Genomic DNA, 144179 nt, shown 5'->3' on the forward strand with positions numbered 1-144179 from the left:
AACAATTAGGGCTGTCAAATACGTTAATGCAAAATTATTTTAATGTCGTTATTTTAACATTGTTGAACACACAGATCAATGCATGAAGGTTCTGTTATCATGGAGCTTGGAAAATCGGGAGATGATCAAAGCAGCAGTAATGCAGTGGAAAGCAAGCAGAATCTGAAGTGCAATCATAGGAAAGAGTTTTGCAAAGGGCAGTAATACCTAAGTGAGGCCTTTAGCATCAAAACTGCTAAAAATACAAAAGAAAGAAGCAGGAGAAGAAGAAATGGATAAAGAAGCTGTTCTTTTGAACACTAAGTACAGCTGTGTGATTAATTTGCATTAACACGTGTTAACTATGGAAATTAAGCGATGAATTGCGATTAAATATTTTAATCTGCTGATGGCCCTCGAGGCAGAGCAAGTAGCCTCCTAAACTACTGAGAAATTATGAGTGAATAACACATTAAGGGCTGCTCCATAATAAGGAGGAAAAGGCAGATTCTTGATGACAAAAGGTTCAAAACTAGTAAAAAGGAATATAGGGTGTCATGGTTTTATGTTGTTGCGTTTTATTTAAACCCAGTGACATATACTGTTGTTATGATTTCATCCCAAACTGCAGTGTGGAAAATCAGGAGGCGGTGAAAGCAGCACTAATGCAGTGGAAAGCAAGCAGAATCTGAAGTGCAGTTGCAGTAAAGAGTTTTTTTAACAACACAAAATTAAGATAAAAACAGTGACATACTGGGGGAGGTATTCCATGTTCTTATTGTTTTTTTTTAATCTGTTGTGGCTGGGATTTAGCCTTGAATGCGGTCCGTTTCTGCCATTTTTGTTCAAAATCCCCTTCTCTAAATCTCAAGGGAAAAGTCAAATTTTCCATGGTATATATTTCCTCAACAATGTCCAGCCATTGTCTTCTTGGGGGGTCGCTTTTCAGCCGGAAGTAAATCCCAAAAGAAGCAGAAGAAGAAGAAATGGATAAAGAAGCTGCTGGTTGCTCCATAATAAGGAGGAAATGGCAGCGTCTTTAATGACAAAAGGTTTCAAAATAGTAAAAATGAGTACGACGTGTCATGTTTTTATGTTGTTGTCTTTTAGTTAAATTAATTATACACACATTTAAACCCAAAACAACATACTGCAGTAGCTTCCTCCATTACATTGAGTCCAGTAGTGGTAACACATGTTATATGGTACTACACTGAAGCAGCTTTATGGCATCAGGTAGCTCCCCACACAAGCTACACAGGTTCTGTTCTGCCTCTCAGTCTTTGAACTATCTAAGCAATATTCTGCAGCAGATTTTAGAAATGTTAGCTTTTTACTTTAAATCAATCAGGGCTTCTTTGGCAGCGTGCTCCTTATCAATCCACATACCTCCAGAGGTTGCATTTAAACGTAGGCGGCTCTCTCGGGCGTGAATTTGAAGCAACATGTTATTGCAGATGAATCACCTTTTTTTCTCCAGACTAAATAAAGGTTATGAAAACCTGACATTTTCCACCCACTTGACGCCTCGGCGGCTGGCATGTGGTGACACCGAGAAATGCCAACGGTATGCAGCGGCGGCGCGCGGCCTCTTTGACACGAGATGCAAGCTCTCGCTGCAGTTGTGCGTGACAGTGTTTTTCACAGCGGCTCAAGTTGTGCCAGCGCAGGAACATGACAGCCCATACGTTGGCTGCTCTCGGCTCTCTGCGGGCAAAGAGGAGGAAAAAGTTGCCCGGAAGAATAGAACGGCTGTTTTTCTTTTTTTTGTCCCCTCCGGTGAAAGGACATAAATTCTCAAATAGCAGGAGAGGTGATGTCAGCGTCTGTTGTGACACGGAGTCTCTGAACACTGAGTGGATTCAGGCCGCGGGAGAGAAATGGGTTTGTGTCCCGGCCGTCCATCACGTCGGGGAGACGAGACAGAGCTGTGGTGACAAACTGTCAGGGTGTGGTGTGTGTTTGTGTGTGTGTTTGTGGTCAAGGCATCTGACTGTATAAGATACAAGACGCACAACTCCAGTAAAACTGATTTATGTCAGTGCACCTGCAGGTTTTTCGCATTTTGTTCAAAAAAAAATGTGTGAAAATATATGTAGATTTATGATTTTTGTGTTATTCTGTTCAGCTGCTAAATAAAATATGTTATTGTGCAATCCATACATTGCACAATAACATACAATTAAAATAAAGGCAGAAAAGACTGTTAATCTCTCTCTATTTAATGCATTTAAAACCTAATGTGTGTACTTTGGATTACCGTAATTACGTCACAGCGTCCACTATCAGAAAAATTCCACCTGTTTCTGAAAGCTGAGACATCGCACTTTACGGTAATTTCACATTGCACCTCTCTCGCAAGGTTAATACACTCTTATAACAATTCAGTAAATTATAAACAACTGCCAGATGTTCAAAGTTACAGGTATTTTGGAAAAACTGGGCAAAAGCATTTACTCACAGAACATATTCCGTCAAAATAGTCAAACTATGCACAAATTAAAACAGTAAAACTTATTTATGTCAGTGTGCCTGCAGGTTTTTCACATTTTATTTAGGAAAAAAACAAAATGTGTGAAAATATATATAGATTTGTGATTTTTGCATTATTCTGTTCAGGAGCAGAATAAAATATGTTATTGTGCAATCCATACATTTTTTAGGCCTATTTCTTTACAAAAAAAGGACTAAACAATTAAAATAAAAGCAGAAAAGGCTGTTAATCTCTCTCTACAGTCCCTGACAAAAGTCCTGTCACTTGTCCATTTTGTAGAAACAACAGTTTATAACCTGACTTTTAATTAATCCATTGGTTTTAGAAATGGCTCATATGAAAGCTAAAACCCTCCCAAATTATGTTTGATATACTAAAATAAATTTGCTTCACTGAAGAAAGATTGATCATTTAATGAACACAGAAAGGTCAGATTTTGGCAAGACAAAAGTTTTGTCGCCTACAGAAAGTAATGTGAAAATTGAACAAATCATTTACTTCAAATACAAAAATATGATGCATAACATCAGTGAATTAAGTACTGGTGCTGTGAGATCCATATTTAATATCTTGTATGACTTCCATGAGCTTGAAGGACTGCATCCATGCGGTTCGACAATGATTCATACAATTTATTGATGAAGTCATCAGGAATAGCAAAGAAAGCAGTCTTACAAGAATAAGAAAAAGATTTGAAGAGACTGGAGATGTTTTTGACAAGCCCAGGTCCGGCAGACCCCGCAAGACAACTGCTCGGGAGGACCGTTTGTTGGCTCGAAAATCCAAGGCCAGCCCCTTTTCCACTGCAGCAGAGCTCCACCAGGCCTGGTCACCTCAAGTCCCCGTGTCAACCAGAACAGTTTGTAGAATTCTGTCTCGAAATGGCCCAGAAACCAGCACTAAACAAAAGGCAATTAAAAAAACGTGTGGCATTTGCCAAGGCCCACAGCCTGCTAAAAGGATGGACGCTGGAAAAGTGGCAGAAGGTGGATTTCTCAGATGAATCTTCGGTTGAATTACATCACAGCCACCGCAAATATTGCAGGAGACCTACTGGAGCTCGCATGGATCTGAGATTCACCCAGAAAACAGTTAAATTTGGTGGCGGAAAAATCATGGTCTGGGGTTACATCCAGTATGGGGGTGTGCGAGAGATTTGCAGGGTGGAAGGCAATATCAATAGCGTAAAATATCAAGAAGTATTAGCTACCTCTTACATTCCCAACCATAAAAGGGGTCAAATTTTGCAGCAGGATGGTGCTCCATCGCATACTTCCATCTCTACATCAAAGTTCCTCAAGGCGAAGAAGATCAAGGTGCTCCAGGACTGGCCAGCCCAGTCACCAGACATGAACATCATTGAGCATGTCTGGGGAAGAATGAAAGAGGAAGCATGGAAGACGAAACCAAAGCATCTTGATGAACTCTGGGAGGCATGTAAGACTGCTTTCTTTGCTATTCCTGATGACTTCATCAATAAATTGTATGAATCATTGTCGAACCGCATGGATGCAGTCCTTCAAGCTCATGGAAGTCATACAAGATATTAAATATGGATCTCACAGCACCAGTACTTAATTCACTGATGTTATGCATCATATTTTTGTATTTGAAGTAAATGATTTGTTCAATTTTCACATTACTTTCTGTAGGCAACAAAACTTTTGTCTTGCCAAAATCTGACCTTTCTGTGTTCATTAAATGATCAATCTTTCTTCAGTGAAGCAAATTTATTTTAGTATATCAAACATAATTTGGGAGGGTTTTAGCTTTCATATGAGCCATTTCTAAAACCAATGGATTAATTAAAAGTCAGGTTATAAACTGTTGTTTCTACAAAATGGATAAGTGACAAGACTTTTGTCAGGGACTGTATTGCTTTACCTGTTTAAAAGCTAATGTGTACTTTGGATTACCGTAATTACGTCACCGTATGCGCTACAAGAATAATTCCACCTGACTCTGAAAGCTGAGACATTGCCCTTTACACCCAATACGGTGTCATTACGGTAATTTCCCGTTATGCCTCTCTCGCAAGCTTAAAACGATGCAGTAAATTGTAAATAACTGTCAGATACTGAAAGTTAAAGGTATTTTGGAAAATGGGGCAAAAGCACTTACTCGCAATACATTTTCTGACCTTTTAAAATCAAAATATGCACAAAAAGAAGTCAAGGTCGATATTTTGAGGCTTACGTGCTAAAGGGTTTTTGTAGATTTGGGGTTTTAAAAGCAAGAGTTACCCACTTCATTCCAACTTCTCAAAACAAGTGAAACACACATCAGAGAAATGCAAAGCCGCCTCCACCACTAAGTCTTTTTTCCTTTTATTTTATGGTAAACTGGGCGCAGCGCCAGACGAGATGAAGTGAGCCGAGTAAATTGGATAGAGGGGCTGAAAAACATGAAATCTCAGCATAGGGCGTCTGAAAATGATCGATATTTTAAATTATACGCCAAAGAACAAATCCCAATCCTCTCAAGTGGCCTTGGAGCTAAATAACTGTTCAGCGGCCCAGTGGCCAGGCCTGGAAATCACACACTAATAGCAGCTGACCGCCTCCACGGAAAGTTGATGGAGGGAGATTGGACTGACAACAGTGATAACGTTGATCTCTCCATCTTCCCCTCGCTCTCATTCGTCTTTCTGCGCCACCTTGATATAAAGGTTACACATCTATCTGTCTCAATGGAGCCGTGGCTGTCGTTCCAGACGATGAACTGATGTCTTTGTTACCGGGGTGAGATACTAACCTTTAAAAGAACCCAGTGCAGAAAATGGCCTCTAAAAGTCATTTGGTGTTCGTACGTTCTCTCCAGCTGCAGTGGGTTTTTGATTCATACTGAAGGCTGGAACATTCGCATACGTGCAGATACATAATAAAACAAGGACATCCCTGGATCTGTACATGACCAGGCATGTGTCCTCTTACACAAGCCCTGGATTATTTCTTTCTTCAAAGCTGCAGCATCCTTAAACCAAAAAATGTGCAAAAGTGCAGGCTGAAGCGGAGTTTATGCTTCTGTGGGGCATAGACGCCGTAACCTACGTATGTAGCCTTCACTGATATGAGCCATTTATACGTGTGCACTCATCAGCCTGGCTCGCTCTGTAACAACACCACCCAAACGCTAGCCAGTGCCGAGTCGTACAAATGTTTGTATCTCTGAACCTCCTCAGTTAACCTTTCCTCAGTGTGTTCCATCTTTATTGATCCAAACCAACCTATTCGAAAAATGCTGAGATGGAGAAGCAGCCAGAAATACAAAAGCGGAAACCAAGCTACTACCAAGCGAACAAATCAAAGTTCTGGCATTGCCGCAGCGGGTAGTTACATTGACGGGGATGTGCACGCCACTTTGCGGCTCTAGGGTCTGCACAGGGTCTGGATTACCGTCAAATCGACAGTTGCTTTACAGAACCTAGGGGAAGGGAGCTAGAGAGAGGGACACAGAGTCAACTACATGCCATATAATATGAGCACATGGATGCATAGATAGTGAGAGACGGTAGAGGATAGGTGCTCAGTGGATTTTAGGAAGTCCCCCAGCAGCCAAGGCCTATAGCACCTTAACTAAGGGATGGTTCAGGATCATCCAAAGCAGCCCTACCTATGAACTTTATCAAAAAGGAAAGTTTTAAGTCTGACCTTAAAAGTAGAGAGGATGTCTGCCTCCTGGACCCAAACTGAGAGCACTGGAGAGGGGCCTCATAGCTGAAGGCTCTATGTTCCATCAGATTTGACCTTAAGAGAGCCATTTAGACAACTTGATAATAATGAAGTACAGTGGTTGAGCCTAGAAGCAAAAACAAAGCATAGAAAGAAACTAGTTTCTCAGCATCAGTTTAAGGCACAAGGTTTCTACCTACATATAAAATAAACCAGCAAGACCAGGGGGAAATCAACTAAAACTTATGCTTAAAACACAGAAACACTGTATTTGTGAATCTCAATAAGAAATATTTATATAGATAAAAAACAGTTCAACAGACATAAAGTAGTTGGACTGAAAATAACTGAAATGAACTGCAATAGGTACATATACGAAACTGCTAATGATATTAATTCTTCTTATTCCTTGAAATTCACTTGTAATCACTTATCACTGGCTCATTTTCCTCAATAAATGAATACGCAAGTATCTTTTTTTCTCTTTCATTTGCTTGATTGGCTTCTCTTTGTCCACTTTTAGCACAAATCTGCTGATGTATTGAGTCGTTTTCATGCAGAAATGTAGAAAAACCCAGAGGTAGATGTAAAGGGAAATAAAAGATGCACTATTGCCCAAGTGCATGCCGGGAGGCTTGTCTTCACACCTACTTTATATGACTGCAGTCGTACTGTATAATCTGCACAAATGAATGCAGCAAAAGGTTTTCTAATTTCTGAGATAATTGCAGCTAAAATTGAAAATTAAATGACACAAACAGAAAAAAAGTTAGCTGAATATAAAGGTTGTAAAGTGATTAAACAGTCAAATGTCGGCGCTCTCTGACCTGGTGCTCTGTGTGTGTTTTATAGAGCTGAATGCTGCTGCTGCTGTTGTATAATACGAGCGAGGCGCTAATCAGTTTGATTACACGGTCAGACTGAGAAGCAGCAGGGCCTTGATTCCCAATGACTGGGATTAAAGGCCACCGCGTCGACGCGACCCACGACTCGTAGCCAGCTGATAAAAGCTTTTACATTTCCTGTTCTGAGCACTCGGGTCTAATCAGCGTTCACCCTGCTCAGCATTCACGCAGTTTCATTACTATTACCTGAGCAGAGAGCACGGCGAGGACCGGACATTGTGAGTTTACGCATTAGCAGAAGTGGACGATGAAGCCACGTTTGATTTATTCTGAGTGCTTGCCACCTGGTTTGTAAGAAAAGTGTTTTGCTCTATGCTGACAACGTGCACACATCACTCCTAGGCTTTAGTCGCTGCAGCCTCCGTTTTCAGTATTATAATCCTATGAATTGGGGTTTGTTCACTTCAAGCCAAGTCAGCAGGTTTGCAGACCTACAGGAAGTGTGCATAAATGGCTAAAAAAAAAGTGACAGCGAGGGAGCCCTCGGGCGCTTGCTGTTTTTAGAATAGCATACCCATGGGTGTTTGCAGACTTTTTGGGAACATATGTCAGAGTTAGAGAGCGTGGACACCAGGCCAGCTCATAGGAAGTGATGTGCGTCATGTTTCCACCTTATCTGCATTAAATATACAAAAAGAAAACTGAAAATCTGAATCATAAAATACTCTTGTTGACTGATTTCCTTCCCAGGTTTAAATGAAACTTCTTTATTAAAGTGGCTTTTTTCCAATAGCAGCGATGACTGCGGTAACTGCGTCGCTCTCCGAGTGTGGCTCTCTGTGGACCGCTAACTAAAGAGATATTCATTCAACTGCAGCTTGGTTAATTTGGGACGAGTCACTTAATTTCTTTACTGCTGCGCCCCGTCGGCTCCCCTCAGCGGGGGGAACTTGACAGTTGCTTGGAGACACAGACCTTCCCAGCAACACTTGAGCAGCTCCGGGTACTTTGAGCGTGAAAGTGAATCGTAAGCTTTGGGGAAGTGGACAGAGGGGCTTTTTTGGCTTTTCATCTCTCCGGACATGAAAGTCACTGACATTCACAAAGAGAGCTGCTGCCTGATACTCACAAGTATGTACACTGCCTGGCCAAAAAAAGCCACCAAAACAAAAAAGCTCCCACACTCACACCCCCAATATTTCATTGGACCGCCTTTAGCTTTGATTACAGCACACATTCTCTGTGGTATTGTTTCCATAAGCTTCTTCAGTGTCACCAGATTTATTTCCATCCAGTGTTGCATTCATTTTTCACCAAGATCTTGTATTGATGATGGGAGAGTCTGACCACTGCACAAAGCCTTCTCCAGCACATCCCAAAGATTCTCAATGGGGTTAAGGTCTGGACTCTGTGGTGGCCAATCCATGTGTGAAAATGATGTCTCATGCTCCCTGAACCACTCTTTCACAATCTGAGCCCCATGAATCCTGAAAGAGGCCATATTGATCCGAAAGACTGGACATGTTATTGGCAGTGAGGTGGAGATGTTTGTCTCTGTGAGGGACAGGAGGACACTGGACAAACAATCCATCCATGATGGATCAATCAAGTTTATCTAAGTCTAAATGCTCCCTCATCTGATTCTACAAAAATACCGATCAGCCACAACATTAAAACCGCTGACAGGGGAAGTAAATAACATAACAACTCACCTTTCTGTAACAGATAACTCCATGTTATTCATGTTAATGGACACTATAGCACCTTACCATCATTCTTGTATATAATATGTATTCTAATATGCTAATTCTGTAAATTTTTTGCTTCTACTATTTTTATTTTATTTTATTTTAATCTTTTTTTCTACTTGTGAGTCTCAAGAGTGTGTTCTATGTTCAACTAAGTCACTGTGATCAAGTAATTTCCCTTGATGATTAAAGTCTGTCTAAGTCTACCAGTCTAATTTAGTAGTTAAAGCTTCTGTGCTGGTCTTTTTTAGGAACATGATAAAATATTTATTGTGATCTTGAGTCTTAAAGCAAAATGTAAATGCAACTGTTCTAATTTTGGTCGTGTTATTTAAAAGAGAAAACCTGAAGATAGAAGAGCGACCCCCTCCCAAAAACACCAAAACGGCTACAATTAAGCGTCTGTTTGGCCTTCAGGCTGATCTGCAGATCTTCGGATCCTGTTGTGAAATCCTTTCCGCTTCGTATCACTGAGCGCAGACATTGAGATGACTCTTTTAATCCTCCGTGGATGAATCAATAAATTCAAACATCCTCCACGCGACGATGGCCGTGAACTCCTGAACCCCTCTGAAGTCATCCGAGCTCATTTTCCGCCGTGAAACCACACATTCACAACATATGATATAAAATTCCACGAAAACAAGTCATTTAATCTCAGTAAAAAAAAAAAAAACAGGGCCAAGTGAATTTCATGGCCTGACTTGGCACCCCGCTGCAAGTTAAGCTCGAGCAGCAATCTGCATCCTGGCGACTATTTTGAGAGGAACACCATCACTTATCTGCCGCCCCGACTTAGCCGCCAGACACCGGGCGCGTGTGCATCGTCCCGAGGCAGCATGTGATTACACTATCAACTAGCTATTCAACAGCCATTATTTTATTGTCACACGGAATGAGAGGACACGGGACGCGGGGAAACCGAGCCGGGGTGGTCTGGCGTCGGGAGCTTACCCTCGGGGACGAATCCGGCGGCTGAGGAAGCGTCACGACACGTCTGTCTGTGACAAGAGCTTGTTTACCTGCTGCACCGGAGAGGAAGAGACTTCTACACATCCCACACGCTAATGCACACACTAATGGATACATCAGAGAGCGCTGGAGAATCTCTCGCATTAACAGTGTCTGAAGATGGATGCAGAAGCTCTCGGAAATCTCTTTCCCTGACAGCGTGGAATAAAGCCCCAACAGCAAATAAGATATAAAAATAAAACAGATTTATTTTTATGTCTGCCAGCAAGATATTTGAACAACTGAAACCCATTTAAAGCAAATACAGACACCTATTAAGAAACATGCATATGTATATATAGTTTTTTCATGGTTATCCATTATATCCAGCCTTTAAAGAACAAACATCCATTCACTGTGTGTAATTGTTCATCCTGTAAAGCAGAGGTATCAAACATGAGGCCCTGCAGGGAGGTGATGCTAAGGCTAGTTGACAATGGACGAGGTTGCCGTTCCATCACAGGGACAACACAGAGAGATGAACAACCAAACACGTTAGAGGCTTAGGCAGATTCGAACCGATAACCTTCTTTCTGTGAGGCGACCCTTCTTCTTTGCTCTCCCTCGTGCCTCCAAAACAGTTGTGGCTCATCAGAGAATGGACATGGGCCTTCTGAGGGTGTCCTGTGGTGTCTGGCAACAGAATTTTGTTAGTGGGAGGGGGAGCTTTGAGGGGAGGGGCCTCTGTGGATCATCCCACAGATACTTGATCAGTTTGGGATCTAGTGAATTTGGAGGCCAGGTCAACACCTTGTGCTGTTCTTCATGTTTTTTTTTTTAGTTGTTCCTAAAGTGTTTTTGTGTGTGTGTCTGTGTCGGGCTGCATCCTGCTGGGGATGGCTGCTGCCATCAAGGAGTGTCATTGCTATGGGGTGGGGGTGCCTGGTCTGGTCTAGGTGGGTGCTACATGTCTAAGTAACATCCACACCAATGAATGCCAGGTCCAAAAGTTTCCCAGCAGAACATTGAATTGTCACAAGATGGTCAATGTTATTAACTTCTCCTGTCAGTGGTTTTAATGTTGTGGCTGATTGGTGTATGCCTTGGTGCATTTAACTGAATAGTTCTTTAAAATAACAGCAATAAAATCAGATCCAATCCTACATGATGTTTTGCAGGAAGTGAATCTGACAATTCTTCAATGCAGTGAATTTAATGTAAAACTTGGCCAGAATCCATCTTATCAAAAGACTAAATGAGTTTTATATCGTGCATAAGTTGTAAATAACATCTAGGAACTTCCTCATCCAGCGATAGAGATGAACAGCATCATAATTCACCACAAACCGACGCCCTCGAGATGCCATCGATTTTTGTCCAAGGGACTACTTTGAACCTCATTGAGTCGTCCATATGAACTGCACAGTGAAATGCATGCTTTCATCGTGAGGTGCCTTTCAGCAAGATGGATATTAAGAGTCTGTCATTAACCGTAATGGAGTGGATGGAGTGAACTTACAGCGAGGACTGATTGCCGTGGAGCTGTGAGAGGCATTTCCTGTCCACAAATGTTCAGTTTGGACCTAAACTAATTCTGTTTCACTACGGGGAAGGAGAGGGTGTGATACGATATCACCATCCAGACTGTGGAACAGTTCTTCAGACACATTCAGCATTGTATTCACAAGACAAGATTGATTAAAACTGTATGTGTATGCAGGAAACTAGGAAGAGAAGATTTATTGCCTTGCGAGCGCATAAAAGACCAGGAAGTAAGTTAATCAGAGCAAAATGAGGTGACCTTTAATATCAGGCTGGATCTGCCCTTAAATTCACCGGAGTCACTCTGATTGTATTTGTCATGTTTTTGCAGGCGGGCAGCAGGGCGGCCGCCCTCAGGACAATGAGTTTGATTGTCGATAAAAGAAGCGAGAAGATTCAGATAAGAATCTTCAGATAAGATCTGCTAAAGCAAAAGGAGGCAATTTGTCACCGGGCCCTGCAGCGTCTGTTTATGTCTCGTCTTCTCTCAAATTGCTGTCTAATAGACTGGTTGCCATTTCTCGAGAATATTGTATTTCATCCTCAGTGGGGACGGAGTGACAAAATGCAGTCGAGTTAAAAGGTGTGTTTACCTGAAGACATGAAGAAATCTGAATCCTTTTGAATCCCCTTGATGCGCGGTTTATACGTCTGCATCATTTTGACCCCGTAGCTACGGCGACAGCCCAGATCCTACACAGACCCTAACACCTGACGTAGCCTGACGTGGCGACGCAGACTGCAAGAGCTGTGATTGGTCCGCTTGGTAACAGCGTGTTTCTGCTTTAGTATTTCCAGCTGCTTCTCCATCTCCGCAATTTTCGAATTGATTGTTTTGGATCAATAAAGATGGAACACATGGAGGAAAAGTTAACTGAGGAGGTTCTGAGATACAAACATTTGTATGATTCGTATTCTGCGAAATTTCAGCCGACATTTATTGCTTTGCAAATTTTTTGTGTCAACTCTGGAGAGGAGATGAGCAGAAGAACCAAAGCTGATTGTAAATGTCTTAAAACTTTGGCTTAAAGTGAGAAAATTGATTTTACATGCTTTGTAGAGACTGACTGGAAAATACTAAGCCCCCAATCAGCAACTTTATAGGTGGGTAAAATAGTTTCCCTGCAACTTATTTTAAATCCTGCAATGGAAAAGCAGTTCACTGTCAAAAATAAATCACTAATTTCCCAAAACACTGACGTGTACTTCAAATAAGATATGCTGTATAAGGAAAATGTTAAAAGTCAATATTAATGGAAAACAGCACAGCATCTCACTTTTGGTTGACATGTTGCTCCATCCGTTCATTTATCAGATACTGGCCCTAGATGCACATCTGATCTCCAACTTATGAATTATTGATACCATCTGAGCTGTGAGAGAACGGCTAACCCCGAAAAGTCGAAATGTCATCGGTGTTAATGAGAAATATATATTTGAGCGGCTGGAGAAATGTCACACTTTGGAGGTCAGATGGAAGCCAAGCAGAGAGCGGCGGGGCTCGATCTCATTTGCGGCGATAAAGACTGGAAGTTTAGGTTTTGAAAGTTGGTCCGTGTGGGTGTGTGTGGATTTAATGGTTCAGTTTCACAGGGGAAGCTGTACATTGATTGAATATATTTCCATTCCAGTGCTCCATTTTTCTGATGTAGAGCTTATTCTAAATTTCAATTAAATCCCTTATGTTAACTAGTGAATAACATCTCTTCTATAAGTCCTGAGTTATAAAATATTGATGATTCTGAATATTTAAAGTAGCTTGATAGAATCTGAGTTTATAATTAAGGCCAACTTAACATAGTTAACATTGTTCCTGTGGTTAAAACAGATGCATTCGTCTTAGTTTGCATGAATCTATGGGTTTGATCCCTTTTCTCCATCAGTCTTGGTTTTAAACATATTAATCTTTCCTCAGTTTTCTTCTTATCAGTACCTTGCTGTGAATAAATCGCTTCTTTAGGAAGTTATAACGAAAGTAAATGCAAGGAAAGCGACAGAATAGTTAAAAATCCAAACCACATAGAGAGCAAACAGCAACCCGGCAGAGATACCTCGCCATGAAAATGTAAAGATAACAATTAAAACCTGTCTGCAAAGCGCCAACCTTCCTCCACCTGAAGGAATGAACTACCAGAAAGCCTTTGGGCAAACTAGGAAAACCCCAAACCACCCTAATGGAGCAGCTCAGTCACTGCTCAGCAGACTGCGGTTTATTTGGTGGCATCCGGGTGTGATTTCATTTAACTGTGACTCAACCTGATTACATCATTAGCGATAAAAAAAGAACGCACGCTCTGTCAACTTTCCCCGGGGAAACGAGACAAGAGAAAATAAACTATATTGATCCCTGAGGGGGAAGAGGCTCACTCCAGAGCTGAAGAATGGAGATGTTAGTTGATGATGAAAAGATCTAAAAGTAGTAAGAAATGAGAATGAAAAGTCAGGTAGAGATAAAATAGAAAATATATTAAAGATCACCCTGGAGTTTGATAACTAATGTTACAGGATATGACTAGAAACAGAGTGGGTTCATATGAGGAGACGGAGGGAGAAAGACAGGCTGTAATGCTTTCCTTTTCCCCCTTGGATTACGGACTCAGGCTTTTCTGACACCAGTCAACAGGACGCATCATTTAACCCTGAGGCTCTGACTTCATTCCCTCTGCTAGTGGCGCCATGGGAACCCTGTGCAATGCCCACGTTTCCCGAGGGATGCTTTTCCAGGCTGGACCACGAGAGGGTACAGTACCTTTCCTACGACCCGTGAACCAGTAGCGTCATCACTGTGTTCCAAAAGTCAGTAATACAGTTTTGCAGTAGCGTCTTCTGCAGTTTCACAAAAGTATGCTCGTGGAATAAAAGCGGAGAGCGCTCTAAAGCAACGATAGTATGACGTGCCATGAAACAAAGATAGCACCTTCACCTAATATAACAGGCAGTGCAGGAGAAAACAACCTATGTGAGTATATATGAGTATATATAACATCTGTTTCTAACAATACAAACTGTGCACAGGTGACGTGGTTAAAGTTTTTTTTAATTGTTGTTGTTTTTTAAATGAACATGGCATTGTACTGTTTCCATGGAAACAAATAACCCTTAAATGATGTGGCTCTATCTGACAACGGAACAACTCTTTGGATAAAGGTTAATTGCATCTTGACTTGATAATTACTTGCATTTAATACGCGTAAGTTGATTCTTTAGTTACATGAATATATGATTAATTAGAGTAACTGTTTTATGCAAACAGCATAGTATCTTAAAGCTACAGCGTTAAATGTTTGTAAGTTTTGTAATTACACAAACTATGACTGTCCTTAACTGTATGCTGCTGTAACACTGCAAATTTCCCCACAGTGGGATAAATTATCTTGTCTTACTTTATCTCATATTGTCTCGCCTCGTCTTGTCTTGTCACTAATTGAAAATACTGTATATGTTAAATGGTCAAAAGTTATAAAACTGTTTTGTCTACTGTTTCCATGGAAACAAATAACCCTTAAATGATGCAGATCCATCTGACAACTGAACAACTGTTTGGATAAAGCTAGTAGGCTAATTGCATCATTAACCTGCCACTGCTGTTGCAAACAAAATAATATCTTAAAGCTACAGTAGAAAACGTTTGTCTCCCCCTTTTGGAAGTGGGAGTTATTACACAAAATATGACTGTCCTTATCTATATGCTGCTATAGCACAGGAAATCTCCCTACAGTGGGATAAATTATCTTATATTGTCTTGCCTTGTCTTATCACTAATTGAAAATACTGTACATATAAGTGGTTAAAGGTAAAAGGTAAAAAAAGAAAAAAGCTTAAAAGGTAGGACATGAGAACAGAAACTGTTTTGCCTACTGTTTCCATGGAAACAACCCTTAAATGATGCAGATCCATCTGAAAATGGAACAACTCTTTGGCTAAAGGTTAACTGCATCTTGACTTGATAATTACTTGCATTTGAAACGCGTAAGTTGATTCTTTAGTTACATGAATATATGATGAATTAGAGTAACTATTTTATGTAAACAGCATAGTATCTTAAAGCTACAGTGTTAAATTTTGTCTTCCTCTTTTGGAAGTGCGGGTAATTACACAAACTATGACTGTTCTTAACTGTATGCTGCTGTAACACTGCAAATTTCCCCACAGTGGGATAAATTATCTTACCTTATCTTATCTTGTCTTGTCTTGCCACTAATTGAAAATATTGTATACGTTAAATGGTCAGAAGTTAAAAAACTGTTTTGTCCACTGTTTCCATGGAAACAAATAACCCTTAAATGATGCAGATCCATCTGACAACTGAACAACTGTTTGGATAAAGCTAGAAATGTAATTGCATCATTAACCTGCCATTGCCGTTGCAAACAGTATAATATCTTAAAGCTACAGTGTTAAATGTTTGTCTCCCCCTTTTGGAAGTGAAAGTAATTACACAAACTATGACTGTCCTTTACTGTATGCTGCTGTAACACTGCAAATTTCCCCACAGTGGGATAAATGATCTCATCTCATCTTATCTTACCACTAACTGAAAACACAGTGCATGTTAAGTGGTTAAAGGTTAAAAAAGCTAAAAGGTAAAACATGAGAACAGAAACAGTTTTGTCTACCGTTTCCATGGAAACAAATAACCCTTAAATGATGCGGATCCATCTGACAACTGAACAACTGTTTGGATAAAGCTCGTAAGGCTAATTGCATCTTGCGTTGATGATTATTTGCATTAAGAACACTTGATTTAATTGTCTAGTTATATTAGAGTAATTGTTTTATGGTTCACTTAAATTAGATTTTAATTCAACCCAGTCCTCATTAACCTGCCATTGCCTCTGGAAACAGAATAATATCTTAAAGCTGCAGTAGAAAATGTTTGTCTCCCTCTTTTGGAAGTGAGAGTAATTACACAAACACTGTCAGTAAGTGTGCTTGACGTATGACTACATTTCTTCTTTTAGCAACATCCAGTGACAATCTGGAGCTCCACAATCTTTTCTTGGACACTTCCCATATTCTGTTTCATTATTCCTTAATTTCAGAAATGGTAAATTAATATAGCATTGGCTAGATGTGTGACCTTTTGACTCCACCATACTTGTGTCTCAGGTGCTACAGTTGCAGCCAGTGCAAAGACGCAAGAGCAGAGGTATTGCAATTTCCAATAATATTGGAAGCTGGCAGGTGAAAAGACTGCCAGAAGAAGATTTGCTCTCTCCTAATCTGTAACTGCATGTAACCAGCGTAACTATGACACAGACAACAACACAGCTGGTGTCTTCCTCTCCTCCCCTGCTCTGGCGAACACGCATTGCCAGTTGACAGAAAACGCATTTAAAACTCTGGTTTACCGAGAGAGCTATAGAGAGATTTGCTGGCGCTGATTAGCTAAATCAGCACCGAGTTAACTCGTTTGGCAAGGCCTTCAGTGTAACAGATGTTCATTTATATGTAAAAGTTCCAGAAAACAGATTTAATCTTGATCGTTTCTGACAACCAGGCCGATAAAATGCCATTTATATTCACAAGGAGAGAAGCAGGAGAGCCACTTAACAGAGAAACAACGCAGTGACATTTCTGGCTTTTTCTTTAAACGTCTGCAGTCAGTCCCTTTGCACGTATTCATTAATTTGCTTTTATTATACACCTATCTTCGGGCCAGTACTGATGCATAAACATTTGCGTTAAGATTTGAACTATTAACCTTACAGTCGGAAACCTCTGTCTTGTCTTATTACTTCTGAGAACGCAACGTTTTTCATCTCTGCGGGGAGAAGCCAACACAGGCACCCTACTGTAGTGGATTTGTTTTAGCGTCTTATCAGCTCTTCAGCGTTGGGCTGCGTGGGTTTTCCATGTTGTATAAGCTTTTTACTCCACTGAATGGAGGTTTAGAAACACCTCTGCTCTCTGACATCATTCACTCCTTTCATTCTCCTCGGGCCACAAAAGACATTTAGCGTTGCATAATCTCTCCCTTTAGCGCGAGGGGCGCGGGGATGTTTTTCTCACGCCTGCTCTTAGAACCAAATCAGGAAATTGAGATGGATAATAAACTTCAGAATAAATATTGACTCAAGAGAATGTAGGGAGTCGCTCGGAGCAACAGCTTGTGCAGCGCTCTTTTATTGTCAGAGCTGAAGGGGATTCTGTGTAGCTCAGTGAGAATTGCGAAGTGATTGCAGCGACTGTCGGGTTAAAGGTTTAATTCTCTGTCTAAAAGCAACACTGTGCAATGGCTGTTACTGCCTGAGCCCATATTCGGTTGTGTTGTTTTATATTGTCTGTGTCTCCCACAGGGTTGCACAGACAATAACAGAAGGGAAACACAGATTTTGGATATTTGATCTGTGGCCAGTGCTGTGCGTCACGTTCCAAGAGAGTCAAGACACTCCAGCCGCTTCAGGGTTTTTCTACATTTCTACATAAAAATGACTCGAATCATCAGCGGATTTTCACACAAGTCCTGAAAGTAGACAAAGAGAACGCAATCAAACAAATGAAACAGAAATATTGTGTGTGTTCATTCAGGAAAGTGATCCAATTTTACATATCTGTGAGGTGTACCTCTAGGAAGTTCATTTCAAGGCCAAATTAGAGTCCATCTGTTCAGAAGTGTTTCCAGATCAATGTAATGAGACTCAGGTGTCGTTCAGTTCCTCGTTTAGTTTAAATAAATCAGGGATTGGTCTCAAGGATTCACGACACATGTTTGTGGAGGTGTATGGCATTGCTCATCAGGCTGCTTCCAAAACCATCTCTGAAGAGTTTGAAATCCACAAATAATCCAGTCAGACAGACTGAGAACAATTGGATGCGATGTAAGACGGCTGTTCCCCTCCACAGGAGTGGTCCACCAACAAAGATCACTCATAGTCTTAGAGGTCCCAGAGGAACCATGGGGAAGTTCTTAGCAGCTAAAGGCCTCTGTCACATTGGCTAAGGTTAGTCGAACATCAGCAGAACACTGAACACTGTGGCAAAGACACTGCAGTTTGATCACCATCATGTGGACATGCCAGAAGACTATTGGGATGATGTTTAGTGGACAGATGAGACCAAAGTAGAATAGTTTGGTTCAAATGGGGGAGGCGTCATGTTTGGAGATGAATCAACACTGCATTGCAGTATCAGAACCTCATCCCTCCATGAAATATGGGGGTGTCCTTTTCATCTGGTCTCCGAGACTTTCATAAAAAGGTTAAAGGACTTTTATGATTTGAACTGTAAGGCTTGATTCAGACTTTCATATATTTTCTGAAGCTTCGGGACGATTCTGTTTCTCTGCCAATTATTAACATTCATGCAGCAAGCTCTGGAAAGCAGCAGAACCCCGTCAGTGAATATTCATCCTCATGCAGACAGCAAAGAAAAATGTCTCCCACAGTCAGTCAGCTGCTCTGTGTGAAAGAGGAGGATATCAGCAGGATATTTAGTTTTCTGACAAATCTTTTTTAGACTTATTGGGTTACTGTGGTGGTTTACAGCATGTGGATTTCAACTCAGTCGTAGATCACTAGATACATTTGAGGGACAGCTAGATAATCAGTGGAACAAACATTGTCCATTACTTTTTATTTTGATTTGAACCAACAGTGCATTTGTGAATGAGTCACGATTTTTAAACAAAATGAATTGCTTATTACAAGTTTTTAAGACATACAAACCAACAGTGTGCTACTGCACACTTTATCTATACACCGATCAGCCACAACATTAAAACCACTGACAGGAGAAGTGAATAACATTGACCATTTTGTGACAATTCAGTGTTCTGCTGGGAAACTTTTGGGCCGGGCATTCATTGGTGTGGATGTTACTTAGACATGTAGCACCCACCTAGACCAGACCAGGTTTTCACCCCCACCCCATAGCAATGACACTCCTTGATGGCAGCAGCCATCCCCAGCAGGATGCAGCCTGACACAGACACACACACAAAAACGCTTTAGGGACAACTAAAAAAAAAAAACATGAAGAACAGAACAAGGTGTTGACCTGGCCTCCAAATTCACTAGATCCCAAACTGATCAAGTATCTGTGGGATGATCCACAGACGCCCCTCCCCTCAAAGGCCCCCCCACTAACAACATTCTGTTCCCAGACACCACAGGACACCCTCAGAAGGCCCATGTCCATTCTCTGATGAGTCACCACAAAGGAGACCTGCACAATATTAGGAAGGTGGTCATAATGTTATGTCTGAATGATGTTAGGTCTCAAGCTGTGGCTCTTACAAGATGTAACATCCCGCAAGAGCTAAATATTGCAAAAACATATCAGAGAAACATGCCTCGAAGTTCCATAAAAGATCAGATTTGACTCATTTTCTTGGCTTTCGATTGGTTTTGGCGTCGACATGTCATTCAACAGACTGGCAAACTGTCACCCCACGACTCGAGAAATGTGCTCTCTAGAGGGACGCGAGATGAAGGCGCTAATTTTAACTTTGTGACGATTCATCCTGTGACAGTAGCCTGCTCTGAGTCGAAGGGAACCAACCAGGCAACACTAAGTGTGAAAAAACAAAGTATGAGGATAGTCAAAACATATGAAAACACTGGTTGTAAAGGGAATGGCTGCAATCCAACTGAAAAAAATAATATTCAAGGAACAAGAATCACCCAAGAATGATTTCATATGAATCCCAACAAGCTCTAATATGATATTTACATCTACTGGTTCCTGTAATACGTCTTGGAGATAAGAGGACAAGGATCTTCAACGCTTTGAATAGAATGCAAGGGCGTTATTAATAAAGTTAAGTTTCCTCCTGACCCTTTTGTTTGCACGTTGCAATGTCAAATTTGTGGCTTATGTAAAAGTTTTTGAATTTGGTTTGAACACACTTTTTATTATTGGTATGAACACTCCTTTTTTCAGGGTTATACTGCAACGCTGTCGTATGAATGAAGTCTAATTCTACTGTTATTTGACCTCCACACTAATTACATCTTTGTCCTATTATGCATCATAAATTATACGTTTAAAGCGGATATGAAAAAAGGGCCATCTGGCTCTTATTATCAGGCCTTGACCTTTTGCGAATGGGTTGCTCCTTTGCTTTCATTCAAACTGTGACATCCGGGCCCATTGTAAGGGAGACAAAAAAAAAAAACCTACCACAGAGCGCTGCTGGACAGATGAGGAGAGGCAGTGACATTTCAGATTTTCTCGTTCCGTCTCGTTGCAGTTGCACTCCAACCCCACCCCCAACCCTGAAGAACCGACCGACGACTTTCAGCCGGATCCGATATTCGAAAAGGAACCACGTGTGCCGTTCCCGTCTCTGCGGATGACAACTGACACAGGGCACGGTGACAGTCCACGGCCCATTATTTTATTTCAGCTTGAAACCATGCTACTGTAGAACAAAGAAAAATAGCCACGATCCGTTAGAGACGTCTGGGACTTTCTTTTTAAAAACCAATGGGGTCTCAGAAGCCAAGTGGACGGTTGACACGTATGCTAACGCGATGCTACTAAAAAGCCCAGTGTGCACTTCAGGAAAGGGGTTTCATGAATGAGTTTCAAATGGACTACATTAGTAGACTACTTCAATATACCTGCACTTAGCACTCTTTCAGGGTTTGTGTGTGTCTAAGAGGAATGCAGGATGCAGAATGATCTCCCTTGTACATTAGCTTGCGAGGATCTATCTCCCGAAGTGCTCTCGTGTCTCTGTTTGAGTGTTTATATCCCATCAACTAGCTTTGTTCCACTCCAGCAGCACCCGTTAATTAAACCACCACGGGTGAATATATTCTATTATTGGATTCTTTCTGCCAGCGAGTACCCCCAAATGCGTCTTGAGTCCCCTCGCTCTTCATGCGCTGTTGCAGTGGCGGTGGTGGGGACTGTACAGGAGACAACAATGCAACGGTAATCCTTAACAAAAGACGGGAAAATTGGACCTGAATATGTTGCTCTCTTCCCCCCCTTAGGACTGCATTCCCTTTAGCGGGGCACTGACAGAAGATGGATTTACTTATTATGGCGCCTGTGCATGCCAATAAGCAAGACATGTGGAATCAATAGCTCCCTGGGAAAAGTGTGAGCGCCATACAAATGAACGGCCGTGCCGGGGGGCAAACAAGGCGATCGCTCAGGTAAAAGTACGGGGAGAAAAGTGTCCACGTCCTTTCTGCTGTATAAATTATTAGACAGTTACTAAGAAAATTACCACATTAATTAACTGCAAATAGCCTCCCTTTGTCTTGTGTGTTTTGCATAATAACCTCATTTCAACCTGCCGGGTTCGCCTACTGTGAACTCTGTTGAATGGGGGTTCGGAATACAATTAGGTTTTTAATTGTGGGCCCGAACAGAATGATCAGAGCCTTTTGTGGCTGAGCACCTATGGAGGACTTTTGCAGTAACGTGCAGAGAGTGTGCTTCCATGAGGGTGAGGGAAGGTTGTCAGTTTGAATACTGAGACTGGTTTGGAAGACAAGGGGAAAGAAACAACAAGCAGTGAACGGTGAAATGCCGTAGGTGGACAGGCAGATCTCTGATTAGAATATCTATATTTAACTTATATAAATTATTTACAACACGTTTCCATGATTTGCAAGGAGTCCTTTCCTGATATTCAGGATAGCGTTCCTTCCATTTGAGCTATCCCTGTACAATAGCTCAGTATGACAGATGAGCTTGTTTGCACTAAATCTTTTTCCTACTGGTTCTGCACTGCTCTAGATATTATATTATATTCATCATTCATTCATTCATCTTCTGTAACTGCTTGTCCTGTAAGGGTTGCGGGGGGAAGGGAGTTTGATGGAGCCTATCTGTCATTGGGGCGAGAGGCAGGGTACACCCTGGACAGGTCTCCAGTCTATCACAGGGCTAACACAGAGAGACAGACAACCATTCACACTCACACCTACAGCCAATTTAGAATCACCAGTTAACCTAACCAGCATGTCTTTGGACGGTGGGAGGAAGCTGGAGAACCTGGAGAGAACCCACGCAGACACAGAGAGAACATGCAAACTCCACACAGAAAGGACCCAGATGGCCGGTGGATTCAAACCCAGAACCTTCTTGCTGTGAGGCATCACCACACCACTGTGCCTCCCATGACCACTGACAGGAGAAGTAAATAACATCTTGTGACAATTCATTGTTCTGCTGGGAAACTTCTAGACCTGGCATTCATTGGTGTGGATGTTACTTAGACATGTAGGACCCACCTAGACCAGACCAGGCATCCCCCCACCGCCACCCCATAGCAGTGACACTCCTTGATGGCAGCAGCCATCCCCAGCAGGATGCAGCCTGACACAGGCACACACACAAAAACGTGAAGAACAGCACAAGGTGTTGACCTGGCCTCCAAATTCACCAGATCCCAAACAGAGCAAGTGGAAACTCTGGAAAGACACAGTCACGAGACATTTTCCATCCAAAGGCCACCGTCCCCTCAAAGCCACTTTCCAGGATCAGGATAAACAGAGGCAGAAAGACAGACGACAACCTTGGCCTCCTGGTTTCACTGTCCACGCAATCACTCCCCCTTTTTGTGTGTACAATTAGACACATCACAATAATTGCCTTCAAGGAGAGCTGAAGTGTGTGTTGTTATTCCCATTTGTACGATTCATCTCGTCGAGGCTGCAAGGACACGGAGTTCTTGTCATCACAGCCGGAGGAGGCTTTAATAGCAGAGGGTGCCCGTTTGCTACCGACGGGGAGGCTTTCGCTTATACACACATTTAGTCAAGTAACAGCGGCCTTCAGAATTTCATCATAGCGCTATTTGTTGGTTGCAATAAGAAAGCCTCCTCAAAAGGAGTCACAAACCTTTTGAAGATATTGCTGTTTCCCAAAACTACTTTTGCCTTTGAACCCATTATGCTCGCAACAAGCTTTTATTGCGCCTTCAACAACCACGCGCTGGTTGGCATTTCACACCTCGGAGCTCCTCATAGGGATTGCAAACCTCCAAAAAAAAAAAAAAAGCCTGCTTTTGATTCTCTTGATTCTCTTTCCAGCTGGGGTTCTTTCTTAACTGTCCATAAAACCCTCCAGTGAATTCTCAAACAACCTGACAAAAAAAAAAGAAAAAGGACGCCTAAAGTTGCAGCCTTACATGAGTGCAGACGCTGGAACGAGCAGAGATAGGCCACGACGGGGAAAAGAAAAAGCGTACCCCACTCAGAAGCATCCACTTGTGTCAGCGTTTGTGGGTGTTTTTTTTCTTTAAACATAATGCAGCCTCTGGAGCCTTTCAGCTGAGGAGAGGCAGCGGCATTCACCCAGTAAGTGGATAGCCTCCATTTACATTGTCACGGGTGGAGACGTGCCCCGCTGCATATCTCTCTTATCCAGACTGCTCAGGGACTAACATACTGTATATCAATTCGCATGTGCGCCGCCTGGTACGCCGCCTTACAGGCACAATCCCATTTGCAGCTCAGTGCTTTATCACCTTGATGACCTGTAATTTATTGCGCTTCAATGCAACCTGCTACAGCACGAACAACCCCCGATCCTGAGTCTTTGTGTGGGTTTGTGCACCCCTTCTCCAGGAAACTGAATGCAGTTCTGCAGCTACGTCTTTGCTCCTTATCCCTGTTTTTGTGCAGAGAAGATTGAAAATATCAATAAATGTTTCTCAACGGGTCCTTTTACCTTTCTAATTCACCCATTGAGAATAATGGATGTTCCGATAGGAGTGGCGCTGAGACCTGAGTGGCAAACAGCCTACCGGGGGAAGATCTATCAAGTTTACTGCTTGGACGATAACCCTCCCCCGACACCGCCACTCCCCACCCCCGATCACCAATACCTCTCACAAACACACTCCTTTCACCCACTCGTGACTCAAGGGCTGACTGGCTGGCGGAGAAATCAGCCATTAGCGAGGAGCTGCGAGGAGCTTCTGAGCAGTAAATTAATGGACCCCGTGTTCATTGTGTTCTGCCGCCGGGTGCACTCAAGGGGCAGAGCTCTCAAGGAGACATAAGCAAAACCAAACAAAGCAACAGAGCATTCAGGGTTTCAGTTGACGTGATGTCCTCCGCTGTAAATGTTGTGAAATATGTATGGAAACACGCATTTGGACTCATTTTAATGGATTATGCAAATTCACATGGTGGAGGGACGACAAATCGGATTTCAAGATTAGACTGCTTGTGCGCCATCCTCCAACAACTAGCTTGTGGTTTTTATTTATATCTGAGGCTGTCTAAGCCACTAAAATAACCACTCCTGTGTCCCGGGCTTTAGTACACCGATGAGCCACAACATTATGACCCCTGACAGGAGAAGTAAATAACATTGAGCATCTTGTGACAATTCAGTGTTCTGCTGGGAAACTTCTGGACCTGGCATTCATTGGTGTGGATGTTACCACCTAGACCAGACCAGGCACCCCCACCCCATAGCAATGACACTCCTTGATGGCAGCAGCCATCCCCGGCAGGATGCAGCCTGACACAGACGCACACACAGAAACACTTTAGGAACAACTAAAAAAAAAAACATGAAGAACAGCACAAGGTGTTGACCTGGCCTCCAAATTCAGTAGATCCCAAACTGATCAAGTGTCTGTGGGATGATCCACAGAGGCCCCTCCCCTACAACTCTATGTTGCCAGACACCACAGGACACCCTCAGAAGGCCCATGTCCATTCTCTGATGAGTCGCAACTGTATTGGAGGCAAAAGGGAGACCATCATACATCAGATCCTACACTGTTAATCAATAAAAACCTAAAAGTAGTGATTCACTTGTGTTTGTTTTTGTATGATCTGGATCATGAATGTGTATCTGCAATGTCTTTCCTTCTATACAGGCTCCATAAACACAAGTTTGGAGCTCAACAGCAGTTTACATTTGAGCTAATTGTTAGGTATTGTGTGTTGGGCCACATCCAGAGTAGAATCGACCTCCTCCTCCTTCTTCTGTTTCCTCACTCTGCCTGTTTATCACTCATGGATTCATTCATCTCTTAAACACGACTCTTACCTTTGATATGTTATTGTCATGAGAGTTGTGCGTATCCACTGCGGCCAAGTGGCCATTTCAGTTTAGCATTTTGAATGGTTTCCATGAGAACACTGGGGATTGTATCTGCTAGGGTTCCTCAAATGCAGCATTGTTTGTAGTGATTTTTTTCCAAACCATGTTTTAGAAGCAGCGAATTGTGGACAAATGCTAGTGTTTTTCTAAAAAGCTGACTGATTTGGCTCATAAATGTCACAATTTGACCGACCAACAGAGAGGCGAAGTTTCTTTGAGGTGCTAATGTGTTCTGATTATGTTGGAACGGCGTGACTTTGCTGCACGCCGAGAATGGCACCTCACATAAATTTAGAATTTCCCTTTGTTTTTAGTCAGAAAGGATGAAGTGATTACATTACAGCCTTTTGTGTCGCTGTCACTCTGCCAGCGTGGTGGCGTCTACCTCCCTGGCAAGCATTCTCTCTGGACAGCCTTTCCGCTTTGTCACGCCAGAAAACGGCAAAATTATTATTGACGTCTTTCTTCTGCTTTTATGTTAATATAAGGACCGCGGTGGCACGGTATCACGTGAAAGCCGCTCTCCTCCCCTGCTTCCTTCTCCCCCATCAATAAATTTCTCCCATCTGCAAAGGCAAATAAAACCGACCACGATCCGCTGTGGTGCCAAATTCATTTTCAGCGTGGACGGGGCTCAGAGTGGGATTATGTCATGATTGCCTTAAACAATCAAACCCAGGCTCGCAGACTGAAGCAGTGCACTGTGCACCATCATCATCATAACCTTGAAAGACCTTCACTGGTGGAAAGCAAGGAGTCAAGAGGGCCTCTGAGCCATAACTGCGCTGATAGCACCCCCTGTTGATCATCTTGAGAAACTAAACAACAAAGCAGAGGGGTCAGATATACACACGCTATGATTATGAAGAGAAAGGGTTTGTAACAATTATATTATTGACCGTTCCATGTGGACAAAAATTGACCTGTGCTGCAATTTCAACAGGAAAACTAGTTTAATGAAGCATCTATCAAAGAAATCCTCATATATTCTCTCATTAAACTCATTTCTAGTTGACTGCAAATACATTATATGATATCGACCCCAAAAGCTTGTTATTATAGTTGATTTCATGGGTTGGTGAGTTGAATTAAATAAAATATAACAGAACCTTGAACCTATTATATTTTATTGAGCATGTAGAGGAAACATTCAAGTATTAAAGTTCACTTGAATGTTCAAAAAAATACATATTGTGTCAATTACTTGCTCACAATATTTTCACGTTGTAAAAATCTAAATGCAGAAACCAGTCAGATTTGTTTATGGGGCTTTTATTTTGAAGACTTTTATTTTGAAGGCCGTTGGCTCCTCCCTGCTGCACTTCCGTGTCCGCTCTGCGTGTCCCTTGCTTGTGCTGCAGAGCTGTCTTGTAGCTTCTGTTTTGAGATAAATAATCATGTCTCTGGAGGTGGAATCCGCAGAGTAAGTAATCACATTCATTTCCCCCTGAAACACGGTAGCTTCTTTAATAAATCGCCCGCTATTAGCGCCGTATTTTATGACTGTTTGTCACAGCGAGGCCTGGCGCATCCTTAGCTGCAGGTTGCTAACGTTGAGCTAAGCTAACAAGCTAACTTCCAGTTGTAGCCTTACAAATGTTGTTTGGGCTTTTTTTAGTGTGACCGGGTGGAAGTAGATTGAGGTTTAAACAATTCCTTTGTTATGTTAAGTTTTTAATTGCCCGTCTTTTATATCGCTATTACTTTTGTGTTCTAAATATGAATGCTAACGGAGTTGCAGTAAGTTAGCATTAGCTAACGTTGCACTCCCGGTTACTATAGATGCTGCTCTCACTGGCGATGTGAAGCTTTCTAAATAAACACGTGTTTAAAGTGATAAAATGTATTGCCATATCTAATATATTTAATTTAGTGTCAGTATGCACTTCTAATGTCTAGTTATTTATTATTATTAAATGTTCTACTATGCTACATCTGTTAGCATTAAGATAATCTTAAAAGTCTGCAGGGTTGAAGTTGACATTTATACTAGTTTAACATTTGTTTACTGGCTACTATTAATTTTTTTAACATAATTGTTACAAATATTTTTGTGAAATGGATATTTTATATATGAAAAATAAAACACTAGAGCCCTGTTTCTCAATTTGTCAACAGTTTGTGTCACTTAGAATAATAGTCATTCACTTGCCAGTTCATTAGGTACACTAGTGAAAACAAATACATCCTGCAGACTAAATCTTAGCTTCATGATGGTTATGGTATTAGTTTGTTTAAAATAACTGAGAAAGCTGCTGATTTAACAGTGTTTTCGGTTTGGTTTTTGACATCCTTGTCAGTGGGCTAGGCTAGGCAAACTACATCCTCTAAAAATGATCGTCCGGTTGATTCAACATAAACAGGACGAGGGATTTAGCGCAGGTTTGTCAAATAAGAATACAGTCCTTTTCATTGGTGTGTACCTAATGATTTGGCATGTGAGGTTATTTGTCGCAGTGATGTGTAATGAGCTGGTGATTGGGCCTCCGGGTATGTTTCTATATAAATAAATATCCCAAAACCAAGGGATTGATATTTATGTTGTTGTTGTTGTTAAATATCCCACTGCCGTCAAACTATACCTTGGTTTATTATTTAAGGCTACTGATTCATTAAATTTCGATTGAATTTATTAAGAGATATTTAAGTTTTCAAACAGTTTTGCTAAGTTATGAAAGAGAGATTCACTAAACTAATGGTCAGAGATGCCCGGTGTTTCCGCAGTACTTTACTTCTAGTTGGCTCATATTGCATGTAGCTTTTCTTTTGTCCAGCTCATTTTAAATCTCGAGAGACTGCGTTCAAGACCCCTATCCCACGAGACCACAAGGTTTCTAACTAGAGGGTGTGGACGATGAACTTTTCTATTTCTTTATCCAAATGCCTTACATCTGTTGCGTTTTTCTCCAGCGTGATCCGTCTGATTATGCAGTACCTAAAAGAAAACAACCTGCACCGGACTCTCGTCACGCTGCAGGAAGAGACCACGGTGTCTCTGAACACGGTGGACAGTATCGAGAGCTTCGTGGCGGACATCAACAGCGGCCACTGGGACACCGTCCTGCAAGCCATCCAGTCCCTCAAGCTGCCGGACAAGACTTTGATAGATCTTTATGAACAGGTGAGGTTCGGAGAAGTCTACGGGAAATCCCTCGTGCCGACATGTCCCCTCGTGAAACGTAGCTCACGTCTGCAGTCGTGTTACCTGTGAATCTGTCTTTCTCCTGTCCAGGTGGTGCTGGAGCTTATCGAGTTGAGAGAGCTCGGTGCAGCTCGTTCCCTCCTCAGACAGACGGACCCCATGATTATGCTGAAACAGACCCAGCCCGAGAGATACATCCACCTGGAGAACCTGCTGGCTCGCTCCTACTTCGACCCCAGAGAGGTGAGTGAAAAACCAGATGGGCACAGGATGCGGCCTTTGTAATTTTGCCTCTTAAATGTCGGATCCTTCATTTAATTAATCATCAGAGGCCCTGGTTTTGAAGTTAAACCTTGGACAGATCCACAGAGAAGCCCTTCATCGTGTTATTTGATGCTGAATGCTTTTAAATACATAGAAAGATGTGTTTTTGATAATCGTATCGTTTAAATCCTATCCAGGCGTACCCAGAAGCCAGCAGTAAGGAGAAGCGCCGTGCAGCCATCGCTCACGCCCTGGCAGGAGAGGTCAGCGTGGTGCCGCCTTCTCGTCTCATGGCTCTGCTGGGACAGGTAAGAGACTAGAGAACCAGGCATAGCTGCAACATATTTGGAAGACAGAAGTCCAAAGATAAAGTTCATTGTCCGTTCTGTGTCTATATTTTCTTTCTTCAGTCTCTGAAGTGGCAGCAGCATCAGGGTCTCCTGCCTCCTGGTATGACCATTGATTTGTTCAGGGGTAAAGCTGCCGTCAAAGATGTGGAGGAGGAGCGCTTCCCCACCCAGCTGAGCAGACACATCAAGGTACCTCCACACTGTCCCCAAATTCGGTCATTTTGCTTTTGCACTTTTCAGGACTTAAAGTAAATAGTTGTTTTCTTTCCTGAACAGTTTGGACAGAAGTCTCACGTGGAGTGTTCCAGGTTCTCCCCTGATGGTCAGTATCTGGTCACCGGCTCTGTGGACGGCTTCATTGAAGTCTGGAACTTCACCACCGGCAAAATCAGAAAGGTAGCTTATGCAAAATAATAAAATAAGTTGGATAAACCACATTTACAGTCTGCTTAAATATGAAGCTACATCAGTTCACACTTTTGAAATAACTGTGTGTGTATTGTGTCCTTCAGGATTTGAAGTACCAGGCTCAGGATAACTTCATGATGATGGATGATGCAGTGTTGTGTATGTGCTTCAGTCGGGACACCGAGATGTTGGCAACTGGAGCTCAAGATGGAAAGATCAAGGTAGAGGACAAAGTTTAACACCTGAAAAACAAGCAGCGCATCAGGAGCTTGGTTATGAGAAATAGCTGAATCATAATTAAGATCTTTGAAAGTCAGAGGCTTCCTGTTTTTTTAAAAACTGTTTCTGTTTGTGTCCGTGTAGGTGTGGAAGATCCAGAGCGGTCAGTGTCTGAGGAGATTCGAGCGCGCCCACAGCAAAGGAGTAACATGTTTGAGTTTCTGTAAAGACAGCAGCCAGCTCCTCAGTGCCTCCTTCGATCAAACTATCAGGTAAACTCATATCTGACCAAACACATTTAACCTTCTAGGCCCCGTTTAGACCTTGGTGGATTTGTTAGTATGCGTCATGGTTCAAGTCGCATCAACTGGGCGAATCATGGTAGATTTGGTCGGGGTTCAGTCCGCATCAACATTTCAAGTAGGGATGCACCGGATATTCGGCCACCGAAAGACTTTTATCACCGAAACAACACGGCCGAAACAGGATGTTGTGATGACGCAAGCAAATACCGCAGCCAGCACGGGCATGTCTGCCGAGTGGATGTATCTCAATATATAAAGTATTATATAAATGTTATATAAATACCCACTGATACGGATTTGCATTTAATATATCACCTGAACTCCAAACATCAAAGCAAGGAAGTTTCCCAGTGATGGTGCCAAGGCAAAAGGAGCCGTTCTACTGCATCTCCAAAGCAAACCGCAAGACAAACGTTCGTGTTTTTGTTTTGTTTATTCACTTTTTATTGCGACATGCCCGTTCAGCAGCTCACATCCTCAGCCACGCGGAACTTCAGTCGCCTTCGTTTTCAGCCTAGAATTCCCTCGTTTCAAGTAAGTTTGATTGTTTGCTCTGATTGCTAGATAAAATGGCTGGGGTTCATTTCTGGTTTGTTGAAAGTCCCTGAATGGCCTAAAAAATTAGGTTGTACAGTGGCAGCGTGGAGGGTAGTGACTGCAGGATGCTGGAATTCACTGTTAAGCATTCTTGAGGTGTCGAGTTGTCCTCTGCCTCACATGCACTTAAACCTGGCCACGTGCGTTCTTATTGCCCAGATCAGATATTAATGCTGAGGTCTGAACGGGGCCTTCCTTCTTTCAAAGTCACTTATAGGTGCCACTGTAAAGTTTGATTCTCTCAACAACTGTTTTGTGTTTTTTCATAAGAATCCACGGGCTGAAGTCAGGTAAAACTCTAAAGGAGTTCCGCGGCCACTCCTCCTTTGTCAACGAAGCCACATTCACTCCAGACGGCCACCACATCATCAGCGCCTCCTCCGACGGTACCGTGAAGGTAAGAGAAGCCTCCGCTCTCTTCTCTTATTTTTCTTACAGCGCCACGTGTCTCCTCCATCTCATACATATTCTCTCCTCACCAGGTGTGGAACGTGAAGACCACCGAGTGCTCCAGCACCTTCAAACCTCTGGGAACGTCAGCCGGCACCGACATCACGGTCAACAACGTCATCCTGCTGCCCAAGAACCCGGAGCACTTCGTAGTGTGTAACCGATCCAATACGGTGGTCATCATGAACATGCAGGGACAGGTCAGTTCAGAGCTTTGCGGCACTAAACGGTCTGAAAGTTAATCTGCCCACCTGCCCTTTAACACATTCGCCTGGTGTTTGTCTGAATGTGCTCGCTGTGCAGATCGTGAGGAGTTTCAGCTCCGGTAAGAGGGAAGGAGGTGACTTCGTGTGCTGCACTCTGTCGCCCCGAGGCGAGTGGATCTACTGCGTGGGTGAAGACTTTGTGCTCTACTGCTTCAGCACAGTCACGGGCAAGCTGGAGAGAACGCTGACGGTAAGCTACTGCACTGATCAGAACAAAGTGGCCAAAAATATCCACAGCATGCTCGGTTTATGTTTCTCCCACATGTTCTGTCCTTTAAAAGATTTCGTTTAAGCTTTGAAAGTTGGGATGTGTGGACAAAAGATGTGAAGGCTGTTACACAGTCCACGAGAAGCGAGAAATTGACACATCAACCGGGCAGAACCTTTTTCTTGTGTGGTGTCCGTGATTGGTCAGAAATTTGAATTTGGCGCAGTTAATGCAGAAAAGCGGAAATGTTAGCGGGCACTCTGTGATGGCGTGACCACTAATATCTCCTGTGTAGAGGCTGGCATACAGTGCGTGGGTGCATGCTGAATGAAACGCGTGATCCGACAGACGCGGTCTTCAAAACGACTGGCCGACATCGGAAAATAATAAGAAATATGCCTCTCGTCATGGAGGTAGAGCAGAGCGTGGTTTAATTAAACAAAAAAGCGAGTGAGTTTGGAGGAAGTGTGGGCGGTTCATCAATATCGTGGCTCCAAACTCCAAAAATGGCACCGCCCACATCCCCGGGAAGATAGCGTCAATGCAAGGAAGTGGGGATGCGTTGTCCATATTTATATACAGTCTACGGTCACGTTCCATGTGGACGATAGTTACCCCTCGATCCTCTCACCCCCAGGTCCACGAGAAGGACGTGATCGGCATCGCTCACCACCCCCACCAGAACCTCATCTGCACCTACAGCGAGGACGGCCTGCTGAAGCTCTGGAAACCTTAACTCCTCACCGACCAGAGAGGAGACCGGACGTTCCTCTCACTCATGGGACACCGCTCTGCCCTGTTTGATTTGTTTTTGTCATTTTGTAAACCCTGGTGAATTCCTCCCGGGTCTACGAGGACTGAAAGTTTAGATGTATGGACATGAAGTCAGTTTGACACGTTTTGTTTGAAAGTTTTTGTATCATTTAAAAGCATAAAGCTGAAGTTTGGACAGTTTACAGGAGTTTGTGCAGCAGAGCCTTATTTAATCCAGCATGTCAGATTAACACGACTGAAATAATGTGCAAGCCTCCTCCGTTTTTCTTTTGGTCTATCAAATAGTTCTTCACTTGTTTGTTTGTTATAGACGTAAAGAAATAATTTAATGTCTCTCACATGGAATTTGCTTCAGAAGAATGGAGGTCCTTTTATTTAAACAGTTGGTACAAAGACTGAGGGAACATTCTTCCATGTTAGACCAGAAAATAAAGTCATTCTCTGCACATTCTCAGTCAAAATCAAAAGGTTCTGCTGTTCAACGCTGAAGCTCTACAGACTTTAGTTTCTTCGGAGGGAGGAGTGTAGATTTGATAATTCCTTTTTCTGTAAATATATTTTTTTAAATTGCATTTTGTTTTTCTTTCCAAGAATACCTGGTTAAATAGAACGGGTTGATAAATATGGATTGTGTTTGTTTTGGTGACGAGAAGAGAACGATGTGGCTCATCTTCAAGTGTCTTCAAGTGTTTGCATTTTAAACATGTCTCTATTCCGCTGTTACTTTATTATATTTTGTCAAATTCTGCTCAATAATAACAGCTGTGCAGGAAGAAATTCAGTTTCAATTAATCTAAACTCTGGACACAATCCAGAGTGTAGATTAATTGGGGAGTCTAAATTGGTCGTAGGCGTGCATATGACACAATAAGCAGCACAAATCAAAAGGCAACTTCACAGAAATCCAATGTTCCACATGTACAAACGTCTCATGTTTCATGTCTGGTCCGTGACATTAAAGCTATTTAACCAGAGCAGTGATGTGTGACCTCTTTTTGAACACCGAGAGTTATTACAACATCTTTTAAGACCATTTGAAAATGTTTTTAAAGAAACAATGTCCCCGTACGGAACACGCTAAACTTATTTCTTCGACTTAAATAACTGGAACGCTTCTGTCTGTGTCGTCTGTGTGCAAGAGGGAGGTTGGCAAATTCTGATCCGCTGATGAAAATGAGGGTTGACGGAGTTTAATCCTTAAATAAACGGTTGGCCTGGATGTTAGCGCAGCAGCTCTGCAGAGAGGAGTGTCAGGTCAGGCAGCAGGACGAGAGGGTTTCCTGCAAAACCTTCAAAATAAAAGCACAAAGTGGTTGATACACACTGAGCATGTCAGAGTTTTAGAAGGGTATTATACATCTGCAGCAGTTTTTATTTTATCTTCAGCTTCAAAACATGCACTGGAATATGGTTACACAATAATCCTTAAAAGATCCTTAGATTTAAAAGCTTTTGGGATGTTTTAAACATTTTCTGTGATCACGTAATGACAGGATTTAAGCTCTAATCTTTTGCTAAATTAAGATGTCATGTACTTTATTTACATAGCACCTTACAACAACCCACAGGTGAACCAGAGTGCTTTACAAAGATTAAACCATGATTAAAAAAACACACCGGGAAACAAGTACATTAGTAAAATAAAAAATACAAACAATAAATGAGAGGATAAAAAGTAGAATAAAATATCCAACAAAGGTTCAAAAAAGGCAACTGGACTTGTAGAGTTTTTTTGAGAAGACCTTTCACCACTCATCCTAGTAGCTTCTTCAGTTCTAGGGGACTGGTGGGAAGTCTGAGGTTTAAAAAGGAACTCCTCCTGAAAAAACTTGCTTGTTATGTTAACAACCAGAAACTGGTGCAGCTAATTTCCAAAATTGGAAACTGGTGCAGCTAATTTCCAATTTGGAAATTAGCTGCACCAGTTTCTGGTTGTTAACATAACAAGCAAGTTTTTTCAGGAGGAGTTCCTTTTTAAACCTCAGACTTCCCACCAGTCCCCTAGAACTGAAGAAGCTACTAGGATGAGTGGTGAAAGGTCTTCTCAAAAAAACTCTACAAGTCCAGTTGCCTTTTTTGAACCTTTGTTGGATATACCATGACCTGGATGACTGAGAACCTTCACAGACATAGAATAAAATAGATCCGTTTTGATTTGAAAAGGCCCAGGTCAGTAATGAGACGGATGTCAGTGGGGAGCTCGATCCAGAGCCTGGGTACAGCATTTGAAAAGGTTCGGTCAACCAAGTGTTTAAATTTTGACCTGGGCACTTCAAACAAGAGTTGGTTTGACGGCCCGTCTGAGATCAAACTGGGCTGTATGTGGCCCCCGAACTAAAATGAGTTTGACACCCCTGCATTACATTAAAGCATCTGTAATCTTGTAAAAAATAAATAATTGCTCTTAGGCTGCATTAAATTATGCTTAAAAAATAAGATAAAGTGACTGATATGGGTTTTATTTTCCTACCCAGAATCAGACCAAGGTTTATTTTCTCAAACTTGTAAGTGGCAGGAAGTTGTGCTTGCATCGCCGGGTGCTTGACATCGCTGCAGAGCAGCAGGTCAGGGAGGCTGAGTGAGTGTTTAGTGTCAGGGGGGGTTTTCTGTAAGGCAACAGCTACTATGGCAGGCGTCCTGCACTCCGCTCCGCTTTTATTCCTGCTTTGCTTTTTTGCGAGCCCCTCGTTCACTTCTGCTGACGATGCACCCACAGCGAGACCCACTCTTGCAGCTTTCAGCACGGCCCGGGGCTTTTTACCTGTAGGGGAAACCAGTGCCACTGAGGCTCCCACCACTGGACTCACAGCCACATATAGTAAGTCAACAACTAAGACCACCAAAGCTCCTGAACTCCTGCATGAGGATGGACACAAAACACCAGAGAGAAAAGTGTCCAAAAAGGAAGAAGAGGAGGAAGAAGGTCCATTGGAATTAGGTGAGTGGATATCAAAGTTTATTTTAATATCCTCACACAGCAGGAAAGGATGAGTCCAGTTGATCAGTATGTTGGTTTCATGTGTTTCTCATTAACAAAAGCAGCCGTGGTGATAAAAGTTTTAGTGTAATGTGTCACACTTAATCACAAACTTCCCCTGAGAATAAACTCTAAATGCAAAATGTGTTGTTTACTTTAAAAGATAGATGCAACAAGATATCTACAGATCTGATGGGTTACTGGGTAGAGAGCCTTCCTGGTATGTGTCCCATTGATTAATGAACCTTTCGCCGGTGTTTTTAAGAGTGTTATAGATTCTCAGTGTGGAAAAAAAAAAAAACAGGCTCTGTGTTGGTCTTTGCATATCTGCGGTCAGGGAGTCAGTGTCCGAGGGTTGGGGGAGGATGATGTTCCACATTCTACACTGTGTGCACTGAGACATGCGTTTTCCTCTGATTAAAACCAGATGGACCATGTGACAGCTCAGAGCAGACATTAAAAAAAAAAAAAAAAAAGGAGGCTTTTTAAAACCAGACATGCAGATGTACTGTACTCATCCATCTACACACTGGGCTGAATGTAAATAGTAGCATTTGCTGCCAAAAAATGTCCATACACTGATAGTTTTTATTTTATTTTTAGTTTTTTTTTTGTTTGTTTTTGTTTTTGTGCATACCATTTTATTTTATTTTTTGTATTTTTTTTTTTTGTTTAATTTCATTTTGTTTTATTAAAGTTTTTTCTTTACCGTATTTTTTTAGTCTTTTATTTCATTATTTCATATTTTTATTTTATTTATTTCATTATTTTATTTTTATAATTTTATTTTTCTTAATTCTTTTTTCTTTTTACTAGTTATCAATTATTTTTTTTTTATGTGCAACTGAGCCTCTGTGACCAAGCAATTTCCCTTGTGGATCAATAAAATCTGTTTATTTTATTCAAAGAATGTTTTATTTTTCTTACCTATGCACTAATTGCAGAGCCACACATTGTTAGCATAGCGTAAAAAAGCTCGATACAGGGAAAAACAGGTCTAGTTCTATCCATAACTTCCCTAATTAACATGTTTCCTTAATTTTACTTGTTGAAAAAGGCAGAAAAATGTAATATTATGTTATTTATGTATTGCGTAGGTTGTGTGTTTCCAGTCTTTGTGCTGAATTCAACCAACCAGCATCAAATCACTGTCTAACTCAAAACAAGAATTAAACTGGAGCAGTTTTTCTCTGAAGTGAAGCTGGCCTATCTTGGAGTAAAAGTCTGAAGTTCTCTGAGACCTGCATGTCCTCCTCCTGTGCACAAAACAGTTTGTCTTTCTGCAGCGAGCAGGTCCATCAGGAGCGTTAAGGTAGCAAAGAAGCCCAAAACGCTCCAGAAGAAACCCAAAGTCATCACCAAGAAGCCGAAGTTTGCTAAGGCGGCAAAGCCCCAGGTCAAAAAGCCCAGCGTGAGCCAGTCAGTGGCTGCAGAAACAGTCCCACGTATGTACTGGGATTAGCCCCGAGGTATACAGTATGCCAACCGCACAATCGACCTTTGGTAGTAGTGGCAAATAGTTTCTGTTGCGTTTGCCTTCCTGCAGCAAGGAAGAGTTCATAAATGTCCCATAAATGCATCCATTAAAAAAAGAAACTATCTGGGACACTTGAAGATGAAGGAAACCCATGCAAGGAAGCAACAAACAAACCAAACTATTTGCTAAATTAACACTATAAAGTAATATTTCACTCTCCACGGTCATACTGTATATCGAAACCTAACTAAACTAATCTGTTGTTTGGACTAATCCCGTCTGCTGTGCTTTATACTGCTTCCCTCTCTTGAAGGAAAGAACATGAACCTCAGATTGGACTTGCACCAGCTTCGTCTCTTCCTGTAAAAACACCTAGTGTCTGTCACTTGGGACATTTGTTCATTTTTAAGTAATATGTCTGTGAAGGTTCTCAGTTATCCAGATCATGGCATATCCAAAAAGAATGCAACTGGAGTTGTAGGGTTTTTTTGACAAGTTGTTTCATCCAAGTAGCTTCTTCAGTTCTAAGGGACTGGTAGGAAGTTGAGGTTTAAATAGGAAACTCTGTGGATGTAGACCATCCGAAAACTTGCCTGACTTGTTTCTGTAACAACCAGAAAGTTGCACGACTAGTGTCCATTGACGGCTAGATTCTTACCTGTCGTTGAAGGGGGACAGTTTGTCCTTGTCCTCTTGCTCTATGAATGACCCATTATCAGAGTCTCCAGTCTCAAGGTGTGAATGGGGTTGAAACTTCTTGGGGACAGAAGTTAAGAATGTATTGTACATTGATGGCACATTATACCTCAGTCCACCTCCTCTGTTCAGAGAAGGTTTTTCCAATCTAGCGTAGACGACTTCCTTTACTCCTCTTTCAAACCATCTGTCTTCTCTGGCTAAGATTTGGACGTCATTTCCTGATGACCCGGCTCTCCTGTGTAGGGATATTTGTGGATGGGTTGTTTGGTTTCCCCCAATGTATAAGTCTGTACAATCCTCACTATACTGAACAGCAAAAACCACATTACCCTGTTTGTTGGCTGGGTGTTTTGTCTTTGGGGTGGACCAGTTTTTGCATAAGTGCATTGCCGGGTTTTCTGATGGCCTAGATCCACAGAGTTTCCTATTTAAACCTCAACTCCCCACCAGTCCCTTAGAACAGAAGAAGCTACTCAGATGAAAAGTCTTCTCAAAGTCCAGTTGTCTTTTCTTTAACGCTTTTTGGATATCTTAGTTGACTGGTTTTCTTGTTCATCATTGGCCCCAAAGCGAAACATTTCAGCTGCACTGTGAAGATTTTACTTAAGATTTTACTTACTTGTATGATTTTCCTTGTTTGAACTTATTTAAAGTTCTAAGACAAGATCCTTCATGTGTGTTAGAGAACACTAGAGAACAATACTCTTTCTCTGCTCTTTGGGACCACTGAAGTTTTCGTCCTCAACCAACAAACAGTCTGAATATGTATTTACCCATTTAATCAGCTGAGTCGTGGACCGCTTTCATGTCGTCTTGGCGTCGTTGCCAGTGCTCTCTGGCTCAGCTTCAGTAGCTCCAGGAGAAGCTTGTGGTTTGACATGAATCCAGCGGTCAAACAGCAACAAAGAGGAATTCTGACTCACAAGCAACTGAAAAAGGAGATCCTGCAGGACTACAAGGCAAAAAAGGGGGGAAGGGTCGCTGCAGGAAATGCCACCTACGTTTAACATTGGTTTGTGCTGCTTCTGTACCTCGGCCTGATGCTTTTCAGCAGCCAGTAAAGCTTCCTCCCGACAGGAGCCGAACCCCGTGGACAATGAGAGTCTGTCTGAGGCTTCAACGGACGTGTTTAAAGAAACTACAGGAGAGCAATGCCTTCCTTCTGTTTCCTGCCCTCCTGCTTTTGGCTCAATTTGGAAATCCATACGTCTCAGAAGAAGTCGTAAGAACGCGGCCAACGTCTTATCTGGAAGCAGCTGCATTTCTGAAAGTTTCACCACTCGCTTACTCTTTAATTTGTTTCCTGAAATTTTTCACACTGACAAATGTGATAAATATTCTGTAGAGTTCATGTGCATTACGCGAAATTATGCAGCCTCTCCGGATTTTTAAAAATCTTTTATTGCTTTTATAAACGGAATCACAGATGATGTAATTTGGATTATATTTTTTATAATAAATATACAAAAAAAAAAATGTCCTAGCTGCCAAAGTGAAAACAGATATCTACAAATTAATGTAAATGAATTAAAAATATATAATGTAAAATAACCAATTTTTGTGTGGGTCATTCTCAGTTGTGCTTTCACATCTCACAGCTTTTTTGCAGTCTCTTGGTTTGTGTGGAGAACCTGCTCTAACACGTGCCTCGTGAAGCTTGAGCTTTTCCTTTCGTATCCGTCCCCTCACTTACTTTTCCATGAACGTGTCTCGGAGCAGCTTGGAGCCTTCTTTTGTCTTCACTGTGTAACTGCAGCCAGGAATACTCATTAACCAGTGACCAGACCTTCCAGACACATGTGTCTTTACACTGCAACAACGTGAGACACATTCACTGCACTCACTTGTGTCTTGCGAACCATTTACAAAAGGCGACAGCCTGGCGACCTGTCCAGGGCATCAGCAACTCCCACAACCCTCTGAGGATGCGTGGTGATAGAAAATTAATGGATGGAGGTGAATGTTTACGCTATCACTTATCTTATATATTTTTAAGTAATAACATTGCAGAAATCTGTATTCATTTTGGCAGAAAAAGACAAATTATATTGACCATTGTTCCATTTATAGAAGCAATAAAAATGTTTTCCACTGTGTGAACATTAATTACGTCATAGACGATAACAGATCACATGATCTAGTGCGTATATATGTTCAGTATGTACACGTTAGCATGTGCTTGCATAATTGCAGTGCATGTAATGTGTGCATCTGCATACATTACATTAGTGTCACCGTAGAGCAGGGGTGTCAAACTGATTTTAGTTCAGCGGCCACATACTGGACCAGTAACATCGCAGCACAATTACATGCGAACAAAAATTTTAAAAAATTCCATTTGTTTTAGTGCAAAGAATAAGTACTATATGAAAATGTTTAATTAACTAAACCTGAAATTTCTTAGTGCAATTTCTGCGCAATGTTGTTTAGTTCTGGGCCGCAACTTTTACTAAAACAGTGTGACCCCTAGTGGTCAAATTACAAACATCAGTTCCTTTAATTGAAAAAAAATGAGTCTTCTATGTAAATTTCATGCTTTGCAAATTCATCCTGCGGGCAAGACCGGACGCATTGGCGGGCCAGTTTTGGCCCCCGGGCCATATGTTTGACACCCCTGCTGTAGAGTAACAAAGCGAGTTGAACTGAGTTTGCATTTCAAAGTTAGCTTTTACATAAATTCAGTGTTTTCACGTCTCATTGATTTGCTGAACCGCTTATTTAAAAAATTAGACTGAACCTTTATCTCTGTTACCTTAGCTCCCACTCGCTTTGCCTCTCTACTGTCTCCTGTGTAAAAGTTATCTTCAGTTATCGGATAATAACTTGTTGACTGTGTCAGAATGTCCTCCACTCGGTCTGGAGTCACTGAAGGTCAAAGACGCCCAGCTGAGGGCTTCGTCCTACAAGCGGCGAGGCCTGGGTCCCCACCGGGGCCGGCTCAACATCCAGGTGACTTGACTTGCAAACGCAAAATGTGATTTATCACCTGCTACCTGCGATCACTGTGCATTTCATCAGTCCCTCCTGTGTGTGTGTGCAGTCCGGGATAGAGGACGGAGACATCTATGATGGGGCCTGGTGTGCTCAGTACAGAGACAAGAAGCAGTGGCTGGAGGTCGACGCTCGGCGGCCGACTCGCTTCACCGGTGTCATCCTGCAGGGACGAAGCTCCATCTGGAGGTCGGTGCCACTATCCGTCTTTTAACTGATGAACAGTTTCAAATAAAAGGTTAAAGGCGTCAGTGTACTGTAACAGAATTTTAACACGTATGACATTTACCATGAAGACCTGTTTGTGTCCTGTTCACACACAGCTGGGACTTGGTGTATTCCTACAAGGTGCAGTTCAGCAATGACACGCTGGTGTGGAAGCCGTGTATGAACGGGACCGAAGAGGCTGTGAGTGAACATCTGAGTTCTTCCCCCAGAGTGGAGAGGGTTTGATTCTCAGGGCCTTTCTGTGTGGAGTTTGCGTGTTCTCTCCGTGTTTTGCATGGGTTTCCCTCGGCCATCGTCAAAAAACATGGGTGCTAGGGCGTCTAGCCCACAGTGGCGGCTCAGGACTAATCCTCCATCCGACCATGCATTTTCGTTGTGCAATGTACATTGACAAATAAAGCACTTTACCTTTATTACCTCCACACTGACAGTCAGTCAAACTTTAAGTGCATTAGCCCTCGTTTGTTTTTTTTGGTGCTGACAATTTGTGGGTTAATTACATTGTTCTGAGTTTTGATTTCTCTTTTTCTCAAAAATGTTTGCAATTTAAAGCGCTTACTTTGAAAAGTAAATTAATGAAATTAATTTACTGAAAGCCGGTAAAAACATTCACGTTGTAGACTATGATGTCATGAAGTAATTAATTCAAGTTTTATTGTATTATGTAAAATGTTTGCTTTTATTTTATAGTTTTCTTACCATTTTTCCAACGTTGATCATTTAAGGATATTTTAAAGATTACTAAACATAAACATAAAAAAGAACCTCTCAGAGTCCTTGCACTACTACAGGTAGTTGTACTTGAACTTAGAAAAGCACCCAAACAAAGGTACGGTAATAATTTTCTACATAAAAATGATTCAAAACATCAACAGATTTTTTTTTTACACAAGTTCTAAAAGGAGACAAAGAAAACCCGGTCAAACAAATGAAACAGAAATATTACGGTTGTGTCCAACGTTTATGCTCGTCTGCAGTTTGTTAGACATCATGTGGACAAGCCAGGAGACAAGAACTCGGGTATCTAAAGCTAAAACCAAAGCGCAGCTAAAGTTAGTCGTCCATGCATCAAGCAAATTCTTGTACCTTATCATATCATTTATCATTTTTCCTTCCTGTATAATTACTTATATTTCTTTGCTTATATTATTCCATTTTATTTTATTTATTTCATTATTTTATTTATTAAGTTTTCTTCATTTTATTTTTTATTTCATTTTATTTTACTTTATTTATTTATTCATTTGTGTATTTATTTATTTTATTATATATATTTTTTTCGTGTTTTATTCATTTTATTTTTAATTTAATTTTTAATTTTATTTTATTTTATTTAACTTATTCATATTTATTATGTTTTTTTTTAATTTTATTATTATTTTCTTTTCTACTTAACTGAGTGAGATGTAAATGCAACTAAAATTAAATCTAAAATAAGAAGCCTTCATTTTTATTAATTTATTTCATTATTTTATTTCACTTTGTTTATTTATTCATTTATGTATTTATTTATTTTTATTCATCTTATTTTTATTATTTTTTATTTGTTTTTTATTCATTTTATTTTTAATTTAATTTAATTTAATTTATTATTATTTTTTTATTTTATTATTATTTATTTTTTTTTTTTATTAACTGAGTGAAATGTAAATGCAACTAAAATGAAATCTAAAATAAGAAGCCTTAAATGAATTTACTGAAAGCCAGTAAAAAACATTCGGTTCACGTTGTAGACTACGACGTCATGAAGTAATTCATTCAAGTTTTATTGTATTATATAAAACGTTTTGGAGTTATTTTATAGTTTTCCTACCGTTTTCCAACATTGATCATTTCAGGATATTTTAAAGATTAGGAAACATAAAAGAACCTCTCAGAGTCCTTGCACTACAAGGTCACAGCAGATACTGAAAACAAGGATTCACGTATATTTGCAACTCAGAAATATGTAAAAATAATTACTGTTCTGAAATAAATCAATGCACAAGTCTAATATTTCTGCTTCAGTAGTTGATTAGGTGTCTCGTTGCCTACTTTGGGGACTTGTGTGAAAATGTTTTGAGTCATTTTGATGCAGAAATGTATCAAATCCTGAGGGACGTAAAGACCTTTAAGACAGAAGTCAACTCTTAAGTTTATCCCGTACTCAGTGTGTGTCCTGATTCTGCAGGTGTTTGAAGGAAACCAAGACACAGAGACGCCCGTCCTGGCCCTGTTTAACACGTCCACTGTGGCACGGTACATCCGGATCAACCCACAGACCTGGTATCAGAACGGGACTGACGGGGACATCTGCCTGAGAGCCGAGGTGTTGGGCTGCACACTCCCAGGTACAGGAAGCCAACAACTGGACACGATTTGTGTTACACTCCGTCCTGACACAGATTTTTCCCATTTCACAGATCCTAATAACATCTACGCATGGCAGATGGAGCCAAGGGAGTCCAGAGACAAACTGAACTTCAGTCACCACAACTATAAGGAGATGAGAAAGGTAGGACGCCGACGAGTATTTTATATCATGAAGAAGTTTTAGTTTTATTTCCCTGGATCCGCAAGTGTAGCGTAGCTGCTGAAACGCTTCCAGTGTGTGTGTGTGTGTGTCGGGGTGTCTCTCTGTGTGTGTGTGTGGTCTGGTTTTAGTCCGATCAAAGAACAAACAACAGAGGAGGTTTCACTACGGCGAGGCAGCGTTCTCACACCGCCGTCTGAATGTGGTGGTCAGAAAACAGGCCACAGAAACAAACACAGGTCCTCCTTCCACAAACTCATCCGCAACTTTGACATAACTCACGCAAGTGTCATATTATGGACAGATGAGCCAACCCTGTAACTTCACACTGATCTTTCTCCAGCTGCCACGGATTTCTGGGGGAGTAGACGTACAGGATGGAGTGATCATGTTTGAGATCATTTCTCTCTTGGCCATTCATCTAACTTTCTTAGTCTGTGTGCCTTTGACTTTTTGCTCCATTACTTTCCAAACAAGACTTGACGATGATGAACAAAAAAAATCAGAGAAGATTGGTTTAAATGGAGAAATTATTATTAAATTAAATACATTTTTTATTAATCCATTCATAAAAAAAAAATTAAAAAAAAAAGTTTCCCAAAAAGTTCATGAAACCTCTGCGTTTAACTAATATAATCATCCAAATCTAAAACCACAGTGCAGCTAAAGTTAGTCATCCGCGCATCAAGCAAATTATTGCACCATATCATATCATTTATCATTTTTCCTTCCTGTATAATTACTTCTGTTTCTTTGCTTATATTATTTTATTTTATTTATTTCATTATTTTATTTATTTATTAGTTTTTCTTAATTTTTTTTTAATTTTTTTATTTGTATTCAGTTTATTTTTTATTTCATTTTATTTTACTTTATTATATTTTATTTATTAATTTTATTTCATTATTTTATTTTTTAATGTTATTTATTCATTTTTATTCATTCTATTTTTTTATGTATTCGTTTTTTAAATTAATTTTATTTTTCATTTTATTTAATTTTATTTATTCATGTTTATTCTTTTTTTTTTTTTCTTAACTGTCTTACACCTATTTTTTATGTGCAAGCAACCTCCCTTGTAGATCAGTAAAGTCTCAGTCTAAGGCATAGTTCCAACAGATCTATTTTCACTGTCAGTGTCAAAGCATGAACAGGTGTTAATGATGATCAGGCTCAGTAGAATGGGTGTGACTCACTAAACAGAAAGGACAGTACAGTAATAATAAATGTTATCAATGACGTGTGGCTGCAGATTTAAGAGAAGATGCAAACTTAGAAAAAAAACAAAAAACAAACTCTAAGAAAATATTAATAGACGACATTCTAGCATATCTCTTGTTTTTCTTCTAACAGCTGATGAAGTCGGTGAACGAGGCGTGTCCTGACATCACCCGCATCTACAGCATCGGGAAGAGCTACGGGGGCCTGAAGCTCTACGTCATGGAGATCTCAGACAATCCTGGGAAACACGAACTGGGTGAGACCAAGTCTTCCTCTGAGGTTTCTGCAGATTCATCCAGATTTATTCCTACAGCGAAACATCAACAGATCTAAACTTTGCCTGAAGGGGATTAATAATCTGGACAACATCCACTCTCTAACAGGAGGGAGCTTATTTTATCAATGACTAGTGAAATAGTTTTTTTAGCATTTCGAGCAGTTTTAAAATTCCTCCACATGCTGTATTGCCGCTCTCCTACTGAGAGGAAACATTCCCAGCAGGGACAAATACTTTGCATTCACACAGTAATCTATGGCTCAGAGTGGCCTTATACACTGGCTGCCGCTGTATCTCAGCCCTCAGACAGTCCACCACTGTGAGGGACGTAACCCCGTACAACCTCGTTTACTCTGCGGTGCACAAATGTTTTCTTTGGCCTCCTCGGCCCGGCACCAGAGCGGTGAGGCTTTTTCCCCGCCAAAACGCAAGGCAGTGAAGACAGCACACACGAAGGGAGACTGAAAGACGGTGTATTTTTCATTCAAATGGTGTCAAAGAGAGTCCTCGCAGGTGCAAAAATCTACTAGGACACGTCTTGTTTCAATTAATGACGATGTTGCTGACTCTAAACTTTTTTCAAACTCGTATCATCTCCCATCGTACAGATCGGATCAGTTAAAATAGATAACTGAGCTGACTGGAGCCAGAAATAAAATGAGACAAACACAAATGAGCCGACCCCGAGGAGAGCGATTCTCGTTTCAGCTCGCTTTGCTGCTTCGGTTTTGAGGAGAGTGTGTGAGATTTCAGAGATGCCAGTCGGAGTCAATGTATGCAGAGCAAACAGGAAACAGGTCCCAGGCCTTCCAGCGGTGGTTATCTGTGCAGCTCTGCTTTTGAAAACACAGAAAACTGTAGGTGCATTCAGAGTTTTGAAGTCAGACTCTTCATCACTGCACAGAAATGTTTTGTTCTGTTCGGAGGAATGAGAGGCTGAAGGCGACAGATCAGCAGTTACCAGAAACGTCCAGTTGCTGTTATTGCTGCACTGCAAGGAGGTCACAGCAGATACTGAAAACAAGGGTTCACTTACTTTTGCAACTCACAAATATGTAAAAATGTTTTTTCTTAAACAAATCAGTGCACAAGCATTATAATATTTCTACTTCAGTAGCTGGCTGGGTTCTCTTTGTCTACTTTCAGGACTTGTGAGTCATTCAGATGCAGAAATGTAAAAAATTCCTAAGGCTGCAAAAACCTTTAAGACACAGGTCAACTTTTAATATTTTTCAGATGCATATAACATATATTACCTGCACAAAGGGACTTTTAGCTGTCTAAAGTAAAGCACTTTCCTAGATAATATGTAGTAGATAAACGTAGAGGGAGCTGTGGAGTAGTGGTTAGAGGTGCAGCTTGGGACCGAGGGTTCGCCCAGGTTCGCCGTGTCCATGGCTGAGGTGCCCTGAGCAAGCATCTAGCCCCCGAGCGCAGTCCTTAGAAGCTGTTGCCCTCTGCTCTGACTGTACACACTACTGTGTGGGATGGTTCAAACACCAGGAACTGCAATTTCCCCATTCCGGGACAATTAAAGGTTAAATTAATCTCTGTTGGAGTTTATTGTCTGTTGGTTTTGTTTTGAAACAGGCCTGCTCATTAATCTACTGTCAACCTGATTAGGAGAGCGACCGTTTCGATCTCGGACGAGCCTCCAGCTTGCTTCAAGAAAAATGGACAATGGTTCTCTTAGAGTTTCAATTAATTTGTTAAATGAACAGAAGTTCACAACAAACTAATGAGGGAACGACACTGGTTGCTGCTCAAAATAACAAAAAAAAAACTTAAGCAGAAGGAGGAACTTGTAACAGGAGTTTAAAAAAACCTTACCTGCGCTTTCTGGTGAGAATAAAAGAGGAATAAAGCCCAGATTACTAGACCTGCACTTTCTTCTAATTAAACAGAACAAAACTTAGACTTTGACTTTTTTAACTGTCATTCAAACCTACACCAGCAGTGCTCATTTTAATGAAATTACATTTCACTGACTCCCTACAGCAGCTATACGCACACAGGCTGGAATAAAATAAAAACCAAGAACTGAGATAGACTGGTGACCTGTTCAGGATGTACCCCGCCCCTCGCCCCATGACAGCTGCTCTAGCCCCCCAGCGACCCTTAACAGGACTAAACGGGTATAGAAGATGAATGAATGAATGAATGAATAAAAACCAAGAAAAAAATAAATATATGTAAATTATTTACAGGTATAAATATTCCGCAGACTAGGACTGTCCAGGACTGTCTGTAAAAGACAAGGACGAGTAGCAAAACTAGACCTAGTGTCTCCAATCAGACTAATTCCTAGGACAGGATGTGCTAGCAGGTAAATGGAAATACAAGAACAAAACTTATGACATCTCCTTGCTCTGTTAACAAAGTTACACAAGTCAAAACCTGGTTTAAAAGAATACTTAAAGGCCGATAGTTTGGAAGTAGCCACAGCAAAGTTCTACTTGGGATTCACTGGAGTAAGGTGGTGTAAGGCATTACTAAGGGTGATTGTGTTTTGGCGCCCCCCACAGGAGAACCAGAGTTCCGGTATGTTGCAGGGATGCACGGGAACGAGGCTCTTGGCCGGGAACTTCTGCTCAACCTCATGGAGTACATGTGCCAGGAGTACAAACGAGGAGACCAGCGAATAGTCCGCCTGGTCAAAGAGACTCGCATCCACCTGCTGCCCTCCATGAACCCCGACGGATACGAGATGGCCTTTAAAAAGGTGCTGGAAGTAAAAGTAAAACGCATTTCAGCCAAATAAAAGGTTGTGGTGAGATCTGGACCTCGAACAGCCAGATCATGACTCATGAGGAGGTTGTAACCCGCAGGGCTCGGAGCTGGCGGGCTGGGCGCTGGGACGTTACAGCTACGAAGGCATCGACATGAACCACAACTTTGCCGACCTCAACTCGATAATGTGGACCGCCATCGAGCTGGAGACGGACCAGTCCAAACTCATCAACCACTACTTCCCCATCCCTGAGCAGTACACCTCAGAGGAAGCCTTTGTACGGTTTCTACACACTCACAGCAGACTGTACACCGATCAGGCATAACATTATGACCACCTTCCTAATATTGTGTAGGTCTCCCTTGTGGTGACTCATCAGAGAATGGACATGGGCCTTCTGAGGGTGTCCTGTCAGTGGTCATAATGACGTGGCTGATCGGTGTAGGTCTGATAAAACAGCTGAAACTCAGAGGCTCATATTTCTGGAAGGTTTCATGAAGTTTTATCATCTGTCCTCCGACTGAACCTCTTCGACAGGTGGCGTCCGAGACCCGAGCCGTCATCAACTGGATGCAGAACATCCCATTCGTTCTCAGCGCTAACCTCCACGGCGGGGAGCTGGTGGTCACCTACCCGTACGACATGACCCGGGACTGGGCGCCCCGCGAGCACACGCCCACCGCCGACGAGAGCTTCTTCCGCTGGTTGGCCACGGCGTACGCCAGCACCAATCAGGTTAACTCTCCTCCTGCTGTTACCCTCCGCTCACATCCTTCATATCAGCATCTTCTAGGGATGGTAGTCATGCTCTGGTAACCCCATCTGTCCAGGTGATGTCCAACCCGAACCGTCGGCCGTGCCATAACAAGGACTTCCTCAGGTACAACAACATCATCAATGGAGCGGACTGGCACAACGTACCAGGAAGTAAGAACCTGTGTGTTTTTAAAGTTATGAAATATGGCGGTTGGGCCTTTCTGTGCAGAGGTTGCATGTTCTCCTTGTGCCTACGTGCTTGTCAGGCTTGGGGTTAGGGTTAATTGGTAATTCTCACTTGGCTGAAGGTGTGCATGTCACTGTAAATGAATGAATGAATGAGTCTTTCTGTTTACGCCCTACGATAGACTGGTGACCTGTCTAGGGTGTACCCTACGCTCTGGCACCCCTCAACCCTCTAGAGCAGGTGCGGGCAAACGTTTTGGCTCAAGGGCCACACTGGGTCACACAGATTGGGCCTGCAATTATATAAATAATGTGAGAAGAGACGATAGACTTGGATTTAGTTGAAGTTGATGGTGTTTACGATTGTGCCATCTAGTGGGAACATGCATTGTAGAAAATTTTATAAACGCTCAACGGGCTTTAGTTTGCCCACTACTGCTCTGGAGGATGACCAGCTATGGAGAATGAATGAAAGAATGAATCAAATAATTTTTTTATTAAGGTCAAAGAACTTTCCAAGAATTTATACCTCAGGCATCCATTTAATTTAATGTCCATGTTCAAAAAACTGCTGTAAAAACTAAAAAAAAAAAAGTAGTTTAAATTTGTAAATGTGGTGAGGCTGGGGCATTTTTTCCAAGTCAGTCTTGGATATGACCTAGATTAGCTAAAATATTGACCTGAATGAATTATTAGTTTTTGTGTAGCATCAGATTTAACATTGTCTACCCTTGCATCAATATTTTAGCTAAACTTGGTCATGTCCAAGACTGATTAAAAATAAATAAATAAATAAATAAAAAATGCCCCAGCCTCCCAACATTAGTTTTATGGAAAATAACTTTTTTTTTTTAAATAAGAACAACAGTGACTTTAAGTAATCAATGTAAATGTCTTGAGTGGTTTAAGAGATTTATGCAGAAAAAAGCAGAAAAAAAAATATTAATCATATTAATAATAATATTAAGTTTTTATCCTCCTGACTACCACTAGTTCAAATTTGTCCTCTGTGGAGGACATCTGTAAACCTGAATATCTCCCACCCTCTGCGTACTACTGAAGTAACTCCATGTGCATCTACAGAGGACATTTAGGGCTTTTCAATGATACCAAATGTGAAGGGGTGAGGCTTTGGTTCCTTTCTTTTTCTCAGGGAAAGAGAAAGGAAAATGTCGCCCATCAGTTATGATATCTTAAAAATAAAAACTTTAAAAAAATAAATGTTTTCAGTATTTTAATTACCTTACGAAGAATGGGGATTTTTTTTAATTTATTTTTTTAAATGTGATTGGACAATATTTTTTCCCTGGTAGTCTGGAGGTTAAAGCAGTTTTTTTAGAAGTGGACATTTTTGTCCTTAATGACTCAAGTGTTCTCTTGACCTTTTGGATTTTATTTTTTTTGTACACAAAGCGAGAGACTTTGTAGAGAGAAAAACTGTGCCACATGCACGAACACAGCGGCTAACACATGACGGCCAGATGAAGAGGAAAAATTGGCCCAAATGGACAAAAATGTCCCTAATGATGCAACAGTTAAAGGTTATATCTGTGGAGCATTCAGAGTATCATAAGGGAAACTTTTGGGAATGTTCCCTGAAGCTTATTCTGTAAAACCATTACAGAAATTTTGGGAAATAATGTAAATAAATATAAATATTTTTATAAAGTTTTTTTGTTGTTGTTGAAGGTCCTCTGGAGGTTTCACAAAATAACCTTCAAGAATCCTTTAGTCCTAGGAACATTCACAGAAGGTTTTATTTTTGAAAGCTTCAGAAGTCCTCGAGCGTACGTTTCATGAATTTTTCTTAAAAGATTTATAACAAAAAATACGATAAAACATAAAACGTAACCATCACATCAAGCGTGAGGTATAGATCACTCTGGGTTGTGTCCTGTCTGGCTTTAGGCTACTTGGTGGATCCTGCCAGGAGCAAATACTCGTCTCAAAGATTAAGCCATGTGAGTCTAAGTACAGATGGCTGGTACAGGGAAACTGTGAATGGCGGTAATCATTTTGTCCGTGGATCAAGTACAGAGAAAGTAGTTGTTGCTCCAGTGGAAAAGAAACCTACTGAATGAAATCATTTTGTCTTCACCTGCAGGTATGAACGATTTCAGCTACCTTCACACCAACTGCTTCGAGGTGACCGTGGAGCTGTCCTGTGACAAATTCCCTCACGCCAGCGAGCTTCCGGTCGAGTGGGAGAACAACAGAGAGTCTCTGCTGGTCTACATGGAGCAGGTCTGGATGATTTTATTTCACACGTACCCTTACAGTTTATTAAGGATCATCTCCTTCCTCATTTAGTGTGAAAGTCATCCGTCAGACAAAGTTAGATCTCTTATTTGTTGCATTGCTTTTTGTTTTTTGTTTTTAGGTCCACCGTGGAATTAAGGGTGTGGTCCGGGACAAAGACACAGAGGCTGGCATTGCGGACGCCGTCATCAAAGTGGATGACATTGATCATCACATTAGATCAGGTACAGGAGAACTCTGCATATAAAAAGTACATAAAATTAAAGATGTTTCACTGAAATGAAACTTGATGTCCGCTCTCCTTCCCAGCGGCCGATGGCGACTACTGGCGGCTGCTGAATCCCGGCGAGTACCGGGTGACGGCCGCCGCCGAGGGCTACCTCCCGTCCTCCCGCACCTGCTACGTCATGTACGACCACTACCCCACCATCTGCGACTTCCGCCTCACCAAGACGCCCAAGGAGAGGCTGAAGGACATCCTGGCTAAGGGGGGGAAACTTCCCAAGGACCTGCAGCTCAGGCTGCGGCAGCTACGCATGCGCAAGCTCCGAGTCACCACCAAAGCCATCAACCAGAGGCGAGCTGCCGCCGCCGCCGCAGCCGCCAAGCGAGCAAAGAGGGTGTGACGGTGATTGGAGACGATAAAGAGAACAAAGCAGGGCTTGGTTCAGAGACGCATCTTCACTGGATTCATGTCGGGTTTTGCTGTGTGCTCCTACACTGTTAGAAATGTACAGTTTTATCTTCTGCTGTGGAGCAGCAGAGCGTCTGGAGAACATGCGTGGTTGTAAATACAGAAAAAAACAAAACAAGTGAGATATCATGTTGTTATTTCTGTCAGTTTTAATTGAATCTTTATTTATTACATAATTAACACGTGACGTTACAGTTAAAAATACTAAAAACCAAACTAGTTTACTTAAGAACTGCGAGCTTCCACTTGACGCCGTTCCTCATCTTTGGTGCTGTCGGGACCTCAGCATCTGCAAAATAATAGAAAAAAGAAAACGATGAGACAACCGATCAGACGCAGATCAGTTTTAATGTGACCAAAGACAAACCGCTGATTTCCACCGACCTGGTTGTGGAGCTGCAGGTCTCTGCTGCTGCTGTTGGTAAGAAGCCATGATACTGTTTGCAGTGGAGTTTGGTCCAGTGAGCTGCAGAGAAGGAGAGTTAAATACAAAACCGTAAAAAAAAAAATCATAAATGACAGTTCTTGTTGCCTCTACTACTACTCCAAATAAATCTTCCAGTTTTAAACCAATTACAGCAACAACATAATAAAAGCAAACTGAAAATGAGATAAATTGACGCTCGCCAATATTTTTTTTTTTACCGGGGCTTGGCTGTTCTGCAGGCCTTCGGGCCACACCTCGGGAACGGCCGCCTCCATCATCTGCAGAGCTTCTTCGTAGGTCTGCTGCAGCTTCTCGGCCTGTCTGTCAAACTGGAACAGCACCAGGGCCTTCAGCAGGCCGTGGACTTCCTCTGGAGACGAGGAAGGAACAAAGCAAACCAATCAATCAGACTTGTGAAATTCAAGTGTCAAAGATTTTGAGTGCAGGTATTTTCTTTTTAATAAAAGTTACAGCAGGGAGCTCCATATCTACAGTCAGTCATGTCCTGCGTTTGTACCTCTCATCTTGTCCACAGTGGTGATGATTTCCCCCAGAGCGTGCATCAGCGCTCTGTCCTCCATCGGACTCCCTTCTTTCAGACTCAGCTTCTTTCGCTCTGCTTTCCTCCGGTTCTTCGATGATCTCCTGCAGGAGGAACACGAATGTCAGTATTTTTTTTCCCAGTTGGACTTTTTCGATGTTTATTTGATGGTTTCTCTTACGAGGAGATGCGGGAGTTGCTCTGGGAGTATTTGGAACCGGTCATAACGCTGCTGGCTTCGGAGTAGAGCTCGGCATCAGGACAGTCTGGACCATCTTCATCTGATGGGAAAGACAAGAGTAACTGATTTACTAAACTGTAAAGGCTCATTTAAGGTACTGCGGGACGTAGACTTAATCAATTCAAAAATTGTGGAGATGGAGAAGCAGCCGGAAATACTAAAGCGCGAACACTAAAGCAGACCAATCAAAGCTCTTGCGGTCTTCCTGGGGAGGTGCACGTCAGGCTACGGCGTTAGGGTCTAGGCTGTCGCGGTAGCTACGCCATCAAATTGACCCAGAAGCCTAAACCCCCTACAAGCCTCGACATGTGTCCTGTTAATTCTGACGGATTCTCACCGAGCATGTCCAGCCTGGCCTTCTCCTTCTGCTCACGAACCACGGCCAGACGGGTCCGGTGTCGCGAGAACGTCCCCGTCTGAGCCTCCAGGAAGACGGTCTGGTTCCCGACAGCTGATGAGAGACAATAAGACAACAACATCAGATCACACCGCTCTTGATTCATTCTTCCTCAGTTCCTCTTTAAAGTCTCGTAAAGTGATCGCTCTCACACGGTTGGACTCCTCTTACCTTCTAACAGCGCAGGTTTCAGGTTAGTCTCAGTGATGTCTTGTCTGTTGTGCATGTAAATCTGCAGTAGACAAAGAAAAGGTTTTGTATTAAACACATGCAGAGATTGTGAAAAATGACGTTTCACTACAGCGATATTAGGGATGTTTTTTTTGTTTGTTCTTTTTGCCCCCGGTTTAGGATTTTAATATTCAATATCGATCGATCCGAGTCCTGATCCAATCTTAAATAAACTGAAGTTCCTCTCCTTTAGCTTCCTAAAGTCTGTCCTTGTCTTCCTTGTCTTCTCCTAGAGTCGACTGGATTCAGTCCAATAAATCTTTCTGTCAAAGTTAATGTAGTGTGGAAGAGGATGGAGACGTTTTGATGCCACAAGGACGTGGTTTTGGTTTATGTGAGACCTAAAATAAATAACTACAAAAGATCAGGCTTGGTCGAAGCTCGATACCGATGAGGACAAAACATATAAGTCAACATAAAAGGCTGTTGTGTGACACAGAAAGGTAAAGACATACAAATAAAGAAAAATTAAAAAGGAGGACAGCTTAAAAAAAAGCAGCTTTCTTTACTGACCAATCGGAGCGCCTCCTCCCAGACTGCACCAGTGATCAGAGCCAAGATGGCTTCCTCACAGTCCTGTTGGGAGAAAGAGAGGATTCAGGCTTCAAATAGTGGATCCAGACCGTTTGGTTTTCCTCGTGATTCATCCGAGGCCGTTTTGTCCGGCTGTTTGTTTCTGCACAAGATCTTACTTTGGCGTACTGGTCCAACAGCAGAGCAGCTTCTGAGTACCTCCTCTGTTCCGTCAGCTTCTCTATAAAAGGGAAGGAAGCAGAGACATTGATTCCTGGCTACCTGACCCGTCTACCTGTCGTTTAGTCTCCACTCTCTGTTGCCGTGGTTACCTGCCAGGTCTCTGGCCAGCAGAGCTAGCTGGTCGGGCGGCAGCGGGATCTGCTGCGCCACACAGATGGCGTTTCTCCAGCTGGAGCTGCTGGCGAACGCTCGCAGGGCGCCGGTCGGCTCTCCGCATCGCCACAGCAGCAAGCCGGCCTGCTCCGCCTGCTGCTGCTCCGCCAGGTGTTCGGCATAGGCGAAGCTCAGAGACTGGAGGTCAAAGGGGCAAAGTTCAGGTTTCATATTTTAAATCATTTCGAAAAACATCAAAGCTACTGCGCACTACTTTGATTCGTGTCTCTACCTTGTAGTGATCGCTGTCTGCCGGGTACAGTCTCAGAGCTTCACTGTACAGTTTCTGCTCCTTCACCAGCTGCAGCGCTTCATGGAAATGTTCCCCCCCTGAACACAGAACAGACGCTTGTAATCCCAAAAAGGATAAGATCCTGTCAAGGTTTCCAAAAAGAGTTGACAGCAAAGACAAGCCGACAGATTCCTTTTAGACTGACCACACTTGCTGAGGTGCAGCAAGGCCTTCCTGTAGCGTTTCAGGTGTTTGTCGATGGTGTAGCGTTGGTAGTTTGGCTCCAGGCCCTTCAGCATGTTTAAGAATGGAAGGTACTCTTTGGGGTCCTGCAGTAATGGAGGAGAAAAAGAAATGAATGATATTAGCAGAAAACAGCCACAGCTTTTACATCGTACCTCAGCTAATAATGATTGGAGGACCATTCAGGTGTTTTACATTTGGATTTTTTAACTCCAGTTGTAGTGTGATGTAGACATTTGGAATATTCTGCTCCAGTTCTTACATATCTAGATTCATTGATTGGTCGGGTAACCACCAATCAGAGGTCTCCACCTCCTGTGTTACTGTTGCTAGGTTAGACCATAGGCTGTACAAAGACAGACGGAGGAACAGCGTCTCTAAACTGAAGCCAAAGGAAGTAGAGCTCCCCCTGGTGGCTGGCTGCAGTATAGGTCATAAGCTCCACCTCCTCCATGTTGGTGGGCGGGACTTGGGTCAAACTAAAACACTAAAATATACATCAAACAATTTTTTTCAAGGATGGTTTTTGTCATTTTAGATAGTTTATATAATGTTGATGCATGTTCAAGTGTCAATACTTTTTGGATATGTCTCGTTCTAGTTCAGGATGTGACATGATGGCGACTACCAGTTGCCATGCCAACTGCTCCGTAAAGCATCCCGCGGGTCGAATACCAAACTAATACATTATAGAAACCTCCTTCTAAAAATTTGTAGATATTATAATATTTTAATCCTGAATAAATAATTTGCTTAGCTAAAAGCCACATTAACATAACCGTTTATGCATGATAGGCAGTTTAGGCTTCTGCGTCTGCTTGGTAATAGCGTGTTTCCTCTTTAGTATTTCCAGCTGCTTCTCCATCTCCGCAATTTTCAAATTGATTGTTTTGGATCAATAAAGATGGAACACATCGAGGTTCGGAAATACAAACATTTGTCGGACTCGTTTTACAAATTTTGGCGAAATTTGAGCGAAAGTCAAAGTTTCCTCCGTTGTCTCGTACCTTCTGGGATTTCTCCGCCACCATGAGCACGAGGTCGAAGTCGTACGTCCCCAGCGAGTGTTCATACAGGTCGTTGACGTTGACGAGGAAGAGGAGGTACTTCAGAGCCTCTTCAGCGCTCACGGCACCTGGAGCTACAGGAGGGTTCTCTAACCAAACACAATGCAATTAACGATGATTAGATGAGGAGTATCAACTCAGAGAAATGAAACGTCCTCCTCTCCTAATGAGCTCTACTGTGTGAGCGTATAGCTGAGATCAAGATTAAATCTCCTGCAGGTCATCAGTGCGTCTGACGTGTGCTCACCTCGGAGCTCGTGGACTTTCTGCAGAGCGATCTCCAGCTCTGGAACCGTCTTCTTCACGTGAGAAGTCAGAATGGACAGACAGAATCTAGAGACAGAAGACCACGGCGGATAAACCTCACTGGATGCTTTGATTTAAAATATTTCAGACCTTTTAATTATTTCATACTGTAGGCATTATAAGAGTTCAACAGAAGTATCACTGACTTGTTTGGATCCATCGATTCCATGGCGCTCCGTAAAGCATCACAAACCACGTCCACCTTCTTCTGCCCAGAGGCGGGCGGCTGGGGCCGGGCTGGACTGCTGTCAGGACGGGGGTACATGCTGCTGGTGGTATCCTCCTCTCTGGGTACCAGAGAAATAAACGGATGTTATGTAAGAAAACTAAGCGAGAAACCACTTTACTGGCTCTGAACAAAGTCTTACTTGAGCTCGGTGAGGAAGAGGTTGATGTGGTTGATGGAGTTCAGCTGTGTGATGAAGGTCTCTATATTCTCCAGGAACGCCTGTGGAAACAACACAACCGCGTCTTTATGCTTGCACGGCCTTTTCATAACTAATGGACATCAAAAACACGAGTCATTTAAATATACGGGCATCCCTTATTTAGTTTATATCTACAACAAATCACAACTTCATCTGTATTAAAGCCACTGTGAATGAGAATGCTTTAGAAGTTCCCTGTGGGAGTGATCATGACTAGGTGATACGGACCAAAAATCATATCTTGATATTTTTTCCAATTAAATAACAACAAGAACAGTTCCAAGTCAAAGCCAAAGCTAAATGTTAAAACCAGGTGACACTCACCTTCGGGTTGTGATCGTAAATGAGGTTCAGGTTGATCCTCAGCTTCCTCATACTCTCGAAAGCTTCTCTGAATCTCAAACTGATAAAACAGGACAGCAGAAACAAAATTAACGCAACACTTAAGTTCACTCCCTCCTTCTTGTCTTCACATATCCGGCTACAAATAAGGACATTTCCATAGTATTGAGATTATGTTTATGTTCAGATTCAGACTCACCTATCCAACCACTTCCTGAGCTGAGCCAACACCAGCGCTCTGTGATGTACGGTCTCCAGGTTTCCACGAGGCATCTGGACGTACACGCCAAAATAAATCAGAATACATACAGAACACCTGAATCTTTTTAAAAACAGAAACTACTTGGGCTTTTTAATCTGTTTGTGTAAAGGTGTGCATTAAGCCGACCTGCAGAATCACTCTGGTGTCCTGAGGCACCACGGTGACGATCCTGGATCCTCTCTCCACTCGTCGGAGAGTCTCGTCGTTCTGACCTCCGTCTGAGGCCAAAGCCGCCTGCAACCCTGAGGAGTTAAAGTCGATTCAAGTCATCTGTAACACAACATCTACCAGCAAGACGATCACACCTTAGTGTTAATTAAATAAGGACGGAACATCAACTAAAGAGGCCGGATGTTAACACCAGGCCTGAACGGGGCCCGTCTCACCTTTGAGTGTGAGCGTGCTCAGTTGGAGGCAGCGGCAGGTGTGGGAGTGCGTGGTGATGAGGAGGAAGTCGTTGCAAACGGCGAAGGAGCAAACATTGGAGGCCAGCTGAGGAAGGAGCGGACACGGACAGTTCAACAAAAGCCCCGTCGCTTCACGACAGGTGACGAGATGTAGGCAACTTACCTCTGTGTCTCCAGCGTACAGGTGGGATCTGTCCGTCAGGCCGAGGAGATATTCCTGTGTAAAGCAAAGAGACACGTTTAGACTTGCACGTGAGGATTATTATTCATGTAATCATACGCCGACGTGTTTCTACCTCTCCGCTGATGCTGCAGAGGGCCGTCTGCACGCAGGGAACGGGGAAATTGATGCTGCAGCCGCTGGAGTCACGCCAGTCCTCCAATGACGGCTCCGGACAATCTACATAGAAATACATTAATACGACAGAAAAATGAGACTGAAATACAAAAACACAAAGTATCAATAGGTAGAAAAGCGCTATACGTGGATACACTGCACTAAAGAATTGCTCAACCATGCAGACTTATCGTGCAGCTAGCCTTCGAACGAATAACCAAAAGAAATTCAACATATTTAAGGGTGACAATTTACCAATAAAACATCTATGACGTGGGAAATTGGATGTATAATTCAGCAGAAGAAGAACAGTATTATGTTTACTGACCCCAGAGCAGTTTTCTGATCTGTCCATCCTCCAGCTGTAGGGCCACAGTTCCAGTCTGAGAGCAATGAACCACACTGACCACAACGCCGTCCACTTCCACCTCCGACCTGAGGATTTAAAGACAGAACAGGTCACTTCAAGGATTTTAAATGACTTCTAGGTCATTGTTGGGGATTCGAAGCCTGACAGGACAAATGAAGGGGAGCTGGATTAGCTTTCTGACCTGACAGCGAGTGTAGCATCCTGACCAGGGTGGAGCATCAGCAACGTAGAGGAGGTTGGAATCAGACCAGAACGGACCGCCACAAAGAGCTCATCCTCCAGCCACAGCAGATGCCGCAGGGCCAGAGGGATGTCCTGAACAACTGGGAGTCTGCAGGAAAACACAGAACAAACAAACCATGAAAAAGAAGCACCTGGTAGCTGAACAGAAATACTGGCATGTTTTATACACATTATCAGCAAGTGATAGACTGCGAAGGATCGGACGCAGGATCATATTCAGTGCTGCAGGGTTTTGTTTTTACCTGAAGGTTTTCTGGAGGACCAGCGAAGGAGACATGATCCTGAAGCCGTCCGCTCTTTTGTCGACCGGTTCCCCTGAATCTGGATTGACGGGAAAATATACAGGTGAAAAAATAATTAACAAACAGATAAGAACACGGAGAACCACTCCCTGGAGGCGGACCTTTTTTTGGTGATTTCTGTCAATTAAAAACACATCAAATAAAAAAAAGATAAATGTGAGAATCAATCTAAACTTAATCTATTGGAAGTGTGTTACACAAACTTTTCGGTATTATCATGTTCTCACTAAGTCTAATTATATCCACTCAATGACAAGCAGAAAAAAGGGACTATACATATAAATCTAAACACAAGCGTTTAGATTTATATGTAACATATTGCCCAAACCCACCGAGTCTGGTTCATAATCCAGTTCAGAATAAGAATCCCAGCTCTCTCAAGATGCAACTATTATTTCCTGAGTTTTACATCTAAGAATTTGAGTTTGTGTTCACATTGCTGGGTTTAAATAAGGATTGTGTTTTGTCCCTAAGCATTCAAAAAAGTAAGAGATCGCAGCACTACCGTCCACTTAAAGGGAGAAACCAGCTCTGCAAGTGACAGCACTGAAGGTTTTTTGCTATTTCTGGAAGCAAAATTTCAACTTTCAACTAGGGGTTGTATCGACTTTTCTGCTGTACCATGACGCTTTAAGCAGGAAGTTGACCAGTCGCCGATCACGTGACAATAACAGCATGGACGCCTCCTAATAACACACTCTGAAGTACTGTTTAACGCTTTTGAAGGTACTGATTTATGTAGGATAAACACATCTGCAGCACATTGTCGCTGTGGTTGTAGAGCGTTTTTTTTTTTTTTTTGTCCTTGATGTCAGTGAACGCACCATGCAAGACATGGCAGTTATGGTAGAGCTGAGGGTTTTTCAAGAGAGAGAACTGACGGTGCGGCTGACAGTAGTTTGTGTTCAAGCTTCAGTTAACTTGCAGAAAAGCCTCCAAACAAGAACAGTCAAGTCAAGAATATAGATTTCATTACTTTCTACTGTGTTTTTATGTGTCACGTCATTGACTAGCTGACGTCCGCTCGATGTTCACCACATATTAGTTGACTTTAAAAAATCCTAAGTCATTCTACACCTACTTTCAACTAGTTTTATTTATCTGGAAACCAGTGTCTGTGACCCACCTTGGCTGTAAACTAAGATCTGTCCATCTGCGGTAAACGCTGCGAGCTGATTGGTCCCCTGAGGCCGACTGAGGAAAGTCACCTGGTTGACCGGCGATTTCGACTGGAGCTCGAACGAACTCATGGGAGGAGGGACCACACACTGCCTGAATGTCGTCACCAGGACCTTTTCTGGAGGTTTTTTAGACAAACATTAACATCACAAAGAAGTCGGTCCTCAAATTCATTCGCCCCTCGTTTTACTGCCCCTCCCCCACCTCACCTCCATCGATCACAGCCACGTTTGCGTTGTCGGCGGCGTCCAGTCCTGGGCTGCGCTCCGTCGTCCAGCCCCAGTCGTAGGTGGAGCTGGTCCAGCCGTGGGTCACCACGTGGAGCCGTAGGGGGCGCTCGGGGTCCCAGCAGATGCAGACAGGGGCCTTCTGAGGGTCTCTGCCAAAGTCCAGGCTCTGTTTCAGATACCAGTGGTAGTTCCCCACCATCCACAGCTGGACTGCAGAGAGCAATGAGAAGTTTATTCACTGATAAATTAATTATTATTTAAACTATTTCCTGCTGTACTTACTGTAACTGTTGACCTGTCCGTCGTCCCCTGCCGTCATGTCCTCCAACCAAACAGCTAAAACAGTGGAGTCACTGTTCCACAGCAGCTCTTTTACCTAAAATACAAACACATTAGTGAAATAAAGTGATAACATTGTCCTAAATTGCATCTTCACCAGTGTTTGTTAAGTATTTTTTATTATTTTGAACGTGCCTTGGTTTGGTCTTTACTGAACGGCAAAGTGAAGTCTCCGTGCAGCAGTCCGTTCTTCTCCATGAACACCACGCTGTGTTTGTTGGGGTGACGCTGAGTGCTCGCTATCAGGCTTCCCGACGGCCTGAAACACCAGGACGACAGTTAATAGATATCCACGAGTCCTTCTAAATCACTCCAAGGCTGCTGAGGACGCTGGTTTGTTTTCGTCAGGAAATTAAATTAATTAGGTGAATTTAAAGACAAGTGCTTTGGCAGAGCTCTCACTTCCAGCAGAGCGCCTGCTCCAGGCCGTTGATGGGCTCGCTGGTGGCCTGCAGGACGCCCTCTCTGTTCCAGACCCGGACCTTCCTGGCTCCAGTCTGAGGGCAGATGGCGCTGACGGCGAACAGCTGACCGTCGCCTCGCCACGTGACCCGCGGCCTGCGGTCGTCCCAGGCGACAGCGGGCTGCACCTCCTGAGGGTTCACGTTGATCATTTTTAGATTTGACGCATTACCGATTCAGTTTCAACGATGTTTGAGATAGTCCTGTATCACTGACCTGGATCTTCCTCTGTGCTGCCTGTTTTCCCTCCGAGCCATGAAACTGAGTTTCTTTCTTCCCCCAACCCACCGTGATGAACTTCCCTGCAAAACAAACAGTGTGGATGAGAACACACGGAGGAACTGCTCCTCAAAAGTGAAGCCAAAGCAAGTAGAGCTCCTCCTGGTGGCTGGCTGCAGTATAGGTCATAAGCTCCACCTGCTCCATTGCAGTGGGCGGGACTGGGGCCAAACTAAAACACTAAAATACTCTTCAAATAATTTTTTTCAAGGATGGTTTCTGTCATTTTAGGTAGTTAATATAATGTTGATGTAAGTTCAAGTGTCAATCTTTTGGATAAGTTTCATTTTAGTTAGTTATTTGACCACCAGTTGCCATGCCAATTGCTCCGTAAAGTGGTCCAGTGGTTTTTTAAATAATCCAACATTTTCTTGGAACTGATGGAGGTAGAGCAGAGCGCAGTATTAATTAGATGAAAACGTGAGGAAGTGTGGGCGGGGCATCGATATCACGGCTCCGGGTGGCTCCACTCTCGAACCGTACTGATCAGACTCTGGCCCCAAACTCGCAAGATGGTGCCGCCCGTATCCCCGGGAAAATAGCGAGAGTTTGGCCAATGCAAGGAAGTGGGGACGCGTCGTCCATATTTATATACAGGCTATGGTCCTGGCACTCAGGTGAGGAGCTACTAATCTCAACAAAGTCCATGTGAAGCCGCCGTACCTTCGCCGAAATCATCCTGGTGGATTCCGATCTCAGTGATCGGCTCAAAGTCTTTGGTCATCATGATGATCGTTTCCTGACCTGTGAGCAGAAATTATTAGAGATTTACTCCAATGTAACACTGCTAAACACTAATTTAACTAGTAATTTAACTAATAATTAACTAAACACTGACATATATCCAGAGCCAACAACCTCGCCTTCATTTCATTTGATGGTAAATATTCATAAATGATTGAAAACTGGCCTGAATTGGCTCTAAAATTTAATACATCAATTAGACTAGACCTCCATTTATGTGCTTGTGTGCTAAAATATTACGTATTAATTGCTTGCACGGGCTTACAATTCCACCTTAAGTCCAAAACACTGAAGCTTTTAATTTAACAGTTATCAGACATCATTATTATGAATGACATACTGACCAGTGGTGAGAATAACAAGCTCTTCATCAGGACTCCAGCTCATCGAGGTAAGGCCACTGTCAACGCTGCCAACACACTCCAACTGTGGAACATAACAACACTTTTAGTCAGGATCCTCACTGACCTCAATGCCTTTCCTTTTCCCCCTTTTTATAATCTTAACTCAACACTGTACTTAAACTTTAAACTAGTTCTTAAGCATCATTATAAAATGTAAAGGCTAGTAATGATTTCCAGCCGTCCGTCGCTACGAACCTGGCTGGTGTTGAGGTTGAAGAGAACGACATCTCCGCCTGAAGTGGCCAAACACGCGGACTCAAGCTCGGCCAGGTCCTGCAGCCCGACCACCACTCCGCTGCCGTCCTCTGGGAGGAAACTGTCCGCCGTCAGCGAGGCTTCACTCACAACCTGGACAGGACAAGAGGGGAAGCTGAAGATTTACATTTACAACTAAAATTCTGTTCCTTTTTCACTTATGGATGTGTCTCTAAACATATTACTGGCATCAATACAACAAAACTAAAATGAATGAGGAAACAGAGCTTGCATGCTGTTGAAAGTCTTCAGCACTGACAACTCGGCACAATATTTCCTTCCATGAGTGAGTGACTACATATTGTGACCTTCCATGAAGGTTCCAGGTTCTAATCAATGGGCAGACTGGGGCCTTTCTGTGTGGAGTTTACATGCTCTCCCTGTGTCTGCGTGGGTTCTCTCCAGGTACTCCAGCTTCCTCCCACCGTCCAAAGACACGGACAAGCGGTTACAGAAGATGAATGATTGAGTGCTGAGAAAACCATGTCACATTAAAACCTTGCATTTAACATCCGTCCTGGGCAATCCAAAAACAAATGACTAGATTAAAGTAACATAACCAGGATGCATTGAGGTTGCATTTGAGAGATCCGATCTCAGACCAGATTTGGAGGTGGTGAGAAAACACAATGTGTCTTGGGTAACACTGAAAACTTATAGGTTCTCTTGTGTGAGCAGAGTTTTGGCTCATTCATACAGAAAAAAAAAACACAGAGCCACTATTTATAATCTGATCTACAAGTGCAAGTACAAGTGTCTAAAATGACTAATGTCATGGCTGAGATACATAAATAACAAATTGATGCATGCACTTTTAGTGAGAGGGAGAGAGTTCTCAGCTTGTTCCAAAATAGGTATCATCTCCCAAACTCATGACACACACACAGCTGTTTGTGGTTCCGATACAACGGTACCGATCCATTAGAGATGGTCTGAGCTGTATGTAAAACGAACAGCTCACCTGACCGGTCCGGGGGTCGTACTCTGTGATGGAGTACTGAGAGGCGATCAGCAGCGAGCCAGTGTCGGCCCTCACAGAGAAACACTGCGGGGAGCCCGGACCCTGCAGCTCTGAGCTCAGCAGGCTCTTCAGCAGCTTCAGGTTCCTCATCTCACCTCAGGAGTCTGGTCCAAAGACCCAAGATGACCTGAAACAAGAATGTCAATAGTCAGTGGAAACTGTGACACATAAATCTGGCTGATATATTAATGCAATGACAGATACACTAACTGTATTTGTATGAGGAAACTACATATTGTTAATAATTTCTTATCAAGTTTCACAAATGAGAAATTCTTTACTTTGGACTTCATATATAACTTGGAAAATGCTGTTAATTCTGTAAATAATAATAATAATTGATGTAAATAAATAAATATCACAAACTTTACACATAAACCACTTCTTTTAGCCGCATCTCAACGTATTCCTTACAAATATTTAGAGACTAAATAAGTTCATAGAGAGCAGATGAATACTTTATAATCTTTAAATTACTTAATCATTTTAAATTCCTGTTTTGTTACCATTGTCAGGGACCACACTGACATCTGTAAAGCATCATTTTTAAAGGGTGTCCGAAAATGGAACTGGCTGTGTTAGCTTAACTTCAAACTAGAAGATCGACCTGATATTTATCTGCAATGATTCAGTTAGACAAAACGGCGCGAGGTAAAAAATAAATAAGATCTCAATTCAAAAAACAAAACCCACCGTGACGAAGTAACCTCAAGCAGTAAAATCCTCCAAGTATCCCGCAACAACACAACAACACGCATGTGGCGCTGTCAGACTCATAAACTTTGACCTCTGAAGAAGTGACACGACGTCGGCGCGCTGTCGCCCCCTAGCGACGCGGAGTAAGCACACACTAAGGTGGCGTAAAAGGGTACTGCATGTGACTGTGTGATTTAACTAAACTGTTATTGTGATTTTGACTATTTCTATATACACACAAACTGAACCGTCTCTGTTTTCCTTTGCCAGATTAAAAAATATAAGATAAAATAAGATTTTATGGGTTTTATTTGTCACATGCACAGTGAAATATATTTATATAAATATATATAAATATATTTTAGTAGCTGCAGCCAGTAGTAAAAAGGATGTCCTGCTTGGGGCAGTTTCCCATCCAGGTGGTGATGCTCCCACACAAGATGCTCTCGATGGTGCAGGTGTAAAGTTCCTGAGCACCTTGAGAGGGAGCTTAAAGTCTCTGAGGCGTCTGAGGAGGTAGAGGCGCTGTCTGGCTTCGTCCTGTGAGATGGTCACTCCTAAGTATCAGAAAGCGTCCACTCTTTCCACCTCAGAGCCACTGACAATAAGTGGATGTAGGTCCCTCTGCTGATTCCTGCAGAAGTCCACTATTAGTTTCTTTGTTTTGCTGACGTTCAACGGGAGGTGGTTCTCCTGGCACCAGTCCTCCATGTGGGAACAAATGAATAGCAGAAGATTTAAGGGGTTCTGTCCATAAATACATACAGGATTTATAAGACTTGTAACACACTATCACAAGACACTTTAAGTTTATTTTTTAGTTTATTCATGCTGGTTGTTTTCAGGTAAAACAAGAACACACACACACACACACACACACACACACAAAAAGCATAAATGGAAGCTGTAGGTGACATGTTTTTATTAATCTATCTGTACACAACAGCCTTATTAAATGCTGCAATGGCAGAGCTAATATGATGTTAAGTTTACTTTATAATGATAAATTAGATAACATAGGATAGGTTTTAAATAGTACAATTTACCTGAAGAGCAGCCTTCTGAAACCACTGAAACGCAGTGGAGCATAAAAAAATGACCTAATTTTAGTTAACAGTTAACAGTAAAGTCAAATTTGACAGTTTTTGTTAATCTTCTAGTCCTCTCTATTCAGATATTTGCATTTTTTGTCTGTCTTAGATCCAACAAGTCCAGTTACCTTAGTTTCAGACTTGTTGTTTAGATATATCATGACCTGGATGACTTCACAGATCTATTCTGGTGTGTTTTTGACAAAGAAAATTAAACAGAAACAGATGAAATACTCTATTATACATCATAAACCAACACACTCGTTTGCTGTCATTTTATTCTGAAAACATTGCGGATGTCGAGTGTTTTGATGCTTTTATTTTGTAAAGTCTGGACCGGATGTTCTGTTCGCTTATTCCTGTCGGCCGTTGACGGGCGGCGCAGACTGACAACAGGTGAGCAGGAGTTCATGACAGAAACGCGGCGAGCGAAGCGCCTCAGTGGGGATTAAATACGCGATGAGAGGACGGTAACAGCCAGGTGAGCGATTTTTTTTATCACAGCTCTTTGTCATTCTCGGCTCTTTTATTTATTTATTTGTATCCCAACAGAAGGCAGCTTTATTCCCCAGCCTTTAACCGAACGAGGTTTTTTTATTTTACCTGTTTGCCTTCTGTGCTGCTGTCTGCTAACGTTGATTTTCTTCTAAATCCCACACGACCTGTGTTATCTGTAACGGGTTAGTGAAGAAAAATGGAAAGAAATCCTTCAAAAAAACCTTAAAATGAAACGTGTCGTGGTGACTGGTGTCCGCCCCCTTTCTCCTCCAAACGAAGTCAACACAGGCGGCTGCTGCTTGTGTCGTTTAACCCTCAAAGATAACATTATATGCTACTACTTTAGCTTCTATCTGAGGTAAAACATGAAATATAACAATAAACTAACATGCTGTTTCACGTTAGACACGTGGGAAACGTGTGTAAGGACACCTTAGCAGGCTAATAATAACAATAACATTCATGCTCTATATTCACCTGTTGCACCAGTTCCGTGTTTATACGTTAAACAGCACAATGCACTGATTTGCCAGTTCATTCAGGTACACAGATACATTCTAATGCATCCGCCCTGCACTACATCTTGGCTTCATGAAGGTTTTACATTTGATTGAAATAACTGACAGGGCTGTTGATTCAGCTGTGTTTTCAATTTGAAGGCTGCAGTTTATAGCCCTGTTGAATTTCATTGTACCCACACGTGTTCTTATTATTTTGGCAACCCCATCCACAAACTGCATCCTCCTAACTGATCATAGTCGAATCACCAGCTTTCTGGCGCTGAGTCGACAAAACCTGAACATTACAACAGCTGTGGAAAAGGGTGTTACATTAGGTTGTGTTCAAGCGAGTGTGAATTTTAATCTAAACGTCTGGTTGCAGTGAGGTCTCTGTGTGTAGCATACAGTCTGATTTCCTGTTCAATTTCAAGTAAGATGGACAGAGTAGCACTTCCTGTGATGTTTATCGACTTCTTCTTTTTCTATATCTTGGTTTCTTCACCAAGACTTGAAGAAACCTGAGTCATGAGGCTTCTGTGGGTGGCTGCAACCAGACATATTTAAATGTTAGCCATTAGGACACTCATTTGAAATCTGGTTTGTTCTTTCGGATGGCGTAAACATTTCTTTTGCGACATCCCCGATTTGACGCCTGTGAGTGTTCGAGTTCTTCTAAAATTAGAATTCAATAAAGGACGCCGTGCATAATTGTCGCAGTGCTGCATAAAACCACCAATTGTTCCCTGGGCAGATAATCCAGAGATTTACCGAAGTCAACAACAGCAGGACCCGAGGATGTTTTCTAAATCAAAAGGAGAATTAAAGCGTAACGTCGACTCCTAAAATAGATTTGTTATTTTACCTCTCTGGTATTGCCTCGGTTACGTAACTACCTGCAACGTACCTGACTGAACACAACACAATGGCAGTGATGGCCTACTTTTAACACGCGTCCTGAGTGATCCGATCGGACTGTCGACATTACTTTCAGTTAGTGTGGACTTTGTCCACCAAAGTCTTTCCTCAGGTAGCTTGGGGAATGCTTTGTTTTTTTTTCAATAGTCAATATAAAAGTTTATTAGGTGTCACAGAATCCTTAATCTAAATAGAAATTTACCGAATATCAAAGGCAAAGGTCAACAAGCCTAACTTAACCTCCCTCTAAAGTTGGGATTGAACCCATAATCTCCTGCCTCTCCCCCATCTAACCTCATCCTTCACTCACTGTGTGTGATGCTGCTTCCTCGTGAGCATTCGACAGGGAGCGTGTAATGCTGTGTAAGCAGACAGGAAGCAGTCGTCACCGCTTTTGTTTTTGTCTCCGTCATCTTTTCTCAGGTGTTTTCACATATCCTGCAAGCGGGGGGGAGTCATCACATCAGCGTGTGTTTTTAAAATAGACGTCTCGGGTCAATCTGCGCGTATGATCCTGAAAAGTTACTGTGTGCGATCTTGACCGTTCTTTGACCTCGGGTTTTCCGGGGAGGACTGTTTCCCCCGGATAGCTGGTGTCACAACACACACAACCGCTATCAGGTATGCACAAAGTACTTTTAGCTGGTTACTTGTGTTCTTATCATGGAGATTGTGTTGAAATAACCAAGTCCCTGACCTCCCCCGAGTCTGTTCATCTGTGGCCATGAACTTTTAAAAGTTACTGCAAGTTATCTTGACCATTTTGTGTCCTTGATCGTCCGTGAAGGACTGTTTCCCCCGGATAGCTTGTATCAGATATGAAGGGCATACAGTATACACCACCAAAGTCAAGCTATGAAGTCTTGTTCAGCAGCCAGGAACTGGTCCAACCCTGCAATTAGACTAACTCATCATTCTACATTTAGCCTTCTCATCCTGCTCTGATTCTTCCTCCACCCGTGTGTGATTTACCGTCATGTGAAGGTCCCATACTTTAGCTAATGCACAGCTGATTGCCAAGTTCAGATATTTTCTTGAATGATGATGAAGCTACCTGGGACAGACAGGCCAACCTGTTAAACTCCATGACAGAAAACTGGTTGTCTAGATAAAGAAAGATGCGAGGCTGTTTGTCTGAATTAGTTTCTATTAATTAGTCATTTATTACTGGAAAATACTTCAGACACTCCCTATCACAGTGTCTACATGGGAGGTGTAGCGTTAGCAGCGTGCTAGCAAAGAGTCAGGAACAGCTTGAGTTATTTGTCTGCTTAGGAGCGTACGAATTACGAAGCGCACGTCCGAGTTAGACGACTACACCACTCAAAGCTGGAGAGATTGTGGCAGGGCTTGGTATCACTACTGATTTCCTGACTGATTCAGTGCTGATTCAAGGTCCCCCTTTGGTTTAATTTGAGTCATTAAGCGATACTTAACTTTCCAAACAAATGGTTTCAGATATGGTGCTCTGACCTCTGACAACCTCTAGTTGGCACATCCTGCGTTTAGTTTCGCTTTTATTCAGCCCTTCTCTCTAGTTTTCCTTTTCCGAATATACTTTATTGGCCAGTACATGGCCAGTTTTAGTATGATAAGATAACATAGTGCAGTAGGGCCATGTGACCCAGATGCAGACACCCAAACGTGCAACAGTTTCAGTAATTTGCGCAATCTTGCCACATATAATGCTTTCTATGAATCTTTTTTTCTTCTTCTTAGAAAAACAGGCTTTGGTTCTGGGTAAGATGTTTGCACTTACAGGTCATTGCGGAGTCACAGCTAACTGTCAGAAGCGCTTCGTCACTTTGCAAAGCCGTCTACTCCTTGCAGCACACCTTAAGTTGACGTCAGCTGAGTTCAGCCCTGCTGCATTCCTTCGTGACATACCGATCCGTTGACCTGCATTATCTGCTGCCTTCATTCCTCCCTCGTTCCCTACTCGTCAAGTCTGACTGCTGTGAATACCTTCACTGTCTCAGGTCAAGTTCATGACAACATGTTCTTCTAATTAGGCTCAAGAAAAGTGAAAGATTGTAGAAGCAAATAATAAATGCTTATATACCTGTAAAACTTGTTATTCTTCCCTTGGTTATTCAAGGGAAACGAACAGTTTTATTTGTTTTCTAATTAGACTTCCACTCTGAAGGAAGGTGACCATGTGGGATAGGCAATAAGGTAAAAGAAGTTATGATTGCATCCTGCCTGCTCTGTCAGTAATGAGTCTCCACCCTGGACTTGCAGATTTTCTGTGTTGAGCGAAGGTCTACGAGAAATGACAAGTTGATCTTGTGGTGTGGAGCCGCGACAAAAAAACTTGCATTAACACCCGTCTTGGTGGCCAGCTTAAAGTACGGGCGTGAACACAGGACGCACCGAGGTCACATTTGACCGACCTGATCTCAGACCACATTCCTTTTGGTAGTGTAATCAACACACGATGAGTCTAAGTGCATACACGGGCTGTCAAAACAAAAAAGATGATGCAAATATTTGATTATTTGTTAATAGTCCAAAGTTTTTATTTATTTAGAGAAATGTTTCAACCTACAACTGTCAGGGTTGAGTGCTTGAGTGATAGAGTCTGAACTTTAAACATCCCATCAACATTGTTGCTGGGACATTTAATAGAGACGTTACGGGACGATCACATGGTCTGAATGTTAACGTGACTAATGTTTTGGTTTGTCTTTTTAGTGCTGAAAAGGCTAATGCTACAATGCTAGCTTCCTGAACTAAGATTGTTAGCACGTGATAGCATATTTACATTAATTTAACACAAAGCAACATGTTTTTTAGCATCACGAGTGATTTAATCCCCAAATAAATGAATCCAAATTGAATTTAACTCCCATAAACTTTCAGTGGAAACTTTCTAAAAGTTCTTCTTCTTAACTTTTTTGAATGTTTTTGCAGTGACCTATGGATGTTCAGCAATCTTACACTTTAACTCTTTAATTAACTAAATAAAACTGAGAGAATATCTTTTATGTTTGCCTGAAAACCCCTAAAGCAGTGAGCTATAAATCTCTCTTTGTTACCTTCCACCAGTAAATCCAGACCAGCCCATTTGCAATTGGAAGAGGATGGGACGTCCCACGGTGCTTTTGTTGCCTGTGAGAGGAAAACTTCAATCACTTCATCGCTCTGTCTTCATTGGTCTGAACGTATATCACGAAGCCCCTCGAGGTGTCGTCTGATTGGCCCTTTGATCCGCTGTGAAGACTTCTCGGCCAATCAGCCCCCGTCTGGTGAGCGCCGCTTCCTCTTCCCACCAGCTGCTGCAGTCAATCAGCTTATTCAGCAGCATTTGTGTGTGTGTGTGTGTGTGTGTGTGTGTGTGTGTGGTCTCCCTCTTCTCCCCCCCCCACCGGTTTTCCTCTACAAAACAGCCAACCCACCCTCCTTTCCACTCCCATCCCCCCTTTCCTCTCACACTTATATACTGTGTTTTTCTCTCTCTCTCACACACACACACACGCGTGAATAAACGCTCACACACTCCTGCCACTTGAGGCCCAGCAGCAGCAGCAGCCTGCTGTGTGTGAGTCAGTGGAGAAAGTTACACCAGTGTAAATCTGTGTGTGTGTGTGTTTCCCATGCAGCAGCGTCTCCTCTGCAGCAGATTCTGGACGCAGCAACAACAAGACAGACCGGGAGAGAGGGGAGATCGAGGTTACACCGCAGCTGAATCAGGGATTCTGCACAAGGTAATGACAGCCTCATGTCCTCTGTTAGGATGACAGAGTGTCATTACAACACTCAGACAGTCAGTGTTATTGTCAGGAGAGCGGTGAGTTTGCACTAGTTCTGGATCAGGCTGTGAAGCTGCAGATGTTGCAGCCGGGAGCTCTGACACACTTGTCTAGTGATTGAAAGTTTTCCTTTTGCTGTGTGTGTGATTAATAGTCTCTGAGTAGCATGTTGGTAGCAGCAATTCTACTTATATATTATATTTTATATTACACTTGGATAAAAAAACGTACTTTTAGAGTTTACACAAGCTGTTTTTAAGTTAGATGTTGTCAAAAGTGTCAAAACAATTGTTGTCTTGTTAATTGCTGGTCCACACTTACTATTGTCATTGCTAAAAACGGTGCTAAGATTTAGCGTTTAGCATCTAGTTGTAAACCTCGGTAATCTCCACCTCTGGGCCACCATATGCTGCGAAGCCACCAAACATTTTGCTGGAGGGAAGAGTTAAATTAGAATTAGATCGAGATGAATGGCAACAGTCATAGCAACCTACTTTAATACTGATGTGCAGTTTGTTGACATCTGAAAAATGCAATGCAGGCAATCCTGTACAGGCATGACGAATTAAAGTTTAATATACCTTCAATTCAATAGGTATACCTTGCTAAAACCAATGCACTCAAAACAATTTAAATGAAAATGCCAAGCTAATACCCTTTAACAAGTACTAATCTAGTCATTGTTGGCCACACAAAGGTAGTTTATATTTCAGAAAACTGGGTTGTTGTTGTGCTCACCCTCAAGGCATTTACCTTATTCGTCCCATTAAAGTGCACGCCAGTAAGGGCTGTGAGTATCTATACTTTTTAAAATGTGAAATGCGTCTGTAGCATTTGAAAAAGTGCGTTTGATAATTTGTCTAGACTTAAAACTCTGCGTACTGTCTCTATTTGTTCAGATGTTATTTTTAAACCTAAATCACATGAGAAACTGGTGGATGGTTTTACATGTATACGTGATTATCTGTAGACTAGATTCATCTTGTGCATCAATCACGACACATATGAGGGAACGTGTTTGTGTGTGACGCAGGAGGAGTGCAACAGTTCATCACGTCCTGATGCTATCAGGGTTTAAAAACGGCAGCGTTCATTCATTACAAACAGACAGTGGAAGACAAGCAGTCCAGGAGTTAAACGCTTGAATGGTGAGATTTTATTCATGCAGCACGTCATCAGATAGTTGCGGCAACAAAACGTGTTCAGTGACCGAATATAGAGTATGACTGAAGTGTAAACAAATCTGTTTATCATTCTCAAAGGTGTTGGTTTGGTAGTGAAACACAGTTAGAAAACTAGGAAGGAAAAACAACGGATTTGTGGGAGAAGCTCTGAGGTTACAGCTGATGCTAAATGTTGTCATGAGTAATTCATCACACAGACACTATGATTTAATCCCAGAGTCAGACGCAGAACTTGTCATTAGAGTCCGTCCTTTAAAGCCACAGAAGGCCGTCGAGCTGAACCGTGTCATGGCTAATTGTCACAGCGGTGGCAGCGCGAGTCTCTCTGTAAGCAGCTTGCCAGCCTCCTGGTGGGACAGCACGTGGTGTCCCAGCTCAGTGGATCCATGACAATACACCTCCCCTGTCTGCATTAGTGTGAAGTAAGCAATATCAACAAAGGCTATCTGATCTGCAGCTGTCTGTCAGCTGGTTTATGCAACTATAAAAGCCACACCTTTTGGAAACGAGTACATGCTGAAAAACGAAACCTCAAATCAAATCAGGAATGTAACGTTATTAGCCGTGAAATGTTAGGAGTGCTTCCGTGGAAGATCGTTTCTGTCATCAGATGTTCAGAAATACCTTTCTCTTTTCTCTTTTTTTCTTACTTTGCTCACATTTGTGTTTAGTAAATCAGACAGAAGCTAGAAAATATAAATTGTAGTAGGTGTCTGAATAACTCTCTCGCTATCTCCAACAGCATGGCAGTTGGTTTATGTTCTTATAATCTGTATTTTGTGAGATAGACCAGACAAACTGCGCTGTTGCAGATTTATCAGGGTGGTGTTAAGTATGCAACTTTTGACATGTGCTGTTAAGGCAGCACAGCTGTGCAAATACAGAGAGATGCAGACAACATCTGTTCAGTTTGTGCCTCTCACATATTCTAATTACACTGAAACCATTGAGTTAAGCCACCGTTTTTTCAAGTTTTAGGGCTTAAAGATTTCTCTAACAAGCTGCGTGAAAACATTACGGCTGCTTATTAGTTACAATAGAAAAAGACTAATCTGACTTGTTATAAACTTTCCATTGTTGGTTCACGTCATATAAAACCTTAGAGAAAAATCCTGATGAGAAAACTCACTGTACCTCTAAAAGTGTCACCTATTTCTTTTGGTGTTTTCCATTCTGTGCTCATGTCGATAATGCTGCTCCCTCATGCTCGCACAAATCAATATGAGTTGCATCTTTGTCGTCTAATATCACTCAACCCTCCAGTGTGGACCATCTGCTGCACGGTTGGAATGAGAAAATGTGACACCGTGCAGCTGTTGACCTCTGCACTGTTTACTCAAACAATCAATAATGAAACCAGTCACAAAGTTAAGATTTTAAGGCTTTTGTTAAGATAAGGATGTGTTGCAATGTGAAAACTGCTGTCTAAATGAAAAACTAAGGAGTCTAACCTCTACTTATCTAATCACAACTCCTTTAAATGCCAATAAAATCATTTACTTAGTTGGATAGATACTATTATATATGAGGATATAGTATTTGTAAGTCTAAATAGTATTTTTCTTTGACAGTGATCTTCAACATGGAGGTGCCTAGGAGGCCTCGGCCCTCATCGTTCACACTTTCTCTCCCTAAGCTGGCTTCATCTTCTCTGTCTCCCCTGGGAGCTATAAAGAAGGTCGTCAAGAAAGAAAGGCTCCAGGGGGAGAGGCATGAAACCACAGAGGAGGAAGATCAACTCGGAGACGAGATGTTCAGCTCAGAGCTGGAGACAGTCGAGTCGAAGGTGTCTGTGTTCGTGGAGGCACCGGAGGATTCCTCAGAACTTGAGGACACAAATACTGCACTGAGAAATTTAAGACTCTGCTCAGATGATAGTTTCTCGGAGGAGAGTTCGATGTCAGAGGAGAGGTTGGCAGAGGTGGCGGCGGAGGCCAAGAAGAAGTCTGAAGAGGAGGAAGCTGCAGCTAAAGAGAGGGCAGCCCAGAGGCAGCAGATGGCCATAGAGGAGCTGGTCCAGTCTGAGAGGAATTACCTTCGAATGCTGCAGCTCAGCACTGTTACTATCAGGAGCAACCTGCAGAAATTAGAGGTAGGAGCCACTGACACGTTATGAGTATATGCTTTGTACGCGTTAATGTCTTAAAGTGAGGCCTGAAAGTTGTAAACATTTGATTTACAATGATGCAGAGATACAGAGATGCTGCTCTGCCGCTGCCTCCTCCTCCTCTTGTTGACTTATTATCATTAGCTTTTCATTATGTCTGAGGTATTGCTTATTACTGCTAAATAATCAGTTATCATCGCTGGCGTAATGAAATGAGGCCTCGTAAAAGATAATGGAATCAGGCTTTATGGGCTGGAAGAGCTGAGGTGTTGATGAGCATGGGAACGATAACACACACACGGGGAATGAAATGAAAATAGAAAGGGAAAGGGGCTAAAGTATGAGCTGACGGCCTGTTAAGGGGAAGGAAATTAACTGGTGAATTGAAGGACAGCTGATTAGACGGATACTCAGAAATAAGGATGGATGAAGGATAGAGAGAGAGGGAGAGAGAGGCAGCAGAGTGAAGGAGGGTCTGAACAGAGAAAAACAGAATAAATGTGGATGAATGGCGGCATTGTGAGACAGAAAAGATGCTGGATTGTCTTCTCTGGCAATGCGCAGATTGTCCATCTTCCACCGGTTGCGTGCCCACTGTTTTCTCATTAGAATAGAATAGAGGAGGACAGAGTAGGTCTTTATCTGCTGCATTAGCATTTCTTCCCCGTAATAAAGCGAAGGAAGCAGAAACTCCTTCCCAAGATCGTCTTAATATCAGAATCAGAATCAGAATCAGAATCAACTTTATTGCCAAGCATGTGTACATACAAGGAATTTGCTTTGGTCCTACAGAAAAGACCATGTCACCATTATCGGTGCCATTTTTAGGAAAATTGGGGGCAGGAAAGAGGAGAAAAACAAGAGGAGAGAGGAGGAGAAAAAAAAAACAGCTCCCAGACTACACTCCTCTGGGGGAGTACAGTGTGTGACCATGAAAAAACCTCAGCAACATAAGCACAAATGAGCACACTTTACAACATAATAAGTCAAAACAACTTGCACCGGGGGAAGGGAAAGGGGGGTGGAGGTGTTCCAGCGTAGACAGGCATCCCCCGGCCACAGCCAACTACGGCGCAGCTATATTGCTATAATAAACCTCAAACTTGGAATTACATGGAGACTGTGTTAATGTTGTAGATCTCATGTGGAGGTCATACTGTTTTTATGTGGCTTTTGTTGGCTACGTTTCCATTTAGTATATATCAAACTCACCTGTTCTGTAGCTCCATATAGGATGGCTGTTACTTAGACATGTAGCACCCACCCAGACCAGACCAGGCACCCCCACCCCGTAGCAACAACACTCCTTGATGGCAGCATATTAGGAAGGTGGTCATAATGTTATGCCTCATGGGTGGTTCAGTTTAGACCTACTAAAGCAAAATAAGCGTCTTTTGATAAGGATTAAATAACTGTGTCATATCTAGCCTACATATCTGCACTATATTCCTGCAATATAGTAAAATATATATTTTTTCCCATCTACATGTTCACCCAAGCCTCCTCTAGCCAACCTGGACAGCATGTTCCTCTACATAGAGGAGGTGATGGATGTTTCGGGCCGTTTCCTCAGCCTTTTGGACCAGAAGCACGTTCAGTTGGGGGACCCTGACTTCCTGCAGAACCTCTGTAAGAGACATACATTTATACTGTCTTTGATGTCTCCATGACTCAGATCATCTGCTTTCATTAAGTGGTTTTTATCTGGTGACGCAATCATGTTTCCGAGTTCCAACAGGAAGTGGTAAGGTTGTTGTTTTCTGAGTCGAGATCAATCGCCTCGACCTCACTTGTTGACAGGAAACAAACAATGTGCACCCCTAGTCTTATACATGACTTTCACATTCAAGTGAGAAGTCGTTGTCTCAGTTTCTATCTCAGCAGGATCTGTGGAGGTGTAAGCAGACGGTGTCAGCTTAACATTTTCCTGTATTTACACATGTTAATGGAGCTTTTGAGAGGGCATGCTGCTTGGATGCACTTGGTCTGCTTTCACAGGCTAGTAGTAGTACCTAGTAGTAAAACTGTAAACCTAAGATCCATTCAAGGATGCAGGGACCACAAATCTTGCCATGACAGTTGCACAAAATTAGGAAAAATATAGTAGAAAACTAAGCAGATCGGTGCAAGAATGATTCCCTCAGTCATTGACGTGTCTAGACGTGTCCCATGGCAACATTTTATCGTTTCTCAGCATGGAAGCTGTTGATTAAATGTCTACCTGATAGCCATGTCAGCATTTAAATGGACAACAAGAGAGTGCTGTTTTTTACGCTCAGTCTAAGGTAAAGGCTTCGTTGAAAACATGACTTGTTATTTTTACTGAGTCTTCAAACGTGTGCAGAGAACAAGTGAAGCTCCAGTTTATCTTTTATTAGTATCAGTATTTTTGAAATCAGTATTTCAAAGTGCTTGTCTCTTATCTTTCTGGTTTTCTGAGGAAAAATTGGATAATGTTTGCCCCCCGTCTTGGACTCGACGTGATTCCTCCTTGCTTCTTTTCTTTTTTAGGTGATTCGTTCCTCAGCCTGTCTTCTGACATTGAAGCAGCCTATAAGGAATACTTGGCCAACTACAATAATATTACACAGGTGGAGAACAGCTACAAACAGAAGGAGGCACTCTGGAATGAGATTATCAGAGTCATCAAGGCCTCAGCGTAGGTTTTTTTTATTGCTTTCTTTTGTTTCCCGTCAGGACTGAATGTACTAAAAACAGACGATAAACTGGAAGTGACTAACACGTATTGTGCATCGTTTATCTAAGAGGTCACAGTTTCTGTTTGTCTCTCAAGGCCTGACGTCAACGCCACCTCTCTGAGTTTCTTCTTGGTGATGCCGGTGCAGCGGATCGCCCGCTACCCTCTCCTCCTGCAGACCATCCAGAAACACACTGAGCCGACTCACCCAGCCTACTTGCTCCTGGAGAAGACTGCTCACACCTCCATCGCCTTGAACTGTCGCATAAACGAGTACAAACGTTTCAAAGAAGTCGGTAAGAGAGTTTCCCTGTCGAGACATCAACTGAAAATGCAGATATCAGAGCGGATGTTTTGTCTCGTTTCGTTTTGTTGTCATGAAACCACCTGGCCGTACGGGTGACAAAGAGTGTCCCTCATACTTTGCAGCTGACAAATACAAGAAGACAGAAACCCTGACCATCAAGGACAAGATCAACCGCCTCAACACCCACAGCATCGCGAAGAAGACAGCGAGGTTCAGCCAGCACTTCAAACATGAGGCTGGAATAGCACCTAAGGTAGGATGTGGTTCTGTATCTGACGACAACCGGGCACTGTTGACCTAAGCCGCAAGAATAAATGAAGAAACACATTGTAGTGATTTTTCAGAATCACTGACCTTTGAGTCATGCAGTAATAAACTCTAAGTACACATCTTACCTTCTGCTCCACCTCCGTAATTAATTATTAACCAAAGAGAATTTATGATATGATCAGTTACTGAAGCCTGCAGCTTACTCAGATTTGCTGCCCTGTGCCAAAACTGCACTTGTCAGTTCAGTGATGTTTTTCAGAGCAGATCAAATAGTTCCTATCAAAGAGTCTCCTCTAGCTTAATTTTTATTGATGCTTCCCCCACTCTTTCCTTTTGATGTTTTTTCCATTTCTCATAATTGGATTACAGCCTGATTGCATATAGTCAAGATATCAAGGAAACTGACTTTAAAGCATTTACTTTACATTCAGAGCCACTTGAGATGACAGAGCTGATTAAAGACACGTTCGTCTTGTTTGTGTTGCTCACAGTAAATGAGGAATACTGTAACTCTTTGCAGAGGCGCTGCAGGGAGAGAAAGAGAGTGGGAAGAAAACTTTGCACGTAGAAACAGTTATTGACAAAATGCATTGATAAACTAGAGTAAAATTCATGGAAAACATTGCTTTTATGCAGTCCCAGGTCTGGCACAAGTCAGGGGTTCATAAACTATGTGTAACATTATCTCAAAGGAGCTGAGTTAACAGATAAATAAAGAAAAGGTTGTCTCCCTGTGCATTTTGGTGTAGCTGGTGGATGAGGAGTTTGACGCCCTACAAGGCTTCTTCTACGTCCTGGAGAACGGCATCCTGCTGCTTCTTGAGAATGTGGAGACGTACCTGCATCACCTACAGGTAAGCTGTGGATGTTCTAGCTTAATTCATGAGTAAAGCCTTTAATTACTTTTTAGCCTGGAAGCCAGGCCGAGCTCCCCTCCCACACATTTTTATGGCGGTCTAGAATAAAACCCAAATGGTATGTAACCAGACTCACATTATGATAAGAATTTAGTCTGGCTACCTCAGACTAATTATTTTTTATTATTTTATTTTTTATTTATGTAATATTATTTGATTAATTAAAGTCAAATCTTGCATTCCTGAGAAGGAAATTACACTAGAGGGTTGGGTGGTGACCCTGTCAATAAAATATAATTATTGTTTTTTTTTGATAATAACAGACATTATTGTAGCGCCTCACACAAAGGAAGCTACAGACGCTTTTCTGCGAGGTAATTGAAGCTTGAACACCGGCTACTGTCGGCCATAGCCTACACCACAAACACAGTCGGTTTGACACTTCTAATGTGCAGCTCTCACTCAAAAAACCCTCAGCTCTACCATAACTGCTGTGTCTCGCATGGTGCGTTCACTGACATCAAGGACAAAAAAACAGAACAGCAACATCGTCAACAAGTAGAAAACAACAGAACAGAACATAAACACATGAGCTTATCAATACTGTGCACTGCAGATATGTGTAGCCTATATAAATCGGCACCGTCAGTAGCATTTAATAGTACTTCACAGTGTGTTGTTAGATAAGATAATGTAGCTGGGATAAAAATGCAGTGTATCTCCGAAGCCCTTTCCGTGTATAGCAGCTAAAGGTCTAATAACTTTATCAAATAGTTGATGTGCAGCCTCCTTCTCTCTGTTACCACAGGACGTTTGGTGAAGTTGTTAATTGACTGCTGTTCAGAGGGTTTGAATCGTTCCTCTGCTAGTGTTAGCGTTAGCCTTTTCAGATGTCAGTATGGGCTTCATCTTTAGTGAAGTATTTCAGCACACTCGATGAACCGCTGCTGGGCTCCTCACCTGTCTTCTAGGAGGCGTCCGTGTTGTTATTGTCACATGATTAGTGTGACAGTTGACTTATCTGGCATGCTTTGGGCTCCAGATGAGTTTATTTTACATGTGCCTATACACTTTTCTCCACTGTATAATGAGCACAACAGCCAACAATATATCAGATGTGTTTTAGTATGTTTAAAGGTCTAGAATAAAAGGTGAAGCACTTATCAGTTGTGCTGAGTATGACTCAAGACCTTTCCAGTCATTAATCACAAGTAGACCATAACTGGATATATATTTATGAGCATGTGTAAACTCAGGAGCTCCTTTAAGTCCCTGAGGTCAAACACACGAGTTTCTGTGTAGCTTTCCGCTCTAAAATTATCCTGCAAACCTGTTTTTTCCCCCTCTTTCTATTTCCAGCCAACAGGGATCAGCATTGTATCCCTCTTCTTGTTTTTGCAGAGGACGCACTTGACTTATGCACGTCTGCTCAGTCCGCCAGTACATTAAATAAACGGCATGTGATAGCTCTAGGTCAAAATTTCTTCTTCTTACTTCCTTTTTATAGAAACCCACTTCACAGTTGCTTCACTATGAACCTATTTATATAGGTTCATAGTGAAGCAACTGTGAAGTGGGTTTACTGAGTTTTAACTCAGTAACCGCTTCTGGTTTGGATGCAAAATATATCGAGTAAAGCCACAATCTGCTCATTGATCAGATTTAACCCACTAACTTACATCACAACCTCAAGGTTTAACAGTTGTTTCTTGTTGTTTGTGTGCTGTAGGTGTTCCTGGCCTGTGAGACGGAGACGTTTGACTTTGATATGGACGGAGAGAAGGCACCTATTTGCTACAAGGAGATCACTACAGCACTCAGACAGTGGATCCTTCCTACATTTGTGAGCCAAGCGGGAAAACATTGAAATTAAAATTAATTAAAATGAAATTCTGAAGCAGTTTTCTGATGCTATTATTATGTTCTTCAATCCAGGAGAAGCGGATGAGAACGCTGATCCACAAGCCGCTGTGTGCGCTCCGCGACCTCCTGGTGGGACCAAGGAACCTGATCAGAAAAAGACTCGACAAGCTGCTCGACTATGAACTCATAGAAGCTAAACCCAGTCTGAGCTACGAGGAGCAGGCTGTGGCGAACACATACAGGTAGAGAGAGAGAGAGTTTTAAAATTACAGGGTGGACTGTTGTTGGTTTGGGTTGGAAAGTTTGAGCACTGCATTGGTGGAGTAGCCGTCTATTTTGGAGTCCTGACCAAAGCACTGAAAGCCAGATCACTTATTACAAAGTCATGACAAAAAGGAGCATGAAGAACAGCACAAGGTGTTGACCTGGCCTCCAAATTCACTGGATCTCAAACTGATCAAGTATCTGTGGGATGATCCACAGAGGCCCCTCCCCTCAACTCTTGCAGTAGACAATATTTTGTTTCATTTTCACTTCTGGATCCTTCCACCAGTTTTACCAAACAGTTTAAATTGACTCTGCTTTTTTAAAAAATGATTCACTTTTGAGTCATCGTGAGTAAAAGTGTCCTCTGGAGATGGCTTTACCATTGAAGTGTTTTTTTTAAAGCTCTTGTATAATTACAGTGTGCACTGGTGTCAAACTAGCACCATAATTTGGGTTATTGCCAGTTTCTATTTTTAACCCCCCCCCCCTTCTCCTCCTCTGTCAGGACGATGAACACATTGCTCCTTAACGAGCTTCCTCAGTTCAACGGCCTGGCTCTGCAGATGATCTGGAGCATGTTGGGGACGTTCAGCTGCCTCCATAAAGATCTCGCCTCCGACATGGAGCAGCTGTTCCAGAGTTTTGCTCAACAGGTACAATTCTATCTTAATACGTTACAATTTATATATATAGCCTCAAATACAATGCAAATTTTCGCAAGATGCTTTGCAGTACTTGTAGCTAGAAGCCCCCAGAGCATGCACTGGGGAATGAGGGAAAGAGGACATGGTACATGAGAGTATAGCAGTGTATCAGAATGAAAGAATAAGCCATTATTCAAAGAATTCATTAAAGAAAGCACTCATATAGTTACTGCTGAGAGAATAAACAGGAACACTGAGGCATGAATAGTAGTAGCTGGCGTTATACACAAATACATGAGTTACATGCAGCAGATTTTAGTGTGCAGATTAAAAACCATTGGTGATGTTACAGTTTTTTCTCTCTATCTGTTTCATTCCAGCTTCCTCACAGCTCCCTCCACCCTGATGCATTCTGGGAGTGGGCAGAGTCCTCAGTGCTTGAAGGTGCGAGGAAGCTGCAGACTTTATGTCAAACTGTAGAGGACACGCTGAATGCACCCTTTGTCCAGGTTGGAGTTTTTACTTCTGTCTTTTTTTTTTTTATTGTCTCTCTTGAGTTTGTAACCTTGTAATGTAAGGTAGCTAATGTGACTTTTAAAACGGAAGTCGGCTAAACAAGCTGTCATTAGGCCCCTGATCTCTGTCACGTCTTTTTTTTTTTTTTTACAGTACAATTTCACAAGAAATTTGAGCTACTCAGCATAAAACGTTTACACAATTTCCGCTCATACACAGTGATGAAACTTTATTTTACCAATATCTCAGGCCAAGATCCCTCACTTCAAAATGTCTCTTCGCTTTAATATCCTAACAAACAGCGTTAAAAGACGACAGACTAAAGCATCGTTTGCACTTTTTGGCTCTAGTGTGTGCTGTCGTTTAACAGTGATGTTATAGGAGTGTGTTGTGATCGTTTCCTATTTTTCTTGAAGTAATTTGTCTAAAAAAACTATTTTCCTTTAACGTGTGTCACTGCCGCCTCAGGTGTAATTAGAAATCAGTGTTTGAAGAGAAGATTAGGAATGCCGTTCTACTAGTTCTGCGACTTTCCTAATTACTTCTCGGCATAGCCTCGTATCCAGTGACATGCCTTTGCACGTAGCTGTCAGTAAAAGTAAAAAGTACAAGCAACAATTTCCATGATTTCTAAACGCCAAAAACAAAGGCGTATGTCGGTTCACCCTGTGCATTTTAAAGTTTTTGAAGCTGGTAATCAGACAAATGCGCACTTAAGTTGAATTCATTTTCTATTTCATCACCTTTCATTTTCCATCTTGTGTTTTTCAGCCTCTGAGCCCGTCCTCTCAGCGCCGTCTGAAGCAGCTAACGGATAAGCACGGTTCTGGAAAGATCTACCAGGTGACAGGAGCGGTGGTGGGCAGCCGGGACTTGGACCTGAGCCTGGCCAAGGGGGAGCTGGTGGCCATTATCAGTGAGGCCGACACCCGCGGGGACAAGAAGAGATGGCTGGTTGATGCAGGAGGTGAAAACCACTGTTTATACCAAGTTAATCAGCAACATGCATTCCGTAGAAGTTATTTTCTGGTGTGTCTCCAGGTTGCAGCTGCATCAAAACACAAATATCAACTCTAGCTTGGGAGCAAGTTTGAGTGTAGAAACAGAGCTGTATATCAAATGGAAAGGGCTCGATCTAAAAATATTACCTGGAAAAGAAGAACTGTCATTTAATAGTTTCACACTGTGCACTATTTAAATTGAGATGCCTGGAAGTAAAGAGTAACACCAAGGGTGATGTTTGTCTATGTGCAGAAGATACTGTGACACTGGTGAAGCTTTTCATAAATGCAGCTCTTTGGCGCCACCTTTTGGTTTATTGCAGCTATTGCAGTGACCAAGCTCTAAAACATCACATTAATATATAGCCAGTGTATTTTATTTTGTGTATTTTCTGATATAGAAATGGCTTTTAAAACGGTTAAAAGCAGAATATCAGCTATTTCCATTTCTTGATTTGTAATATAGACTGAACAGTTTGAACATATTAGACCTAGGTTTAGTTTAAGTTTGATTTAGTTTGTGTGTATGTTGAGCTTTTATGGGCTAAATCGATGAATCTTGAAACTTAAGCATAAAATTGTTCTAAAGATAAGATAAGACAGGACTTTATTTATCCCTGTGGGGAATATGAGGTGTTACAGCAGCAGGGAACAACAGTACAAAATGCAAAAAATAGAATAAGGTTTGTTAAAGGTACAAAAAATATTTACATATTACATCTGGTTTAAGTAGCGAACCAGAAAGTTGAAAAACCAACTAGTGTTAATTGATGGTTGTAGTGGTAGGAGGCTGAATATAACATTCATGAACATCATGAATAAAGACAAACTCTAATAGGAGTTGCAAGTATTGCACCAAAATGACATGAGGTGATGACATGAAGTGCTACGAACTAATAATGACCTAAACACTTGTATTTTGTTGCCTACGTGGACCACCTGTTTCTTAGTCTTTGTATTTGCATGCTGCACGCAGGCAGAAGAGGTTACGTTCCCTCCTCGAAGCTGCTTCGTTACCACCAGCCGACAGAGGACCCGCCCCCTTCGCCACACCTGCCCCTGCCAGAAAGTGGGAATGGAGTCAGAAGACACTCCTACACCCCGGAGAGCCAGTCGCTGAGAGTCGTGAGCCAGCCTTGCTTCCAGGTAACTCACAGACTGATCGACTCACACTATTAGACTGGTTAGGATTATACAGAATACAGAACGTGCAAAGGTTATTTAACTTTGAGACTAGGGTCTTTGGCCAATAAGGTTAAAGTACATTTCACTGTGGAAGGAAAACGGGGTCAAACAGATTCGTTCAATCACAGGTAAGTACGTGGTCGCCAACAGACCCTAGTCATACAATTTTCAGGTGGGCAACAGCCATAGATGTTATTAAAACCCCAACTCCCCACCAGTCTTTTTGAAAGGGAAGAAGCTACTTGGATAAAACATCTTCAAGTCCAGTTGCCTTTTATATTTTGGTTATACCATGACCTGGATGACTAATAACCTTCGCAGACAACTTATGAAAGATCTTAGCACGCGTTGGTGCATTATTTTTGAACTGGGAAGTCAGAATTTCCTGTCGCACACCCGCCACAAGTCAGATTTCCATCATGGAAAACTGCATGCGTACATGAATTGCCATCCAACTGTATTGTATCTGAGTTTTCCACCTTGTTGTGCTGGAATGTGATCAACACTGATGTGATGTTAGTCTCGACTCCAACTTGTGACTTCTGAGCTAAACTGAGTGTAGCATGAGCTGATTCTTGACTTTGAAAAGTTAGAAGGATCCAGCCGTCAAACTGAAGGACTGTTGCCCACTGAAGAAGGTCAAGCCCAAAATGTCTTTGCTCATATGTGACAGTTTAAAAAGGAAACACCTCGCTAATCTTAACTCACACCGTTTACGACCTCCGCTCATTTTGCTGCCGTCAGTTTAATTCTTCTGACCTCAGACTTCCTAAATGAATCACTGCAGAGTTTGTGTGTCCAAAGGCTTGACTGATCGATGTGACAGTGTCCCGCAACGGAAGCATTAATATGTCCCTAGCCCACAGACGGTATCTACACGTCCGTCTTTGTGAGGACCCTGTGTGTGAGAGTTTCTGCTTCTCGGAACGTGACGACAGAATGATTTAAGATCGGGTCGGCCTTGGTATTTAGTTGTGACGGCTAAGGTTACAGCGAGTGGCTAAAGCATGCATTATGTCAATGAGTGTCCCCACAAAAATGTATATATATAGGCGTGCGTATGCGTTATTAATGGAAAGACCCATAATTAGCTGTTTAACCTTGTAAGTGGGTTACTGTGTGTGAGTTAATTCATGTGATGCGGAGCTGCAGGCTGAGATAAAGCTTGTCTGTGCTCATGATGTGAGCTTGATTTACATTTGCAGCACATGTGAGTGTGAGAGGGGAGTGTCGTGGCTTGTAAATTTCTGGTTTGTGTGTGTGTGTGTGTGTAGCTGAATGAGAAAGAGAGAGATTTAGGCGTGAGTTTGTGTGAGACACCTCCCGTTAAAATGAGTGATCGCTCCAGTGGTCTTATTCAGACGCCCACCGCCAAGTCCGCCGTCCATCCCTCATGACCCTGACTCTGCTCATATACAAAACATACTATCCACAGCCTCAGGCCACTTCTTTCTCCTCCCCCCCTTTTTTTTTTAACCTGAACTAATCTGCAGTTTTCCTCTGCAACAAAAAAAAAAAGTTAAAATAAGGTCTTTTGTTAGTAGCTGAGGGGAATAGAGATGATGTATTACTGTGAACTTTAAAAGAAATGATTGTCTGACAGAAACTTTCTCTGTGATCTATGAAAGAGTTGCACTTTTAGACAAAGTATGAATGTGTGTATGATTGTCCTGTCCAATGTCTGCTCCAGTATTTTAGTAGTTTGAGCTGTGATGGACAATAGAGACCCACAACACAAGCTATGTCCTCACCAACTGGATCAAAATGAGAATAACGCAACCTAACGTGGGCGTGTTTTCATTATGTTGCAAGAGGATTTATGAAATTTCTAATTTCACAATATGCACCGATCAGGCCGTAACATTATGATCAACTTCCTAACATTGTGTAGGTCTCCCTTGTGGTGACTCATCATAGAATGGACATGGGCCTTCTGAGGGTGTCCTGTGGTGTCTGGCTACAGGATGTTGTTAGTGGGGGGGGGGGGGGCATTTGAGGGGAGGGGCCTCTGTGGATCATCCCACAGATACTTGATCAGTTTGGGATCTAGTGAATTTGGAGGCCAGGTCAACACCTTGTGCTGTTCTTCATGTTTTTTTTTTTTAGTTGTTCCTAAAGTGTTTTTGTGTGTGTGCCTGTATCAGGCTGCATCCTGCTGGGGATGGCTGCTGCCATCAAGGAGTGTCATTGCTATGGGGTGGGGGTGCCTGGTCTGGTCTAGGTGGGTGCTACATGTCTAAGTAACATCCACACCAATGAATGCCAGGTCCAGAAGTTTAACAGCAGAACACTGAACTGTCACAAGATGATCGATGTTATTTACTTCTCCTGTCCTGTTTCCTGTGGTTATAATGTTGTGGCTGATCGGTAGAAAGCAAATGATCTATGAATAAATTCATAGTACTCCCAGCTTCACTGTGATCTCATGACCATGAGTTTCCATGAGAAAGTTAGCAGCAGCAGCAGAAATTCGCCTGGATCCACAACATGAATCACTCCTGAGCCGACAGCGGAGGGAACATCACTTTTTTTTTTTTTTTTTTTTAACACTTTTTTTGCCTCTACCTGGCAAAATGCTAATTAAATGGTAATTGGTACAGACCGTCAGGGCAGAGCTAATGTCGTAGCTGAGAGGTGAGCTGAGGTGGAGGATTTGTTAATGACACAGAGCAGCCGGCTAAACTCGGCTATTAGTACTGCTGGGGCTCTCTGTCATAGCAACACGAGGCTCATTAGGAGGCCTTCGGTCTCCGTGAGAGTGTGTGCGGTGATGAGATGGGATTTGTCAAGACATTACTAGTGGGCTTAACCTTTTCAGAGAATATTACAGTGATTCGTGGTCGAGTGTTGTGTGTGGTTGCATTTGAAGCCGTGTGCGCGCATTCTCCCGCTCTTGCTCATCTCTCTTAGTCATGTGTAACTTGATTTGTAGAAAGAATGTGCCAGCGCCAGAGGGATGAACACGGAGTCAGTTATTTCAGTTATCACGGACTTTTTACTGCTGACCACTGAAAGAAAGACACACATACATGCATCAGCCACAACAGTATGACTACTCACAGGAGAAGTAAATAACATCGACCATCTTGTGACAGTTCGGTGTTCTGCTGTTAAACTTCTGGACCTGGCATTCATTGGTGTGGATGTTACTTGGACATGTAGCACCCACCTAGACCAGACCAGGCACCCCCACCCCATAGCAATGACACTCCTTGATGGCAGCAGCCATCCCCAGCAGGATGCAGCCACAAAAACGCTTTAGGAACAACTAAAAACATGAAGAACAGCACAAGGTGTTGACCTGCGGTGTTAGCTTGCTAACCAGGAAATAAACAGCTTGTAAATGCTAAACGAAGGCTACCCATGCAAGCTTGCACTTGCTAAAAGTGTACATAGGTTAGTTTGCTAACTTAACCAGCCAGTTGCACACATTCAGTTTGATAACAGTTATTTTAATGTAAATAACTCGAGGCGAGCATTCATTCAAGCAGATCTGAGCTCAAGAATACAGCTGAGGTTGACAAACAGAACCTGTGATCCATGAAAATGTCCACCTTCCAGAGGATAAACTGTTTCATGTGTCATGTTTCATCCAGCGTTTCATTTTCCAGGTGATGGCCGCCTACGACTTCACGGCGAGGGGAAACCACGAAGTGACCGTCCGGGCTGGCGAGTGCGTTCGCGTCCTGGAGCGCCACGACAAACGAGGGAACAGCGAGTGGAGCCTGGTGGAGGTGAGAGGGGGCCAGCGAGGCTACGTGCCCTCCAACTACCTCACAATCACGCCCATGGGCACGGGGCCCGGCGGCTACCACTGCTAGGAGGGAAAGGACGAGCAGCTTATACCAGCATGTGCAGGATGATGTCTTTTTTTTTTTCCACCGACGCTGCGTTTTGAACGCTTACGGCTCTATTTTTATAACGAACCTGCAGCTGCTTCTCGAACAGTAGCATGCATCTACAATATGACCTGTAAGTTCAGTGTCAAAATCTGTGTTTTTAAACAGAATAACTGCTTAATCGACAATTATGCGATGGCCACTGTGTGTGCTAAGAGCTTACTGGGCATAATTTGAGACATTTCTGAACTAACCTCGAAACCTGCATTTGAAAATAAGCTCCTAGTGGAAGTAAACAACAATTTTTCTGTGTGAGATATAAGCTTTAGCTAAACATCAAATATTACTAGACTGGAAAATGTGCAATACTGCTACTGTTTGAGTGATTCCTCTGGGTGGACCCTAAATCTAAAAGATGGAAGAACCTTTTAATTTTACAAGTGAAACAAATGAAGGAAGTAGCAGCCCCCTGGAGCTGGTTGTTATTGCAGCGTCTTGCTCGTGGACACTTGGGAAGGACACACGCTGTGACTTTAGGCCAAAGGACAATCTCAGCTGCACTGAAAAATGATTATTAGGGGCTTTTGTTACAAAGCACCAGAGACACCATGAAGTATCCATCCGATCTGAAGGAGAAGACAGAATCCGGGCATGCCCTTGACTCATTTCCCATGATCCTCAGCGGGAGACGAGGACACTTGAATTGGGAAAGAGAGACTGCGTGTTCTCGTTAGAGGGTCTCTGTGTTGGCAAGCTAAATGCGACACAGCGTAAGTAGATTGTGTGTGTGTGCGTGCACGCCGAGTTTCCTCTTCCTCCTCCTCCTCCTCCTCCTCCTCCTCCTCCTCCTCCTCTTCCTCACCTGGAGGCAGGAGCGGCGCTGCATCGAGACTGACAGGTACACTGTGCTCTCATCATCTCAGACTGTGTAATATAATGTAAATGTAAAATGTCTCTAGGGCCGAGTTGGAGAGCGACACAGGGAGAGGAGAGGAGGGGAGAGGAGAGGAGGGGGGAGGAGGGGGGTGGGCACTGCAAAGAGAGAGGAAGGAACCGTGAGGGAGGAAAGCTAGAGAGACAGTAGACTGCAGCACAGAGTTATCCTCTTAGTTTGAATCAATTTTTTTTGTTTTTACTCTCTGCCTCTTTCGTTTTTCCCTCTTCGCCCATAAGCTGATTTAAATTCACTCTTCTCCTCCCCACATTCCCTCCCGTATATTTGTAAAGGCGATACGTCACTGTTTAGTTTTCATCTCCAGCCCCGTCACAGTAAGAATCAGCTTCCTCCGTGAGGTTTTTTGCCTTAAAAAGCTTTAAATCACATATAAAAAAAAAGAACAGTTTACACCTACTTGTGGATTCACGTGCATGCTCGATGATGCTCGTTACTATGGATACCGTTCAATCAATGCAGGTCGTGTCTCCGTGGCGTTTCTTCAAGTTGCATTTTTTTTTTTTTCTTTATCTACAGCAGAACTCAACTTGATCACTTTGGTTTCTCTGTTTGAATCCGGTCTGTGAACCTCAGATTGTTTTTAAGACGTTGCATTTTGAATCTTGTGGTTTGTTTGGACAGAAAATGTCCCAAATGCAACAAAATGATTCCCCCATCCATGTAGGTTTAGGAGAACATTAACTTAAATCTGTACTAGTTTCATATATATAGGCTCTATAGCAGAGGTTTTCTTTTAATAATTGTTTTTTAGCAACATTATATTAACTACCTAAATGACAGAAACCATCCTTCAAAAAACAGTATTTGATGTGTATTTTAGTGTTTTAGTTTGGCCCAAGTCCAACCCACTAACATGGAGGAGGCGGAGCTTATGACCTATACTGCAGCCAGCCACCAGGGGGAGCTCTACTTGATTTGGCTTCACTTTTGAGGAGCAGTTCCTCCGTCCATCTTTATACTGTGTCCCTAACCACAAAGTTTTTGTGGCGGATCCGCTCTGTTGAGAACTGATTATGCTACTAGACTTCCATGTTCCAGAAAAAACAACTCCAAAGAAAAAATAATTCTGCTCAAAACCAGCGATAACAAGCTAACACATTTGCCATTATATGTCAAATGCCATGCTTAAATGATTTTGCCCTGAAAAGAGTTAAAAGCAGTTTTAACCTTTCGCCATGAAATGGTTTTTTGTCGCTTTCACTCGTCCAGCGCCGCGGCACGGTCAGCGACTTCTCTTTTCACATGAGCGTGTCTTGAGTCTTTTCATGTCGGACGGGGTTGTGCTGCATCAGCTGCTGGGGATTTGAGGCAGAGAGAGGGAGGGAGGGAGGGAGGGAGGCCGGGATTCAGAGGCGCTCAGCTGGAGCTTAGCTGTTGCCATCAGTGTGAATGTCAGGACGGAGCAGAGCAGCAGGAGAGACAGAGAAGGAGTGAGAGCGTGTCTGATTATACTTATACGCCCAAAATACCAAATGTCCTCAAGGTTGAACGTGGAAATCCCTCAGCCTGTCGACATATTACCTGCTATCACCTCCTCAGAGGAGATTTGAGTTTAAAGCGAACAATTCTCCCGTTGAATAATGTCGAATCTTTCTTTTTACAATCTGATCAACTGTATGTATATATTTTTAACTCCCCCTGATGATAAACAAGCGGTGTGAAGCTGCAGATTTTGCATCTATTTTGTAATTATTGCTTGGTGCGCTTTTAAAACTTGTAGATACTGTAAATATCTTACTATATGGCTTCACCACAGACTCCTGCAAGAGAATGAAGAGATTTAGATTTTGCTATTAAAAAAACTAAAATCAGAAACTGGAAGAATTTCTGTTTAAACATTTAGTGAGTGAGTCTGCAGTTATTACCAAAGGAGGCTGTTGTATTCCACATCTCCACCACTAGAGGGCGGCGGAGACTTAGTTGTGCTTGATGAGCGAGCATCTGTATTTTTGTGTGTGTTTTACAAAACAGTCGTTACCTCGCAGTCAGTATTTACCCGGACGAAGCATGAGCGCTCGCTCGAGTCAAATCCTGTACATCCCGTTAATACTGTTTCAGTTTCTGTTTTCATTTCTGTGAGCCTGCCGTCAAGCCAACGCGTTTAACCTGCTGATGAGCTGCCTTTGTTTCCGTGTTTATAATTTATTGTTGAGTAACTGTGTTTAGTCATGCTGTTGTAACTTATTTATGGCTGCAGGGCTACACGACCTGCGATGGAGCATGGGGTTTTTTGAAGAGTTGCCAAAGTTGCCATGTTGTACTCTTTCATTCACTCACATGTGCTCACGCGGAAGATGGGAGTGTCCTGTCTGTCTGCGTGGCTTCAATAAAACCAAACTCTTTAAATCAGTATCTATATCTTAGTTTATTCGGGCGTCACACATTTGGGCTCAGCACTGCAGCCAAAACATCCAAAAAAGAAACTTCCTGTGATATTTTTTGTACCTGTTCTAGTTCAAAATAACAAAAACACGTATGTGCCAATACTTGCTCGGCGTTTAGTCATCGTCAGGGAGCTTCATGTATTCTGCCTGAGGGAAGAAACTCACTGTACAAACATCTACATGACTGAGCTGAAGTTTACGCAAAACAATGTCACAAGGCTGCATACCGGGCTGTTATTGATGTGACAAGTTCTCACTTTGCTTGATAAAGAACTTCATTTTTAATCATTAACAATGGTTGTCAACGCAACAAAATTCCTAATAAACTGTGATATGGTGAAAATCTGAGTACAAATCTGGTGATTGTTGTATTTAGTCTGTCATTTTCTGGAGGGGCGTGGGGAAGGGGCCATGAGCCTATCCTAGCTGTCATTAATCACCAATGAACCTAACCAGCATGTCTTTGGATGGTGGGAGGAAGCTGGAGAACCTGGAGAGAACCCACACAGACACAGGGAGAACATGCAAACTCCACACAGAAAGAACCAGTCGGCTGATGGATTAGAACCCAGAACCTTCTTGCTGTGAGGTATTGCTTCGATACAGTCCATCAGATATGTTTAATGTCCTTCTAGATGCTAGCTTGGCGAATACGAGTCTGGTTCCACTCCATTTGTATTTCATTACGAGGCGTGTCTCAAGTGTCACCACCCAGCTCAAAGGAAAGACAAAATGTGGAGAGCACACACGAATCTTAAATCCTGTCATGTGCGTAGTTTATGTTTGAGTGAGTGGATGCTAGAATAAAAGATAAACCAACGCTCAACTCAACCAAACCAAAGCAAAAGTAGAGAGAAACTGCTCAGACACCTGTAGATATGGGTCAGCAATCAGATCCATCCAGGTGTCAGCCATCACCGCTAATGAGCCGCCACCCAAACACCAATAAATGAGGGAGTATAGGCTGCGAGGTCTGGAGTCCAGCCATTCACACTCACACCTACGGCCAATTTAGACTCACCAATGAACCTAACCAGCATGTCTTTAGACGGTGGGAGGAAGCTGGAGTACCTGGAGAGAACCTCGAACCTTTCTGGCTGTGAGGCACACCATAAGACCATAAAAACTCGCAATTGCATCGTCTCAAAACCAATCGGAGCAGACACAACTCCCTTTCGCTCAGTTGACGTACATCGTTTTTACTCAAATTCACAACTGAGTGACTTCCACACCAACCTTCAGCCGCAAAAGAAAGTCATGTGGCAGGGAAGTTTATCTGGTTTCCTGGCTGTAGATCACGGTAGATTTGTTTGTTTGGTTCGTGGTTCAGTCCGCATCAACGGGGCGAACCACGGTAGATTTGTTTGTGTCGTGATTCATAAAAGGACTAGGCTAATTATTGAAATATTAGTTGTTGTCTAATATTAATGGTGAGAAATGGTGAGAAAAACGGTTTCGCAGTGGCAGCGTGGAGGGGGGTGACTCCAGGACGCTGGAATTCACTGTTAAGCCTTCTCGAGGTGTCGTGGGCCTAACTTAACAAAACATCGGTGAAGGGAGGTGCCCACTTGAAAACCCCAATGACATGCTGCATACTGCTGTTGTTTAGGCCAGGTTCCAGATGTCTTCATGTTGCTTGGTAGCTATGGTTAGCTGCTGAGCGGGTCGTACAAGCCAGCAGCGTTAGGTTAGCTTATGTTTCACAATGTTCGAATTATCCTCTGCTGCTCTGTGGGGCCATAAAAGCCAGCAGCATTTACTTAGTTCATTTAGATTGTAGGTTAAGCGTTTTGCCTGGGATTTTGGCACAAGGGATTGTTACATCTAACCCTGTGTATCAATGAAAAAAACCGCCCAGATGCTAAAGAGGTTAAGAAAAAATCAGGTCCCATATGTCGACAACAATATCGCCAACAACCGGCGGCACCTTTGACCCAGAACGCCCCAGACTCCCCGTCATCGTGTAGGAACCAGTTGAGGCGCATTCTTCTAGTCCCGACGTGTTTGCAGAGTAAACAGGGCTCCTCGCAGGTTTCCCACTCCGGTCGGACTGTTTGCTCAACAGCTGTCACCACATCCTCATCATCATCATCATCACCATCATAATCATCATCTGCAGTCCATCGAATGCATCGTGTTTACTCACTCGTCCTCCTCGTTTATTGGTTTTGTTCCAGGGATTGACTCAGCAGTCTGACGTGATAATCTGCTCATTCTTCAGCAGTGCATAATAACATAATAAAGCCGCGGCAGGTGTTTTTAAGGGTACGACTTTTATCCTCCTACACTTGTACACGCAGCGGAATGTATAATAAATGCACAACAGAAAAGCTGCAGTGATATACATACGCATTTCCATGCCGCGTGGCTGCGTGTTTCCGTTCACCTGCAGAGTGAATTTAAAGCAGCAAATCATTTTTCCAGAGAGATTAAACCGGGGAAGTATTGTGACAGCAATTTTATTCATATTTTTTTCTTTTTTGGTTTTCGTGTCAGCCTGTGCACACACACCGCCACACACACACATGCCCTAATGGCCTGTTTGTCTCGTTATTAGCACCACTTTAGTTGATTTTCAGCCTGTTATTGATAAAGAGGCGAGTAAAGAAATGCTAAATGGAGAAAGCGAGACAAAGGACTCCCACTATCGACTCACGCTGAAAGAGAGACGAGCACACGATGACACATATTAATGACTCGAAATCGCAGACGGGAGGGGGAAGAGGAGTTTTCAGGAGTTTGAGCACATCTGCAAGACGAGCGGACCGGAGGAGGTTTTTGATGACACGTTCTCTGAGACTCTCTGGACCTTTAAAGAGGTTCTTACATGATTTCTCCTGAATTGCATTCTGGAAAGATGTCTGAAGATGCTGGTTTAGCTTTTTTTTTTTTTGGATAAGTGTTCTGAAAAGTGAATTGCTTCTTCTTCTTCTTTCCTTCTCCTCCTGCCTGCTGGTACATCGCTGCCTTTCTCGGCGCAATACCGCCAGCAGCTCTCAATAGGCGCTGTTAGCGTGACCCTGCCTTCACACCAATTGTGCAAAGTGTGACTTTGAGCCGTGCCAGGACCGTTGTATTTATCTATTTTTTGCAACCGAGCTGCGTATTCCTCGGCAGGATGCACCGATTTTTAGACCAGAGTTTGTGTCGCTGGTTTTATTCACATGGATGAAATGTCTTCAGTCTGAACTGAAATCATTTTTGATCAGGCGTTCCAACAACTTGCCTTTTTACACGGGTGGCAAATGAAATTCACCCAAAAGATTGCGAGGAATACACCGCTCAGCCACAAAATTGTGACCACTGACAGGAGACGTGAATAACATTGACCATCTTGTGACAATTCAGTGTTCTGCTGGGAAACTTTGGACCTGGCATTCATTGGTGTGGATGTTACTTAGACATGTAGCACCCACCTAGACCAGACCAGGCACCCCCACCCAGACCAGACCAGGCACCCCCCCCCCATAGCAATGACACTCCTTGATTCCAGCAGCCATCCCCAGCAGGATGCAGCCTGACACAGACACACTCACAAAAACACTTTAGGAACAACTAAAAAAAAAACCATGAAGAACAGCACAAGGTGTTAACCTGGCCTCCAAATTCACTAGATCCCAAACTGATCAAGTATCTGTGGGATGATCCACAGAGGCCCCTCCCCTCAAAAGCCCCCCCACTAACAACATTCTGTTACCAGACACCACAGGACACCCTCAGAAGGCCCATGTCCATTCTCTGATGAGTCACCACTGTTCTGGAGGCACAAGGGAGACCTACACAGGAATTAGGAAGGTGGTCATAATGTTATGCCTGATCTGTGTATTAATAAAATTTAATTGCACTTAATTATATCCACTTAAATTCATGGGGAAAGACTCTCTCTGCATTTGACCCATCTATTCGTTTGCTGCCACTTGGGGAGCAGTTTGGGCGTTAGGTTCTTGCTCGAGGCACCTCAGACATGGACATGGGGTCGGGATGCGAGCCCGTGACCCTTCATTCCCAAAGCTGCAGCCACAATACTACAGCTCCTCCTTATCTACCCCTTCACCTGCATACTTATGTCTGCATGGTGTGTACAAAGGCTTATAGAGAATGATATTCCAGTTTTCATTAGATCAGGTATGTACATATTCAGCAGAAATCATAGCTGTGCTGTCGTACAGAGCTTTGTCGGTTTTTGTGGCTCTCTAACATCTGGAGTATCCTGCAGTTTGTCATGCATCATTAAAGGAGTTTCCTGTCCTGACTTGATCCTTCCGGGCAATATAAGGTCTACACCAAACCTGCAGACTTGATCTGCACGACTGCACCTCACTGAATTATGTACAAACATTCACATGATTATCTTTTTTTTTGTATTTGTGGTCTTATTAACCGCCGGTGTAGGAATGCCCTGGATTCTAACCACAGCTGCAGCGTCGTGTCTGCCTGGTTGTATTTCGTCTGTCGTATTTAAAGCTGGAGCTTCTCCCAGCATCCGAGCAGATGAGTGTGCGAGCCGAGCATCTCTTCAGGGAGCATTAGCCGGCTTCAGTGGGCGCTGGAGTGTGAACTGGAGAGCTGGTTCGGGGGCTCTTAGAGTGCCACTTAGTGAACAAACGCAGCCTCTGCGCTTGTGTCGAGGCACGCTTGTGCTCGTGCTGCTCGACTGCCTGTGGATGCTCGGGTGTTTTTAGGTTTCGTGTGCGTGGCAGTGTAAAAAAAGGGACATATGCACGCGTGTGTAGTCAACGTTTCATGTGACTGTAGACATCCTCACTGAACATGTGTGCCCGTTCAGCCGTATATATGCGGTTTTAAGCGTGGCATGAACTCGTGATTCACTCTCATTAATGCTTATGTCAGCTAGCCCTCTTTTCTGCTGCAGATCTCCTTTTAGCGGCTGATAGCCTCTAAACGACTGCATGTATGAGCGCGTGTTTATGAATTATATTTTGGTCTGTGCGTGTGTGGGAGGATGCACATGCTCGTGTGTGTGTGTGTGTGTGTGTGTGTGTGTGTGTGCGGATGAATCTCAGCAGAGTAACAGTGAACAGATCTTGGTCTATAAATATCTTTTCCTCCAGCTGTAGCTGAGCTAAAAATAGACACAGCTGCTCACTGTGACGCCTAGAGAACAAGAAAGGAACTGCACCCAGCCCTGACATCCTCAGAGAATCACAGTTTATGTTTGATTTATTCCTGCATGTGTTAGGAGTTATAATGAATTAGAGCATGTCAAGGAAAATATATCTGGCAAGGATTTAGAAGAAAATTGGGGAAGTCGACGTGGTTTGTGATGCATTAAATATGAAATGCTACTGACTACTGAAACAACAATTATATAACATTAAATGGAAGTGGTAGAAATCTCCTAACGTACCCACGACGACCTGAATTTGGAGCATCTGGATCCTGGTTTGTTTGATGGATTCGTGATAAGTGACACACCCGTTCGCTTGTCGTCTTCCACCATATGGACACTAGACAAAATTTGGCCAGGAATGCTGGATCACATTTGGTCCTCAAGAGCTGCAAACCGGCCAAGCGTGTCATCTACCGGCAGATGTTCTGCCGTTCTTCGCTGAAACGGTCAGTAAGGCGCGTAAAGCAATGGAGTTTTTACTTGATTTGTCTTTTTATTGTAAATAAAAGTAACAAGTGGCACCAAAATACCACTAAAAAGCATCCTTAAACAGAGGAGTTTAACTGAATTCTTACACCCCTCTGCTATAGATAGATAGATAGATAGATAGATAGATAATGGAATTACAAGTCAAGAAGAGATGGATAAAAAGCATACATGCAATAAACAAGGGGATGAAAATATGGTATAATATAAAACGTATACACATTGAGTACAGTGTATAATTATAGAAAATATAGAAGGGAAATAGGATATGCAAGTGTAAATATACAATATATACAGTATGTAATATAAAATATGGAATGGGCATGAGATGTATTGTGTATATACGTAGATAAAGATGAAATAAAGATATACAGAGGTAAGTATAAAAAGAATATGCATGAATATACGTACGTTAATATTAATACTGTATAAAATGCATCGAATATATAAGATAAGATATATATAATTCTGTTTAAAATATATAATGGCAGCATAGTACCACAGTAGGGGTAGTGCAAGAGTCTTTATGTGGTGCTTTGGCTTGATTGCCTTAGTTGGCCAAGTTGTTGGTGAAAGTCATGTCTGGAGATGTCTGCAGAAGTCACCACTCTTGATGATGAAGCTCACTGTGATCTTAGTTTGCCTTTTTTTATGTAATGTATTGAAATATTTTTAAATCTTATATGTCTTGTCTTTACTTAATGGTGCAGTGGATGACATACGGGGGTCGTAACAAATGTCTAATCAACAAATCAGTTAGAGAACGGTGAATGTTTTACTCATAGACTTAGAGAAACATGATCAAATCAAACTCCACAAATTTCAATGCAACTTGTTGTGTTTGCAGCGAGACCGGACACCAGCTGGTTAAGAAAAGCTGCCCAGTAATTAACATTTTGAAGAGATGCATTCAGGTCACGCCTCCATATGTCTGTATGTTTTTACAATGTACAAATGTTGTCATACATCGTGTGTGTAGTTTGTCGTCGTCCTCCTCAATCCACCAGCATTGTGTGGCTTAACGCCGGTTATGAAATCTGCTTGGGTTTGTGTGTGTGTGTGTCTATCTGCGGTCAACCAAACTGTTCTTGTTGCTAATGGCGGCCTCGGGGTGAGAGCAAGCCATCTGCGCCTCTGCATGCAAGAACTTTGTATGTGTGTGTTGCACGCTTGCTGCCTTATTTACAGCTGATCCTGAAAGTCGTGATTGATATTCAAAGAGGAGCGAACCAAGCGAGGAAACACACTTGGCCCTGGCTCTGGCTCTGCAGCCGATGCTTACACAACAAGTTTAATGTGTCTTGCGGGGACATGACGCTACTTGCACAGTCACGTTACGAGGACCTGCCTCCAATTTATGAATTAATCTTAATTTAATTAAGACTTGTTTAGTGTGATAAAGTTAGGTTTAGGATAAGTTTAGGGTAGAGGTGGTGGTGGTGCTACGTCTCTAGGAAATGAATGTTAGTCCTCTGAATTTAATAGAAATCTGTGTGTGTGTTGGTGTGACAGCTGATGTCTGAAATTAGGAGCAGCCAAAGTCAAACTCCCTGAGGAGATGGAGAGGTGCTGGGCTGTGCTGACACGAAATACTCTCTGACGCACAGAAACACACACACACTTAAATTTTTATGTGTTTTCCCACATCCGTGTCATCAGGTGTTTAAAGAAGCTTCATGCTACATTTTATTATTCACAGATCTTTTGATACTTAATGTATCATCATAAAACATTTAAACTGGTCTAATTTAAAGAGTCCTCCAAATGAATCAAGAAACGTGACCTTCTTATACCACATACTGTACATACAGTATATGTAAAATTATATGAGATCCCGACAGAGACTCATGAATATTTGTTGACTTAAGTTGATCATTAAGCAGGAAAGCTAATAAATAATACCTGGTGTCCTATTGCTCAGGTGTCTCAGTAAATGGTGCCACATCAATGCTCCTTCAGGACGTGTTTTTCGGAAGTGAAAATGTTCAGAAAGGTCAGAGTTCACAAGTTGTGACATGTTTGCTGATGTGTCCAGATCTGGTGGAAGCAGACGGTATGTTAATAGTAGCCTAGAATTGCTGCTCCTGCTGGTGATGGGCCGTATACGGTCCTGACTGCTGCAGTCACTGACTACATGGTTGCAATGCTTCATCTCCCCACGTGGAGGCTCAGTGGATGGGCAACAGAAGCCTAAAGAGTTAACTGTAAAAATCGCCAAAAGTTGTATAGAGGTTATTCTGTGAATTTTCTGGGGAAATTCTTTCTTTTGTTTTCTCTTTTGCGTTTACTACATTAAATTGCCTGGTCTTTAGCTTGCTAAAATGTTAGCCTCTATGGACACCAGTAGTTCCCTGGCAGTGGTGTTCTCACGACTTACGGATCATGTAACCTTTAGAATGCCAAGAATTTTTCAATGTCATAGCCACAAGTCCTATTTAAAGTCAGCACTAGTACCACAAATTGTTAGTGGTACTAGTGCCACTGTCTACCTTGTTTAGGTAGACGGAAAACAAGGGAAGAGATTAAGGAATGACTTTTGTCGTTGACTGAAATCAAATCATCTGTGTTGTGATTATCCGCCCAGCCACGGTTACTGTATTAAATCTACTTTTGCATCCTCTGCTGATGCTACTTCCAAGACTGCTTCTTCTACTACAACTACAGCACCAATAACTGGTGCTTTTACCTTTACTACCAGTGCCATTAGCTGCCATTATTAACACTTGTCTACAGCCAAAGGATGCCTCATTGAATGACATTGTTATTTAGTTGCATAGAATGTAATAGGAAGCTCTTCTGTTATTTTGTCTTTTGCCTTTCCCACATTAAGTTGCCTGGTCGTTAGCATGCTAAAATGTTAGCCTCGATGGCTTCTAGACACAAACAGTTCCCTGGCAGGGGTGTCACCAAGAAATTTCCAATGCCGTAACCACAATCTCATGAGTTCCATTTGAAGTCAGCATTAGCACCACTATTTTGTTAAGGCCAGTGCAAAGGTAGGAAAGCAAAACAAGGAAATTGTTTTTGAGGAACAACTTGACTTGTGGTTACCGTATTTTCTGGACTATAAGGCGCACCTGAATATAAGCCGCACCAGCTAAATTTTGGGGAAACTACAGATTGTGCCATATATAAGCCGCACCCGACTATAAGCCGCACCCGACTATAAACCGCTGGTGTTTTAATGTTTAATTACCGTAAGGGTTTCTTCTACCACGGAGGGGATTGTCGGGACAGAAATGACTGTTTGGAAACGCAAAGCGTCCCATTTATTTACATTTGACAAACATAAATCTTTTGATCAATCAGACAAAAAAATCAGTCGATCAAACTTTCACATCTTTGACATTACAAACAGCATTCGTGCAGTGCACAAATAATACAACGGTGCGCTAGCGCACTTCCTGCAGTCATATACCGTAATAGTGCAGTATAACAAAAAACAAAGCTTACAACGCTTGACGAGGCAATAACGTTAAATGGATAAATTTTATTTGTTTTGTTTAATTTGTGCTTGCCTGTAACACGGCAGCAAAAGTGCAGTAACCCAGCTGCTCAACAAAATAACCAGCATCTTTTTCGAAAACAGCCAACACAGCAGTAAAGGTGCAGTAACACGGCCGTTTACTGTATCAAAATAACCAGCCTACTATACCAGAAAAGTCAGTTAGTGCGCCCCTGGTGACCGTTAGCTGTAAAAATCCATCCGCCGTTGTATAAGCTGCAGGGTCCAAAGCAAGTGACAAAAGTAGCGGCTTATAGTCCGGAATTTACGGTATATAGTATATTATCCAATAGGCTACAGAGACACACAACTACTGTATAAGATCAACTTTTACATCCTCTGCTGCTTCTATTGTAACTTTTGCACACCTTCTAATACTATGTCTCATAGTACGAGCGCCAACAATCTGTGCTTTTACATTTACTACCAGCGCTGTTAGGTTACTAATTGGTTCAACATGCCGTTACTTATTCAAGAAGACTTGCTCAGCCATCGTCACCATCACACCAGCAGGACTAGCACTGATACCGGTCATTTCCCCACCTGTCACAACCTACAGCTGATGTTACCACTTGAATGCCAGGCCATGTGGTAAACATGAGCTTCTGATTTCCATGTAAAGGCAGCATAATTTCACTTATTTTGGCTTTTGATTTAGTTTTTTTTCTGGGCATAAAATAGTCAAATGTAAGCCGTACATCAATTCTTATTTACATCCAGCCATGTCATAAACATTTATTCCGGTGGCACCATCCAAAAGTGCGACTAGGCACAGCTAAGTCGAGCGTACGTGCAGTGACAGTCGCCAATGACTGTCACGTTGCTGTGGTTTCTCTCCTTATCTTAACTTACACTTGCGCTGGATTAGAAAAAGACTGCCAAGCTGAAGAAACGGAAATGATTCTGGTTGTGAAACAAGAACAAAATGATTGAACTCTACTGTGAGTAAGAACTGCTACCATCCTGTCATGATGCGTGAGCAGCCTCATAGCTACCACATTAGTTGGTCTCAATCTGCATCGCACACAACCTGAACCCTTGCTGAAATTAAGTCTCTCAATATACCTAATATATACATAAGATTGGAGTGGTCTCTCATTACTCTTTCAAACCTGAATATCTGATCGTGAAGACTGAACTTAAATTAGACGCCCCAGTGGATCAACGTTTTTACCATAAAAACTGGTCAAGACTTTTCCCTTTACATGTACCCCTGACTAGGCATAAGATTTAGTCTCAGACGTAACGCTATACATGGCTCCTGGATTGTGTGACCAGCTGGTGCAACCAACCCTTGAAGCTTAGATATTTTGCATGCTGGCTTTCTGGACTTAACTACACCAGTCAGCCACAACATTATGACCACTGACAGGAGAAGTGAATAACATTGACCATCTTGTGACAACTCAGTGTTCTGCTGGGAAACTTTTGGACCTGGCATTCATTGGTGTGGGTGTTACTTAGACATATAGCACCCAATGAGACCAGACCAGGCACCCCCACCCCATAGAAATGACACTCCTTGATGGCAGCAGCCATCCCCAGCAGGATGCAGCCTGACACAGGCACACACACAAAAACAAACAAGGTGTTGACCTGGCCTCCAAATTCACTAGATCCCAAACTGATCAAGTATCTGTGGGATGATCCACAGAGACCCCTCCCCTCAACCTATAGGACCCAAAGGCCCCCACTAACAACATTCTGTAGCCAGACACCACAGGACACCCTCAGAAGGCCCATGTCCATTCTCTGATGAGTCACAACGGTTTTGGAGGCACAAGGGAGACCTACACAATGTTAGGAATCAATAATGGTCATAATGTTATGCTTGACCAGGGTATATCCATGCTTTACAGAAACAAATCTGCATGTGAAACACGTCCACAGAGTCATTTCTCTAAACATATTTTTTAGTCTAATGTTGCTTCTCTGTTGTGGAGCTACTATTAGGCCACCAAAACGTCTATAATTGCATGTTGCAGCCCTGCGTGTAGCAGCTGTAGTGAGTTTGTTTTGCCACTCAGCGGAGGTCAGGGAGGTAGTGTCATGTTAAAAAGAGGCATCAACGCAATCCCCCCATACATGTAAGTGCAGGAGGTCAGTACGTTTAACCTACACATTCTCCGTTGGTGGCTGAGTCTCCATACGTTCCCTTGCAACCTCACATGCATGCATGCAAGCCAAAACAGACACAAATATAAACTCACTGGTTCATGTCATCAGAGTCTCGTCTGTGCTCTAAGTAATTGTCTTCTCACTCAGCATCTCTGATGTGTGTCACTGAGGCGCCAACTAATTTTAAACATCAGTACGAGCGTGAGAAAAAGCACTTTTATTTTAAGAATTAGGCCTGCTATGAAGAAATGTGTGCAGCGATAATGTTGTGCATGAAGTTTTTTTTACAGTACATGAAAGAAAAAGGACTTCTTTGTTCTGTTTGGGAAATGCACTTATTCACTTTCCTGATGGCTGTTAGATGAGACAATCGATACCACTCTCATATCTGTCTGCTGCCAGGAGACGTTTAGCTTAGCTTGAACACAGAAGTCATTCCTCCAGCCCGAGAAGAAATAGTCCAATTTTCACACCAAACAACTGAGACATAACTTATTGATTAGTAATTAGAGGAGGAGCTCTGCAGAATTTACCCATGGACAGAACTGGTAAAACAGCTCGTCTGAAGCTAAGCTAACCCCCTCCTGGTTCCGGCTTTATGTTTAACAGACACATGTGAGAGTGGTATCGATCTTCTCACCTAACAGCTTCTCTTTGGTCTTTGCAGTTCTATAGGTGGGTCGAGCCTCTGCAGTGGATTTCAAGTTGTGGAGGACTGCTGGTAAGATCTGAGAACACTTTTTTAAATAGTCATCTACAGTGCTACAAAGAAAACTGAACGACAATAAGCCAGTTACTCTCAGTAAACAGATTCACGTTACACTTGTAACCCGCATCCAGATGATATGGTGGTGTTTATCTTTAGACAGTCACCCTCATGCGCTCACACGTATCAGGTGATTGTTGTCATTAGATTTGAAGCGTCCCGATGACACACACAAATATAAACTCTCTCCCTCTCGGAGCGACACTCTTATCGTTCTCATCTTACAGGCTGAGCTGTCACTCTTCGTTTGCCATCTTACTGCGTCCGACGTTATTGCCCGAGCACAGCTGAAGGGGCATCTCAGTTAAGATACGGAAACTAAATATAGCAGGTGGTTCAATGGTGTTGTATTATTTGATATCATTGAATGGATATTCAAAATAGCAGCAGTGAGTCACTGGAAAGCTGGAAATTGACCTTTAACGGAACTTATGTGATGTGAAACCTTAACAGACTCTAAGAACAATATCAACTTTGGTTCACATTTATAGAGCTAGCCATAAATCATCCAGGAATTAGTTCCGTTCAAACCTCAGACCACAGTGAGAGCTGTGTCTGAGTCCTCAATAGGACGACCCCTCACCCCCAAATCTGTTTCTGGTGTTCATGGACAGGATCTCAAAGCGCAGCAAGGGACAGGAGGATGTCCGGTATAGGGGAACCTCAGAATCATTATTCAGTATACAAATATCGTGTTCCAAACCTTACCTGAAGTCACCTATAGTCATGAACGTTGGATGGTGTCTAAATGAATGGCATTGTACAAACACAATGCTGAAATGAGGTTGCTGGGTTCAGATATATCTCGCCTGGCCTAGGAACACCTAGGGATCACTCAGGAAGAACTGGAATGTGTTGCTTAAGTAAAAGGACATCCAGAATTCCCTACTTAGCCTGTTGCCACCACAACCAGACCTTGGATAAGCCGATGGGTGGAAAATGGATGGATAGATGTTCTGTACATGCTAGTTTATTGTTTCACCAACGAAAACCGCGGGAAATCGATGGAGGGATCAGGGCGGATGGTCTTCAGGTGAGGAGGAACCCCGGGAGTGAGACTCAGGGAGGGGCCAGATTTCAAGAAGCTCTGGCACCTTGTCCAGCTGGTTACTCCAATGAAAGTGGGAAGAGGAAACTAAGAAAAGAGAGAAATGTTTATGGTGAAGGTTGACAACTAAGCTGAACAGGGGGAGAGGGGTTAGACACACCTTTAAAGGTAAGCAGGAATAGAATGACACGAGGCGTGGTCTTGTTCCCAAACGCGTATATTTATTTTAATCTCTTTATTCTTATTTTCTTTCTTTAGATTTGCCGATGGAAATTATGTCCTCACAAACTAGTATTCAGGAGTACCGGTGGGGAGAAGTGACCTCTGACCTCTGACTCCATTTACTCCCTACTCATTCTGGACACAGAGTATGACCTATAAAAAATAAAATTAAATGTATGCAACTGTAAGACTAATCTTGAAATTGGCAGGTTTCATTGAGAAAGAAGCCATTTTGGATTCATTTAAATGACGTTTGCTCATCCTCTGCAGCCTCTGAGCAAAAAACAAATGCATTTATTTAACTGGTGACGGCAACCTGGGATGATTTGCTACCTGTAATCTGTGACACACAAAACTGCAGATGGACAACAAGGCAATAACTAGAGGTCGAGAACTCGCTTCACTTCCCTCTGTCTCTCTCTTCATGGAGAAAGCTAAATCTCACTGTGACCTTGCTCTGCTAGATTCACCTCCGACCGCCACCTCGCTGGGCTGTGAAACATTAAAATATATAGAGTAAATTGGCCTAAGTCTGAGAAGATGGGGCACGTTGAGGGAAAAGCAGAAGATGATCGAGGAGCTGTGGGAATAAGGACAATGGAGGTGGAAAAGGACTATATAGTAAAAAGAGGAAAAAAGAAAATGACAGAGTGGCAGAAGATGAAAAGAAAGGCCACAAAGGAGAGGTCACGTTTATCACTAAACCCATAAAGAGCCTGTCGATGTAAAGATGAGGGCAGGCGGAGGGCATGAGAAGAAAGAAAAAGAGGAGATATGTTGGAAGGCGATAGGAAAGGGCAGAGGAGCTCAGCGGAGGATTCAAGGATATCAATATGAAAGAGAGGGAGGAGGGGAGGGAGCTTAAGTGATTCTGTCAATAAGATGTTCTTCTGCCGGCCTTGGGTCGCAGTGGTTCGTTAACCAGCAGCAGATAAATGGCATGTTTCGCCAGCGACAGGAAATAGATCAAACCATGAAAACAAGAGTCGACCGTTCTGCTTTTACTATTACATGTGTCTGCAACAGAGAAGAAAAGGCACTTGTGCTGTGTTCCAGAAAACTGGGAGGTCTGAAATTTCAGACCTTGATGGAATACCGGAGGTCCTACTAGCGAAGTCGGGGCAAACCGATCTACTCCGACTTCGCTGAGACGCAGCAGCGTGATGTCACAGAACAATGGTGGCGCCCATGGAGATGCACACTGTGAATGTTAAAACATAATTTACATAATTGACTCTAAAATGCATTTCTCTGTTTTTTTTGGCCATACTAGATATCATTATATTATGCAACATGACTTTTACGTGAGGATATGTCGCTATAATCTCTCTGCATAAAGTCATTAGATAAAGTGTAGCCTAACGTTAAAAATGAACAAGTCTGACAAAGAGAGAGGAGGTTTGTTGAGCGTCTACTGTTAGCATTCAGCACAGAGAGAAGAACATTACCTATTGCTGGTGTAAAAACTTTGGGAGACCTCAAGTTTGATCATTGTCAGTAGGGGTGTGAAGGTACATTCAAGTCATGGTTCGGTAAGTACCTCGGTGTGAGGGTCTCGGTTCGGTACGGTTCGGTACAACGGTAAAAAAGCAACAAAAACTCACACATATGTAAGACAGGGTGATGCCGTCTTATGCGCGTTAGCATGTTTGATGTGTTTCCAGCGACGTACCGCACCTCCACAAAACATCTTTGGCAGACAGTCTTTGTCTGGTCCACCACTCGCGTGCCATCGCCATTATGTTGTACCAGGAAACCAAAGTGTTCCCACAGTGGTGATTTAAATGAAGCCAGCGGCTCTTCCAACTCTCTTCTCTTAGTACATCCTTCCACGCACACTCCACACTCTCCATTACTTTTCTTCTTCGTCTGTTTTTCTTCTTCTGTAGGCTAATGACGTTTGCTTGCAGCTTTTAGCCTCCTTACTTCCACCTGGATTGAAGTGAGGACTTGACTTTTTCTTTTATTAAATAGGCTACTCACTCAGACGTATTCTCCGTATGACTGCGTGCACCGAACCGTGAAGCCCGTACCGTGACACTGCAGGACGAATACAAATACAGTTACACCCCTAATTGTCAGTGACTTCGGAAACAAGACAAATATTATCTTATCGCGGTCGGCCATGGTTGCCGTTTATGTTCAAATTCGTTCTCCTGGAACGCTTTGAGGTCGCATCTAGTTCACTCCAAGTGGGATAAATCCGACATGCCAGCTTTATTGGAATGCAGCTTTAGACCACAGAGTTATTCAAAAATGATTCCAGAAATGTGCTTCATGAATCATAAAGAATAATTTCATGTCGGCTTCGGCTATCGTTTTTACTCTTTTGCAGTATCAAAATCACCCTTTGTTTTATTCATTTAAATCTCCAGTTATGTAAAAATGCAAATAGAAGCCGGGTTCACTGCATCTCGGATGATACAAAAAAAAAAAACTGGAGTACAATAATTTGATCCGCAGAGCGCATGAGTCACGTCGTGCTTGTGTTAAACCCAGAGACAATAACGTTACAGTTTTGTGTGTGTGTGTGTGACGGAGTGAGAGACAGAAGGCGGCTGCTTTATTTCAGAGATTGCAGAGGGTACACGGTGTACATTACATGCTCAGTATAGCTGCAGAGGAACTGATTTAGAAGCAAAATCACGCACACACGAGCTCACACACATGCATAAGCAAAATGTTCGCTGGCATTTTTATGCGTGCACGCCCGGCTTGAACACAAGCACTTTTCGCACATCCACTCACACACTGTGTTTGTGTGTGTTTGTGTGTGTGTGTACCCGGTGTCAGCATGCATCTGTCTACTCAGCTGACAGGGCTGCAGTACGCTGGATTAATACACTTAGTGTTCCACATGTCAGTCTGCATCACTGCAACCATGACCCCACCCACCCGTCTCCTCCTCTGATTACTTCTACCATCACCAGCCAGCTGTCAGATCATCCAGCCACGCAGTCAACCAGTCGGTCACCCGGCAAACTGGCGACTGTCGCGCTGACAGCCCAACCCACGCGTTTGTTTAAACAGGATGCCAACCGGCCTGCCAGCCTCCCACATGACGGCAAAGCTACTACACCACGATATCAGCAAGAGAGTCAAGAAGCCAGGCTGCTGCAACCAGTCAGTAAAACCAGTTTATAGCAAACCAACCACATTAGCAGTCTACTACTTTTAAAAGTTAACCAGAAGGGCTTCAACAAGCAATTATTTTCCCTATCGATTATTTATTCATTCTTTTATTGTGCTGCGTGTCCTCTGGAGGGTTGTTATTTTCATACATTCAATCATTTTCTGTAACCGCTTGTCCTCTGGAGGGTCTTGTGACAGACTGGACAGGTCACATCTACGGGCTAAAGTCTATCCCAGCTGTCATCGGGGGAGAGGCAGGGTACACCCTGGACAGGTCTCCAGTCTATCACAGGGCTAACACAGAGAGACAGACAACCATTCACACTCACACCTACGGCCAATTTAGAATCACCAATGAACCTAACCAGCATGTCTTTGGACGGTGGGAGGAAGCTGGAGTACCTGGAGAGAACCCACGCAGACACAGGGAGAACATGCAAACTCCACTCAGAAAGGACCCAGATGGCCATGATGGATTCAAACGCAGAACCTGTGAGGCATCAGTGCTAACCACCACATCACTGTTCCGCCACCCTGTTGATTAATCTAACGATTATTTTTTTCGATTATTTCGAATTGCGATTAATCTCTCAAATGTTATCTACCATTTTCTTATAAAATTTATTCAAACATAGTGATGACATGTTTGAAAACGATATCTATATTCAGTGGCTCAGCTGCAGTTGGGAATAACTGCAGTTTTTCAAAGCGTACAACCCATAGACTGTAAAAAAGATGGACGACGCAGCTCCACTTCCTCCCATTGGCAACGCTCAGGCTGGAATTATGGGGATATGGGTGTGTTTCGTGTTTCGACCTAGTGTATGAGCAGTACAATCCGAGAGTGGAGCCACATTACCGATGAGCCAAGACAGTGCCAACTGTCAATCACTATGAGGTCACATTTTGTTTTTATAGCATCAAATAGCTAAAACGACACTTCTCAGAAAAATGAACATACATCAGCATTTTATTAACAACCTAAAATAACAGAAACCATCCCTAAAAAAAGTGTTTTAGTTTGGCCCATGTCCCGTCGGCTAACATGGAGCTTATGACATATACTGCAGCCAGCCACCAGGGGGAGCTCTACTTGCTTTGTCTTCTTGTTAGAGGAGTTGTCATGGCGTCCACTTTTTATAGGTGCTGAGGTAGGTCTGAGGTGCAACCCATAGACTACTTTGTCTTCTTCTTTGGAGGTTTTGTTAGTTTTATGCTACTGGTCGTATTACTGCCCTCTGCAGGACAAAAGTATTAACAACAACAATCGTCTCTCAAGCTTTTCATCTCTAATCAATTTCCTCACTTTTGACTTTTGGATAAAGGTTTCTTTAGTAAAAACACGTCAACGTATTTACATGGTTGTTGCATCCGTAGTAACCAGAAGAGGTGCTGTCAGTACAGACACGCATTTCCTTGGAGTGAACCCTTGGTGCTACATGTACATCGTCATTTGCCATAAAGACTGCGACACACCAAGCCATCGGTTGGCTGCAGGACGGTGTCGAGTCATTGAGTCTGTAGCCTGGGTCTGCTCAGTGTGTTTCCCACTTTATTTTTCACTTGTCAGACCCGTCAGCATCTTCACTTCAGTTCAGCTAATGTTGAAGCGAGAGATCAACACTGGTGTGAGATAGAGAAGAATCACTTTAACTGAGAGGGAAACCAAACGGGCTAATGTAAGCAAACGTCAAAGTCAAGAGGTGCTTCTTCTTTTTCATCTTCATCTCATTGAAGAACGTTTACACAACAACAGGGTCGTCCTGCATTATTCAGAAGCACTTGTACCGCTTCCCAGTTTCCCCTTCCACACAGACTACTACCACCTGCTGATTGAGCTCTTGGCTGTAGTCTTCATCGCATGTTCAAGTGAACATTTTTAGCCCAGACACAGGAAACGTGTGGCGGGCCAACAATGCCAAAACATTTTTTGATGTCAAGTGGATGTGTTCTTTTTCTCTTCTGGTCTAAACAGCTCTGCGTCCCACCCATGCCTCCCTCTGCCATGTAATAAAATTCACACAGGGATGGGCTCAGACCCACACACAGCCATTAACCTTCATCATGTCAGGCTCGGAGGAAGATGAAAAATGTTCCCAGACTTAACCTGAAATTGTCCAAATCCACCGAGTCCTTTTGGGCTCAGCTGAGGTTGCAGACCTCTGTAACCATCTTCCTTTCAACCAGCTGCTTCCCCGCTTACCAACACGACAGTCAGTCACTCACAAGCAGGGATTAAACAGATGACTGTCAACGCAGAAACAAGTCACATGCTCAGACAGCTAAAATCAGGCACTAGTCACTCACATAAAGGCCATAACAACCTGTGTCTTGGAGCTTTCCAGAATGACATATGACATTGAAAGGAGCACATTAGATAGAAGATGGTACTGGTAAGCTGTACATTGGAGGTCAATAAACAGCAAACGTCAGACACTTCCATAAGACACCTGAGACCCAGAAAATGCTGCTGCCATGAAAAAGATGTCATGCGGAAAAATCACAGGGATCACGAGGCCCCTTTATGGATGCATTCGCCTGTGCTGGTATGGGGCGGGGGAGGTGGGAGGTTATGTGTGCACGTCTGTGACAGGAGGTGCCGAGGAAGCAAGGGGTGGAAAACAATCGCAACAGCTGCATCCACGTCACTTTAGGATCCCTCTGCTGCTGTTTATGGCCACCAGGCTTCTCCTGCCTTGACTTGTGTTTATTCTGGCACTGCGCCCAAGAGGGCCACCAGCGTCCTGATTACGTACCTGCCCTCCGGTGATCTTTGCTAACACACCTTGCGCCTCTCGTGGCTCAAACTGCCCCGTGTGCAGCAAATCGTATCTGTCGTTTTATCAGTGAAAAGCAGCAGGCTTGTGTTTGGGGAGGTGGTTGCATGACTCTCGGTGCGTTGTGCTGAATACTAAGGTCAGAAATATAAAGCAACTTCCTGCCTCAGCATCCATTGTTAAGGTGCCCTTGAACCGGACACCGAATCCCTGACTGCTTGAGTATGGCTGTTAAGCGTCCCTTGTGCTGTCCTAGTGCGCCGGATAATAATAAAACTTTATTTTTATTGTGCATTTTACAAAGAAAACACAGCCACTGGTTCTGTTCTCCAGTCCTCTGCCTTAGATGAGCGAGACGTAGAAAGAACACAACCTGAAGAAAAGGTCTTGAGAAACGTCTTCACAGCAGTGGTCACTATTTGTCCACTGCACCTTCAGTATCAGGCAGACAGAGAAAATGCCCTCTCTCATAAAGCTCCCCGAAATGGATCACGACGTGACCCAGGCTGCGACATTTTTAATTCAAACCGATTTGAGCAGTGCATTAGATTGGACCCTTACTGATGCTGCTGTTGTTGGGTCACGGTCTACCTTTCGTAAACTGATTTGCAGACTGTGGAAGTCTCATCATAAAATTTACATAAAAGCCTTTTCCTTGTTAGAATGTGGCCTTAGGTGCATCTTTACGTTACTGTAAAAATGCTTTTTGATGCATTTTTATATCCGCCTTGATCCCCTTTATTGCCGATGCATTTTGCGCAAATGGACGCATTTATGTAAATGTGAGTGTACTGAGATTTTCTTCATCAATCTGTGTGTGTAAATCCCTTAAACAACAGAATAGAGGGATTTTGCACATTACTTAATAAACTGGTTTCCCACAAGTTGTCTGTGAACATCCAGGTCATGGGATCTTAACTTTTGTTGAGTTTTCTTGAAGATGTCGAACGATTTTCGGTTCATTCGTTCATTTTCTGTAACTGCTTGTCCCCTGGGGGGTTGCAGCGGAGCTGGAGCCTATCCCAGCTGTCATCGGGCAAGAGGCGGGGTACACCCTGGACAGGTCTCCAGTCTATCACAGGGCTAACACAGAGAGACAGACAATCATTCACACTCACGCCTACGGCCAATTTAGAATCACCAATGAACCTAACCAGCATGTCTTTGGACGGTGGGAGGAAGCTGGAGTACCTGGAGAGAACCCACGCAGACACAGGGAGAACATGCAAACTCCAAGGAGTTTAGGTTTTTAATCTGAAATGTCTTTTAACAGACCCGGGACGATGTGGCACCTGGAACTCATAGGCCCTGGTCACCTAGACCGGGGGCCTATGAGTTCCAGGTGGGCACCATCCACAGAAATTCCAAATAAAAATCCCAAAGTTCCCAGCAGTCATTTGAGGAAATGAAGAATCCACTTGGATTAAAAGTCTTCAAGAAAACTTAATGAGTCCAGACTTGTGAGATCATGCCATCACATGACAATCCCATGCAATAAACCATCTGATGCGTCAAATGGGGTTCCTATTCGACAAAGACTGTTCCAGGACAGACAACTCATTGATGCCTCATTCAAAAGGTCTTGAGCATCGTTAGCTTCTGCAACACAGCTCGGCAGATTATCTGTTTGAGAGCAATTTGTCCAGGAATTTATTCGCATCTCGAAAACTGAGTGCAGCGAACACGATTCTCAGGATAATACGGGGTGATACGGCGCCGTAGTAGCATGTGTGGGAAGTGTAACTGGATGTGGGTGAAACAGATAAATTAGACCTCATCCACTCTTGGCAAAAGAAGAAAAACAAAAAAAGTTTTTTTATATTTCCAACACATGCACACGGCTCTTACTCCTGACATATTGTAGCCACCACAAGTCATAAACTAATGATCAAGTGTGGTGGGAGCAGGTAGCTGTCGACCCAAAGTGCGGGATAAGTCAAGTAAAGTTCACCGCTCACAGTTAATCTGCTTATGACACCTCGTGTATTCATACATCGTGCCAGCCTACTCACCTGTAATGTGACGACTATCTTCTCTGACAGTTTTCTGCATCAGTGCTTCAGTTTATTCTCGTAACACAAACTTTATCAGCACACTGTATATAAACTTAATATAAACTGAGGTTTTCTGCAAACTTGGAATGCTGGCTCTAGTCATCATTTCTATTTCTATGCAGTATAAATGTCTCAAATATCATGCATCACTTGGTATCATGTTTACTTGCTGCATGTACACCGATCAGCCACAACATTATGACCACTGACAGGAAAAGTAAATAACATTTAAACCATCTTGTGACAGTTCAATGTTCCGCTTGGAAGCTTTTGGACCTGGCATTAATTGGTGTGGATGTTACTTAGACATGTAGCACCCACCTAGACCAGACCAGACACCCCCACCCCATAGCGATGACACTCCTTGATGGCAGCAGCCATCCCCAGCAGGATGCAACCACAAAAACGCTTTAGGAACAACTCCAAAAAACATGAAGAACAGCACAAGGTGTTTACCTGGCCTCCAAATTCACTAGATCCCAAACTGATCAAGTATCTGTGGGATGATCCACAGAGGCCCCTCCCCTCAGAGGCCCCACCCACTAACAACATTGTGTTACCAGACACCACAGGACACCCTCAGAAGGCCCATGTCCATTCTCTGATGAGTCACCACAAGAGAGACCTACACTATATTAGGAAGGTGGTCATAATGTTATGCCTGATCGGTGTAGGTGAGTCTAGCTGTGACTGAGTGCTGCTAATTGCAGCTTCCATTAAGTTATTTGCTCTTAAATTCTGGTCTGCCACTCGTTAGATTTGTTAGAGAAGTGACTACACTTGCCATCAAATTCAATTTAGGCAAATCACTTGAATCCACACGAGAACTGTTTTTCGGTAAACGTTAATCTTGATGAGACAGATGGGTTTTTCAGCCCCTTGCTCATTTTAAATCACACTCTTTAAACTCATTGCACCGTCTTTTAAAGAGCGTTATCAGATTGGCACACAGACAGCGTGTCAGCATGTTCCGCCACCTCACCTGGACCCACCGCCATCATCCCGCCGCACATTCCCACACACATCAACGCCGGCTAAAAATAGCAGCTTTCTTTACACATTGGTGAAAACAGAACAGCTTATATTTAGCTCTTTTTTTCCCCCCCATCCAGATAGTTGCAATGATTCATTTATATCCTCCCAAAGACTGTTTAATCTTTAGGTGGTCTCCCCTCCCGGCTCCCGAGTTTCCAGCGAGGTATTTGTTTGTTGGCTGCGATGGTGGCGGAGGTGTAAAACTTCTCTTTAGAGCCTGGCTGTAATCTCCCAATGTACCGTGTTTAAATGTAAGCCTGGTCCTTGCAGAGGGCTTTTTTGGAACAAGAGCCTGCAACACATAGTTCCACATGGCTGCCGGCCAGACTGGACACACACAGATAAACATACCCATGCACCACCTGCACAGTGGTGGGAATAGTTACAGACTTCACTAGCAGATATAAACAATAAATAAATATTCATTCACAGAAATTTAGGACTGAAATACTGTCATTTGCATCAGATTAAACTATTGTTAGATCCAGATTGTTGCATGGAAGCAGATGGCACCACCTTCTCCCAACTTAGTGTCACCATTAAACCCTTGGGAGATGCAGAAATCTCTTCAGTTCATCTAAATTTTGTACGTGCACGTGTAAAATCCCAGCACTAGCTGCGAGATTTCAGTTACAAAGACTAACATGAACGCTTCCAACTGTCTTGCCTATAATTTGACTTCCCGTCTGAGTGGTGACACACACACACACATACAGAGTGGCTGTTATAATAAGGCTTACATGTCAACAGCGGTGCAGACTTACGCTCTGTCACTAAACAGCAAAACTGTTTGCAGTGTAAGCAGCCGACATAGAGGATTTCAACCAAAACCCAAACAGTGCGGAGCCTGATAGGGGACACGGTGATCTAATCAGAGTCTATGGGAAGCAGCGCTGCAATATTGACTCTCTCTCTGTCTCTGTCTCTCTGCTTAATCGGCACAAATCAAGTAAACACCACGCGATGGCACCTGCTACCGTCAGGCTGTGTTTCAGGTGGAAGGGGAATGTGAGGTGTAGCTGCCAGATCTTGTGATTATTTAATTTCTGCGGAGAAATCTTTTATGTCACCACCACTCTGCTGTTTTCTCCCTCTGCACTCATATCGGAGAAACTGAATTTGCAAAGCGTGCACTGCAAATCACGCCGTAAACCACTAAAGAGACAACATTTGAACTGAATTGAACATTTGAAATCTGAAAATATAAACTGAACCTCAAGAATGAAAATGCAAGCCAGTGTGTTGCACCAACACGGTATATTCTTCTATTTTTCTTTAATATTTATTGTTATTTTCATTCATTTATTCATTTTCTGCAGCTGCTTGTCCTCTGGAGGGTCAAGGGTGGAGGCTGGAGCCTATCCCAGCTGTCATTGGACAGCCCTGGACAGGTCTCCAGTCTATCACAGGGGTAACGCAGAGAGACAGACATTCATTCATTCATCTTCTGTAACCGTTTGTTCCTGTGGAGGGTCACGGGGTCTGCTGGAGCCTATCCCAGCTGTCATCGGGCGAGAGGCGGGGTCCACCTGGACAGGTCTCCAGTCTATCACAGGGCTAACACAGAGAGACAGACAACTATTCACACTCACATTCACACCTACGGCCAATTTAGAATCACCAATGAACCTAACCAGCATGTCTTTGGACGGTGGGAGGAAGCTGGAGTACCTGGAGAGAACCCACGCAGACACAGGGAGAGCATGCAGACTACACACAGAAAGGAACCAGGATCGAACCTGGGATGTTCTCGCTGTGAGGCATCAGTGCTAACCACTGTTCTAAAGAGAGAGACAGACAACCCAACCTTTTATTTGCCTTAATGTGAATATTTAAGTGAACCATTCACCGCCCATTGCCATATTTAATCTGTTATATCACTTCAATCTGAAGTGAGTTATTAGCTTTATTGACTTTTTTTTTTAATCTTATTTTGTACCTGACAAACTCAGAGGCTGCAGTGGCCACTTTATGCATCATTGGACTCACTTTAATCTCTTTTTACTTTTTATATTTATATTTATTGACTTATTTTTAATCTCAGATGTTTATATATTTAGACTAATGTCATTTCCATTGCCTGTATGCGCTGCAGGCTGCAGAGTTTGACTATGACTCAGGTAGGTGTTCATTCTGCAGCGTACCTGCACATTTCACCACGCCTGTAACCTGTTCTTTAGATTCTTTCATTTCTTCTCTACGTGATAATTACATGTCAGCAAACAGGCTGGGACTAACCATGCTGACGGAAACATACCGTCTTCTGCTGCTGCTGTTGTTGTTACGTCCTCGTTGCAGGCGGCGTTTGTGGGGTAAAGGTTACGTTGGATAAGAACAATATGGAGTTTTCGGCTGCAGGATTAGCATGGGTGTGGAAAGTTACTGGCTGCTTACATAAATACATACATTACACAAAGTCATGTACAATGTGTATTATACATTTTCCGCTTTAATGTTCAGGGTTACATAATACAGCGTTTTTTTTACAGCAGCCACACAATGTTCCTTTAACTACGCCTGAGAGAAAACGTTAATTATATGTGCTGTAAAACATTTTCTTGTGTTTCTATGGCTTTTAGTTTTTTTCTTAGAAAGAATAACTGATAACTAACTAACTGAATAACTATTTTAACTGAATGTTCCAGTGTGATCAAGTCCAATGTGGAAGTCCCAAAAACTGCAATTCCTCCAATGTCCACTAGAGGCTTAAAAAGTCCTCCATGTTAAAATGTCCAACTTCACAGCTGAAATAAACATGTTTACAGCCAAGTACTAAAAACTGTTTTAGTCTTTACTGATAATTTATCCATTCATGATATTTTTTTTTATATATCTCTCTCATTTAAATTATATCAAGGCTTACAGTGCCTCCATTAGGGGTTGTACAGACTAGTCGACTACTCGGTTTGTTGACTTCACTGCTGTGCCATGACGCTTTAAACCTCATGTCGACTTGTCATTGATCACGTGACAATAACAACATGGACGCCTCCTGGAAGACAGGTGAGGAGCCCAGTGGGCAAACCAGCACCGGTTCATCAAGTGTGTGGAAATACTTCACTAAAGATGAAGCCCATACTACCGTGACATGTCAGTCCTGAAATACAACAAAAGTACTACTGCAATGCATCTGAAAAAGCTAACGCTAAGGCTAGCAGAGGAACGGTCCAAATCCTCTGGATTTCACCAAACGTCCTGGGGTAACAGAGGGAAAAAGGCTACACAAACAACAGGCTGTGGATTACTATTAAATGCTATTGATGGTGCTGAGGTGCTGCCTGTTTTTATACTGGCTATACATATCTGCAACTCACAGTGTGTACAGTAGCACATGGGCTGTCTGTTCTCAGCATATGTATTCAGGTCAAGTAAATGGATTTCATTACTTTCTACTGTGTTTTTATTAGTGACGTCATCAGAGACTAGTTGGCGTCCACTTGACTTTCATCGCATAACAGTCGACTTTAAAAAATGTGAACTCGTGCAACCCCTGGTGTCCAGCTCTGTCTGCGCTGCCAACAACACTGTCGTCAAGTCGCCTTATCTTCAAGGGTCACCTGCATTTTGGCACCTTTTCGAATCTACAACGACACACCCCCATTCATGTGAATTAAAGCAAAAAAGTTGTCTGCCTTCCAGTTTCCAAGTAATACTGTATATTAATGCGCACCTTTTTGTATATTTTTGGTATCGTTTCATTTCTTCCTGACTCATATTTATTGTACCAACCAGCAAAACAAATTCCTTGTATGTGCGAACATGTGTCACAATAAAGACGCTTCACTCCAGCAGTAATTCTGGAATAATTTAACCGCATTAAGGAATTTCTGTGTAAAAGCATTCAAACGAATAACGGATATGAGCATCAAACAATGTACGGATCAGAAATGTATTATCTCTCTCAGCTCTATACCACAATATTCTAATTAGTTCCGCCACCTTTGAAGGTGTAGTTGTAATTTAGCATGCAATATGTCTTATTTATACATCCTGTTATATCCGTTATCTATGATGCTAGCAGAGAGTGTACCGTCATGTCTCCGTATATGCAAAAAAAAAAAAGCTGCCAGTCGTTGCCCTCGTTTATTTTTTGGATATACTTAGGCCTGGATGACCTTTGCGGACAAATCACGTCTTTTTCCACGGTGAATCATGAAGTCCTCTCATCTAATTTGTGGCTCTGTTGTCCAGCAGGGAAACCGGTTGCTGCGTAAACTCCATAGCAGGAATATTTTGGATCCTGTGCTTCTTGGTCCCGTGTTTTTCCACATAATAATCAGCAGATACCAGACAAGGCAAACATTTCCTTGCTTGGTAGGTCCTCGGCCCGTTGGCTCCCTCTGTTCTCTGTCTCTGTGGTTGTGTGTGTGTTTACGGTGCCATGACACTGACAGATGAGCTTGTTCAGGAGGAGACCGACTTCCAGAGCTGGTAGAGGAGTAGGGATACTCTGACCCGCTATCTGCTATCTGTTTATCCGTCTGTTTTAATTGAATTTGTCTTACAGTCCTCCCTCTGGCTACTGTTCCGTCCACTTTTCTGTACTCAGATGTCTCCACTAGGGGGGTGAGAGGAGTTGTGGATTCCCCCGTTGTCTGCAGATTGACGCTTTCCAGTAAATGGTAACCGTCTGTCTTTCCCTGATGCGACACGCTGAAGCATCAGTTGATGTTTCCATCTCCAGACAACAAACCAATTAGCACTCTGACAAGCTTTTAAAACATGTCCACCTACACGCGTACAAAAAGAAAGATGATGCACCAGTTAAGTGAAGTTATGAAACGTTGTCTTCAACAAGTGGGAACCTCTTCCAGAGCGTCGTAAATGTACTGATGTGTCTGGACAGAGAAACATGCATTTAGACAAGCTGATGGTCAATAGGGTTTAGGGTGTCATGGTGTAAACGACCAGACATAGTTTGATTGATTACACTGTACATTTACTAATGAACTGATCAATGCCTTTACTCTGCCTGTATGTGAAGAACGATGCTGGATCGGCAGAACGCTGGAAGAAAAAAGGCAAGCACATCAGCACTTAACTTGTCATCTTGCTGCCTAACTCCCTGACTTTTTTTTTTTCTTCAGTGGGATGTTTGGGTATTTATGAGTTTGTGCCCATACGAGTACTCATGCGTATGTGTGTGCATGTCCGTTGTGATTCCTGCACATGTGGGCAGCCCTCGATTTACTGAGATTTATACCAAAGTCAATATAATGCAATCCCAGAGAACATTTTCCTCCCGTGTGTGTGTGTGTGTGCATGTGTGCGTGTGTTTGCTGACATCTCTGTCTTCTCTCAGACTCAATTCATGCTGCTCTTCTCGGGTCGGCTATTAAACACCAGCGTCGGTATCTGTCTGGCGAGCCGCTGCCAGCTGCAGCCACGCTGCGCTCAGTGATGAGGTGATTCGGGGTTCAGAGAAGTGAGAAATTATTTTCCGCTGGCGTCTTTTATCAAAGCGGCGAGAACAAACAGCGAGGACACATTTTTTTTATTTTCCCTTCTCGAATGAGGAACCTCACTTTTGCTAATGTTTACTGTTTGCAACACAATCAGTGTGAGGTCTTTGTTATTTCTTTTTTCTTTTTTTTTTCTTTATCCAGGTACAGGCATTTGTCGGCCGTGACAGACTTTATTTCCTGGAACACCTTGTGGTTATCTCCATTGCTGTGCGTCAAGTTAAAGTTCAGCATGAACTCCCACAGAAGCTCCCAAAATTTATTCAAACATGTTTGGCCTCATTCCAAGGTGAACCAGGAGCTGGAGCCTATCCCAGCGGTCATTGGGCGAGAGGAGGGGTCCACCCTGGACAGGTCTCCAGTCTATCACAGGGCTAACACAGAGAGACAGACAACCGTCTACTCCACATGACACCCCAAAAGAAGATAAAGACCTTAACCCCACTGATTTTTGTGTTTTGCTCAATTATAGAAACAACATAAATAATATTTCCAATAATAAGTTTAGTATAATAGTGTAGATGGACATACTTTTTATACATGCACGTTTCCTCTGTGATCACTCACAACTGTTTCCTCCTCTCTCGTCACGCTCAGTTTGACCCCGTTTGCCGACAGACGGGCCGATGTCGAGTGGACGGGGGTGCGCTATCTGTACTACACACACACACACACATTTTCAACATAAACATCCACAAATGCTTTCCAGCAACACCACACATCAGAGTGAATGAACAGATGATGGTGTAATGTATGTGTGTGTGCGCCGTGTCCCACTTCCCTGCAGATCAATATTGACAATTAGACTTGAGGGCTTTCCTATCCCACTTCAGTGGCGCATGAGGTGGCGACCTCTGGTTCAATATGTATGTCTGCATGTATAGACGTGTTTATATCATATGAGCGAGTGTGTTTGTGTTGTGGGTTTTGTCCCGTGTGCATGTAAAAGTGCTTGTTTCTTGGCTCCTGTGTGCACAGACAGTGTGTGTCTTCCACCAGATGTATATTTTAGTGTGCATAGATGTTTGTGGATCTTGTGGTGGATTTGTGTTGTTTTTGAACGCCCATCGCTGATTGTAATTAGCTTGAACTCTGCAGTGAAACGTTCATTGCCTATCAGAGAGCTTATCTGTGCCTCAAGTTGAATATTAACCAAAGAAACGGAACAAATTATGATTAATTTAATCTCTTCCTTTACAGATTACACTCACTATTACACAATAGTTTTTTTCTTTATCCATTTACTTCAATACATGCCTCCACTTTTGCAGAACTTTTAAATTTCTCAGATAATTCTGGTTTCGGTCCCACTTGATCTGGAAACATTTGAGGTGAGAGCGCCGGGTGCATCCGTTTACTCTGGAGCCAAAACACCACGTTGTTTTAATTAACTCAAACAGTCGGCGATGATTATAACCGTGATGTGATTTAATGCTTCACGTGACGCGAGAACAAAAAAAAATAAAAGAAGGGAAATCGTTTAGCCGACAGATGAGTCGGCGGCGTGCAGCCTGTCGTCTGCAGCCTCCTCCCTGACAGATTTAAAACGCGCCCGCTTCCAGTAAATGCAAAAAAAATAAAAATGACAAACGCACGGTGTCTCCCGAGAGTTATCGTTGGCGGTAACTTAATAAAACTCAGAGATTTAGGGGAGTAAACCATGAGGTTGATATCACAGAGATAAAATTAAAAACAGAGAAGCTGGATTATGTGCATGAATCATTTCCTTATGCCTTCATAGGTGATGCCAGAGAGATGGAGCATGTAATTCTGCAGGACTTCACAGGTCGAGCACAGAGTTAAGGACTTGACTGCATAATGTCTAGATAAAAAAGTGCAAAAACTATATTTTTTCATCATAAGGAAATATACTAATATGTTTACAACTGTAATTAAGAATAAAAAAAATAAGATCACAGAACAAATATCATAAAATTATTCAGTAAAATGCCCTGAAGGCTCAGTTTCAGCATCCAGACAACAGAAAAGACTGGATGTAACGCTGAAAAGGTCACAACAGGAGAGAGGAAATTAAATGAAAGCAAAGGAAGGAAAAAAGAAAGACGCAGAAGCTTGCGTCTTGTCGCGTTGCTTGTTGACAAGAAGACCGCAGAGCTGATGATGGGTGACACATTCGGGGGCAAAGGTCACGGTGACTGACAGCTCGGGACAGGCGCGTGCGCAGCCCCCTTCCCACCAGGCCTGACAGCCATGACGGACAGGCATTGGTAGACGACCGGGGAGGGGGCGCAAGCTTGGGTGCCAGGATCAAAGAGTGACAAACTGGGAGGCGTTACTCGGTCTTAAGGGCCAGTTCTGCTGCTGTGACGATGGCTGAGCAAGTCTTCTTGAATAAGTAACTGCACATTAAGCCAATTAGTAGATGTCACAGGGCTGTACTGGTATAGAGCTCAGGGCGTCACGTGACTTGTTTTGTTGACGCCGCCATATTGGCAGGAAAACTCTGAGGAAAAATAAATGGCGCCAGCGCTGATTTCAGGCGCACTTTAGAAGATAGAAATTCCTGACTTGCAGTATCCGGATATATAGAACTATCTCATTAACTTTCTTTGGTCCTACTCCAGAGTCACTGAAAGCATACATTGAAGAATTTTTCTGACGAGGTTCATGACAGTAACAAGTAACTGTTTAATCCTGAATTTCTTTCTCATTGTGAGTAGTACCCTGCATCTGCCGTCTTGCAGGATCTTTGGGAATCTTCTAAAAAGATTTTCCCTTTGCTTGTCCCTGACTATTCTGGCGTCCTGGGGCACGATAGCTGATGACTATTTTTGGATGTAACTGGTACAAGGACAAGTTACTTAGTTACTCGCAGCCAATGTGACATCAGCTACTGGAGCTCTACAGCCAGTTATTGGTGCTGTAGTTGTACTATACGATGCAGTACTCAAAGCAGCAGAGGATGTAAAAGCAGGTAGTCGCAGTAGCCTAATAGATAATATATATTCAAAACACAGACGGTTTGATTTCCACCAAGAACTAAATCACTAGAAACACAAATTAACCTAACAAGTAGGTCTGTGGACTGCAGGAAAAAGTGGAAACTTTTAGGATGAGCTACTATTAGACGAGAGGCCAGGAGGAGCTACCATTAGCTAGAAGACTAGGAGGAGCTACTATTAGCTAGGAGGAGCCACGATTAGCAGGAAGGCTTAAAAGAGCTACTATTAGCTAGGAGGCTAAGAGGAGCTACTATTAGCTAGGAGGCTAAGAGGAGCTACTATTAGCTATGAGGCTAAGAGGAGCTACTATTAGCTGGGAGGAGCCATTATTAGCAGTAAGGCTAGAATGAGCTACTATTAGCTAGGAGGCTAGGAGGAGCTACTATTAGCTGGGAGGAGCCATTATTAGCAGTAAGGCTAGAACGAGCTACTATTTGTAGAAAGGCTAGAGAGAGCTACTATTAGCAGGGAGGCTAGGAAGAGGTACTGGTAGCTGGGATGCTAGTGTAACGGATGTGATCAGGGCGTAGAGGAAGACACCATCCAATGGGTGATTTTCCAGCATTTATTTGCCTGCTGAAGACACTAACACATACATTGTCTTTGAATAGCTGCTACTAGGTCTACATCGTTGAATATTTTCTGACTTCCATGACGTGTGGAACCTTTCCCCTGTACGCACACCATAAATGCAAGCTATCTGCATGCAGTCTGTGAATCCATCTTGTTGGAATATTATCTAACTTGACAATGGGAGGTTGTCCAGAAGGAAGTAAGAACAAACATGCAGGTGTTGCATTTGCAGCATCGCATTTATATTTGACACATCACAAAAATGCTTACAAAAACATCAGAGACCTCTCATTTAGAACAGAAAATAATCTTCTAAACCATTAGCCATCCTCTTTTTCCCTGGAGAACCTTTTATACCCTTTCACCTGGTTCCTGTGGCCAATCAGAGAGGTTCTCTAGAATTACTGCCACTTGGAACCAGGTGACATCAATCAACCCTCATCTGGAGCACAAAGCATAATCAAACACACACACACACACACCCACACACACACACACACACACACAGTATACAGCAAAACAAGCAGAGAATGCAAGAGGATTAGGAACTGTGTTAGCCAAAAGACAATGTTTTATTAAAAATATCATAAAAAGTCCTGGTAAGTGTTGATCATATGAGTGAGAGGAAGGTGCTCATTCTGTCCTGGCATTAACTTTAAACCGTTTTCTGTTCATGAGATTTGAGTTCTGGAGTATTATCTGTGACTGTATGGTTTTCATTGCATTTTCTTGTTTTTATATTGTTATTTTTCTCACTTGATGTTTTATACATTGCTTTACTTCCAGTGTTTTACCCCCCTTTGATTCTTTGATTAGTTTCTCCTTGTGTGCGCCGCCCTCATTAGTTTCACCTGTGGCTTGTTAGCACTTCAGCCCCTGTGTGTGTGTATATATACGGTCCTTCCTGTCTCTTTATCCTTGGTCAAGTCCTCTGTAGAATTAAATGCTTGTTCTGGTCTTTTGTTTCTTCGCTTTCCATTTTATTATCTGTTCAAATTCCCTCGTGTTTCTGTTCAGCGCCTCATGCTTCCCTCAGTTCGGTCTAGCTTCATTAAACAAAAATGTATTATTTCATCCACTTTTTTTTGTGTGTGTGCGAGTGTGTGTGTTCGTGTCCTGTGTTTTGATCCTACCTGCTCGCTTCACATCATGACACCTTTCTCTCAACATACACTGATCAGGCGTAACACAATGACCACCTTCCTAACATTGTGTAGGTCTCCCTTGTGGTCACTCATTAGAGAATGGACATGGGCCTTCTGAGGTCTCATGTCTAAGTAACATCCACACCAATGAATGCCAGGTCCAAAAGTTTCCCAGCAGAACACTGAATTGTTGCAAGATGGTCAATGTTATTCACTTTTCCTGTCAGTGGTTTTAATGTTGTGGCTGATCGGTGTATATACACAGTTGGCTTCTTGACAAATATGATGCACGTCTAATTTAGAGCAGCAGCAGTAGTAGTCGTTGCATTAATAGCATTACTAGTGATAGTAGTAGTCATAATAGAGATATCAGTTGTGTTAGTTGTCTCTGTGACACTGGTAACAGTAGTAAAAGTATCAGACGTTGTGTTGTGCTGGTATTAGTATTAGTAGTATTACAGGCAAGCGAAGCGGACAGTCTGTCGGTCAGTTAATCTGCAGCGGTCAGATGTTGAACCTCCTGCCCCTTTTAGCCAGATGATGATGCTGTAATCCCACATCTGAGCACTGCAAACACTAGTGTGTATTTATGGCTTTGTGAGAACCATCACTGATTTGATGTATTCTCCCAGCCCCTTACCCCAATCTTACCCCAATCTTACCCACCGAAATTAAACACCTAAAAATAAACGCTAACACAAACCTCATTCTGGACGACTAACCCGCTTTCTAAAGCTCAGCATGGGACCTCACAAAGACAGACATGCAAATACACAACATGCGCAGAGTAGCAATAACTCATTTCACAAATCCCTGATAGCCTTTGACATGTAGTCATTATATCCAGTTTTACATGCATACACTGTCTGCCTCTGCCTTTACCACTCCAATAACCACGATGCTTGCACACACACAGAACAAACTCCAGAAAACCAGCAAACATCAGTCGCCCCTGTGCTGTTAAGATGATAAAAACACAATGTACGCCACAATAAAGTGTAATCAGCATAATATTATTGGTATCTTTTGTAAAAAAAAAAATGATTTTGTTTCCTTTAAAAAAGCAAAACAAAATTGATTTACTATGATTTTATTCGTCTTTATTTTATCTTAATGCATTTTAAAATATCCCTGCAACCGTTTACTTTGCTTGAATGCATTACAAATTCAAGTAAAGCACATCGAACTAGACTTAGACAGAATTTATTCATCCACAAGGGAAATTGCTTCGTCTCAGTAGCTTAGTTGCACAGAAAGATAAAATAAAATAAAAAAAAATTACAAAAATTTACAACTAGATATTCATATTTTTTTTACAAATTGTGTCTCGTGCACAAATATATATTCTTCCTTAGCTGTGAATTACATGGTCGGCGACTAATGTCATATCAGACACTGTAATAACAGTCATACAGTGTGTGTGTGTGTGCCCGAGTTAATGACTAAACCTCTCTCTCTGTCTGCAGTGACCTCAGTGACACAGCTCTCCTGTTCACCCTTCATGCCTTTTTGCTGCTGTGTGTTGCTCACCCTCCCCGCTGCTGATATGCTTACGGCAGCGCTCTATATGCGCAAAGGCAAACCATTAACAAGCAGCGACGTTGCTGCATGACACGGCGCTAGACTGATAACTGAGCTTTAACTTTGTCTAGAGATCAAGCGGCTTGCGATAACTGGCTGCAATCGGTTGAAAGAACCAAAAAGAGGTTGACCTAGATACTGTTTCCTCTTTTACATTTTGGAGTCATTCTATAAAACACTCAATTTATTGGCAAACCCAAACTCTTCTTGGAAGGCTTTTTACCAAATTGTAGCTTGAGGGGAAACACAGAAATTAAAAAATACCATATTTCCAGCATATTTTCCACATTCCTTGTCACCATTCCAGGTTTGTGGACTTTTTAATTTTTCATGTTGGGCCACTCGCCTGGAGAATGAATGCAACTGGCTGACAAATATCCCAAAACACTTGTAGAGGTTTCATCCATGTCTTCCATTCTAAATGACTGTATGGGGAGATGGGGTTTAAATAGAAACATCTGAATCAGAAACTTGCTTGGCTAGTGTCCATAACGACCAGATACTTACCTGTCACTGGTGGAAACTGTTTGACCCTGTCCTCTTCCTCCAATTAATAGGGCTCTAATGACTCATTATCAGTCAGAGGCTCCAGTCTCAAGGTGTGAATGGGGGTAACACTTCTTGGGGACAAAAGTTAAGACTGCATTGTAGATTGATGGCAGATTATATCTCAGTCCACTGCCCCTGTTCAGAGAAGGATTTTCCAATGTGACATGGATGGCTTCCTTTAGGTTTCTGGCATGCTAACATATAGTAATGCATTAATGTAGTTGAAAGCCATTCTTTTACTACATGTTGTTGGTGGTTTTGCTTGCTTTTGTTTTCAACTCTGAAAAACGGATCCTACGGATGAAGGGATACCACAGTACAGTCGTTCTGTAATTGGAACAGCAGCGCGCATGCTGACGCCTGCAAAATGCATTCTGGGATACTTGGCTGCCCCAAGTCCACACAAGTTACCTCCTGCTGTGACCTCGATAAAATGGGTGGGGCATGAACACATCCGAGCGTTGAGACTGTACTTATCACATGCGTACTTTGAATTGGAACAGCACATCTGTAGCGACCGACACAGACAAGAACACATATTGTCTGTTTTTTCTTCTTTAGTTTCCCCTGTTTGTGCTGAGTGTATTTATATCCACTTATTTCTCAGTGCATCTGATTTACCTTGATGTTCATGCTCATTACGGTCCCTGCTACTCTTCTTCTGTTACATTCCTAGTTTGTTAGCCTTCCCCTGTTCCCATGCCTCCCGAGTGCTCTCAGCTTTTTATCAAAAGCAATGTGTGTTTGGCCTTCAGTACTTTTGTGATACAAAAAAAAAAACAACAACAAAAAAACGGGCAAAACACGTTTTTCCTATGATCCTGGATTTGTGCTTGTGGTTGCTGTAATGCCGAAAGTACAACAGAGTAAAAACTCCCTCCAAAAAAAATTGCAGAAAACGATGTCAGCCGTGTCCACATACATTAATCTGCACTGACTGTAGTCCAAAATAATCATTTCAGAACTCTGATTGCATGCCGAAGCCTTGACTCTGGGTTTCTGTTAAATCAGGATTTGCCAGCTCTGAGAGTTTCCATCATGTGACCAGCTGTGTGTATGTGGATAGTGTGTGTGTGTGGTAATCTAGTGGCTACCAGCAGAGTTATTGATGCCAGTGACCTTCAGGCCCAGAAATGACGGCCGTCTACTCAATAATAGATTGGACTGCTCTTATGGGGAAAACTGTGTGTGAGTGTGTGTTTGCCCATCTGTGTATGAGGGCGAGTGAAAGAAAATGACAGATATATTACTCTCTATAAGCACATTTGTGAGAGTGTGTGAAAATGACTTTGTATGTGTATGCGTTTACCTGTCCTGTGTAATTTGCAGCGTCTGCAGCGTGAGTGAGGAGGTGCAGAGGGAGTTCACGGCTGACGTGCACGAGCTGCATATTTCTCTCTCCGTGGGAGGTTCGGGGGAAACTGAAGAGGCGGGGAGATGCATGGGGAGGGAGTAAAGATGTGAGAGCTGGACGCGCAGGAGAGGAAGAGGAGTCATCAGGTGCAGCAGGTAAAGCGGTTAAAGGACACGCAGAACAGTGTTCTGATAAGAGGCAGCAAATAAGAGGTTGGCTGAAGATGCAAAAACTGGGACTGCTTCATGACTCTAACTTACTGTTTTATTCCCTTTTCTCCATCTTATTTTAAATCTTTCATACATAGAATGCTGAATAGACGTATTTTGCCCAGCGACAGTAAGAAACTGTCCGTGTTGAGGTTTTACCACCTGAACGCCGTCCACAAAGACAAACAACCCATGTTCTCAGTTAGCTAAATTCACTGACGGGCCGTGCATTTTCCACCTAGGCCTTCAATGACCTCCAACCTCATTCAAAACACCTCATAATGGCAAAAATATACATTCATTCTTTCATTCATTCATCTTCTGTAACCGCTTTTTCCTGTGAAGGGTCATGAGGTCTGCTGGAGACTATCCCAGCTATCATCAGGCGAAAGGCGGGGCACACCCTGGACAGGTCTATCACAGGGCTAACACAGAGAGACAGACAACCATTCACACTCACATTCACACCTACGGCCAATTTAGAATCACCAATGAACCTAACCAGCATGTCTTTGGACGGTGGGAGGAAGCTGGAGTACCTGGAGAGAACCCACGCAGACACAGGGAGAACATGCAAACTCCCTGTGCTAACCACCTCACCACTGTGCCGCCCCAAAAATACACATAAAAGATGGATATATAATTCATTGTACTCACCAGAACTTAAGAAACAATTTAGAGTTCTCCTCATAGCGCTCATAGTTGCTGACCTGAAAGTGGTGGACACACCCGTTCCCTGGCTAGGTCTGTCTAGCTAGCTTCAGGGTTGGGCGCCCTTTCCTCACAATATCCAGCTTTTCCCGGAAAGTCCACCGTAAAAATGACTTTCTAAGAAGATCTGCAACCAAATCGATAGCCTCTCCTCCTCCTCCTGCCATCGTGGCTTCAAAAATAGCTATCAAAACGTTAACGGGGACGGTTTGCTTGTGCAGCTCGCAACAGATGAACATGAACCGCTAGCTTGGCTCAAACGGAGCGGCATCCAATCAGAGGACATGAAAACGCTGATGCTACCGTAGGCCACAGAGAAGGCCTAAGAATACCAACTTGAAATATGATTGGTTAAAGGAACAGCATCTATGTGATTCAAGCTTCAGCTGCCTGCAGTTTTAATTGTGAAGGCCCAGGCAGATTTCTTTGACTCTGGCAACACATGATGGCTGAAATATGATTGGATAAAAGCTCTAATGCTAAGTTACACCACCAGAAGCACTACAGTTGAGACAGACAAGCCATAAAATTAAAAGAATGGGCTACTGGAAAGTTAAATTAGTGGGAAAATATTAAAATGTAAGGCTTTGCTGGCCTTGACGGTCCACCACTTGCTAAATTAGCCAAATCTCAGTTTATCATGTTCTGGTAACTGGTGAAAGCTGCACACTGTGTATCTTGTCTTGTAGCTCTTGCAACACAGTAAGCTACAGGCACACACCATTATCTGTTGTCTGCTATTACTTCTCTATCATGCACACACTCTGTGCTGAAAATATAAGCGTAAGATATACAGTACAGTTGTCTGGAAAGATTTGGGAGGCTTGCGCTCCTGTCTCCCATCCAATCTACACAGCAAATGTGGTGAGTGGAAAGTTGGCATGGTCACAGGAAGAAGAGACACAGAATACGACTGAGATGGAAAAACTGAAATATGCATCATATGTTCAAGTGTCTGTGAAGATTCCCAGTCATCCGGGTCATTGTATATTTAAAACAAGGCTAAAACAAGTCAACTGGGCTTGTTTGAGGTTTGCTGAACACGTTTCAGTCCCTTGATGTTTCTTGAACTCACTTGGATGAGCGGTGAAGCATTTCAATAAGTCCAGATGCTCTGTTTTAGATATATTTTCTGATGGTTTTACAGCTGTAGTAATTGTGGCAGATCAGACACGATGCTTCTTTCCTTTAATCACCTCGCTAACCAGCTGGCAGACGCACCTTACAAAAGCAAAAACCCTTAAAAGGAACGTTTGTCGAGAAATACATAAAACAGAACTGTGTGGAGCGTGCACCAAACAGCCAATTATGGTTTCCCTAGAGTCGTCTCCTCAGCGATAGTCTGACTGGAACATCACAGCTTCTGATAAATACACAAAATCACAGCATATCTGGGATCACCTTTAATCTGCTTTGAGGCAGTTCAGGTGCTTCATGCATTGAATATGTATGCATCTCCTTAAAGCAAAGGTGGCAAACTCATTTTTTTTTTCACATACAGCCCAATTTGATTTCAAGAGGGCCAGTAACATAATATATTATACAGCCACAACATTATGACCAATGACAGGAGAAGTGAATAACATTGACCATCTTGTGACAGTTCAGTGTTCTGCTGAGAAACTTCTGGACCTGGCATTCATTGGTGTGGATGTTACTTAGACATGTAGCACCCACCTAGACCAGACCAGGCACCCCCACCCCATAGCAATGACAGTCCTTGATGGCAGCATTCAGCCCCAGCAGGATGCAGCCACAAAACGCTTTAGGAACAACTCAAAAAAACATGAAGAACAGCACAAGGTGTTGACCTGGCCTCCAAATTCACGAGATCCAAAGAACATGAAAATGTTTACAAAACATTTCATGAACAACCGGAAATTTCTTAAGAAATATAAGTGCAATTCTAGCACATTGTTGTCTGCTGTTTAGTTCTGGCTGTTGTGTTCTGTTACTTAAATTCAAAACTGTAGTTAAAGTCCTCTATGTAACTGTTAGATTAGACCATCTGGAGGGCCAGTTTTGGCCCCCGGGCCGTGTGTTTGACACCCGTGCCCAACCATACTGTTGTACAGTTGCATCAAACTGTGAGGATTCCCATGACCCCGGAAAGATTACATGCCAATGGAAATGCTTTTGGACACCCAAGAAGAGAGTAAAGGAAATGTGATTCCGAGGCGCCAGTTTTGGTTTTCATCCACACATATTACTGCCAAGGGTGTCTGAAAGTCACTGCAGTCTTTTATAACGTGCGGACAATTGCACAATAGGCCGTATAATTTGAGAATGTCTCAAAACACGGGCTTCCCTTTTTTTATTTCTTTTTGAACTTATAGAACCCGAGAACCTCAATTTTCTGCTCAAGGTAAGATGTTTTCTGCAACTCGCACCTTTATTGTAGGAAAAGCTTCCTCAGCACAGGAAATGAATTGAATTTCGTGCCACTGTTCGTCTCTATTTGTCGCTGTCAGTCTGAATCGGGGGCAGAGGAGGAGGAGGAGGTGAAGAGGAAAAGCGGGGTTGATATGTATGTATTAGTCATCTGAGATTTACAGCAGAGTTCTGCTTTACCGTGTGAGTCACTGCTCCACTGGAGACAAGATAGTGAGGGATATACGAGCAGTACCAGAATCTAAATGATGCCGAGAGCCTCTACGGCTGAAACTCCAGAGTAAAGGAGAGACGGATGAAATATTTAGTGTAATAAAGTTCAGCCATAATGGAGGGGAAAAGCTCACAGAGACGAGGAAGGGAAGGCTCTATAAACGGACAAAGGCTAAATGCACAAAATGCTGCGTCGTGCTCAGGCCGACACGTAGTTAAAAGCAAACGTTACGCGGTTAAAGGTCTCTGATGCATCACGAGGCCATCATTGCAAGTTCACGTGCATGGAAGCACTTTCAAAACCCAGACTGGACCAGGCACCCCCACCCTATAGCAATGACACTCCTTCATGGCAGATCAGTTTGGGATCTAATGAATTTGGAGGCCAGGTCAACACCTTGTGCTCCAAATTCACTAGATCCCAAACTGATCAAGTATCTGTGGGATGATCCACAAGACACCCTCAGAAGGCCCATGTCCATTCTCTGATGAGTCACCACAAGGGAGACCTACACAATACTAGGAAGGCGGTCATAATGTTGTGGCTGCCCATAACATTATAATGTGTATGTGTATATTTTCTTTGCAATGACATAAAACAAAGACAAGCTGCTACACTTCACAAATAATCTTTTAGTATTTTTACGTGCATGCAAACTGCCATTTATTAATCTTTATATTCAGTGACTTGCTGTAACATGCCAAATATTTTATCTCTACTTAGTGTGCGGATAAATAGATCAGTGGCTTTGCGTTGTGTGTGTGTGTGTGAGAGAGATTCACAGCTGAAACCAGTCAGGTCACGGATCTTCGTGCCTTTCATGCCTGAAATATGAACTCACTCGAGACTGGAGAGGACGCAGAGCAGCACAGCACGTGAGTGTGTGTGTGTGTCCTTGCAGTGTGTGCATGCAGCAGCACTGCAGCAAAATCTGACGTATGACTACACACACAGACAACCACACACAAACAGAGGGTTTTATTTTTGGCTCTGAATTCCAGCATCACCATGGAATATTATGTTTTCACGATATAACAGACACATTTTTTGCAGTAGCACTAGGAATGATCAAACCAAGATGTGATTTTTCTTCCATGTGTCAAATATATTTTTCTTTCATTTTAAATTTGTAGTATGTAAACAAGTGACTTATTTAGAAACTAAACAAATGCAAATCCCTCCAAACACTGTTTTTTTTTTTTTTCCTTTCTGTCATCCTATCTATCGTTGTTGTGATTTCTTGTTTGTTTTAGTGTGTGGACCCCAGGAAAAGCATTTACTCTTTTCCTTTTTATATCTATTGTCTTGTATGTTGAATTCTTGTTTGTATGTTGATTTCTTGTCTGTTATATGTTGTGTGTGGACCCCAGGAAGAGTAGCTGATGTTTTCTGCATCAGCTAATGGGGATCCAAATAAAATCAAAAATCAAAATCACTGTCATGCAAATCAAATGGCAACGTCCAGGAGTGAAGTATGAAGCCAAACCTTGCAGTTCCGCTAATGTCCACTAGAGGCTGGCTGCAAAATCGAGTTAATCCCCATTGACCTCCATGTTAAAATGTCCAACTCTGAGGCAGAAATTAACATGTTTACAGCCTGCAAAAAAAATTGCTTTGTCTCCATAGCTCACTTCATGACAGCTGTAGTGTATTTTTATATACCGTGTTTCCTCTTTAGTATTTCCAGCTCCTTTTCAAATGGATTGTTTTGGATCAATAAAGATGGAACACATCGAGGAAACGTTAACTGAGGAGGTTCGGAAATACAAACATTTGTGTGACTCCCGACTCCTGTTAACCTGACAGCGCCCACTAGTGTTTGGATGGTGTTGTTACAGAACAATCCAGACTGACATGTGCACAAGTATAAATGGCTCGCACGGGCGCAGGCTACGTACGTAGGTTACTGCGTTTATGTCCCGCAGTACCATAAATGAGCCTTTAGTTCCACTGATGCTTCATCTTTTGCCTATTTTTGAAGTAGCCAGGGGTTAGGCAGAATCTGGCACGATGGCGATGTCTGGGTTGAGCTGCAATTGCGCTGCAAAATCGCTAATCGGGAGGTGCAGTAGTTGTGTAATCCAACTGTGGGATGTGTACAGGGAGGAAGGTTCAACTCATTCATTCATTCATTCATCTTCTGTAACAGCTTGTCCTGTGAAGGGTCGAGGGGGTTGCTGGATCCTATCCCAGCTGTCATTGGGGCGAGAGGCGGGTTCCACCCTGGACAGGTCTCCAGTCTATCACAGGAGACCATTCAAACTCACACCTACGGTCAATTTAGAATCACCAATGAACCTAACCAGCATGTCTTTGGACGGTGGGAGGAAGCCCAGTCGGCCGATGAATTCAAACTCAGAACCTTCTTGCTGTGAGGCATCCGTGCTAATCACCACACCAAGGTTCAACTCATGCTGACAAATTAAACCAAAGAACCAAAGAAGAAGAGTACCCCCTATTGGAGTGACGGGCGTGCTTGCAGCAGTCAGTCAGACTCAAGGTCAGATGATGAGAAGGTGAAGTGTGTTGTGGGAAGCAGGATATAGTTTGATCATCCAGTGGGAGGTCTGTGTGTGTGTCAGTGTGTGTGCATGGCGAGGCGTTAAGACCGGTGCCACGGACTACAAAAAGCATCCTGCGTGTTTCAGCTTCATTTAAAGATCACCGACCTCCCTTGGTGATCCACCTGCCACAACCGCACACGGAGCCAATTTAAAATATCTTTCATAGAGATTCTGAAGAGGCCGTGAGAGGCTGTTAAATGTGGAGGCCCTACTGCGCTCATCGTGCACCAGCCAGGTTATGTGGACATTCGGCAACAACTGGCCGGCAGACTTCGGAGTGTGAACAGCAATGCATGGAAAGAGAATGTCAGGCCTCCCCCTCCATGTGCTAAAAACAAACAGCAAGACAGTACTGATGATTCTATAGGCTACAAGAAACTATTACAGGAAGATCAAAATGTGGGAAATGTGAATGTGACTTTCTATTTTGGATGTCCCAGGCTAAATGTCGGGTTTCCTATAACCCCAGTTTAACAGGAAAACAACTTTGACTGTGCAGAAGATAAAAAGGTCAAAATACAACATTACTTTCTGTACTTTACTTATTTCCTTCAACCCGATTTAGCATCATGGGGGGAAGAAGTTTCCACTTGGTTGCGAGGAGGAGATCCACCTCACAACAGAGTGGAAGCCCACTCATACTGTAGGTCTGTTGGCCCTCTTTGACCCCATCCTGCGTCGGGACCATAACGTCCAAATATAGACGGACATAGTGCAATGTGACATCACCCATCAGTTTGCACCTGATCTGGTTTGAAGCCCATAGATGCAGCTTGTGATCTTTTTCATTTGGAGCCAGATAAAAGCTTTCAAATGAGGAATGCAGGGTGTTGCCTTTCACAGTCGCAAAAACAACATCCTTGTGGCAAACACGCCGACCTTCTGGAAGCCTCCAGATCTTTATTCACAGAGTGGCGGTTTCCAAAGTGACCTCCAGTACCCCAAATAATAAAGACGTAAATAAAATGGTGGAGCATCTGGGTAACGTGTTTTACCTGTGTTCCCTGAAGGCTCATTTAAGGTACTGCTTGACGTAGGTGGCGTAACCTACGTACGTAGCCTACGCTAAGGTGAGCCATTCACACTTGTGCCCTGGTCAGTTTGATTCGCTCTGTAACAACGCCACCCAAACACTAGTTGGTGCTGCGTCTGTTTTGCCAGTTGGGTTAATTTTTGTTTTTCTACTTCCTGCTTCACATTCAATAATGGCGACTGAAACTTTTGCCGAAATTTCAGCCAAGATGAGTTGCACAAATGTTCCTACCTTCAAACTTCCTCAGTCAGTCTTTCCTCGATGTGTTCCATCTTTACTGATCCAAAACAATCAATTTGAAAATTGTGGAGATGGAGAAGCAGCTGGAAATACCAAAGCGGAAACATGCTACTACCAAGCGGACCAATCACGGCTCTTGCGTTCCACGTCAGGCTACGGCATTAGGGTCTGCGTAGGGTCTGGGCTGTCGCCATAGCTACGGTGTGAAATTGACGCAGAAGCATAAACCGACTATTAAACAACAGGTAACCTTGCGAATGTACTACTAGAGGGTTTCACTTGAGGCCAGAGCATCAAACTCAGGCTCGGTATGCAGAATGAAAGCATCACATTGCATATGCCAAATCATGACTTGTAAAATAAAAAATTCAGGCCAGCCCAAGAAATGTATTTTCTAAATTAATGCATATGTACTTCTTACCAATGCAAATCCAGCCTGCAGGCAGATGCGGCCGACAGAGCTTGCAGGTGTCATGACTTTAACCGTGAGCAAATCTGTGGTAGAGCAATAAAAGCAAATACATATTGGTCTGGAAAAACAGCCAGCAGGGTCTGTAGCTTCATATCTGCACACTGACTAAATTAAAGCAGAAACCAACACAGGACGTTTTAGCACAGCCTGGGCACGCAAGCATTTTGTAACAACAAAACCTCTCACTGAATTTTAGTCATTTTATTGGAATCGCTGCGGAACGGAGAGTCCTGGCGACGGTGCACGATCAATTTTTAACCCTGTTTTGGTTTAAATGGTCTGTAAACAGTGGCGCGTTGTGTATTGTTTAACATCCAGTAAATGTGAAATGAGGCATGAAAATAAAACTCAGCATAGAAATGTGATACGCGGCTTATAATGTGGCATTTTAGATGAGAAAGTGAGAAATAAAATGACCCAGAACCAAATGAAGGGAAGTTGCAATAAAAAGTCAAACTGCACCGAATGAATCAGGATGAAGAACAATATAGTTCCGTTACATAACAGAGGACCTAATCATCTTTCACCGTGTCTCAACTTCAGCGCACAGTCACAAAAGCTCGCCTGATTTGACTTTATAATAACGATTCTTTACTCATTTACTACTCAGACCTCTTTCTTTGGACTTTCTCATCCCTCATGACTCACAGGTGCGTACACATTTCCCACGGTGAAGGTGCGACTTCCCAACAAGCTGGCGGGGCATTTAACCTCTTTCGTGAAACGCGGCCAGCAGCTCTTTAAAACTGAATTCATAAAGCAACGCTTTAGAGAAGATATTTAGGTTAAGATATTTAACCTGACACGGACGTGGTATAAATAGGTACGGGACAAACCCTGGCTGTGCGGGGACAGCAGTGTTGGTCCACATTCAAATATCTTCAAGACAAGAGGAGATTTAAGGTCCACAGTGGTTGTATGTGGATGCAGGTTGTGGACGGGACGAATGGATGGACGGATGGAGAGTCTCTACACTAACGACTTTGGGCATCCCTTGACCGTTAATCTAGGGCCACCACCTCGATAACGTTATTTGATTTTCTCTGGAATACCTCGGCGGCTATTAGATTGGCATCCAATTTGGTAAATAGCATCCCTCGTGTCTTACGCTGTATTCTTGTGCTATCAGCGGGTCAATGTCTCTCTCGGTGCTTTGGCTGATGACAAAATACCTGCAAAACTACCCAGATTTATCTGCACTTTAGCGCTTGAATAACTTTTTCTTGCATATTTTAAACATAAATTCCTCCCCGAATGTGTTCAAATGCACCTATTCTTTCTTTTATATTCAATTACCAATGCTTCCTGTTTGCGAGTTCCCAGAGGAACTAAATCTAGGTCAGTGTATTAACCTCTTGATTGGCCTTTAGCGACAGGCTCTCATTTGGAAGCGTGCTCAGAACCTCATGTTCCTGCTGAAAGGGTGAAATGTCCGTTGACGACACCTGTTTCAGATGCTGGCGGCAGGTTTCCTGCGCTGGCTTGGAGTTGGAGCTGTTAGCGTTAAAATGGCTGATAAATGATTCAGGGAGCAGACCTATTCTCGTCTTCCACCTCGCTCCCGCCGGGAGAAAGAAAAGACTCGACTTTCATTACCCTTTTTTACTATTGTTGCTCCTTTTTTTTTTTTTTTTAAATCTCCTCCTCCACCACCACCACCACAGTCTTCTGCCTCCTCCCTTCCTCTGCCCGTTGCATTATCATTCTCAGTTCTCAGGGAATAATGTGTGTGTGTGTTTGTGTGTGTGCTGTATTTCTATCATACCACAGGGAGCAGCCGCTGGTGTCCCCTCTCTTTTGTGGCCCGCTGCTATTTACAGAGTGTATCACATGAGCACACGCGCATACCACACAAACACACACACAATGACCTTCACGCACATGCCGACAGATACGCAGTACATGCACACCGGCTACACACACACACACACATTAGATGTTTGAACCATAAACAAATGCCAGCAGCATGGATAACAGACTCTTTTCCTGTGGGACCCGGTACTCCCACAAAGTTCCACTCTACTCTAAATTCTGTTTTATTCTAATTTCCTGCACGTGAGAACACTGCAAGACCATTAATGCATTTTAAGGGAAGTAAAGCCATCGTTTAGTAGATAACAGCATTTCTTAGAAAGGTAAACTCACGTGTTTAAGTCCTTGGGTTTTGGTCAATTTACAGTAAAAGCACTGTCTCTGCTCAGAGATAAAGCTGTCCATCCATCTTCTCTCCTGCCCAAATAATTCAAGGTCTGAATACTTTTTCACCCTTCTGACGTGGACACAACATTAAAACTACAGTGTTCTGCTGGGAAACTTTTGGACCTGGCATTCATTCATGTGGATGTTACTTAGACATGTAGCACCCACCTAGACCAGACCAGGCACCCCCACCCCATAGCAATGACCGGTGTTGTGCATATTTTTGTTAGGTGTGAACTGAACGCATCATTTTTTAAACTGTGAACGTAGACGTGAGTTTTGCTCAATCTGGAGGGACATAAAGACGTTCACCCCCGTTCAGGAAAAAATTATTTTACGACAGCTGTCAGCCGACGTGCGATTTACGGCACACAGCATGGCTGGTGCGGATGAAAGAGAAGCCGCCTCCGGTAATGCAGAAGCAGCTGATCCACACAAAGATTTGAAGGAGTTATTTGAAAAAAAAGCAGTACAGATTCTGGTGGAAAGACTACCACGTTTCGCTGCAAATTGTGCCCACCGGGTCTGAAAAAACAAGTCCGGACGTCCACCATGCCACTGTCTGAACTGAACTAGTTCACTTTTATCTGTGCAAATTTTGCTCACAAAAACGCTTCAGGAACAACTAAAAAAAAAACATGAAGAACAGCACAAGGTGTTGACCTGGCCTCCAAATTCACTAGATCTCAAACTGATCAAGTATCTGTGGGATGATCCACAGAGGCCCCTCCCCTCAAAGGCCCCCCCAACTAACAACATTCATGTTCCCAGACACCACAGGACACCCTCAGAAGGCCCATGTCCATTCTCTGATGAGTCACCACAAGGGAGACCTGCACAATATTAGGAAGGTGGTCATAATGTTATGCCTCATCGGTGTAATATCAAGTGCTAACCACTGAATGCATGTGTGTGTGTGTGTGTGTGTGTGGAGGTGTGCATGAAGGATACTATCTTTGCCCCTTGAAGTGCACACACACACTCTCTAGACATTCTCCAGGCTCCATCCTGACTGTGTGGGTCTGTATCTATGTGTGTGTGTGCGTGTGTGTGTGGTGTTACCTGGGAGCTGGCTTCAGGCTGTTCTCTGAAGCGACTCCAGCTGGCCTCGACTCACGCTGCGAGGGACAGAAACAGGGAGAGGAAGCACAGGGGACCGAAACGAAAACGTTGAATTCGGGAAAGGAGAAAGACTGAGACACTGAGTAAAGTGAAAAGATGAAACCCTAAAAGTATCTGGGTCACATAGCTGCTGCAAAAAGTCTAAACGGCAAACAATGCATGGGTATGTAGGGTTACGGGGAAAATATGTTTTTAGGCATTTTTTTTTTAGTGACCTCTTTTATCTTTCATGCTACTAGTCCTTGCCCGAGGGCTCTAACCTCCCGTGCAGCCTATCGGCCCCTAGATCCATACGTCCACCCCCCGGGGCCCCTCCCCTTACACCTGCCAGGGGTTAAAGGAGGCGTTAGAACTTTTTGTTTTTCTCCACTTCAGCGGCGGCGTCCGTGAGCGTGTGTGCACGTTAAACAAGCAGAGCCAGACTTAACCTTTACACCGAGTTATGAAAACACAAGCGGTGGGGGCTGCGGCATGCGTATATGTGTGTTGGTTATTTTGCACGACCGTGTGACCATTACATGTATGTGTGTGTGTGTGTGTCTCTGTCTATATAAGAGCTTGTGCAGGCATAAGTCTGAGTGTGTGTGTGTGTGTGTGTGTGTTATAGAAGTTGGCTGTCCATGGGGAAGACTGGAGGCGCTCTTGTTTTGAATTCCTCCGAGCCAACTGTCATAATAGAGTTGTATGGGAGCAACACGCCGAGTCAGAGAGGGGAGGAGGAGGAGAGGAAAACTACCAGGTGGATGTAGCAACTTCTCCTCGTCCTCCTTATTAGGAAGTGATTCATGTTTATGTTGACACATGGCATCACAAGGAAGCGATTGTATTCGCTTGAGAAAAGCAATTTAATTTAAATATGGGAACTGAGAATGCGATATAAAGCTAAATTTTTCTGGGGAAATAAATATTTCGAACGTGATACCTCCGCCCCGTACTCTCACCTGTGTCCGGTATAAGGACGCTGCAGAGTTGTCCACCTACCCACGGGAGGAACTAACCATCGCCTGTGTCTTAACATCGTTTCATTACTGATCACTATTCATCCCAGAAGTCTAAGATGTCTGCGTAAAATTGACAAACCAACAACAACACCATCTGTGTAACTTAAAGCCTGAAGTATCTCTCTCTGTGTCTTAGGCCCAAAGCAAAATAAAACTGGACTGAGCTAAACAGATGAAAACATTGTCTGTTCAGCTCATCCTTCCATAAACAGAACGTCTCCGGCGTACTAACAGAGCTAACAGAAATGCATCTCAGAAAAACAAAATCCTTTTTTTTTTTCGTTTTGCCTCAGCAAAACCAGGCTTCATGTCTTTCCTCAAGTGAATGCAGTAATAGCAACATGGCTGCTAATATCAACAGTAACTATTCATGTAGTGCTGAAATGGCATAATTCTTAAACCTGGCATTGTTTCAGTAATCCTCTCCAATGTCACCAGATTTATCTCCATCCAGTGTTTCATTCATTTTTCACCCAGATCTTGTATTGATGATGGGAGAGTCTGACCACTGCACAAAGCCTTCTCCAGCACATCCCAAAGATTCTCAATGGGGTTAAGGTCTGGACTCTGTGGTGGACAATCCATGTGTGAAAATGATGTCTCATGCTCCCTGAACCACTCTTTCACAATCTGAGCCCCATGAATCCTGACATTGTCATCTTGGAATATGATCCATTGATGGAATAACCTGGTCATTCAGTATATTCAGGTAGTCAGCTGACCTCATTCTTTGGACACATAGTGTTGCTGAACCTAGACCTGAGCAACTGCAGCAACCCCAGATCATAGCACTGCCCCCACAGGCTATTACAGTAGACACTAGGCATGATGGGTGCATCACTTCATCTGCCTCTCTTCTTACCCTGATACACATTCGTCCCTTACCTGTTTTTAGGAAGGTTGCTATGTGTTGTTACCGTTCAGCCAAGATTGGTTTACTGCTGATTGAGGATTCTTGTGTAGAACAGTATAATTAAATCACTTTGTACCAACTTAATGAACTTTTAAGAGTCTGTCTTCTACAAGACCCTGAAAAATACATCATGAACACCTATACATTCCAACTTTCATCTGCAGTCATCCGTGTGCCATTTAAAATCCCCTCTATGGTGATAAGAGTCAGTGTTTTATTAGATGGTATATACAGCTCCATGCGGCAGAAATTAACATGAGTGGGATGGGGGATGGGACCCGTGCTCTTTCTCCTGCCCTCGAAAATTACCCATGGACTACCCTCATCATTGCGTCCCCCTCCCGGTTGCGGGGTATGCATATTAACTCATCGGAGGACGCCTTCGAGGGTGGCGGCGGCCTCACGCTGACCCTCGTTAGTCCCGATGTGATACAAACAAGTACTCCCTGTATCAGTTCAAACGCAATTACATGTTAAGCGGCTGCACTGGAAGCAGTGAGAGGTCAATTAGAAGTCAAAAGAGGTGTTTCTGCCGTTGGGAGGGAGGTCAGCGGTGGTAACATTAGTCACACCACAGCACTGGAGGACTTATGAAACATAGACTGGCTGTCTGTCAACAGATGATTAAGCGTCCTAAAAATGCACTCCCTATTTCAGAATCCTGGGAGTCAACGCACATAAAATACCACTTTTGATTTTAATTACAAAGTTTAAAGAGTTAAACTAGAACCAAAGCAAACAGAAGTAATCATCCTCTATAGAGTTGCAGTGTTCTCCGCGCTTAATTAAGAACTGAATGATTGACTAAACTAAACTAGTCCTCAGAGTGGACCCTGAAAATCAAGCTGCAAAATCCTAAAAAAATCTTGGTAGAAGCCATTGCAGATATTGAGGAGACGCATGAGGAGCTGACTGATGCTGGACTTACCAAGGAGGAGGAGGAGCTTAAATGGCGCCACAGGCTATTTACTGCCATTATTGACACATCTTGTTAGATGCCTCCTGTTGAAGCATCTTATCCACTAAGCCCACTCAAATACTTTTAACGATACATACCAGACTTGATGGCAGACGATACCAACATTTATGCCTTGCAAAGTGGTACACTAGGTTTCAAACCAATGAGCGCAGCAGAAATCAGAACCTCTAGTTGGTCTCCACCAGGCTATGTGAGTGATGACCAAGGGTCTGGAACTGATATTGGCATTGTTTGAAACACTATGTCCCGTGACAGATTCTTCCAGCATCCAGGTCACACTTGCATGCATGTGGTCAACAATTTCGAGAGGCGGTAAGAAAATACTGACGTGTTCTTCAAAGTCCGCCCACTCAGTTGGAGGAGTGCCTTTGTATTGATGAGCAGATGGTGTGTTTCATTAAAGGCATTTGAAGTTGTACTTAAGAGCTTGAATAACTTGTTTAAATTTAGGATGATAGAGTGATTTCAGACAAACATAATCAACTTATTTAATTTGTATTTAATTAGTTTGAAATAATAACTTAACTGTTTATAATAAAGCTGTTCTCCCTTTTGTGTTGCTGCTCTGTGCTTTTGGGTGTGCCTATGTGGGCCATGGCCTCACATGGTTGCTACTCCTAAAAGTAAAAAAACTAATCAAGCTCCTGCAGTATATACTTTATATCTCGTCACTTAAGTTTCCATCAGGTCCCGGCCTGATTATAGCTCAGTTATTCCTGCTGTTTCCCTGTGCTTCTGGTTCTTGTTTCTTTGTGCTCGGGCAACTATCTTTCACTACTCCACACTAAACTGTCCTCTCTGCTCAACTCACCTCTGACCTTGGCTCAGCTTGCAAGCCACCACTCGCGCCGCACCAAACCTTTACCCACACCAAAATCTCTACTTTACTCCACCAGGCTCTCTAAACCTCTGTCTAACTGTTCCACGTCTGTTGTCAGACTCCTCTTTTAGGGTACTCTGTTTGCCGACTCTCGACATTAGCGTGGCAGTTAAGACCTCCAGTATCGGTACGGCAAGAGCCTAAAGAACCGATCAAGAAGAGTCACTTCATGGCAGATACATCTGAATCTATAAAAAGGTTGCCCTAACACAGGCTGGAACTGCCCTAATTCTTTGCTTGATGCATGGATTCAGTATTCTTGACACAAAGCTCTGTTTTTCTTCCTTTCCTGTCGGCGTAGCACGTTTAAAAAGAGTTCTTCTGTGACTTAGCACTGAACTTCCGTAAAGTTGGAGACGAGAGCTGGTTCATTAGACCCTCCCTGCATGTTAAAGATGTTTTCCCAAACTCACACATCCCCAGTTTTACAGGATCAAAAGATTTCGTGAAGTGATTCGTAACTGAAGATGTTCTTTAAAATGTTTCTTTAAGCTAAATATCACAATGAAACAAGCTAAGCTAACCTGAGCTGTACTGTGTCTGTGACCACGGCTTTAATTCTCCACCTCCTCCTCCTCCTCCTCCTCCTCCTCCTCCATAAGAGCATCGATCCAGAAGAGAGCACTCCGGAGGAAGCTGATGTGGCCTTGAGATGGCCTTGGTACCGGCGGAATTAGATGGAGGCTTATTATCGTCACCTTTCAAACGCACACTCGCACAGAAGCGCATGGCCTGTCCTACATGCATACCAATGGACGGCAAAACCTTAGCAGGGTCCTAAATCAGCTGCATCTACAAATGCGCGTGCACACACTCCCAGGTAGGCAGGAAACACACACACACACACACCATCCAACAAAGTCACGTGCAATACCAACACTGATCAATAGCAGCGCTAATGGGAACTCTCGACAAGCCACAGGATCACACACACGCAGCTCTCGACATGTACAAAGGTGTATGAGAACACACACACTTTCAGTTTCACAGCAACAAAAGAGAGAGAGAGAGAGAGAGAGAGAGTCGCCTTCAAAGTCACAGTCATGCTCCCGCTGTGTTAAAATGCAAATGTTACCCAGAGGTCAAACAACCCCGACTCTCCCTCTCTCTCTATCATACACACACCGCTGAGTGCAACACTAGTGGAATGCCGGCCACTCATGTGGAACCAGCTGACCTTCGGCCACTGATACTTGTCCTTGAGTCACATGAGAGGGGATGGTGGTAGTGGTGGCAGGGGTGGGGGCATACACGGCAATGAGAGAATGACAGAGTGTGCATGCCTGAATGCAAAACTGCAGCGCACTTCAATCTTGCACATAAGCATGTGTGTGTGTGTGTGTGTGTGTGTGTGTGGGTGTGTGTGTGTGTGTGTGGTTCTGCTTTTATTAAGTTATGGGGCTCGATTTTTCATGGAATTCACTTGGAACTTGGGACACTTTTGACGTGGGACCCCACAACCTTTGGAGGGTTAGCACCCATTTTAAGGTTTAGGTTAGAGTTAGGTGCTTAATTGAGATTTTTAGGGTTAGAATAAGGGGCTAGGGAATGCATAATGTCATTGGAAGGTCCTTATAAAGATAGAAATGCAATTCTGTGTATGTGCGATTGTGTGACACGCTGTTTGTTGTGTGTATTTCCTGTTTTTTGTCTGGTGTATGTCAGTTTTCTTCTAAACAGGAAGCCGTTTACTATAGTTTACAGTAAGCAATTTGCATTTAGTGCAAAAATAGAAGCAGAAAGTGCAACAATAAAAGAAAACCTGTTTGTTGGCTCCTATGAATTTATTTTTTAACGTTATATAAATCATAGCATTGCATTTTACATTCTAGATTTTTTATTTACAGTCTTTAATAGGAGGCAGTCTTTAAGGGTCTGTCACAGGTCGTATAAAAATGTATGTGCATGTGCTTGGAGTGGAAGGTAACTGCAAATGGTTCGACAGTATATGTGTGTGTGCTGACAGATCCTTTTCCCACCGGTCACTAAGAGTTCTCTGGTTGACCTCTGATCCTCTCAGCCCAGAGAGATTAAAGTCTGATGAAGGCATGGACGAGAGAGAGAGAGCGACAGAGCTTCCTCTTCTTCTTCCGCCCTCAATATCTCTCTTACTGTTTATCTCCTTTCACCCCATCTTTGCCCACCTTTCCTTTTAACATCTCTTTTTTCTTTTTGACACGTCTTTCTTTCTCTTGCGTTGTCTCCATTTACCCTCTCGTCCCCGTTTTCTGTCATTCTTCATCCCTATCCCCACTCTCACACCTCTTCATCCCCCACACATCCTCCATCCACCTTCCCTTCCCCTCATTCATCCCCTCCTGTTCTTACTATTTATTAACTGCAGCAGCTTTCCCTCTTTCCCTTTGTCTCCTCC

General features: G+C 42.8%; 4 protein-coding genes across 4 annotated transcripts; 3 read left to right on the forward strand and 1 right to left on the reverse strand.

Moving 5' to 3' along the window:
• Positions 1-26484: 26484 nt before the first annotated feature.
• smu1a (SMU1 DNA replication regulator and spliceosomal factor a) lies at positions 26485-33231 on the forward strand. The gene is made up of 12 exons (XM_084550069.1): positions 26485-26681; positions 28169-28379; positions 28491-28643; positions 28862-28972; positions 29075-29203; positions 29291-29410; positions 29527-29643; positions 29786-29913; positions 30814-30940; positions 31026-31193; positions 31297-31449; positions 32105-33231. The coding sequence occupies exons 1-12, from the start codon at positions 26656-26658 to the stop codon at positions 32201-32203; spliced, it is 1542 nt and encodes a 513-aa protein (XP_084406195.1). The 5' UTR covers positions 26485-26655; the 3' UTR covers positions 32204-33231.
• A 7007-nt stretch (positions 33232-40238) lies between these two features.
• On the forward strand, positions 40239-51192 carry LOC311491900 (putative carboxypeptidase X1). Its single transcript, XM_084549964.1, has 13 exons — positions 40239-40343; positions 40435-40574; positions 40709-40793; positions 42784-42943; positions 43016-43107; positions 44479-44602; positions 47149-47345; positions 47452-47631; positions 47892-48089; positions 48185-48281; positions 50401-50540; positions 50677-50779; positions 50865-51192. Exons 3-13 carry the CDS (start codon positions 40773-40775, stop codon positions 51179-51181), a joined length of 1629 nt encoding a protein of 542 aa, XP_084406090.1. The 5' UTR covers positions 40239-40343; positions 40435-40574; positions 40709-40772; the 3' UTR covers positions 51182-51192.
• A 188-nt stretch (positions 51193-51380) lies between these two features.
• elp1 (elongator acetyltransferase complex subunit 1) lies at positions 51381-64228 on the reverse strand. Its single transcript, XM_084549962.1, has 36 exons — positions 64141-64228; positions 63388-63574; positions 62367-62519; positions 62112-62193; positions 61687-61767; positions 60961-61046; positions 60685-60875; positions 60418-60541; positions 60226-60319; positions 59923-60153; positions 59661-59831; positions 58475-58553; positions 58171-58320; positions 57948-58054; positions 57579-57682; positions 57446-57499; positions 57262-57367; positions 57002-57117; positions 56813-56886; positions 56596-56674; positions 56212-56291; positions 55990-56130; positions 55785-55870; positions 55478-55626; positions 54433-54556; positions 54228-54325; positions 53932-54133; positions 53779-53840; positions 53600-53662; positions 53027-53087; positions 52796-52909; positions 52399-52498; positions 52194-52321; positions 51895-52046; positions 51634-51715; positions 51381-51538 (listed from the first exon to the last, which is right to left on the reverse strand). The coding sequence occupies exons 2-36, from the start codon at positions 63535-63537 to the stop codon at positions 51471-51473; spliced, it is 3942 nt and encodes a 1313-aa protein (XP_084406088.1). The 5' UTR covers positions 63538-63574; positions 64141-64228; the 3' UTR covers positions 51381-51470.
• A 1382-nt stretch (positions 64229-65610) lies between these two features.
• On the forward strand, positions 65611-88423 carry arhgef37 (Rho guanine nucleotide exchange factor (GEF) 37). The gene is made up of 16 exons (XM_084549767.1): positions 65611-65715; positions 70196-70395; positions 70750-70854; positions 73655-74175; positions 75690-75819; positions 76702-76849; positions 76985-77184; positions 77318-77448; positions 78215-78319; positions 80052-80165; positions 80258-80427; positions 80958-81105; positions 81477-81605; positions 82384-82579; positions 83590-83759; positions 87410-88423. Exons 4-16 carry the CDS (start codon positions 73666-73668, stop codon positions 87617-87619), a joined length of 2361 nt encoding a protein of 786 aa, XP_084405893.1. The 5' UTR covers positions 65611-65715; positions 70196-70395; positions 70750-70854; positions 73655-73665; the 3' UTR covers positions 87620-88423.
• The last annotated feature ends 55756 nt before the right edge of the window (positions 88424-144179 follow it).

The sequence above is a fragment of the Chelon labrosus genome (genome assembly GCF_963514085.1).
Source record: "Chelon labrosus genome assembly, chromosome: 8".
Lineage (NCBI taxonomy): Eukaryota > Metazoa > Chordata > Actinopteri > Mugiliformes > Mugilidae > Chelon > Chelon labrosus.

What these genes read in the sequence shown, in the direction of transcription:
- arhgef37 (XM_084549767.1), top strand. Translation starts at nt 73,666, where the DNA reads ATGGAGGTGCCTAGGAGGCCTCGGCCCTCATCGTTCACACTTTCTCTC. An exon ending in AGTGGATCCTTCCTACATTT is followed by an intron (nt 80,166 to 80,257) that starts GTGAGCCAAGCG and finishes TCTTCAATCCAG; the next exon opens with GAGAAGCGGATGAGAACGCT. An exon ending in TGAATGCACCCTTTGTCCAG is followed by an intron (nt 81,606 to 82,383) that starts GTTGGAGTTTTT and finishes TGTGTTTTTCAG; the next exon opens with CCTCTGAGCCCGTCCTCTCA.
- elp1 (XM_084549962.1), bottom strand. Translation starts at nt 63,537, where the DNA reads ATGAGGAACCTGAAGCTGCTGAAGAGCCTGCTGAGCTCAGAGCTGCAG. An exon ending in GTCCTCCAGAAAACCTTCAG is followed by an intron (nt 58,321 to 58,474) that starts GTAAAAACAAAA and finishes GTTTTCCTGCAG; the next exon opens with ACTCCCAGTTGTTCAGGACA. An exon ending in GCTGGCCAGAGACCTGGCAG is followed by an intron (nt 53,841 to 53,931) that starts GTAACCACGGCA and finishes TCCCTTTTATAG; the next exon opens with AGAAGCTGACGGAACAGAGG.
- LOC311491900 (XM_084549964.1), top strand. Translation starts at nt 40,773, where the DNA reads ATGAACGGGACCGAAGAGGCT. An exon ending in TGAACGGGACCGAAGAGGCT is followed by an intron (nt 40,794 to 42,783) that starts GTGAGTGAACAT and finishes CTGATTCTGCAG; the next exon opens with GTGTTTGAAGGAAACCAAGA. An exon ending in TGCTGGTCTACATGGAGCAG is followed by an intron (nt 50,541 to 50,676) that starts GTCTGGATGATT and finishes TTTTGTTTTTAG; the next exon opens with GTCCACCGTGGAATTAAGGG.
- smu1a (XM_084550069.1), top strand. Translation starts at nt 26,656, where the DNA reads ATGTCTCTGGAGGTGGAATCCGCAGA. An exon ending in CCTACTTCGACCCCAGAGAG is followed by an intron (nt 28,644 to 28,861) that starts GTGAGTGAAAAA and finishes AATCCTATCCAG; the next exon opens with GCGTACCCAGAAGCCAGCAG. An exon ending in CCTCCGACGGTACCGTGAAG is followed by an intron (nt 30,941 to 31,025) that starts GTAAGAGAAGCC and finishes TCTCCTCACCAG; the next exon opens with GTGTGGAACGTGAAGACCAC.